The sequence below is a fragment of the Dermacentor silvarum genome, chromosome 9 (assembly GCF_013339745.2).
Source record: "Dermacentor silvarum isolate Dsil-2018 chromosome 9, BIME_Dsil_1.4, whole genome shotgun sequence".
Classification (NCBI taxonomy): domain Eukaryota; kingdom Metazoa; phylum Arthropoda; class Arachnida; order Ixodida; family Ixodidae; genus Dermacentor; species Dermacentor silvarum.
In genome coordinates, this window is record NC_051162.1 from 148558809 (window position 1) to 148702987 (window position 144179).

The following is a 144179-nucleotide window of genomic DNA, read 5'->3' on the forward strand; positions in this document are numbered from 1 at the left end:
TTGTGTTGTGGAATCCCAAACGAGCAATGTACACACGAAGGGGTTGATGCCAGCAGTGAAATTCCACCGACTCGCAACAGAATCCACGAAACAGACAGCCGACAAGCATGGATTACTGCTGTGCGCAGTACAGCGCAGTAAGTAAACTCTTGTTGCAGGCGCTTACAGTTCTCGTCGGAGTTCACGCGTCCAGAGAAATTGATTATGTGCACTATGCACTCAACAAGACCGGAGTTCATTCCTGCATCACTAGTACACCAATCAGTCGAGATTCTGTGAGGTACAAAGCCGCTTCCTGTTTGCACCGGCGTAAGGGAAGCAGAAATGAGTTGTGCGCACTACGTAAAATGCGTACACATGCCATATGTATGCTGTGCGGTGAAATATTCTGTGCAATTCTGAATCTGTTAACGTAAACGCAAATGACGGCTGCACGCTCGCACACAGCGGAAGACACAGCGGCCCATGCACTTGCCGCAGGAAATGCAACCCTCTCGTATGAGGTAGCAGGGCGACGAAAGCTTCGGACAAAAAAAAAAAAAAAAAAAACAGCCTTACGCGTTTTTGCGCGTATTTAAGTTTTCTAGCGCAAAGACGCAGCGAACAAGCTATTGCTATGGGAGTAGGTATAGCCTGGTCACACGTGCATTTTCACGTGTATAGCCGTCCTTGACTTGTGAAACGCACTTCGCCCCGACGAGGACGACGCCATCTACGCTTAACGGAGATTAATAAAGGCTCATTCACACCGGCGACTTGAGGAGGTCGCGCGACCATTTGCGGACTCGCGAACAAAAAGCGACCGAAGGCGAGCTGATGTTCACACCGGCAAGCCTGGCTGAGCGTGACCCGCAAGTCGCAATCCCGGACATTCTCGTTCTTCAGCGAGAATTCTAGGGATCTACGCAGTTAGCGCGGCACTTCGCTGGCACTGTGTAAATTGGTTTCGCGTTCCGGCAACAGCCATGGATTTTGATTCGAGCGAACAGGAAGACGTCGTCCCTGTGCTGATGTGCTCCGCCGGGGTGTCAGCTGTGGCAGCGCGGAAGCCTCCGAAGAAAACGCGACGCTCGTGGGTGCGCCCGTGCCTCCGTTCGCGTGAAGTGACCGGCCACGCAAGCCGCCTCCTGCCCGAACTTTGTGCGCATGACAACGAGTATTATCGAGAGCAAGTTGTAATTTCTAGTTCGCATTGCGTGTTATTCGGTGCCAAATATTAAAGCAAAGCTGTTCACCCGCTGTTCACCTTTGGGTGGCGTGCTCATCCAACGAACGGCAGCTGGAAAAAGGGTTTGTGTTGTGCTTTCTTTTCCTGCTGTTTAGCTTCCAGCGAATGCGACCGCGTACATTCGACACGTTGCTGCAACTGCTAGGTCCCAGAATCACAAGACAAGACACCAATTACCGGCCTGTAGTCTGCATATCGTGACGCGGACATTGCATTTGGTGTGGACGACGACACATAACATCACCTTCGGCGCGGCGCTGATTGATTGAGCAGCTTTGTGACCACGGTCTCGCGACTGAAAAATCGAGCAGTGAGCGACTGGCCCAAAATGGTCGCTTTTCGAGAAAAGCGACCATTTGCGACCATTTGCGACTGGTCGCTTTGCGACCAACTTACTGTCAGTCGCCGGGGTGAATGCAATTAATGATGTCTTCTCCGATCGGGCGGGTCGTCTCAATGACGCGTTTCGAAGACTGGTCCATTCAGTCGCGCGATGAGAGACCGTTGCTCCAAACGCGCACTGTCATACTTACTGCATTTTACTGAGTTTACTTTACTTTTTACTTAATTTCTTCACAAGCACATGCACACGCGAAGGGGGGGGGGGGGGGGGGGGGGGGGGGTCCCATGGCTTGGATATACATGTATAGAGTCTGCTTAAACTACCGATATTCATTATCGATCACGTCACGTAGAGAAAAGCAGACGCTTGCCCCTCCCCCCCCCCCCCCCCCGGTCTGGCCGGTGAATCCCCCCCCCCCCCCGAAAAAAATTTCTGGCTACGCCCCTGCTGTATACTTTCTTTAATTTCAGTGCCATCGTTGTCTGTCAGCAAACGGACTTCGTTGTGAGGAGGCTAGATTCAGCTTTCTTTCTTTTTTTTTCTTTTTTTTACGCGACGACGTTTTTGTATAAAACAAGTCTAATGGCCTCACAGCTGTGATACCTATTCCACTACTACGCGCTCTTTTTAATTCAAACTACTAAGTAATGCACTTAATCGAGGCGATATACGGAGTTTCTTCGAACGTGCGTCCCTTGTGACTCTGTGTGTACGCTCGATAACATACATCAGTGTATATACACTCGATAACATTGCGCCGAAGAGACCGACCAGTTCATTAATCCGTGCGCATCTTGCTTTCAAACCAGGACACCGAGAATCGCGCCAAGATCTGCGGCTTAGTCAAGCACGTTACACACGCATTCACACACATCCTGCACTTCTCCACTCATCCATAGCTCCTCGCGGAGCCACTAATAAGGCCCTTAAACAGGCCTGCAGCCTTCGGTTCTTTCCCTCCACCTCTCTTTTCTACGTTCCTTCTCTCCTTGTTACACTCTTATCTCCTTATTTTTCTTCAGAGGATAAACAGGCAGGCAAGACAAACGGTACAAAAAAGGGCGAAGCGACACCTGGTGTCGAGTGGCTGAGGCACCGGTGGCCCGAACACCTGCGTCGTCTGCTGCGGCCGTGCACGCTTCCGCCGACGGCGTTCGCGTGGCTGCAGCAGACGACAAACTTTGAGAACCAAGTAGATAGATAGAAATGGAGGCGAAAAAGAAAGAACGCACTGTATCGCTTGCAGGCGACCCTGTAATACTTGCCGAAGGCTCGCCACTCGTACTGAAAGTGGCCACGAATATAGGATAAGGTTCTGGTGTTTTCTACGAGGACAAACAGTGGTGGAATAAACGAAAGAAAAACGCCGGAGCAAACAGACGGCTGGAAAAATGAGGACCGTCGTCTGCTTCTGCCACGCGCCATGCAGCAGAAGTTGCGTTTACATCGAGCACCTCTGAGTTGGAGATAAGGCCCTCGGGCGCTTTCCTTTTTTTTTTTCGGTTGTTTACTTCTTACGTAGCTTCAATAATCCTGGAAGTACCGTTACGGTCAATGTATGAGGGAGCGGGTTGTTTGTAGTACCACTCCAAATGAAATTTTCGCAATCAGCAGAAGGCTTTGGGCGCAGGCGTTCATGTATGGGGGTACGCGTTCTCAAGTGCCCCGTGACAGATGGCTGGAAGCGGATGGCAAACTTTGGCTTACCACCCTTCTGGTCTTATCAGATCAGGCACCGGCGTGGGGCTATTTAACTCTGCGGGCCTATAAGAGCTCGAAGTGCTCGGACGGCACTGCTGTCGCCGTTTCGTCAATATGCCATCTGCGGCTATCGTCGCACACTTATGCTAACGCAAGCTGCCGGTGGCTTTCATTAAAAGAGCTCTTCGTTTAGCAAGGGCACGTTCCAGGTCTTCATATATAGAGCAAAGCGTGTCATGCTTTTGGTCCTAGGCATATAGGTACAGAGTGTGTCCTACTAAACTTATACTAGAGGGAACTCTCGACGCTGCCATCGTCCAGGTATTGCATTGTAACGATGGCCTATTTCATGGATTTGCCCGACAATCGTGCTTGTATTATTTGCCTTTATTGGCCTGAATTTCGAAGCAATTTCTGTTTATTTTTTTTCTAAACGCACAAAAGGCCGCAAGATTCTGTGCACAAGCATCGTCATTGCGATTTTGCTGCGTTTATATAACGCACTATGTCGTCGAAAATTCAACGTCGCATAGCCTGTTTGAAACCAGAAGCACGAAGTTTAGGCAAATCCATCTACATCTGTAACCGCCATTCCGATGGTATATCGCTGAACCACCATGCCTTGGAGCTCCCACAGACAATATTATAGCCCCGTAGTTTCCTCTTAATTCTTTGTAGGAAACTCTAGGGTCCTAGGCAAACGTCATGACTCCTATGTAGGATTTCATGAACGAAACCATCGCTGTGCTCTGTAGCGCGTTGTCGATTCAACGTCACTAAACATGACGCCATGACGTCACTCAACAAGAACGTTTCGGCGTCTTAGAAATTGCTGCCTCTTTAGCTGTTCTTAGGCCTATTTGTTTAATTGTAGGAGGCATTGGCATCATTGGCTGCTCCTTTTCGCTTATAGTCTCGCAGAAAATACGAGTATCACTAATCCCTCAATGCGCACCAATACGAACTTAAGTGAGTCTTGAAGTATTCCACTGCAATGAGCATTCCGCTTCGCGGACATTTTCTGTATTGTTGGGCGAACTACGTTTCGTTGACAGTATTTAATTTTCCAACTGCATGTTTTTATTTGGCGTAGTATGTCAATACTGTACCGCTTACGTTAATAACCATAGAATACACCTAATAAGTTCGTCCAGTTGCTTTCTTCAGCGCCTTCCCAAACAGTGAACCCCCACTAAATATCGCGGTAAGATCAAAGCCATGGTATGAATGAGCAATGCTCTGTCGACAATGTTTTGCCTACCGGTACGTTTGCCAATCATTTTTCGCCAGGAGAGGCCAAAATTAGGTGCAGAAGCGATGTATATATATAAAAAAAACGTAACCGCGTTTAGACGCCCATACATTAAAAGAAAAAAAAAAGAAATTTAGTATTATTCACCACAATACGAGACAATGCACACCGTTTAACATCAAGTGATATGCAGCAGTGCCGAGCTTACTAATTTGTGTTGTGCATGCTAATTCTGCGCGCCTGCTCCTCCACATGCAGACAGGCACAACCCTTACAACTTCGTCAAGTTCCACTTTGCTCGCCATTTGACTCCGCCGCGCCCGAAAGGCGTTCGTTAAGCAGTATAACCATGTTTTCATATTCCATACTGCAAGCGCGTGGCCGCTCGCTTCCAACCCAACCCGTTCGTGTCAAGCAACGTCACGACTGTCGGCGCCACCTTTGAACTTCCGATATCATTCACCGCACGTGCCATCTGCTTTCACCCAAGTCGCCAGAGTGGGAGAGAGTGGGCAAAAACAAAAACAAAAACAAAAACCACACGCGACTGTCGCGCGACTAACACCGGGCGCGCAGGGTGCCACGGAGGCACGCAATTTTATCGTCTGCTGCAATTTACCGTCTGCCCGCTCGTTTTTTTTTTTTTTCCCCTCCTTTCCAGACGACATCCTCCTGCCTAGCCATAGCTTACCCCTTTCCACCCTAGCACCATTACCGCTTATCTGCACGATCGGTCGGAGATCTCCTCCAATCGAATCACCTCGACCTCCTCCGGTGTAAGTACTATACATCGATATGTTTGCACAACACCAGCGGGCGATTACGCCGGGCTACTACTACATCGCCGTCTCGCGCGGTTATCCATCCGCTGTGGAACGCGGGTGGCGCGCGGCGTGTCGTCTGTTCCCCCCAAGTGGCGGCAGATGCAAGTTTCGTTCCTCGGAATATCGCCCCCTCCTGATCTTCAAGCGCGGATGCTGCCGCCATCGATATTATACGCGTGCCGGCGGGAGCAGGTGACGCCTGCCACCGGTTCGTCTGCTGCGAAGCCCGGGGGCAGCAGACGACGAAAACCTGCCGCGAGGGCGCGTGCCGCAGACGAACGAAGCGTTTGTGCAGACGACTAACAGACGACAGGAGGCTTGCAGCACCGTCTTATATAGGGGGTCGTCTGCACGTTTCGTGTGCAGTACGTATGTTCGGACGCATAGGGATCCGATCTTCATCCGTCTATCTCCGATACTATAGAAGCCATGCTTTTCGACAGGCCACGAGCGTTTCTCAATCAAAGGCGCGGAGACACATTTCACACCTGCCGCGGGCGCGTGCCGCAGATGAACGAAGCGTTTGTGCAGACGACTAACAGACGACAGGCTTTTTGCAGCACCGTCTGCATGTATATACGGGGTCTTCTGCGTGTTTCGTGTGCGTACGTCTGTTCGGACGCATAAGGATCCGATCTTCATCCGGCAGTCTTTCTGATACTATAGAAGCGATGTTTTCGACAGACAACGGGCGTTTGTCAAAGGCGGAGACAGCATTTCGCTCCGACGAAGGGTGTACGCATTATGAGGCGACGTTGTTAATCTCAAAGCTTAATTAGGTCCCCGTCTAGTGCGATGAGCTCTTGCTTTAAATCTTTTCTTCTCAATTTTCTTTGCCGCTGCAACGCCTATAAAGTTGCATAGGGGTTTGAAAGTGACAAATGTTTCAGGGGTTGCAGGATTTTGGATTAAAACGTGTGCTCCCATTGTGAAAACAGCTGCAAACTAAAACTAACTCGAAGAAAAGCTTCCAAGGTGCATGGTTGTCGCCTTTTAGACATCGTTATCTTTATCATTATCTAATATCATAATATCATTATCTTCATAATCATATTACGTCCTCTGCATGACAAATGCCTATAGAACACACACGATCTTCCCAATCAGCTCATCAGTGTGTTTCTTAGTCTGCTCCTCCCTACCTTTTTTTTTTTTTTTCGTAACTGCAACCAGATTATCCTGTAAGAGCGTTTGATGCCGAATCCATTGTCGAATCCATGTCGAATCTGTCGCTTTTGTTTATATCGTCTGCCAGCCCCCAGCTGTAATCAGTATTCTGATTACAGAAAACTTTAGCTATACGCGGCCAATTCCAATTTCGCTATTCAAATGCGCGTGTCTGAATTTTCACGTCTATCGCAATACCAATTTCAGTCAACTTTCCTGAATTAAACAAAAGACGCCAGACTTCCCTGATCGGTAGAAGGAGATATTTAGCTTAGGCTTTCAAGTATTTACGAAAATTGACAAATATTGTAAAATAAACAGAAAAAGAAAGTCAATGCGACAACTTTACGCATCCATAACACCGCCACAAGACAGTTAGTTATCACAGCTCTGTCAAATACAGTCAACTGTGCCTATTATGAGCGCCTGAAGTGAACAAACTATATAGTGTATCAATACACAGTTTGTACGTATAACCCGCCGCGGTGGCTCAGTCATCTGAGCACGAGGTCGCGGGATCGAATCCCAGCCGCGGCGGCAGCATTTCGATGGAGGCGAAATGCAAAAGCGCCCGTGTGCTTGCGTTGTAGTGCACGTTAAATAACCCCAGGTGGTCAAAATTAATCCGGAGCCCTCCACTACGGCGTGCCCATAATCATAACTGGTTTTGGCACGTAAAACCCCAGAAAGAAGTTTTTACGTATAATCGTAACTTCGTATATAAGTGGACTGAAAAATAGTTCAATTCACATCAATAGGATTTTGTGCACTTTGCAAGATATATATATATATATATATATATATATATATATATATATATATATATATAAGGAGCAACTTGTGGATTTTGTGTCGTCTGATATTGTATGGCGTAATTTTTCCCCAATAAAAGAAAAATGTGATTGCGAGCGCACAGAGTTGAACTCGGTGTGCTAGCAATCGCACTCTTGATGAAGGCCAGACAGACCCCGACAGAAACGTCGAAATCAAGTGTTTGTTATTGCTTTTCTACGTGCTCCTGCACCTTTCTCCGTATTAACAATCGGTTCCGAAGAAACACTACTCCCTGCACACACACGCATATATATATATATATATATATATATATATATATATATATATATATATATATATTAAAATCTCCTTGATTCTATTCTGAATAATACGTATTTCGGGATAATACTTGTTTTTTTAATTTTCCCGATAATTCGATTTGGTTGAATACGTCGGATAATACAATTTTGGATGCTACGTTTTATTTTCCGGTTCCCGTGAAGATCGTATCAACGAGATTGCACTGTATAGTTCAAATCACGCTTTATCGCAGATACACCGTATAACGCGTTAGTTTTGCGCAACTAACATTCTATACGAGATAATCGACACCCTGGAACTGTTCTCCGGAACCAACTGCGAGTCCTTTAAGACCCCTACGCTTGCAAAGCGAAGCGCGCTCGATCAGAACCGGAAGCCGCAGAAAACGGAAACGCGGGTTTCGCGACGTTGACTCTGGGGCCACGTGTCCAGACCACGCGCCAGAAAGTTACGTCACGTACGCGCGCGCGCACACACACCTAACGCGCACCACGTGTTCTCTCTCGCTTCCGACCTGCGCCGTCGCCGAAGCACCGCAGCCGTTTCCTGGCGACAACCGGAAACGGCCCAGTGCAGTCAGCCACGGCCACTTCCGACCGCCAAAGGAAAAAGAAACAATACAAAGCCGTCTGCGGCCAAAACCACGGGACTCGAGCCATAAGCGTATGCCACGGGGCCTTTGATGGAGCCGCGCACGCGCGCGCCCGTGGTTTGAAACAACCAACCAACCACGTGACGGCGATTCGCACCGCCACCTCGCGGTCTACCGGCACACTTTTGGGTTGACTCTGGGCCATCCATACCCCGCAGTAATTACAGGAACCAGTGCACACTGGTGGGGTGGATGCTTTAATTTTTGTATTCTTATAGTACGCACTGTCGTTTCTGTCCTTTTCTGGTTCTCTCTTTACATCGGTGTGCGTGAAGCCCGTTATACCGACGTCGTCTGCATCCGCCACGAGGCCCCTCGCCCCTGTACGTGCGCTCGTTCACTTCCCTCCCCAGCCTGGCCGACTTCCTCGAAGCTCGAACCCCCGGCCTTGATTCCCTCATTTCCATTTTATTACCGTTATTATCCGGCGCCGGTATTGTCCCGATTATACGAGCGAGGGTTGCTCGGAACAAAAGGAAACAGCCCAAGCGTGGAGCGCGCGTGCGCATGCGCTTTCGCCGGAAAACGCAACGCGCGCGCCACGCCGGCTGCGATTGATTTCAAACCCGACTTTTGGCTCCGTGTGGCCAGCGAAAGGCACGGGCACTGCATTCTTTATGTCGTTATCATTTTGGTTTTATTAATTTATTCGTTGTTGGGGCGGTAGTGGGCGATAGAGTGCACACAGAGTGGTCACGCGCCGGGCGCGTAGCAGACGCGTGCTTTTGTCGTCTGCACGGTTGCAAGTCGTCTGCTCGGTAAAAACGACGAGTGGGTTGTTGGTCACTGGAGCGTGTCGCCGCCAAATCTGGCGGGAAGCGCGTGGCACCGCAAAGCTGCGGCTTTTTTTGCACCTGGTCGCGCTCTCACGATTTGATTTTTTTTTTTTATTGTCTCTGTCCGGTGCTTGGTGTGGTCGCGCGAAGCGCGCGGTATGCTTGTCACGGGCGATTTGTTTACGGAGTGACTTTGACAGCTTCGTCATCGTCGCCCTAAAAGCGGCCTGCAAACGCGGTGTAAGATGTATAGCTGTGGCGTCAAGAAGTTGCTTTATGGGTTGCAGAAGATAAAAAAAAAAAACATGCGTTGGATCAGTCTCAGCGTTGTAGATTTCCTACACAATCTTACATAAACCTTAATGTGGAATGAAAAGAAAATAAAGAAAAACTACGTTTGCAATGAAAGAGAGAAAAATACCACCTCAATAGTGAAAATACACGTGAATGCATGTTTTTTTTTTTCTTTTTTTTTTTTTTGGGGGGGGGGGTGCGTTAACGTAAAAACCAGCGTGGCCTGCCATTTTCAGTATGGTGATCACCTTCACCTTGATTATCATCATTAATCAATATCTATCTGAACAATATATCTGCATGTTTACCTCAAATATGTTATTTTACATGAGGCTCACTTAAGAGATCAAGGGTTCCAGACAGTCTGCCTTTCTGAAAAGCCTACGAGCAACAGCACGCAAAAGTTTTGTCCAACGCCGCCAGACCATAATTTCTTATTAGAAACAAAAATCTAGGACAAGCACATCAATCTCATGTACCGCAGTGACGAGCGGACGCAATTCACGCGTGTATGCGCCGGCGTCCACCGCAGCTGGTCAGTCTCGCGCCTGTGGCCGCCGCAGTGGCTTCTGTTTTCGTCTGCCACACGCACACGCGGTGCCCCGTCTGCTCATTTTTGATCTTCTGCTACGTCGTCTGCAACGTTGCCCACGGCGCGTGCGCTGCAGACGAAATAAAAGGCGCGTCGAATGCGTGACAGTCCGTGGCCGCTTTCGGAAAAAACAGCAGATGCTGCGTTCGACAAACACCGTGCAAGCTGCATCTCTCGCTGTGCATACCTCGGCTTGGCTTGGCTTGGCTTGGCTGACTGACTTTCCCCGCTCGCTTGCGTGACCGCGGCAGAGTGGACGTGAAAGCTCGAGCGCGGTTAGGCTTAGCGGTCTCGGCTCGTCGTCATGGCTGCCAAACCGTTGCTGAGCGCGCGCATTGTTGTCAGCGTTCTAGAATATAGGCGTCGCGCGGTCGGCCATTGTTTGTTTGTTTGTTTCTCCTCCCACGAGTGGCGCTGCTATACTACGCGTGCCAGCTTTGGGCGTTCATACTTCAGCTCCCGCTTTTCTAAACCGTGGCGCCAGAGCTGTGGTTTCGTTTTTATTTTTGTTCCCGGTCGCTTTCCTTCTGTGTTTGCCGCCGTGGGGGCGAGCAATCGTAATTTGGGAGTGACGTTTCTTTTCTTTTCTTTCTTTCTTTCTTTTTTTTTTTTTTGAAGTATTGTTATGTCGTGGGAACACTCACTGCGTGTGTTGGCTGTACGTTTCTCTCACATAAGGACGGTTACTGCCTGTGCTTGGTTCTGTGCACGTGTTGTTCAAGCGCGTATCTGCTCGTCGCATATATCAGCTAATGATATTGCACCGGTGATAGCGAGTCAGATTATTCCTCATCGTCTTAGTAGCAACCATTCGTATAACTACAAGAGACAACTTTCACGTTCGGTTTACTGCGCTATAGTTTCCACATAAAAAGGCCAACGCTAAGAATGACAGGCACGAACAAATGCGCACCTCGTAATGTTGTCTTTCTTGCGGAAAGCAGCGAAGCAAACTTTACAACGATACCCAGCGTGCATTAGAGGAGACAGCTTCGTTGGTGTAGCTTCTGCCTGATGTATAATACCCAATGCATGTCCAGAAATATCACTTGTGTATAGTATCCAGCGCTTGTGGTGTCCGTGTTCTCTGCACGCGTACCGTTCAATTTAGCGCTGGTAACGTGTTTCACAACAAGAGAGTTTGACCACGTTAAAGAGCCCCAGGTGGTCAAAATTAATCCGGAGCCCTCCACTACGGCGTGCCTCATAATCAGAACTGGTTTTGGCACGTAAAACCCCAGAAAGAAGGTGTTTCACAAATCTCGCAACTAACTGTAGCCCACCTACCCATCATGTGGTCTACAGTGATTAGATGAAAGCTTATCACGTAAAATTTGTTAATTAGTTTATTATGCGTTTCGATTTCTCCTGCAAGTAACGTCCAACCCTTCGAGAAATTCAGCTCAAAAAGTACAATTGTGCTATCTACCGCAAAAAATTATAATTCCGAGATTTAAAACAAAAACTTCACGAGCCATTCCACTTTGTGAAGGTAGATGACCAGCGAAGCTGTTCAGCGCACGACACAGAGGTGACACACAATTTTGAACAAAGGACATATTTATTGTGCTGATCGGTGGTGATCGTGACAATATGTACTATACACACATTCGCGTATCACCTCCGTTATTAAATCTATCCGTCACGTAAGACGGACATACCCCCTTAAGCAATGGTTCATACCCCCGTAAACGCGGCCTCCCCATTACGACGACAAAGGATAAGTGAAATTCTACGCTGTAATGATGACCGGCAACGGTGCCAGCTGTGGAAGAAGGCGACGAACGCATGAGCAGTGGCACGAGCGCTCATCGGGCGGTGGCGCCGAGGGGCGCCAACCCTTTCCCCTTGATCGCCTTATCAGGCGCGGACTACGTCACGTACTACGTCATACATTCACAGATACACATCGTTTTAGGCACAGGTGGCCTTAAACCGGGCTCCGACGCTAGCAGCGATACGCGTTTGGTTTTGTTGTTGGATTTTCCCGCGCGGGGGACGTCATAAAATCCCGGATGCTAGCCATAGACCGCTTCGCCGTAAAACGAAAAGGGTGACACGTGATATGTCTGCCAACATGCGTCATCGTCCCCCCTATGCGGCTCGCCAATTCGGCCAGTGGCACGGCTAATTTTCGTCTGTTCGCGAGTTGCACTGAAAGATTGCACCGACCCCTTGAATTTTAGTGTATACAGCGCGTAACCGCAATCAACTCCCCCCTCCCCCCCTTCCCCTCCCCTTCCACGACCCGCCCCTTGCGTTATAGACAGGGTTTGCGCAGGTCTCCGAAAGTGAGCACACTCGCTGTAAGCCCAGTCTATATAGACTGTCGGGGCTGGAAGACGGAAGTTTGAGCACCTCGCGATGGTGGTGGCTTTTCCTTCGTAGCCACGAGCGGAAACTAATACTTCCTTCCGCGGAGCACGCGACGGTAAATGTTTGCGCCGCGTCGCGCGCGCGCTCGAGTTTGCTCACACGCCGCTTACTGAGGCAGGAAATGTCGCTTGCGTTATAGGAAACCCGCGCTCGAGGCAAGTGCCCAAACCGCGTGTTATCAAATTTGCCTCTGCAGAAGAAAAAAACGTTTGTGTAAAAGATAAGCTGCGGTGGTGTACCGCCTTCTCATCCAGCGGAAGGGAGTTTTATCGAGCTCATGTTATTATACCCGCCGTGTGGTGGTTCGGAGTCTATAGGGCGTTCTGATAGCCACGCGCGAGGTTGCGGGATCGATTTCTAAAAGCGAGAGCCGCATTTTGAGGGAGACGGAGTCCAGACAAAGAAAGAAACATACGCAGTTCGTGTGCAGAGCTTCGGGCTTTAAAGCAATTCAGGTGGTCATGGTTATTTAGGCACCACTACTACTAGTACATTTCTCCACTACAGCGCCTCTCATAGGTCTTGCGTTGTTTGGGACGTTAAAATATCTATCTATCTATCTATCTATCTATCTATCTATCTATCTATCTATCTATCTATCTATCTATCTATCTATCTATCTATCTATCTATCTATCTATCTATCTATCTATCTATCTATCTATCTATCTATCTATCTATCTATCTATCTATCTATCTATCTATCTATCTATCTATTTAACAATAGTAGTCACAGTAGTGAAATACTCAGATGAGCTATACTTAATGTAGATCCAGGCACCCATAAAGTTTTAGTGTAAGTTTGAAGTCCATTTCAGAAACTATATCCAGATTTGTACACATCGTCAGCTCTCGCCCCGCCCTCCCCCCCCCCTTTTTTTTTTTCCGAGAGTGGTTACAGACGCGGCCAATTTCGTGGTTCCAGACGAAGCATCGGCTCTTTATCTGGCAATTCTCTAGTTTACTGCTCCATATAGCGAAAGCGGATAAAACTAATGTTTCCCATCAGAGGAGTTTCTCTTGGACCCTATAGGCGTGACTGTAAATCTAGCTTTTCAGGTCAACCAGGGTTTGGTACTTGCCGGTTTAGGACTCTGGGCTATGGGTACACGTTATGCGTTTTGCCTCTTCCCTCGGTCCCCATCGTCACCCATTTTGTTCCACTTTCCAACCCCCTTCCCTTTTTACCGATCACTTATATGGTTAGATAAGTGTGCCTCAGGTCGACCTCTCTCCATTTCTTATATTAATCTTTTTTCTCCGTAATCAACGTGTTCAGAGGCAAAACGGCGATACTGTAATACTTACCGCTTGCGAACTGTATTTGTGGGAGTAAAATTGACATACGTTTGAACCGCACGCAAACACGTATTGTCTGTGCTCGCGTTTCGATTTTGCATGTTCAGATAAAGATGGAACCGCACGCAAACACATAAACTATAGCGGTAGCTGCATAACAGCAAGCAAATAATCAGTCAGAACAATTGTTACTACATATCGTGGTCTGAAGACACGTAGTAATACAAAAATGACAAAACTGAAGCACGAGTGCCGTAAAAATTAGGCTGCGAGCACGTACATACTACATAACATATCTAGCAAACTGTCACGAGACATCGTTGAATAGAACAGCGACCAGGACTAACGTAACCAGTGACGTCTGCCATGGGCTGCCGAGTCTAAGATTGATCATTCGTCTGGATTACAAGCAGGTGCGGAACACGGCTGTAAGGATGGTATCGTAAACAATGATCACGAAAAAAAAAGAAGGAAGTCATCACAATGCGCAGCCAATGAACAAAAACCTCCTTAGAATGCATTCTCTGAAGGCCCCTTATCTTCTCTTCTTCGTCTCAAGCAAAAAAATCAAACGCAACGGCGAGCAGAAAGGTATCAGCACCCCGCGATGTCGTCTGCTACGAGCTCAGAAACGTTCGTCTGCAAGGCTTAAGATGAAGCAGACGGCGCCCAAACGCGGGCATCATTCAAGGAGGCGGATTCAAGGTGTGCGTCGCAGAGGCCATTGTTCGAGTCCCCTCCATCGCCTTTATTACTTGGCCATTTTTTGCCCCTTACTTTTTTTTCTCTCCTCGGCGGTCTCCGAATGGGGTTCCTGGTCGCGGGGTCTGAACCCCGCAAACCACCGCAGCCGCGTCTTGGGGACGCTAACGTGGCCGGCGCACTGTTCTTGGTAAGTCTTCGGCACTGCTGCGGACAATGAGCGGCCAGGGCTCTTTCAAAGGGAACCCGCTTAGATGGTTCCCTTTCTTTCGGCGCCGGCTGCACATGGTCGTAAATGCGTGGCATGCCTAGTAGCTGCCTTCCAAAGATTCCAGAACGCCGAGCACGTCCTGGTATTCAGCTTCCGAGGCACCTCGTCGGGAAGGGGATGAATGATGAGCGTTGGGCGTCTAAGATGCGTAACAATGAAAACAGTGACGGGACGTCCGATTTGTCGAGGTACATTTTGTTGTTTTCTTTTGCCTTCGGGCGACCATCGTGCTACTTGTTTCGTAGAGTAGTTTCGCTTGTTTGTTTTGTGTTTCGTTTTTTTTTTAATCATCGACGCCGCTAGCACTGTTTTTTCACGGCCCGCTGGCGCCTTTCGCTATCGCCGCGTTTCTTTTAACGACGCAAAGCCGCGGGTAAGCAGCCGCCGAAGCAACGCGTATTTCAGAGTTCCGCGGCCGTCGTAAGTGTAGTATAGGCGCCAGCAACGCAAACTGGCATCATCAAGTGTATACAGCTGTACAGCCTAATGCAACGGCAGAAGAGCACGCAAGCTTACAGAACAAACTTACGGGCTCACTCGCCGCAGTCGGTCATTGCAAGAACGCCCGCAGAGGAACCGAATCAACGAAGAAACTGAACGCGAGAGAAAAGTGTGATCGAATAGGAGCGCTCTGGATTGAGACAATGAGAGGAGGCGACTAGTAGGGGAAATTGAAACGAAGAGAAAGAAAATACTCTCCGGACTTCAATTATCACTCGAGGCACCATTCATCGTGCACACCCTTGTATGTGATCCCCCCCGTCCCCTCACCCCTTCACTCCACCTCATTTCCTCACTCTTACCGGCTCAATTGTAAGGCAGTTGGGCGCTTCCGGTGAGCTCACGAAATTGGCCAGACGACGCAGCGTCATCGTCGTCTGCAAGTCGAGGTTATGGGGGCAAACCCCCTCCAGAAGCAACAGACGACGCAGCGATCGGCATCGTCTGCAAATCGAGGCCGTGGAGGCAGAAGAAGAAGCAGACGACGCACAAGCCCGCACGACGTCTGCAAGCAGACGACGTGCAAGTCTTATGCGCTTACATACATCCTATACCACTTCATCACCACTGCCTTCATCTGACGATGATAATGACTAAGATGATTCGACACCGGCGCTTGGGGGCGGAGGGGTTTAGCGGGGGATCATGGATTATATGCTTCTTCGTTGGCGTCCAGATGTTGCACCCCCCCCCCCCCCCCTTTCGGGTGGTGATGGATCGTTATTTGTATATCTCTCTCTTTTTTTAAAGCCTTCTTCTGTCTTCTGCACAGAGGTGCTTTCCTTGCTTGACTTCGCAGTGGAAAGGCTGCAGGACGTGACGTCACGAAGATGCGGCGGCGCTTGCACTACTGTCCGCCCAGGCAAAAAAAAAAAAGACAGACAAAAACACGCGCATATATATATATATATATATATATATATATATATATATATATATATATATATATATATATATATCGTTCTTTTACAAATTCTACTGGCATAAACATTTATAGGCAGGCAAGCCCAATAGAAATGACGAGTAACAATGCAACGATTGTTGTTCGAAACCAACGTGGGTTCGGCTGTCCACGTTGTCGTCTGCTATTGCTTATAATGTTTGGAATTCGGCTAATTAATGAACTTCCGTAGACATATGCGAGCGTAAAGACACCAGGACTGGGACTCGAATCACGCGTCCAGCCTTGTTTCTTCGTGTTTGTGTGCCTGTCGTTGTGTCCTTACGCGATAGCAAGAATCATGGTGTTCATTCTGCTTTAACTACGCCTGTTTATTGGCAGAAAGGCAGCTTGTCTTACATATATGGATCGTGTTGAAGACGACAGCGGTGTTGTTTAGTTGGCATGGCTTTTTATATACTTGATATCTTTACATTCTTCATTGAACGACGACGCAGCTCTCACATGATCTGGATAATTCATCTCGCCTAAGTGGCCAGCTCGAAGTTGACAGCATCGCATGGCATACCGTTTGCGAACCGATTCGCGCGGTTTTATCGCCGTTTTCACGGCCGAGCGACTGAATACGAAATAAGCGGTGTCGCAGAGCAGAAATAAACAGTTTTAGCGACCATGCGGGCTGCATGAACCATCGTCAACGGGAATTCTGTCAGACGAAATTAGAGTTCCGCCCATACCTGGGGGTTCTCAATCGTTGCTCCGACTTCTACACACATTTATGTCTTCGCACCATTGAACTCCCGTGCCTGAGAACGTGTGGGAAAACACAGTATAATCACTGCTGCACTTGAGTATGACAGGACACCGACAAGAACCACTCTTGAATGCATCCGAACGTTACTGCAGAAACGAAAACCTTTCTTTAGCGCAAACGGCGTTCATGTGATGTGCGATCATCATTGCCAGTTTTGACGCTGTACAAAAGGCTAATGCCGGGAAATGATTGCTTAGCGTGGACGCGCCGATTCCGACCACGTGCGATTTGTTTTGCTTTTCCACCAATTGGAGCACTTGCCTCGCGCGAGTGGCTTCACGAAGCCACTCCTTTTGCATCCACAAACACACACATACACACACTCATGCACGATGCTAATTCTCTAAAAAAAATTATTTACAGGGTTTTACGTGCCAAAACCACGATCTGATTATGAGGTGCACGCCGTATAGTGGGGGACTCCCGATTAATTTTGACCACCCGGGGTTCCTTAACGTGCACACAAATCTAAGTACGCGGGTGTTTTTTCGCATTTCGCATCCATCGAAAGGCGGCCGCCGGGCCTCGATCCCGCGACCTCGTGCTTACAGCAGCGCAACACCAAATAAGCCTACTAAGCAACCACGACGCGGGTCGCTAATTCTTCCGTCCACGGTTCTGCGTGTTTCACCGGGTCCTCACACCAAACATTCCCGGGCTTCGAGCTATCGGGAGCGTCATCTCCTTACACCGAAGGCTGCAGCCTTCACTTCGCATTCGTGGCCCCAGCAGCCAAGACGGGACAGACCGCATGTGTCGTAAGGTGGTGGTGATGGTGGGTGAGGGGGGCAGGAGGAGGAGAAGGGGTCCGGCGAGCGAGCAGCTGCGTCCCAAGAAACAGACCTTTACTTCTGCCCACCTCTCTCCCTGCTCCAACCCCCGAACCCCTACTGGCGCGTGGTCTTAGAGGCCAGGTGGCACGCGCCCGGCGCGTGCGGAAACGAACACCGCACGCGTCTGCAGCGCTCGGTTGGGGAGGGGGGTGGCGCCACTGCTTGCCTGCACGCTTCGGTGCTGTTCCTTCAAGGCCCTTCTCTACCTTCTTCTCCTCCTCCTCTGGTCCTCTTGCTTCTCAACTTTTCTTTAAATCTGCTCTGCGTTTTGCCTTCCGCTCCTGCTGCTGCTGCTATAGCTGCTGCCACCCCCCGGCCACTGCAGTATCCCCCTTCTTGATGCAACAAACACAGCAGCAGCGTTTCTTACGCTCTGCCACTCAGTTCCCTCGCTTCTGCAGAGAATCTCGAAGAAGTACGCCCCCCCCCCTCCCCTCCTCTCCTATCAAAGTGCGCCGAGATCCTCGCCGAAGTCTATTGTCGTATACAAGCACGATCCGCGAAGAGAGAGAGCAGAGATCTCGCCTCCTCTCGCTCAAGACACGCGCGATTTCTTTTTCTCGCGTTCGCGTGTTCCGTCGAAGTATAGTACTGGCTTGCCGCCCTCGCCCTCCTTCGTTGTCTATAGTTCCCATCTTGCTCTCCTTCCAGTTCTTCTTACGCTTCTTCCTTAATCGAGAAGGACAGCCGGGAGTGGGTGACGGAGGGGCCCACCTGGTCGCGTGCCGAACGCGTGCGGCTTTCTTCACCGCCCCCCCCCCCCCCCTCTTCCCCCAATTCGACGTCGCTCGCTGCGAATGCGGCCTCGTGCCTCCCACGCGTCCCTTCGATGCTCCTCCGTTTCTTTCGAGAAGCGTCGAATCTCTGTACACCCCCCCCCCCCCTCTTCTCGATCTCGTATAAGACGCGCCGCACCTTCTTCCACCCCCTCTTTTCTCTCTCCTTCCACAGCCTCCTCTCCGACGCACCCTCTCCAGCTCGTATTAAACATCGCTCTCTTTCGACACGGCCTTGAGATACAGCTTTGCCAACTTCTTCGCGAGGGACTCCGGCTGTCGGCCAGGCTCCTTTCGATCAATGGAAGGCCTCTTCTTTTATTTATTTTTTTCTTTCTTCTTTCAGGGGAAGTGTTGGCGCACCCCGTCTGTTTCCCTGCACGTGCGGCTAGGCTGCACGCGTTCTTCTTCTTCCGCGCGCGCGCGCGGAAGTGATGGATCAGGAAGGACGAGCAGATGTCGCGATCGTCGATGGCTTCCTATATCAAAACCGTTCATGCCGCGATTGTGTGTTGAGTTTCTTATTTCGCGTAGCTCCGTCATGTCTGTCTGATATGTCATTCAGCGTCACGTGATGCTCATCATCATCGGTAGCAGTGGTTTCAAGTCCAGTGCGGGACGAAAGCCTGTTAAGGACTATAATTACTCTAGTTCTCGTTCCGTGCGGTGCGCGTATCCATAGAGTTTCACACTATAAAACCTAGAGGGAAATGCGGCGCTGCTGCGCTGTGGTATGCAAGGGAATGCCGGTATACTGTGGATTCGGGTTGGCATCGTTCTTGGAGAGCCAGAACGCCTTGAAGACGCGCCTGGCTAGTCTGTCACAATGATTCATTTCCTGCTAAAACAGCACGTAAAAAACTGCTTTAGCTTTATTATTACACAAAAACATGTTTTGTTTAATTCTGAGGAGATACTATTGGATGCACAATTCTATGAAACGTAAAAAGTATCAGCTGGCCGCTAAAGTTGGAGGGCAGACGACAAGATTCTCGCTCGCTTTGGAACAACTTGTCTGTTCTTGCTTTTCTTCGCTTTATTCTGCATTGTAGGTGAGTAAACTTTATTGAGAGATGTAATATGGGTCAATGAAAGCCGTTTATGTAGATTTTATTTTAAGAAAGCGCTATTTGTGTAGCCAAAGCCACGTTTTAGACGAAGCCTCGTACAACAGCAGCCAACACAAGCCTCGCAGACACATATCCCGTCATTCCCATGAGGGCACGGCGCCCTTTAAGAAACTCGCATAGACGGTGGCGCCAGTTTACCCTCTAGGTGTTATGGTGAGAAACACTATGCGCGTATCATCTACACCGTGATCACCTCTCCTTGGCACAGATTAAGTAGCCAAAAAAATTACGTTGAACAATATTTGGCGAGCATCGATGTGCCGGCCACTTTCTGAAGGCCTGCTTTGAGGCCCATGGCCAAAGTACTCCTTGTGTCAGGCCATGGAGGCTATTGTGAGTTTTTTGAAAGACGACGAACTGAACATATAGGATCGTAATAAGTGTTTCCGGTTAATTCTTATTTATCATTCGTCTTTTGATATCGTCATCGTCTTCGCTTTCTCCTTCTCCTGTTGTTCACCTTTTCCATTTCCCCTACGCTGAATAGCAGGCTAGAACAAAGTAGTTGAGGCCGACCTCTCAGCTTTTCTGTCATAATAAATCTCTCTTTCTCTTTCTGTTCCCAACGGTAATTCCAACCCGATAAGCTCAGCGGTGCGAGCGCAGGATCCTTAGACCAAATTGCTTAGCATTCCTCTTGTAGTATATCAATCGTGTGTCTTGTCCAGTGTCTTCGACACTGCACAACCCATCTCTTTAACAGAGAAACCTCTCTCCTACTAAAACAATAAAAGTTAATCAATCTCTCCTACTATGTCCATTTCCAATATATCTACTTCGGTTTCCTTGCTACGAGAAAAAAAAAATAATCGCATCAGCAGCTGTAAACCTAACAAAGAGTCTTCCTCAACAAAGCTGACAAAGCGAATAGTGCTAAGCGTGTTGTCTTCGCCCGGCCCTCTTCCTTAAAGTTTCACGTGTTCTTTTTGAAGGCGGATCGCGCTCTTGCAAGAAAACCCCGGGACGCCAGCTTCACCACGGAAAGAGACAAGGAGAAAAGGTACTGAGAGACTGCACCAGACGGGTGAACACCGAGGTAAAAGACAGACACAAAGAAATCTAGAAAGGGATAAAGAAAGAGATAAAGAAAGAGATAGAGAGAGAAAAGAGAAGACGCCCGCGCGTGCGCGCACGCACGCTAAGCACAGCCTTCAGTCTAAGCCAGCAGTTCTACTGTACGCCCCCTCCCCCACACAAGCAGGCACGCGCCTCGAGTCATCTGGATGCCGCTGCTGCTCCTTGAGACCCGAGAAGAATGGAGCAGAGGGTGCGCCGACGCCGGCTGCTGTTGGAGAGGAGGAGGAACCACAGCGAGAGACCACGTGCGCGAGCCCCCCGACGCGTGGGTCACGCGCCGGGTCATGACCTCGACGCTCTCCACGCGCAGACGAACGATGCGCGCGCGGCGCCCTCTCGCGCGCCGATATTTTCCTTGTTCCAAGATCTCCGCTGAGCTTATGTCTAGCGGCGCTGGAGCGGCAGTCTAAAACTCCCTTTAGCTGGCAAAATCGTTAGCTGGTCAATCGTTAGCTGGTCAATAGGGAGTCCCCTCGTGTGAACGCACGTGGGCCCTAGACGCCTTCGTCGTCTGCTCAGCCGTCGTCTGCTCAGCGTCGTCGGCTCAGCCGTCCTCTACTCAACGTCGTCTGCTCAGCCGTCGTCTACTCAACGTCGTCTGCTCAGCGTTGTCTGTTTTGTCCCGAGTACCAAATTACGCCTGCTCTCTTCACTGCATTGTTGCGAATAAGAGTATAGATGTCTTCGAACAGCGGCTCCTCGTGTTAAGCCTTCCTTTCAACGTTCCTCTCGTGACATAGTGTCGTTTCGGTTCGGCGATCCAGTGGATGGCTTCCGCTGTATTCTGTGGTTCTTCCGGTAGTCCTTTAGTGATAGCATCGTTGCATTCCAATGAGCGTGTAAGAAAAGCAACGCCTCTAGACGCCCTCACGAAAAATGCCTGTAACGGGTCGTAGATGGACGCTGACAAATACTATTACGCGACGCCTAACTGTCTTGGGGATTACAAGGGTCAAGTACGTGGAGAATGCGACCGGGTACGAGAATCCTATAGCTGTCGTAAAGGCATCATTGTAGCTGCGGCACGACCGAATGCAAACTGGGGTCACCGTTAGATAGGTATGCAGAAGATAACGATGACAGTGACCCCCTTTGTCAACGGAACGACGACTCTCACATGGCGAAGGATGACAGGTTACATCCTGCGGACGACGATTGCCGTCGAAGTACAACGAGTTAAGACAAAGAGATAAGCGAAGGCAGCGTCCCCACTTCATCTTGAACGCAGCCCTTTCCGGCAGGTCATTGCTATCCGAAGACGCATTCTTGAGGGTTCGGACACAATATGGCTTAGTACACCCTGTTTGTCGGCGTCTTGGAAACTACCAAAAAGGCTTGTAGCCCTTCTGTGGCGGTGACTTTTCCTGCCAGAAGATCGCGAATCGACGATAAGAACGTCGCAGTCAGATAAAGCCCATTGTTGAATGTTCAGACCCGATGCGTTTATTTTACAGTTCTCAATTTATTGCCCTTTCCGCTCAAGGAGGTCTTTTGCTCTAAATCGTGCCCCGACATGGCGCAATAACCTTCGTTACTTGACTAGCTTTGCATGTGCGGAATGACCGCTCAGTTCTTTATTTGGAACGACTCTGCGGGGGTGGTGTAGAGGGCGGCGATCACGTGACATACACTCCGTAGTTACTATTCGCTGTTCGACGGAAGTGACCCGCCGTGGTACGTTGCTCAGTGACTATGGTGTTAGGCTGCTGAGCACGAGGTCGTGGGATCGAATCCCGGTCACGGCGGCCGTATTTCGATGGGGGCTAACTGCGAAAAACACCTGTGTACTTAGATTTAAGTGCACGTTAAAGAACCCCAGGTGGTCGAAATTATTCCGGAGTCCCCCACTACGGCGTGCCTCATAATCAGATCAGGGTTTTGGAACGTTGAGACCCATAAATGTTTTTCGACTGAAGTTATCGCAATGATGTTTAACCGATATTCTCAGCGCCGTCTGCTGTACCCTTCTTTCTCGATGATTCTCGTCTCGACTCGTCACGATGTCGCTGTCATGATTTGAAGACTGCGTGCATGGCACAAGCGGACGAGGGTGAGGAAACCCAAGCACAGCGCAAGAGATAGGGACAAGATAGAAAGTGACAAACACAGTGCTGAGGATGTGCCGAACCAGGGTCTCTAAGATGTGTGACAGACCACGGCCACCACTGCCTCATCTCGGAGTCCACTAACGGACACAATGGCTGACTTCTGACTACGTTTTATTGAAAAGGTTCCTTGAGTCTTACAATTTTGTTTCCCTAGTATGCATTCACTGGCCTTTTCAATAAATTGCAATTAGAACTTAGCGCTTGTGCCTTGTTATTGTTGTTGTCGTCGCCTTTAACACGTCGCTTGTGTCTGTCACACCCTTCTTCGTCGATCGTCCGCTTGCGCACTGTCGTCCTTCACGAGACGGACAACGAAATAGCAACTATTTACTTATGTTTCTGTCACAGATTTGCGCTGTTCCGTCTCTTCAACTCGCGGCAAGTCTTCGAACCTCAGAACCCTACGCCTTCCGCACGCCTGTGTCGTTGACCCCACATCCCGGTACATCCACATGCGTACACCCCATCAGATACCTCGTCAGCTGTCTCGGGACTAGCCATCACAGACAGACCCCCTCCGGTCGGAAGCTTCAAACACCCGGAACCGGAACGAACCGTCGAGTCCGTGGAAGAAATAAAAAAAGGGGAGGAAACATAGGCACGAGCCAGCTCGTCTCTCGCAACCACGTGCGCGCAACAAACAAACAAAATGGCGCGTACAGAGCGAAATGCTCGCACTTCCCAACCAGCCGGCACGTGCCACCGTCTCCCTGCCGCGTGCACCTTGATTCCCGGTTGTGTTTAGGGAAGACCGAGCTGCGGAGGCCATTGACTCCCCCTCGCCCTCATTCAATAAAACCCGAACGTTTTTCCCTCAAAGGCATAAAGAAACAGAAAAAAAAAAAACCGGGGACCGCGTCGGCGCAGAACAGACACCACTGCTACTCTTGCGTCTAGCACTGCTACCTCCTCCCCCGTATTCTTTATGGCTTCTTTTCATTTCCTCTTTCTACACTCTTTCTTCGCCGATTTACGGAGACCGCCCGCAGGAACTGCTCCGCGGAGTTTCCACAAAAAGGAGAGGAGACGGTGGTGCCTTATACACGTTCTCGGCTACGCGCGCCATCTCCTCGTCCACTCTCCCCCGATCCCTCCTTTCCCATCGAGTTCACGCTCGCCCTCTTATCCCAGAAGACACCCCGGACGTCGGGCCCGAAAAACAACTCTCGCTTTCTTCCGACCCCGCGGCAGAGTTCTTCGACCCGCGGCCCGCTCCGGTTTTCTGCACCCGGGAAGGAGGATAGTAGATTGGGAGCGGGGCCGGTAAGGGCCGGGGCATTGGGAGCAAAGCGCCCACTTCTTCCCGAATATACGGGTACTACTACACGCTTATACGCACACCGCCACGGCGTGAACGTGAAAGAGAGAGAGAAAGAAGGGAGGGGGAGGGAAGGTAGAGAAAACCTCCTCTCTCAGTTCTTAGCCCGTCCTGTTTGACGGGTAGGCCACCTGCTCCCTACGCTTCCTCTCCCAAAAGTGTAAGAAGGGAGTACGTTGGTGTCTTTACTCCCCTCACGTCGCGTATTGTACCAGCGGCTTCGCTTTGAGGAACGGTTTTACGCGAAAAATCGTTCTCTCCTCCAGCTGTTCCTCATAGCGCCCGGCGCCTTTCTGTTCGCTCGCCGAAGAAGGCTGGGCGGGTTGCTCTTATTGTCCGGTTGCGTTTTTATTTTTATTCGAAATAACGCCCGCTTCCTGGGGGAACTGTAAGGAGGACCGGTTTTTATTCCAAAAGGCGCTTGTTTCTCCGCGCAAAAGAGGGGGGAAAGGGAAGGGAAGAAGGGGGTGCTCTTGCACGCGGAACCGGGAAGAGCACGCGTAAGCGATTCTACTCCCTTTTTTTTCCTTTTTCTTTGTTGAATGGAGCAACATGCTGCAACTAGGTAGGCTGCCGAGGCTGATGCTCCCGATCCCGTATCCACCCGGGGCCGGAGGTCCCGGCCGCGGTTCAACGTCCGAGTTCGCTGGCCTCTGGCTTGCGGGAACAGACAGTCTCGGCAGAGGTGTTTCGCCTTTCGAAAGGCACGTGTCTCTCGGTAAAGAGATCTGTCGGGAAAGGTTGCAGAGGTGGCGGTCCGTGGCAGAGGTTAAAAGTGGCGCGTGTCGTTGAACTGGGTGCCGGTGCTTCTTCAGAGGGGGACACGGCTCTTGTATATACCGGAAGTCTTCCGCCCGCTGGAAGGAAGGAACGAGATGTTTTGGGGAGAGCAGCAGCTTTCTTCCTTCTTCCCGAATGCCATCTCTTCCCGCCGCGGACGTTCCTTCCCTTTCCGCGTTCGAAGCCAGCGTTCATCTGCCGGGCAGCCGTCTGTCGAGATGCCGGACGTTTCTCCCTCCTGGGACCTTTGGTCTTTGGCCCGAGGAAGCGGAAGAAGAAGCAGTTTTGATGGAAAGACTGTTCTTCCTTACTTCCTCCTGCCTATTGCGCCGTTCCGGCTTGTTCGTTTCCCGAACTTCTTCCCTTTCCGCGTATTGGTACTCGCTGTGGTTTCATCTGCCGGGCGGTCGTCGTTATAGTATATTAGACGAGCGAGGCCCGATACTCTTTGGCCCCTGGTCGTCGCTCTGGGTCTCCCGGTGCTGGAGTTGTTGACCCCCCCAGGCGAGGGTCAGTGGCCGCAGGGCGCGCGCGATGGAGCCCGTGTACAAAATGTATGGGATTTTATACTTCCTGCGCGGGCGATAACCCCGGAAGCCTTCCGGTTGGGTTGAAGGGTGGTGAACTTTCTCCGCGGTTGTTGTGGTTGTGAAGGATTGGTCAGTCTTCACTTTCACTTCCGTTTCGAAACTTCTGGGAGTATTTCTGTTCATTTTTTTTATTTTTAGAGGTTGTCATATAGACAGCCGTTTCCGACAACGTAAACAAACTGCTCTAGCCTACCGAAAATGAATTCGGAGAGTATACATAGAAAGCCCATAGATTGTTCGTAGTAAAGCCAGTGAACTTATAACCATATGTAACTTGTCGACTAATGCCTACGGGATTTCTAAAAAAAAAAGAAAAAAACCCATTCAGTAGTCTGTTGATCGCAATAGACTAACGTTAGCAGACGCTAATATTTTTCAACAGACATCGTCAAGACCTTATATTTGTTGCAATGTCAGTGAATTTACGGCTTTGCATAATTTGTTCACTTATACCTACGTACATTCTAGAAACCTCCTATTTAGTGTTCTCTGGATCGCAATAGACTAACGTTAGCAGACCCTAATATTTTCTATAGACTTCATCAAGACCTTATATTTGTTGCAAAGCCAGTCAACTTACGGTTTTGCATAAATTGTTAACTGATACCTAGGGGCATTCTACAAACCTCCTATTTAGTGGTCTCTGGATCGCAATAGATCAACGTTAGCGAAACCTAATATTTCTCTATACACATCACATATAAATTATACAGTATATCCAACAGAACGACCCTATAAGCAGACAAGGTAGACAATCTACAGACTGTCTAGAAGAGAGAGCCATCACCAAAATCGAGAGCTAAGCGCAAGACATTTTCATTACCGACATTTTCAGCGCATGTCATGATGAAGCTTTACGAAATGAACTTGAGAATGCATGTGCTACGGGCAGTTTACTATTAGAAAATGAGCTGACACAATCAGTACAGATTTTCTACATAAATCCTGACTGTGCGATTATTCGAAATTTCGTGTACGAATCGAATGGCTTGCTTCGAATGGCATTCGATTCGATAATTCGCTATTCGAAATCGTTGAACACTCGTTCAATTCGAATACTATAAGAGACAACATGCGGTACTTCTTGCAGTAGCAGGTAGAAATTCTGATGCAAGCAGAGATCGTGCTGAATTATTCTGGCTTTAGCAGAACTGCGGTTGTTGTGCAGATGATCCAATTCCTGAACGAACACACGGAGATCAGTCACAATAGTACCACAATAGTCACCAGTCAATAGTCAGTTATGCACAATAGTCACCAGTCGTTGAGTAAGCATGTTTGCCTTAGGCAGCCTACGAATTCCCTGTCTCGATTTGGACGAAGCAACTTATTATTTCATCAATCGCACTATGTTTGAGTTCCTGTCAAAACGTCGGGCGCTGCTGCAGTATTGCCATTAGCTCCTTCAAGATGTGCACTTTATTACGTGCATCTGGTGGCGTGCTGTCAACTTTCTTTTTCATTACTGTCGTTATCATAGGGAACCAGATATGATCGTACTTTTTTTTTTTTCATTTACAAGCTTCTCGGTTGACCTGGCATCCAGTTGTTAACGGTGTTGCATGTATAAAACAGCGTAAACGAACATTTCGTTGCCGAATAGACTCGTAACCTTTCACTTCACTTTGTTTGTAGAAATTGGAAATGTTCGATGTTAAATTCATATTCTAAGGTCTTGATTCTTTTTAAAAATTTCACTATATTCAAACAGACCTGCTATGTGTAAATTTCAAGTTGGTCGCTTCGCCTTCGTATGGGCTTATTATTTCGACTGAGGAAAGTCTCCATCGTGTACACGGACAAGTCATGATGAACTCTATTCTCTTTCGTCTATTTGCCAGCAGACTTCCAAAGGTGGGTCTTTCCTGGAGACAACTGTCGATAGAAAGTGCAAGACCATAGGTCCACAGGTTACCTATAGACTTTGCGGTAACAAGTATATAGACTGTCTACGGACACTCCAAATAAATTTGGATGGGCGTACGCTTAAACAAGGAGATTCCGCATCGCTCGTGCTTTGCGAATAACCGCTCGAATTCAAGAATGACGCTGTCAGTAGTTAATCCGCCTATGGATGTTTGTATAACGCACCGTATGCGAGGACATCGCGTGGTACTGTGACGACATTACCGCAAATGTTACCGTTATTTTGTTTATTTCATACTGTGATCCTTATCAGGCTCTCGCACGAGTCAGAAGCAATTGTCAAACAAGTAGAACCTTCAACAAGACGTATGCAAAAACAAAAATAGATCAGTTATCTATTTGTCCGTTATCACACTTGTTGTTGCGGGGCCTGATGGCCAGCAACCGAAACGTCATGCCACGCCATGTCAGCCAATTCACCGGTTAAATTGAGCGTTTCTTAAGAGCACCAGGACATCTTGCGATTGTCACCTAATTTGCATACAATCTTATCGCACGTACCCGACATTCACGGTCCGGCAGCGTTGACCTGTAGGGATTCAATTTATCATTGTCTGCGAGGGCCTCATCGGCGATTCCTATACTCGAATCGTCATTCACGATACCGACAAGAGGTTTCCGCGATAGAGGTCCATGTCTGTCAAAATCAGTGTTACGAGATCAGGTAACTGAGCGTCTGCATTGTCATCGAACGTGGCCTGCAGAAGCGATAAGGCCGACCGTCCGCTTCCAATTCAATTACTCGGCGTCTATCGCATCCTGCAAAAAAGTATACGGCGTCGGCGTAACTTGCACGCTTCTCTGAGTCTTGTTTCAAAAGGAGCTACAGAAAACGAGCATCTGCATTGTTATGGAACACAGAGATGCCGAAAGACCTGATAGGCCGCGCCAGCACCAGAAGTACAGAAGTAAAATTATCCGGCTCGGTGGGCAGCTGTGTCGTCTGCTACGGGCGCAAGCTGCCACGTGACCTAGAAGTCGTCTGCTACGCGGCCATGTACGCGGCGCAGAGGGTGCTGTTTCACGTTTTCCTTCCCTTTTTTTTATTTGCTTATATCGATTCGCTCTTTCGTTTCAGCTTCTCCGCGTACCCGTAGACGAGCAGGTGACTGCGAAATAAACAGCGCCTCTTTACGCGGTGGTGTACTTTGCTTTCGTTAGCGCCATGCCGCGCGCCGAAGGAGAAGTCGGCGATCGGGAGGGAGCGAAAACATAACGCAGGAACAGACGACTTTTCGACGTGCGCAAGACGCGTCGTCTGCTTCTTTTTTCCAGGTGGATCTTAACAAGGCCTTCTGCGCCGCTGGAGAGCCTTCTCTCTTGTTTTCTTTCTTTGAGAGGGCCCCGTGAATCGTTAATTGCGAGGTTTGTCCTTTATTTAGTCGTCTGGGTCAGTTTTTTACCTACTCCTATGGTGCGGTCATGACGTAAGTATAAATGTGCGTGGAAAGTACTGCACCCGGCCAGGTGAAGCGGAACACGAGGACATTGCAGACGACGCGCTTTGGGAGCAGACGATGCGCTGTCGGAGCAGACGACGCGCTGTGGGAGTATAGCAGACGGCACCTCGTTTTATCTTACAGAAGACAACGGTGTCCAGGGGTTATACCTGAACTCAACTGCGGTGTCTTCGCGTTTCAGCTGGTCATTTCATTAATATCCACGATTGCACCGCGCAGCTTGTCGTGGCGCGGCCCTCAACGATAGAAACGAAATCACACGCAGCGACGCTCGGAGTCGCCCCAGTAGGCCCTGCTCGCATATTTCTTCTGACATGAGGTTCGTTCGCCGCGATGTTTACGGCGACAAATTCGGAGCGCAGCTGGTCGCACGGAAAGGCAATACAGCGTCGAAACGGTGCTTAAAACGCAAAATACGTACGCTATCCCGTTGCGGACACACTGACAAATTATTCTGAAAGTGCGTCGTCGAAAATCTACAGTTGAAGAAAAAAAGGAAACAGTTATTAAAGAGAGAAATGAAAGTAAACGCAGGCAGGTTATCCTCTACTGGGGAATGGGGGAAAAAAAAGGTATGAAATATGAGAGAAAAGAAAGAAAGAAATGAATGTACAAAATAAGATTATCTGTGTGACAGGACGCCACATAATCGCATACAGTGTCAGTGTCACATACGCTGGAGGCATAAAAACATCGCACCATGCGCTGTGTCATCCGGCCGCTCACAACTTGTCGCACAATCCGCTCTCGTTTACTAAAGTGGACATAAAATATTCTGGCCTATAGGCTTAGCCGGATCAACGTTTCTGTGAATATCGCATCAGGCAAGTTCTTTGGACAGGATGCTATTTCCTGTAGAAAGACGCGGCAGACGAACAGACCATACAAGGCAGAGATCGCTGTCTTGTCCGGTCCATTCATCTTGCAGCACCTTCGCGGTGGAAATCGCCCTCTCCAAGTGTGCTCCACAGACTCCTTAATGTCCACTAAGAGCGTCAAAGGTATCGATTCCCGATACACATGCGTTGACCTAGTTATATTTGTTATTCCTAGTTAGTTTCCTTTTTAAATATATATCCTGCATTCATTCGCGGAGCAGGGAAGCTCATTTAAGTACTGCGCAATTCCCTTCGTCTTCCGACCTCAACACGTTTCTTCCTTAAAGCACAATGCCACCTATAGCTACGTACGTAAAAATCTTCCAACAACCAACGGAAGTTTGAGCCCCTCCTCAGCGGTCAGCCGCAAAGCAAACGTTTGGGGCTGACGTTCAACTCCGAGCTTATCACCGACTCCCGCCACCACCTTGTTTCCTACCGAACTCGTGACGTTAATGCAACCACGGAAACGCATATATGTGTACTTTCGTGGCTAGATTACGCTAGATTAGAAGAAACGCAAACGTCTTCCCGTTTCTTCGGAGTCGGCAAGCCGCAAGAGTCTAGGCAACGGCTTAGCGAACAACCCGCAGTTTGCACACAAGACCGCAGAACAAACACGGGAAGTTCACGCGCGCCCATTTCTGGAAGAACTCTCAAAACTCTCAGCCAAGCAACCCTGGTTTCCTTCGCGGACCCCACGGGCTTTCTTATTTCCCCCCTCCAAGACGCCGCCACGCGTGACGGGAAATATATCGCCCCATATTTCCGACGTCCATTCGCGAGGCGCAAAACCGCGGATCTCGAAATAAAAGCACCGACACCGCTACAAAAAGAGGAGACAGAAAAGAACAATAATGGCGCCGCAGCGCGCGACCATGAGCAAACAGTGGCGGTATTTGAGGAGAAGCCAAGATGAAGGACGCATCGCTCCATTGTTACGCATATGTCGTCGTCTGCTACGGCCCCCTAGCGTTGCTTTCGGTTTCCTTCCCTTAAAAAAAACCTTTTTCGTCTGGTACTTTTTCTTCGGCGTCGTCTGTTCGTTTTCTCTCGAATCATGTCGTCTGCTTTTCTTTCTTTTAGACCGGGGGTCGTCTGCAACGTTCTACGAGAGCCAGGCAGCGTATAGGGCCGTTTAAAGAGGAAGACTTCGAAGTTTAAAAAACCTACCCATAAAGAAAAAAAGCAACGCAAAGTTCGTGGGTTGGGGGACGCGTTCCGTCGTCGTAAACCAAAGGGAAACGTTGTTGAGAAGAAGGCCGCGTCCAGATGGCGTCTTCGTGAGCGGAAGCGAGAAGACGGGGTTTTCCACTGCTTCCGCTTTGTCCCGAGCCGCGGCGCGGGATCCACTTCCGGTCTGGATCGCAGACGAAAAGTTCCTTATCCCGAACCCTGCCGGGAGGAGGTGTTTGCTCTTTGTCGTCTGCGTCGATCACCTACGGGGATTCCTTCGTGGTGGAGCTCGTGCCATCTTTTTTTCTTTTTTTCTTCTTTTTTTTTTGAGATTGCACTTAGGTTTGCGTCTGGGAAGCACGATCGGTGTTTGTCTTTCAGATTGGGATGATCTAGAAAGAAAAAGCGCTTCCACACTATAGATGTTTGGTTGTTGCGGTTTGGGGGAACCGCGGATAATGATGACGCGGAATGTTAGGTTGCTTCAGCTTGCTTACGTCGTGCTTAACCTCGCGTCTTGGAAATACCGAGAGTTTGTCTTCCGGTTTGGGTTGATCGAAAAACCGCGAATCTGCAAACGTTCTTTATACAGGCTATAAAAGCTAGGTTGTCGTTGCGGTTTGGGGAACCGCGGGAAACGATGACGTAGAATGAAGGTTTCCTCATCTGGCTTATATACGCCACACTCCTTATAGATTGCGAGTTCTGGCACTTGAGATGCATGTTCTACAGAAGAGGCCACGAGATTATCTGTTAGGCAGCACCATTGAGCGCAGCACATCGGACGTTGGACATTCACTTCATATGGTTGAACACAAGTACAAGGTGATGGCTGGTGTAAAGGTTGCTGCGGACCGAATTTAGACTCCGGAAAAAAGACTTCCTCCACCCAAGAAAACCTTATTCCTCCCTATATATAAGAGTGGGACTCGCAGCCAGGAATTCACAAAATTGACTGTCCACTAAATTGACTGGGCATTTCAGCACGCGTCGAATGAATAGAGCTGGATAGCCGGCGGACAGGCGCCAAATCGTCATCGCCGGCGCCCTCGAGATTTACCCAATCAGCGCGCGTTGCAATGGACAGTGAATTTAGTGGACTCTTACAGAACACCACCCCCGGTGAACGTGTCCCTCACTAACATGCCGCATTGTTTGCGAATACCGCACCATCTTTTCTGCGGTAAGAGGGTGATGCCTGCATCTTACAACAAAAGACGAGTCACACATCAAACGCCGTCAACTTACCTGACAGAGTCCACAGGTTGTCTTCAAGGGACGCGTGGAGGCCACGTACCCTCTACTGAGAGCTCTAGCACGGGGCCTCGGACGTCCATTATAGCAAGTTGCGTATGTTTGTATCCAGACAGGCGTATAGTAGAGGCAACAAGTGCAGACCACTAATGTCGACGATTCTTCCCTCTTCGCCGCTTCAAAACAACAATATTTGCAGAGTAATTATTAAAATAAAAAATAAATCAATAAAGGAAACTACTTATACCTGTGTATTGTCTATCACACACAAAAAAAAACGAACAAATGATAGCACTAATTGTGGTGGCTGCGCCGAATTAACTTCCTTACGTCACGCTTTGCAGCTAGACTATAGATAAGTTCTGTGTTTGTGAACAGGTTGACTGCAAACACAGAGCAGACAAGTATGTTGACTATTAGCCGCCTTGAACAAAGGTCTTTGCGAAGTTTGGCAACTCGGTCACGTCTCCTAACCTCATCTCCCGAAAAATATTACGCTGGTGACGCTGATAGATTCTCCTTTTTCTTCTTATATTTTTCGCCTGCAGTGAATGTGCCGGCTGTGCCGCCGCACACTTGCGTCATCACGCATTCAAACTTGCTTAATAGTCATTCCTCATCTCGAAGCTATTTTAAGAATTCGCTGCGTCATGAGCGCGCAGTAACTGCCAGTGGTCATGAGAGCAGCCAGCGGACGATGACGCGCGCAAATGCGCGGAAGAGGCACGCCGCGCCTAGCAACCGCCCTAGCAACGGTTGTACGTGAAAACCGCCGTAAGCAAAGTTTACGATAAACTCCACTGACCGAGCAAAAAATTGCAGACGACGCGAAGCAGTTGACTCCTTTCAGGCAGACAGTGCAGCGCGGTGGTGACTCAGCACTTTACCTGCACGCGCAGAAGGCAAGCTCTGTAGTCGTCTGTTCAGCAGGAACACAGTTGCCATGGTAACGCTCGAAACGGGCGCAGGTTTTTATACATAAGAGCTATCAATGACGCTAAATCTGGCCCTGTCGCTTCAAAGGTGAATCCTGTAGAACTATTCAGAACCTGGCGAAGTTACTCTTGCTTTAGTCGAGTCGATCGGCAGGAAAATATCCTCCAGTTGTGTCGAAATCCACGCCCCAGTGATGACGTCCTCTAGATAAGCATACGCTGATCTTTAAGACTATGCCTTTGCAAGTTGCATGACAAGGCGACGCCGACTGCAGGAGCCATAAACATGTCATAGACATTAATGGTGTCAAAACTCGACGTCTATCAAGATCTGCATCTGTTTATACAGACGACGCCACCACTGGGGCGTCGATTTGGACGTTACCTTTTGGGTTTTGGACACTGTACTTACACCAATTTGTTTTCTTTCATTCCTTTAGCTCCAATTTAGACGCGCAATCATGCGGGATTATGTTGACAAACGTGGGTTCGTTACCCGTGATATGGGATACAAACGTGGATTCACTACCCGTGATATCGATCCAACGAACGCCTGAAATACAAAACCAGCAGCGCAAGGAGGCTAAGGATTTGGAACTCCTTGCTTAATTTCGGTTTCGTTATTTGGGACAAGGTGCGACACTAGGCGGCTTTACTGTCAACCAAACGCGAACAGACGGCGCAGTGCTATCCCCGAGATGGTCGTCTGCTACGCGGACAAAATAAGAAAAACCGTTGTTTGTTCATCAAACGCGAAAGACTGTGATAACGAACGATATCATCTCTAACAGCGACTGTTCGAGCCCTGACTTTGTCTCTTTTCTGCAATAAATTACAGAAAACCAGACGGGAAGGCAACAAAACAAGCAAACAAACAAGCAAGCAATCAATCACGCAAACAAACAAAGCAAGGCGATCCCACCAGCCACGCGACGCAGTCCGCTGTCACAGCAACACCGACCGGTGACTTGAACTATTACGCTCCTCAAAAAAGCATACTCGTAGTCTACAGTGCATTAATTCAAAGCATGCAGACAAAGCTCAAGCTGAGATCCTATCCAAGAGCTCACATCCTGTCCAAAAAGCTGCTTCATTGGAAGCATGTTCGCACACAACGGTTACAAATGCGCGAAGATAAACTCCTCAGCCTAACGCTTTGTTCGTCAACGCTCGCCGTGGCTTGCGGTAAGAATTAAAACGACTTGCACAGCTGGCTTGTAAAAGAGCGTTGCTACGACTTCTTAACTAACGTTCGCGCGATAAAGCTTCAAAAACAACCTTAAAACCAACCTGTAACAGCCTTTGAGAGGGATATGTCTTCCTATTCAGCAGCGATGAGCATTGAAAAGCACACCTGTAGACGCAGCAGTTAGAAATGCAGCGATTTACAGGCGCGAGTAATCGTCAAGCCATTGCGGTTCCTTACAGCGCGACGTTCGGCTTCACCTTCTTGCCCTCCTCGAGTTGGCAGGAACGCGATTATCAAATGGTTCCTCGGGTGTGACGTCAGCTGACGTCATGGCCCGGGGCGGCCTGTGAGTAGCCGGGGTTGGCGGCAGGGAAGAGTCGCCAGCGCGAGCTTCCCGTGTGGCCATTGTTTTGAAGTGTTTTTTGCCGCTTATTGTGTGCGTGTGTGGTGCGTGTTGGCCCGTTTCATCAATTCGCAATCCGGATTATCTGTCATCCAGATCAACGGTGTGCACGGTGTGGTGGTGATTAGTGCGAGGATGCCAAAGCCGGCGCCGGCATCGTGCGCCGTGTGCGATGGGGTGATCCGCTCGACGTGACCGTGAGTATTGTGTGACTATTTTCTCGCTGAATTGGCTTCCCGAGCTGTGACCGTTGGTGTCGCGTGGCGCGTGTCGTGCACTGAAACCGTGCGCACCTGTGTAGTAGTCTCAGAGTCATCGACAATCCGTCGCGAGGAATCGCCGATAGCTTTTAGCCGTCTGGTTCGGTAGCCGTCGCACCCGTTTGCCTTGATCGTTAGGCTTAGTATTAAAGTTTGCAATTCTGGGCCGGATAATTTGCTTTATCGGCGCGATTCGCCGCCGCACCTTGTGTTGAAAAATTCTCGCATGCATTCCGAGCACGCTACCAGCGAGGTTGATAAGTTACTGGTTCGTTTAGAGCTCAGCCGTTGCTTTGAATTGTCGCGAGTGATCGTCACGCCTCCGGCGTTACCATGTTTTGCTATCCGCCCTTCGCCCCCGCATGCAATACTCTTTCTTTCGCCCTTTATTTTGCGCATGCAGCGTTTTCAAGACCTTCTGTAAGTTCGCAGAGGCCTCAGAACGTTAGACTGATGTCGTCGGTGGCGCTCTCGGAGAAAGATCGCTCGATGCGCTTGCCGTGCGAACTGTGATAACGGCCGGTCCATCGCCGGTGCATAACGTTGGCGTGAGCGCGGACGCTTCGCGCGTCCGTTGTGGAATACGAAACTGGCGCCCTTCGTATTACGGCTTTTAGCGGATACGGCACTGTGGCACGCTAGTTCTCGGATCAACCGCTCGTCTTCAAATCTATTTTGGGCTGCTTGTCGCGTGTTTGGCAGTTTGTGAAGCTTTGGCACACGCGTTGGTGAGTTAGTTGGGGTGTAGTAACGACGTTTGCTGTCTCAACGCGATACTGTCTTGCGTGATGTACTTTAAAGCATGATTGTCGTTGCGCCCGAGGCACCCTGCCACCCCAGAGTCGAGATGACAGGTCGCGACTGCTTCTGCCGGGATCAGTTCTGTGGTGCCTTCGGGATGATTGACTCTGGTTTTGACGATCGTGCTTTCGCGATTGTGTTCTGCAGTGGTACCTGTCGGCTATCGAAGCACCGATCGTACCGGCTGGGTCACGCAATATTATCGCTGCTTCTGGGAAAAAAAAAAAGAGAAAAAAATCGCGAGGTAGAATCAACGAAAAAAAAAAAAAAAAAACTTTGCTGGAGGGGAACGGCGGGGTTCCTTTCAGACTTTTTTCTTTTTTTTTTTCTCCTAACCGTGTCGACTCACGCTATGGTGATTCTCCCCATTTCTCGACCCCGTCGCGATGCGGTGGCCTCGGGTATTCTTTTTCGACGCGGGGTGTGGCCCCAGTGGGTCAGACGGGCGGGGACCCCGCACCATCTGCGACTCGAGGTCCGAGCGCAGGGTCGGGTCAGGTCACTGCCGTGCGCGCAAGCCGAACTTGGGGCGCTGTCGCGAATCGTCTTCGCAGGCTGCTAGCCAGCTGTACAAGGTGCGGCAGTGTTTGAAAGAAAAACACTACTAGACTTTGCATCTGAATCCCGCTTATGTTCTGGTTCCAGCATTGAAATTTTGAAAAGAGAGAGAAAAAAAAAGTTTATTGGGGCGATTTTCTAGGTGTTCCAGTGTCAGAGCGAACAAACACCTGATTTTGCGCGTGAACCCGGTAATTTCTTATTCTTGTGTTGAAATTGAGAAAACAAATTATTTGTGGCGATTCTTAAAGATTCAACAAGATAACAGCAAGTAAGGTAGACTTGTTCGAATATTGTATTCAAAGTCTTCGGATCGAATACCGATAATTTCCAAATTTCTAAACAAAGTGTCAGATGCTGGTTGCGTGGAGTCCGTTTGGGTCGAAAAATGCTTAGGTGTTTACTTGATCTATACATATAAATTTCGCTCGCAACTGCATGTCAGCTGAGCTAGAAAGCTTGTACATGAGGACAGTGTAAGATATGATTGCATCTGGTGCATCATGACAGTGACATTAACGCGGGATCCACTTGTCTGGATCAGCTTAACGAAACAAAGGAGCAGCTCGTCAACATGCAGATACACGTAGTAGATGAAGTGCTGTGGTCGTTCAACTAGCACTGCTTGTTTAAGGTATCTAATTAAGAGATTGCTTTTCCTAAAACGAGACATCAAATTCGTAGATTGAATTGTGGGCGAGGCGTGCTAATTTTAACGACTGGGAACTGTTGTGCAGAAGTCGTAAGTTCGTTTATTCAATTACTGGTCACATAAGACAGAGAAATAGTACAGTATTATTAACACGCTCGTAGGTTCCATAGTCCAACAGCTGTCGAGGGGGGGGGGGGGGGGGGGGGACCTCTTCACTCAATGTCAGCGGTAATGAAGTTGAAAGTACGCAGCAAGTTGTGGGAAACCTAAACTTAGTATGCTTACGTGTACGTTATTCAATAACTACAAAGTACGCAAATGAAACAACACAGAAGCTATCATGAAAACGTAATAATAAAACGCGAGCTGGGATTCATAAATTGTTACCGGTGCTACCAGTAGACTTGATCTCCATGCGTTGTCTCAGAAAGGGGAGTGTCTGGAGCAGAGACGTTCGGAAAAATATTTCCCCATATAGACTGCAACAACTGTTGTTATTGCTTATGTATAGCTTATGTATGTAACTTTGAATAGTGAATTATAGTGAATCGAATAGTAAAGGGCTATTGGATTCGTACTCCATATGTCGAATATTCGCACCCCACTTACAGTAAGTTAGGATTGAGTGAGGTTGTGACTTAACACCTTGTAATAACTACTGTTTGAGCGCAGATTTTTTCTCTGGCTTTCTTTTTTTCAAGGCGGGGATTAATTGTTTCATGTAGATACAATATATCATGTTCATTAATATGTAACCATACCTTCCACCTCTCCCGAATTTGCTGTTATGTTTACGAATTTATGCCCGTTCCACCATTTCCCGGATGTCTCGTCAGGATTTACGAAAACTAGATTCTGTTCGCGAAAATGTTTTCAAGGTGTTTAAGGATGGGACAAGCAAGATTAAAGAGCAGTAATGTATACAAAAAATAAATAACGACCGCACGCGCTACCCGTCTGTGGCAGTGTAAGATGCTAAACAGAGAGCTTCTCGCTTCGAACAAGTTTATTCAGACATAAATCTGCAAAGGCCAAGTCGCTGAAAAAGTCTAAAGCCCCATTTATTGCTTCTATACGTCTCTGCTGTGTCTAGCTTGCTGCTCCTTATGCTGCGTCTAAACTCAAGTAATCGTGAATAAAGTGCGCACGCATCCCACAAAATTTTTATTTGCTCTGGGCCAAAAAAAAAAAAAAAATGCCTGCTGGATCCCTTCGCCCCTGCACCACCCCCTCCCTCAATCGTGTGCGTAAATATTGTTTTACGAACCTTAAAGTTCACAGGTTGGGCAGGTATGTGTAAGTGGGTTCTACATTCAGCATTCAATTTCACTGAAAGCTTTCATGTTAGGTATGTGTGTGTGCGTAGCTGATGTCTCTTGAAAGCAACTGTGTTCCATTCCGGCTTAGTGTAACAGCTCAGTAAAGCCGACGCAGAAAAACTGCTTTCTCGTCCATTGTCGCTACCTCATTACCGCTATATACCGGAATGCTCTGAAACGACAGAACAAGCGATGAGTATGTTTGTCTGGTGCATAGCTCTGTCTCGTTCGCAAGGCGCTGCCAATCCGGTGGCGGCTTCATTCTCGGATCGTGTCAAAGGCCGTGTCCCGTCGCCATAATGGGGACACCTTCCTTCCACGTGCCGTTTCCTGTCCCGTTCCTGCACGGGTTCGGGGAGAAGGGGGGGGGAGGGAGCTCGCACTATACTATCACGCACTACGCGACCCCGTGTCGAGACCCCGAGCGACGCAGCCGGGCCGGGGGTGTCGGAATGAGGAACCACCACCACCATCCCCGGCGGCTGGCGTCACGTGGCGCGCTGGCCTCGCTACTCGCATGTGCGCGTACGCTAGATCGAGGTAGAGCGAGACAGACAGACGACGCAAGGAGTAGCAGACGACGCGGTGTTTCGTCGTCTGCTAGCCGCACTTGGCCCGCGCCTTCTGCTGCTCGGGGTTCCCCCCACTGATTTGCCCTCGCCGGAACAGCTGACGTCGAGGAACAAGAACAGGGAAGGGGAGGGGGGGGGGTGATACAGGAAGGAACAGCACTGCCGCTTTCCTCCGGTGAGGGGTGGTGGCAATGGCGCACCGGTGATCGCGCGATGGCGGCGGGGGGCTCAGAAAGCGGGCTGTGCGCAAGGTTAAGGTGTTGTTTAGCTTCCCCCTCCTCCCGGTGAATGGAGGAAGTGGTATATAGCGAGCGGGAAGTTGCTGGCCGGTGGTGGGGAGGAGAGTTATATGGTTCGCTCTGCAGCTGCCGCCTTTTTCCGCGGCCGCTCCTTCCTTGCTAGCAGACGACGGAGTGTGTGTCCGAGGAGGAGGCGAACAGACGACGGCTGCGCGCGCGCCTGCTGAGCAGACGACGTTTCGAACAGAAGTGCTAGCTGCCCGGAGGGTGTGAAGACCCGGGTCCTTCTTTGCTTCCTTCCTTGGAGTTAGAGACGCCGGCGCCACAAAAGGAAGGGGGTCTGCGCCGCTGGCAAGGGGGGAGAGAAAGAGAGGGCGCGATCGTGCAGTAGACGTAGTGGTAGTGGTATAGTAAACGTAGTAAGCGTATAGTTGAACGGAGATTGGATCCGTCGTCGTCTGCTTCGCGTCTGCTGCTTCTTCTGCATCTTCGCCGGGCGCCGTCTGCTTCTCGCGCGGCTCGGACTTCGGCTCGGTCTTCGGCCAGGACGACGGCTGCAGCGTTCTGTAGTTGTTCAGGGAGATTGAGAGAAGGGCCGGGGGAGAGGGGGGGGGGGGTTGAGTTGGCCGGGTGCTGGAGAAGGGCTGTCGCGTGCCGCACCTTTTGGGCGAGCGTGTGGCCGGCCGGTCGCGCTTCAAGATGCGCGCCGATATTATTCTTCCTCCTTCCTCGAAGCGGGAAGTAAGAAAGGTGCGCTTCGTACGCCCTGTGACGCCATATGCCTCTTCTTCCTCTTTCCCTTTTTTGTGTGTGCGGTTTTCTTCCGCGCTGCACGCGTCTGCTGTCATCGGCGAGCAGCGATGCTTTCCGGACCCATTGTGGTCCGCCGTTAATGGTGACGGCCATTGTTGGTCGGGGGCCCCGTGTTTCTTATGCGCCCCCGGCCCCCGGAATGAAATGCGTCGTCCGCGAGGAAACAGCCTTGCACGATGTCTAGCGTCAGCGGAGGTGAGGTTGGGGAGAGAAAGACGCGAAAAAGGACGGCCGTCCTTGAGGCGAATTTACGTTCGAGGCGGTTTGTATGGGGAGTTGGGGAAGCCCATCCCCCCTCCCGCAGAGCGTGATTAAAGCAGCTCGAGACGTGAGGCAGCGCTGTTTTTTTCGCGAAGGTTCGGCTGAAATACTCAGCGCGGAGGAGGTGTCACGCAAGAAAAAAGAAAATGCTGCGCCTTGTGGTTGGTTATAACTGCGGGACTCATTTCTAATTGCATTGGAACAGAATAAACAGTACGCCGACCAAAATGGTGCTGTGGAAGAAATTGACTAAAGAAGGCTTCAGGGTGAACAACGCTTTCCGTGTGGAAGGCGAAACGTTAACTTTCTCGACAATGCCTTTTTGGTCGGCATTCTGTTTATTCTGTCAAATATGTATCAACTTTCCAACCAGACGAGATGTCGTCCGATTATTGATTTCTTATTTGAATTTGTAATCTTTTTTTCGAGCTTCCGGCGCTTCGAGTTGTCGAGTGATGCAGTCATGCGCCGCAATTCGCCGACCTCCCGGTTAGCTCTAGATGTTAGAGTTACTGTTCCGGAAATGTTGACGGCGTGTCCCGTTTCGCGCCAGGCCGCGCACCGAGGATAACGTGTGAACAGGTAAATATTACCCAATGGATAGCAATGAAAGCGCAACAAAGGGAACTTGCAAATTTATGAATAAATGAGGGCATAGCATAGCACAGGAGTTGCACGATAGGAAACGAAAGTAATCGGAAGATGATTATCAAAGTCAAGTGCTTCCCGATGGACCTAAAGGATGAGATCATTAACGGTGCTTGATTGTCCCAAATTTTACCCTAAAGCTATCAATGTTGTTTTATTGATCATTTTTTTGCAAGCTTCGCAAAAAAAAGCAAGCTTCGCCCTGGAGAGAGCTCAAACTACACCGGCGATTAGAGAAGCCGTCCTTGAATACTGTCTATTAATTGCCACCGCACGGCGCACACCGAAATAGCTCACGCGAGAGTACGAAGGGCATAACCATTCAAGTTTATATTCATGCAGTTTTCGCGTCGTGTTTCCCGACTATCGTCATATTTACTTGCCACGAAAAGAAAAAGTCGGCTAAAAATAAATTTTCATTTATTTTCCATCAACGAGTCGATCTTACCCCCTTAAGAGGGAGGGTGTCGAGACAAAACCGAGCACCCTTTGTACACCCGTAGGTCTGCATACTCACTCACGACTCACCGACATACATACTCTCTAATTTCGCCGGCGTCAGATTGACTCCGAGCAGAAAGGAGTGTAGGTCAACGCTAGCACGAACGAAAGTCGCTGACGGTGATTTCGAGTCGGAACTGAGTGTGTACGAACAGGAGCTGCGGTCGGCGAGGGTGAGCGGACGCGAGTATGTACGTGTGAGTGAGTGCTGGTGAGTGTAACTGGGCCTGAGTGAGTAGAGAGCTTGCGCGAATGTTGGCGAGTCAGTATATCTGCCTGTTCTGCCGACCCCACGTGTACGCCCGTGTGAGGGTGCTATTATGTTTAGCCCTTTAAACAACACTCTCCAACACCAGGAGAGTTGTTTAAAGGGACCCTATTACAGATCTCAGACCTGCTAACACAGTCTAACACGGATATATTGAACTCACACATAACGAGTTATTGCGTATAACGAACACTTGAAAAATTTTTGTATGAAATTTTCATTTTATGTGTCGAAACAGCTCTACATCGAACTTTTTTCTCACCCCCTTCAGGTTCGATATATCCGGGTTTGACTGTTATGTGTTGCTGGGGGGCACATTTATTTGGTTAGCTCACATGGGTGACGTCGCAACTGCCTCCGGGTTCGGGCCAGTTTGCTCGGCGCTCGGCGCGTGTGCGCGCAAAGTGGAGGCGAATAATGGCCAATGCAAGCTTCGCTCGAACTCCACAAAGTCCAAACGCAAGTTCCACATCTGAAAAGGTTACTACGTGTTCGCGTTCATATTTGTGACCGCGGAGAGCACATTCCTGCAAAAAAAAAAAAAAAAAAAAAAAAGACATGGAAGTGTGGGAGGGGGGAGACGAAAAGTGTGTATCTTTGGCGCGGTAATTAGATAATTGGTACTTCGTTTCCTGGCCTATCCACGAGTGAAAACCCCATTCTGCGCACCAAATAACATAAGGAGGTTGTCCTTCGGAAGATGGCGGTCTCCGCAGTGGAGAGCCTGTTGCGTGCCTCAGTAAATCAGTTGCGGGCCGAAGGAATTGCCGAAGTCCGCTGACGTTTTCTTCTTTGTTGTTCCGCTGAGCGCGTACCTTCACTTTAGCAGTTCGTTTTCGCAATTGAACAGTATATGGACGCGTTGATGTCAAGCCACGCCCAAGGCCAGTCTCGCGGACGAGCTGTCGCATTTCGTGGAGATATTTCGCGTCGCGCCGTCGTTCGCTGCAGCATCAGTGGCCATATAGCCTGCGTTCTTGGAAAAAAAAAAGAAAAAAGAAAACAGACAAAAAAAAATTACGTCGTTCGACGCAGCGGTGTCCGTGTCAAGAATGGGTGCATCACACCTGTTCTCGCGAATACAGCTGCCTGCTGTGGCGAGCGCCGCCGCGACAGCTGAGTGACAAATTCGAAAGAAAAAAAAAAGTGAAACAAATTAACTAAAAAGAGGACTCGTGACAGGCCGCAGGAGACTGGACGGACGAAATTCAGCTGAAAGCTGTTTGCGCGAAATTATACGCGAGACAGAAAGGGGGGGAGGCGGGCGATAGAGGGCAGTTGCTTGAGAGAAGGTCGTAACGGTGGTGTACCGATAACGGCGGCGTCGTCGTAGTCGTCGGCATGCCCGGCACGCGAGTCCGTTGCCTGTCTCGCTTGCGGGCGTGTGTGTCTGTGTGTGCGTGTGTGTGGGCAGCTGCTTGTCTTCTAGCGGCGGCGATGGTTTTTGCTGTTGGGGGTGACACGGGAGGAAGGGGGTTGGGCTATCTCTGCCCCCGAGGCTTGGCTGCTCTCCTCGCTCGCAGCGTCCCCCTGGGGGTCTTTTTCTATCACTTCGCCGAAGGCGACAGTGCCTGAAGAAACGACGAGAAAGGGTGCACGCGTGAGCTGTCAGTGTGTGTGTGTGTGTGTGTGTGTGTGTGTGTGTGTAGATTAGTGTTCTGTAATACGTGCGTGTCTATGAGCGCCCAATGTGTGTGTGTGTGTGCTTGTGTGTTGCGAATGCGTCAGACAGAGGCCGATAGAAGTCCTCACAAAGCACACACTCTTTTCGCATCAGATAAAGATAAAACTTCTTGTTCGGATTCGTTTGCGGTCGCGGAGGGTTATTGGTATCAGTAAAAACAGTGAAATGATGATTGAGTGAGTGCGGTGACTGCTTAATTAAACGATTTACCGAAGTATCCACGACGGATAGGTCCCTACAAGTTGTCGAAAAAAAAAAAAAAACTACGTTTTTATATAAGGGGGGATCATTTCTAAGTTTGCCGGAATTTTTAAAAACTCGCCTGTGGCAGATTGCATAATTCGTGTCCTTGAGCTGGATCATACAAAGAGGCGGACATTACTAGCACGAGAAATCGAATAGTTAGTCCTAATTAATCGAGTCTTATTACGTAATTAGGCGGGATGCGCAATAATCGGAGTATCTCCAAGCGACGGCAAACATCATTACCTTGGTTCTGTCCATGCTACGTGGCATTCGAATATATTTTTTTTAAATCTTGGTGCATGATAGTTGGGACACCCTGTATAGTTGGGACACCCCCTCAGACCAGCACGCAAATATGGGACATAATCGCTATTCAATGTGGTTTTTATTGTCTACCGCTAGGATATGAACTTGAAAAAACAATTTTTAAAATTTAAGTACCACCGTTAGATGGGCCAAAAGCTGCGTCTCCGTGTACGTGGTATCTCCGTCATCTCCTCCTGCTTGCAGTGACAATAAAACTGCATTTCATTGCTTAAACGCAAAGATGAAGATGGAACTGCGTGTATAGTTCATCGCCATGTTGCTGTTGCACCCGGTATGTTCACGCAATCTCAATGATTTCGGAACACCCGTCAAGCTTGCTTTCAGCCGTCTGGGACGACACAGAGGTCTAGATCAATTGAGTGTCAAATTGATTGAAAGCGGATGACAAGAATACGAGTAAACCACTTCTTTACAGTCACACATGCTCCGTACTTTATGCCCAGAATGAATGTCTTGCGAAATCGCTTCCGAGCGAATTAAAAAAAAAAGGGGAAAAAAAAAGTTGAAGGCAACGGTGCAGTGGGGTCTTAGTACAGGGGGTGTTGGGAGGATGTAGCTGGCAGGGTGGTTGCGTCGTTTAGCGGCAACAGGACTGGCGCGTGGCTGCAGTCGCCTATCGTCGCCCGAGCCGCGATAGGAAGCAGGTGTGTCTCGCAGGCAGGGCCGGTTGCGTGTCGCAGCGCGGGGTCATTGGTACTACGTGCGCGCGGTTCTACGTATAATGCGCATTTACGCCGAAGCACGTAAGGGGGAACGCAGCCCGTGTCGCCAAGTCATCGTCAACTATAGCTCTCCGGCTAGCGCCTGTACTGTGTGCGTCTTTATTAAGCACCGTACGTCTATAGTTTCGATTTAGGGGCACCGAAACGATGCTCGTTCTGCGCGCATCGATTTCTTTTTCGCTCCGGACAGCGAAGCACCCGGCCTATCTTAAAGGCTTCGTGCGGTGCAATTTCCCTGCAGAAAGTGTGAGCGCAGTGGCGTACTCGTGGTTATCGCAGAGCCCGATTATGCGAATCGAACTCTGATTGAATCAAGAGGAAGGGTGAATGAATCTCCGATGGGCAGCGATGAGGGAGGGCTGGAGTATTGGTGGCGTAAAGGTAAGGAAGCACGTACAATTAACAAAAAAAAAGCACTTAAAAGCTTACTTTTTTAAAGCAGCAAGCTCAATATATCTTAAGATTTGATGGCTTATTAACACAAACCTCGGATCTCGCTCGGCACGGGATAACGGTAAAGATAACGAGCTGCATGAGTGATACTAGGCTTTCCAGTTCCAAGCTGCAGCTCGACCGTCCATCCGACGTTAAAAAAAAAAAAAAAAAAATGCGTACCGGTACACGAAAGCTGCCTTCTTACCCGTCAGGCGATACTATAGACGGGCTTACAATGCTGGCCAGAATTGGAACACTGCCTCTTTATGGCGACGCTGTTGCACATTGCCGTTATTCACAACCGCCGTTATTAGTATCGTTCAGGGCTGCGTTCTTTGAATTCCCGACCCGTCGGGCCGAACGGGTTGCGCGACATACTTCAGATGCGTTGGACATTATGACCGCCCGTACAAAGTTCTTTCTGTCGTATTCGTATACGGCCACCCAAACGGGCGCTGACACGCGGGGCGTGACGTCCACCGCGCGTGCGCACAATTGAGAGAGAGCTCCCGTCTGCAGCAGCTTAACTCCTTTCATTTAATTTACTTTCTTATCCCTGATGCGTTTCCCCCATCTTGCCATTCGGTATATATGTGTCCACGAACACACACTGGCCCCCTTGTCGACCGGCGCTGAAAAAAAAAAAAAAAAGAATCTCGTTTTTCGGGAATAACCGGACCCTTCCGGATAACTCCCCCGAGCCAGTGCGGCCAGCGACGGAATTTCGTTTGCCACCCTTTTTATATCCCCACTCCCCAGAGCAGCGCGTCTTGCAGAGACAGTTACTTTTATCTCCCCCAAATAAAAATCTTCGTGAATTTCGTGTTGGATCGGAATAGCCGGAATAGTAAGCAGGAAAACGTCGCGTGGCCTGTTGCGTAGCCGCAGATTATAGAATTGAATTGGAATTTTATTTCTCGTTCATTCAAACGAGGGTAGGCTGAGACTAAAGGCACAAAGCCTGACATGCGTGTCAGCCCCCGCAAACGAGAGGTTTGCCGGCAGATCACACACACATATGCACAATGTTTGCACGTTACAACAGCGTTGATTACTGTGAAGTTCATGGTAACAATGTCCATTGTCATTAGATTTCTTTAAATTTAGGGAACAATCTACAGCAACAGCTAAGTACAGCCGCGCAAATCTTTAACTAGCGTGCGGGAGCGGCGACTTTCTGTGCGCCAGCGCCTTAAATTAGGAACAAACTTACAAATGACTATGCTATCTTCACGAGCTTTGTGAGCATAGTCAGATAGCATGGCCATTTGTAAGTTTGTTCCTAATTTCAGGTGCTGGCGCACTGAAGTCCCCGCTCGCGCACGCTAGTCAAAGATTTGGGCGGCTGTACACCTAAACATTGCAGATCGTAATGGTGTCCTGCTGAAATTATAGAGTTATACACGAAATAAATGTCAGCGAACTTATAGACCATTATACAGCAACAATATGCGCGCGCGCGCGCGCGCACGCACGCACGCACGCACGCACGCACGCACGCACGCACGCACGCACGCACACACACACACACACACACACACACACACACACACACACACACACACACACACACACACACACACACACACACACACACACACACACACACCCTAATTGTGTGCTAAAACTAAAATAATACAAAATAATGAAAATAACTTGTAAAAGGACATGGCCCTCGTGTTTGACAGGCTGCCCGCCAGCGCGGGCCCCGTTTTTTTTTTATGGATTACGTGTACTCGGTGGGCGCTGGCTTTGACAGTCGCGCGTGACAAAAAACTGGGAAACTGGTTCGAACGCGCGCCTTCTGTGTGGAACGTCGGTCCATCCTGCGTTGCGTGTGTGTGTGTGCGCGCGCGCGCGCATTATCATTCTTTCGTCGGTTTCCCTGGAACCTGCTTTCGCGATGACCACTCCGGCACAGCTCTCGTCGCCCATGCTTTCGTCGCCGTCAGCACTCCACGGCGGATCCTTTTGTGTTCGGCTCATCTGCTGTGAACCGTCCTCGAGCACCTACCTATAGTGCATATGGCGAGCACCCTGAGGTCACGTGTGTGTCGCCACCCATCTCTCCCCCACCCCGTCGGCGGATCCTCTGTCTCACGCATTGCCCCTCACGCCAGAAAGACAGAATCGAAGGCATACCGGCAGCCTTTTTTTTGTTTTGTTTAGATGCCCCCTCCCATTCAAGCTAACAATAAATAACCACACTGCTACAGTCGAATCCGGATATATCAAATCTGGAGGGGAACACAACGAAACTTCGATATGTAGGTAATTCGATATATACAAAATAAAGATTGTATACAAAAAATTTTAAAGGCATTTTACTGCTGTTCGTTATACACAACGATTCGTTATATGCGGGTTCGCTATATCCGGGTTCGACTGTATATAGTTGGGGGCCGCGATGATTCTGCGCGGAAAAGGTAAAACCTAATACGTAGAAAGAGAGAGAGAGAGAAATCGCGCCGCGCTCGTAACCCTTTACGCGCACATATTCGCCTTTCAAAGGAGGCTCCGGCGGAGTTGACATCTGCTTCTGATCCCGATGCGTTTCGGTTATCCGATGATTGCCCCTTCTCGGACGCTTTCGAACTCCTCTCTTTGTCTTTTTTTCCGCGACCGCCGTATCTCTTCCGCGCGCGATCACGTGACCGGGACGGTGTCTTTCTGCGAACTGCGCGGCTCATCCCTTTGATCCCGTAATTGGGGGTGGAGTCGTCTAACCTCCCCCCCCCCCCCCCTCGCTTCCAAAATTTCGTCGAGCTAACAGCCGCCTAGTCGTGCCGTGTAACAGCGTGTTAAACGCCCAGCGCCCGCGTAATTGGGGGCGTCTGCCTCGTTGGTCGGGCTGGTGTCCGCGACAACCCTTTCTTCGCGCCCAGCTGCCGGATAGATCCGTGCTCTCTGCTGTAGTGTACTGTCTCCGGACTTCCCATCTGCTATGTTCTCCCTGTGTCTCTGTTTCCGTTATGTTGGCGCTTGTGTGTGTAGGGAGAAAGGATAATCGAGAGGGAAAGAACAAGGAAACGAGGTCGCGCACTTTAAGCGCGCATAGCGTAATTTACTTCCGGCTGATCGGACTCTCTCTCTCTTCCGGTTTCGCTGGGTTACACCCGGTATACTGTTCAGGATCGGGATTTACACTGATTTGGTCGCGTGCTCATCCTTTTTCTTTCTTCTTTTTTTTTTTAACAGACCGCGGGTCAGTTCACAAATGTTGGCACCGTTTTACCGGGACAACTGTTATAGGAACTGTCAGCTGCGTCAACGATAGTAGCGACTCCAGCAACGCTCGATACAACGTCATCGTGCTGTGGATTGCAGAAACGAAGGCGCCTCAACCGGTATATATGGAACATGGGATGGGGTTGACTTTCCACGTTTTCTAGCCGACTATGCGATGACGGAATTGTTTCTTTTTTTTTTTTAGAAACTGCACCGTAGAAATAGTGGGATAAGGCAGCACGCAATGACGGAGCGGAAATCAGGCGTACGCGGACGCCTAATACTCCCTTAAAAAGAAAGTGATTCTCTATTGCGGGGCTTTGGGCAACCATGTCGCACATCTCGCGTGGATAGAAACTATACGAGACCTAAGGTGTGAACATTTCATCGTATTTTTTGAAAAATGATTTATGAAATTTGGGAAATGAGAGAAGCGATTTGAAAAACGGTGGGCGTTTTCTGTCGGGGTCTTAGGAGGATGAACCACGAAAAAGATAGCGTCCTTGCGACCTTTACTATGAAGCTAGAGCAAGCATTGCCTCACGAGGCAGTTATCGCGGTACACGAGGCGGTGAGGAAGGAGCCATCTTCGAGGCGATGCAAATCAGCGGCAAGAGCTATAAGCACGGAGAAAGGAAATAAGCTCTATAAGAGTGGGTATTAACGTCAAGCAAACAGCCGCCTTCGCGAGCCTGCTCTCCGTGAAGCCATCCATCCCCCTCGTTTTTTTTTTTTCTCCCTCAGGAAGTCGGTCCAACACGTGACCCTGCGCTCGGTGAACTCGGCCCAGTGTCCTCGGTAGGTTTTAATCGACGCGCACTCGCTCCTGTGCTTTATACCAACCGCTCTGCGTGTAATTTTCTCCCGATATGATCGTGGAACTGGTCGTTCATTGAAATATGCATTTATTGCCAGCGTGCCATTGTCTACGGCGGCCGTTATCTTTTTCGAAAGCGCATGCGCTGATCGCGGCGGTGGCGGACACTAAAACCTGCCGCGGCATGATCACGTGGTGGGCCGACTTGGTTTCAGATTTTGTTACGCAGTCCGCGCTCTAGTTCTTTCCAAGCTTCCTCCTTGCCTTTAAGACAGGGTAGGGAAGCGCACGCCGCGCTTCATCAAAGATCGAAGTTGGAGCGTTGAACGGACGCTGAAGGAAAAGTATGAAGCCGAGTCATGTCGATAGATTATCCATCTAGAAATTTATCATTGTTTTCTGCGTATCGACGTGAGTTGGTCGCCTGGGAAATTGTCACCGAATTGCCTCGCGTCTGCTCCTCAATTTGAATCGCCCGCGCCAGAGCGGACGAGTTGACGTAGCCCTCACGTGACTTCACTCTCCGCCGCTCTACGTGAGTCAGCCGGTGCGGACGTCGCACGAGAGGTGCCGTAGGTACAAAATAGGTGGCGCCACTGCGATTTCCCATTTGTTGTCTGTTTCTTGCTTATGAAAGCTCTGTTCTCGCCACGTATGACAAATTTTTATAATGTTACGGATGAAGTGTGTTTATTTACAGGTGACGGATGAGAGTCTACTCAACCAAGGCATTACAATATTTCTGTCTATATAACTCAACTCCTTGTCTTCATAGAAGAGGCGGACATTAGTAGCACGAGAAATCGAACACACATTCAAATAATTAACAAGAATTCACTAATGAACTTCTTCGTTAATTACTTTACGACACATATTGCAATTTACGAGTTGTAGCTGGTAAGCTTGCAAGACGCATCCACTTGAAATGAATTTACAAAATGACACCAGTTTCGAGATATTATTTCCCAAAGTGTGGGACGAAATACTTGGGCGTTCCAGTTACTTTCGTGCTTCATTGTATAAAACAGCATTTTGGTAAAAAAGTAAGGGGAACAACAGTGCATTTTTACGACGAGTTTGATGGCGCATATCTCCAAAGTGGTGTCCTTCTGGAAATTCATTCCAAGTGGATACGCCTGACAAGCTCACCGGCTACAATTCGTAAATTGCAATATGTGTCGTAATATGATTAACTGAAAAGTTAATTAGTGATGTTTTGTTAATTAGTTGAATATGTGTTTCGATTTATCGTGCTACTAATCTCCGCCTCATCGAATAACCCAACTCAATGATAAGAATTACGCTACCTGCCGCAGGCGATTTCTAAAAATTCCGTAAAGCTTAATTTTGAACACCCCGTATAATGTGGGAAGCTCACGGTAGAGTCGCTGCCTTTCTTTGGTTTATGATTCTTGTCTGCTTTTCTAAGCCTCCGCTTAGGGTAATACTGACCTCTCTGTATGTTCACCAAGCGCGCTCGGCAATCCAGCTTTCATTTTCATCTCTATATACGAGGGACGTTCCGAAAGTAAGGTTCGTCATTTATTTTCATACGGAAACTTTATTGCCAAAAACATTACACGATTGCATCATGAACTATACACCTTTCACTATTTTTCCACATAGTCGCCACCGACATTGAGGCATTTGTCGTAGCGTGCAATCAACTTTGAAGAAACCACGCTGGTAAAACTCGGTGCCCTAGCTGGGATGCAAGGAATTGTCGCACAGCCTGCTCCACCTCAGCATTGTTTTGGAAGTGACGTCCCGAGAGGGCGGCTTGTCCTGTACTAATGTTTTCATTCGTGGATGTGGAGAGACGGCCACTTCGACCTTCCTCCTCCACACTCTGCCTTACTCCTCTGAACACGCTACACCAGCGACCAACCATTTGACCAAACGTGACCTATTCACCATATACATGATCTGTAGGCGTTCGTGGATGATGGACACACTAGTTCCACGTGGTCATTCATACCGGATTCGTACACACACTCCCATTGGCGACCACGTTGTGAGCGCGCGTCCGTCCGCCATCTTGATTTGTGCTCGAATAACCTCGGGCGCGCCGGTCTGCTGCTACTCTCTCTTCTTCGGCGCTCTGCGCATGCGCCGTTCGCCCTCCACTGACACTCCTTCCGTTGTTGAACCAGCAACGGGCGTGGTTGCTTATGATGGTTGTTTGTTTCACCTGGAGTACCATGTTAAAAAAAAAAAAAAAAAAAAGGGTGACGAAATTTACTTTTGGAACGTCCGTCGTAGTTTCACTTTAAGAGAGAGCGTATTCAATTCTTCCTTGCTCGTAATGACTTATTCTGTGCATAGTACATCATGACTGGATATGTGCTAGCCGTAATACATATAGCATACCGTGAAGAACCGTTTAAAACGCGACTGCGTGCAGTAATTATACAAATTATAAGCGTAGTTGTGGGCATTACGTTTGTTCAAGCAAGAAGATTGGTTGTTGGAGGCGCGACTGGGTGTATTTGCTTAGCTGAAGTAGACCTGTTTGACCGCCAGACCCGTTTATCATTGTTTAAGCAAATTGCTATTCCTATCGTATAAAGTACCTTACGGCGATTGTCGCTCTTTCCAGGTTTGCAATTTATTGTGTCACTTTTAGGTGTGGATTTAGGCCTGGTTCCTGCATACTTTAGCGTTACATTGTATTTGTTTTGAAGACCAGTTCAAATGTATTCCTTAAGCGTCACAATACATTTTTTTTTTCTGCAAGAAGTTAAAGGAGTAGGTAGGCTTCGTTTCAGTACACCGAAGTTGAGTGGAGAAGCCAGCTGTAAGGTGCTTAGCAGATATTTTTTGGTGGCATGCTGCTTACTCCCTGTACGCTTTTCACCGAGAGAATTCTGTTAGATGAACGCTTGGTGTAATTTTTTAGCCCCGGCCAAATTGATGACGTCACGAGCAAGCGTAATGATAAGTCGTCACTAAGGTGGTTTGACAAATTACTGCGGATCTGTGTCAGGGTAAATGAAACTTCGGGACCGGGTCGTAGGCCCGCGGTTCGTTCGCAAGCGCCGAAGCTTCTTGCGGTGTAAAGATGCCTGTTGCAGTGAGCACTGCTGCTTTTTTTTTAACGTAACGTCTATTTGGATAGACCGTCATAGATGTCTGATCGATGACAATAGACGACCGTGTTTTCCTCCCAGCAGACCCCGCGCATAGTGATAAGGACGCCGGCTTTTTTTTTTAATTTTTTATTCTAGAGCAAGGAAATGGTTGACTCATTTGACTTTCCGTTTTCTTTAGTATTTTTGCGTCGCGCCGATTTTTACTGATTTTTCCACCTCGTCATTCCAAACGCGCTTTTCCCCCATTAGCGACTCAGGCGTGATAGCGATTCTGGGCCGTATTAAGTGGCTCGGAAGGAGTGAAGGGAATTTTTCACTCCGGTAAACTTGTTTATGAGGCTTCCATTCTCTAACGCCGTCTGCCGCTTCGCAATTAGTCGGCGTCGTCTGCTTCTGCTGGCCGTCGTCTTCTGCTTCTTGGATGCTGGCCCTCTTCTGTTTTTCCTCCTGACCCCGCACGCGCCAGGACGTGCGTCGTCTGCTAGTTTCCTCTTTGGCGCGTCTCTGTCGCCTGTTCGCGGCCGGCCGGACAACACGGCTTCCATTGTCTTCTGGCTCGGCTATGACGACCGAGGTGCCGGGACGGGGCGGCTCGTACGCTCCTGCTTGCGTCAAAGCCCGGTCCACGCGGTGTCGTCTGCTATACTTATGTTTTCGGTCTTCTGCTCTCGGCGAATTTGCATTGAATGGACGGCGAGCGCGGCTTTCCGCTCGCGTTTTTGGGAAGTGTGGTAAACACGACTGCTCCTCACTCGGTGTGTATCAGTGGTGTTCGAGAGAAAAAAAAAAAGGGGGGGGGGGGCGAGGTAACGTTGAGCATAACGTGGCTAATTTAAGGCCTCGTTCGTTCTAGCGTACTCGCTTCTAATACGTCGGGCAAGTGACGTCAGTGGGTGGTTTGAGAAGAATGCACGGTGTTCCGCTAAGTGGCGTCCAGTAGCTTTTCCTCGCCTTTTGGTTTTTCTCTTGCGCGTTTCTTCTGTTGTTTTCGGGTGTTATCTTAGCAGAATCTCGAATTGGATACGGCTTTTTAAGTGCTAGAAAAAAGCAGTGTGCATTCAAACCTGCGAAAAGCACTATGGAATTTGAATCTTAAGGAGCGGCCGCATTACGAGAAATTGCAGTTTGGTGGCAGGTATGCTTTCCTTCTGCTTCCAATTTTCTTCCCCTGTTGCGGTAGTTTAAAACTGCACAGAATTCCCACTGCTTATGCCGTGTTTCGCTAATTTGCGGCCTATTTCCACAAGCAAACCCGCGTTTGCGTAAATAATTCCCCAGCGAGTGTTAACAATCCGCGTTTCGTATGTCGTGTTTTCACGACCTCGGTGTTCCGTGCAGGTATGTCCACGCCATTACTATATGAAATGCCACTGAGATTGTACGAGAAAGTGACGTCAGGTCCCTCGTTTTGACGACAGCGTTGTTGCGTTGCTGCTTTAACAGAACGAAGCAAATCTGATGGAATAAAAGTGGAGAGATTGCTACACCACCCACGGATAGATCAGAATTTTTTTTTCAAGAAGTTCGAATGTGAATCGATGTATTTACGTGCTCAACGTTGTGAGATCGGAGAGTGGTCCTCGCTTCCTTTTTGATTCGTCTTTTCCGTCGCTTTATACTTTCGTGTCATCTCCGTACGCCGGTAGTCTTTCGTGAAACTCGCGATCGGCAAGCCTCGGGCCAGGAACCGAGGGTTTCGTCCAACATCATTGTCAGGGCGAAGTCACCCTTAGTCGAAACCTCGGCTCCGTGCCGAAAGCTCGCCGTGTTCGCAAGCACTGTTGATAGCTTCGAATCTCCACCTTCTGTCTTAAACATGTTTAATACATGGCGGCCGCAATCTCACCAAGCTTGTCAAATAAACGCACACAATTGGAAGCCTCGAAATGCTTCTTACAGCGCCCCGGGGTAAAGTCGTTCCTCAATTCCACACAACCTGACGATACGCGTAGCCCACCGTGTGATCACCGCGGCGTCTGAGCGCCGACTGGGCGCACGCCGGGCCTCTTCCTCTCCGTCTCTCTCTTTCCTCCTCTTCACAACAATCGGGGGGGGGGGAGAAAGGGGAGAAGAAAAACGAGGGAACTCGTGACGTCACCCTCTTCCTTTCCACCGGGCTCCCGGTCAGCGCGCGCCATCTGCCGCGTGGCGAGGGCGAAGACGCGCTGGGCTCCTCGGCTTCTCGCCCGCATCTGCGGCTGCTGCTGCTGAGCGGGGGTCTCGCTCACTCTCTCGCTCGCTTCCCCTTCTCTTCGTCGTCTTCTCCACCGGCGCCTTTGGAGCGAAGCCGAGGGGGAGGAAGCAGCCGCTCACGGCTTCGTCGTCTTCTTCTCTCTTCCTCCCGCAGCGCCGAGGGAAAGGGCGTCGCATAAGAGCGGCTCGCCGGCGATTTTGCGCCCCATACGCGCACCGGATTTTGGCGGAGGGCGATACGTGGTCGCCGCCGGTTGCAGCAGCACGCGTTTTTTTTTGCTCCCTCTCGGAGCCGGCCGCTACTAGATCGGGGGCTGCTTTTTGTACCAAAAGAAGCAGCGCGTCGAAGCCTCCTGCACCGCTTCTGTGTACTCCTCCTACTGTGTTCTGTGTGCCGTCGTCTGCTTCTCTGCCCGTGTGCGTAGTCTGCGTGATCGTCTGGTCCGAGAGCGCGCGTCGTCTGCTACTACTGGGCAACGACGATGCAGCGTGTTGTAGTATTGTGCCGCCGGCGTTGTTCGCGGAGGACCTCTACGGACGGCGGTCACCGGTAACCCTCCCTCCTCGTGCCTACTACGTCGCCGCCCTACCCTGTGGATTATCGTTCGCGACACGGAGTTTTGATTATTTCCATCGTTGCTTCGGTGCTGTCGTCGTCTGCTACTACTCGTCGCGGCGTTTCCCCTGTCGTCTGGCTCCCGACTCACATGCTGCTCGGATTTGGTGCTGCCGTGGATGTGATTTTGTGACCGTGGATTATCCGTTTACGTTTTTCTTTTTCTCGCGTGTACGAGAGCGCGCGCCGCGATGAGGTTATTACTATCCCTCGCGGCTAGTCGAAGCGTCGCGACTTCGCGTCGCAGCGTCTTCTCCGAGAGCCGGCACTGACGTGCACACGCTCGGGGCCACAGAGAGAATTAGAAATTTTGCCTTTTTTTTTACAATATCGCGCGGAAGAAGACACTGCGAACATTCGAGTAACGGGTCTGCTCTGTTTGTTTTATTCTCTCCCCCTGTACGAAAAAGACCCGAAGTGGATCCACGAGTCAGTGGACCCTTGGCTTCTTCAGCTCGACCTGTCGCTCAGCAGTCGCAACCATGGTAGCGAGCAGATCGGAACGACGGAGATCCTCCTCCGCGCACTGGGACGAGCCGGAGACGTCGGACGTGGACGACAGCGCGGTTAGCTGTTCTTCGGCCACGGACTTGCCCGGCGCGTCGCCCATGACGGCCTACTACTACCTCGCGTCTTCGCGGTCGTCGTCCTCTTCGTCGTCGGGGCTGCCGTTGTCGAGGAAGCAGCAGCAGCAACGGTTCTGGTCCAGGCGGGAGTCTTCTAGCGACTCGGAGACGACGACGCCTTCGAGCGACCTCGGGTGGCAAAGACTGCGAAGGCCTCACCGATCCCTCCGCCGGCAAGTGTTCCCCGAAACTACGACGACAACGACGGGGTCCCAGACGCGGTCTTGGACGCGGCCGACCACGCCTTGCTCCCGGTCGTCGACGAGAAGGCCGAAGTTCGGCCCGAGCTCGTCCCTCCTACTTCTGGTTTTACTCTTCGTTCTGCAACAACCGCTTCTGGTGAGTTTCTTTTTTTGTTTTGTTTTACTGTTTTACCCACATTGTTATTATTCGTTTTGTCGTGTCATAAGTGCAGTGCACGATCATCGTGGCGAACTGGTCGTCGTTTGATTATTTTCATACCGACCGGGCCGAAACAAGCAGCCCGCGGGTATGTCAACAACGGTGACGCAAAGTTTACTTCGGAGAGACGTTGGTCTGAGTCGATTGGTTATTGGAAATCGCTGCTTTCTCTGTCGTATCGCTCCCCTGTCTACGTTTCTGTAATGCCGACGGGAAAAAAAAAAACGATTTGCCGTGACAACAAAACAGCGACCGGTTTTTCCTCATACACACCGTTCAAACTGTCGAATTATAGCCCTCGGTGCAACAAGCGAAAGTTTGCCACCACCCCGATGCCTGTGCGAACTGTCGTTAAACTCGGGTGTCTGTTTTGTGTGCCAGCTCTATATAGCTAAGACGAGATACATGAGTTAAAGATACGATATTGATACACATGAGGGAGGATCCATAGGGGAGAGAAGGGCCTTCGAAACGTCGCGTCGACTCCATCTCGATGCGACACATCGTCGCTATATAGTTATCGGAGCCGCGCACGGGCGACCTCCCCCGAAGTTGTTTCAGTTGCGTGTTATATATTGCGAACGAGCCTGGCGAGTTGAGAAAGTTGCGCCGCTCCGTGGTCTTTGCGTGCGTGTGAAATGTAAAACCCCGCGGCCGGGAAGAAATCCGGCATCGCATGCGGCAAACCGAGACGACACGACGCGGTCTTTGAACCTCGGCTCGCTGCTTGCCGCTGGGGTTCACGCCCCGCAGCAAGTCCGCCGCCCCTCGGAGCTCGACGGGCGGCTTTCCTTGCGCGAGAATCGAATTGGCAGTCGGATAGGTCTGCCGTACGAGAGAGAGAGAGAGCCTTGATCGAAATTTGGCACCCGCTTCGTTTAGGAAGCAGCCCGGTTCGCTTTGGCCCTGTTGACTCGTCGGCGAGTATGTTCAGAGAAGGCGGGTTCGTGTTCGTTGTAGAGGCTAGCGCTCGCGTTTCGAATGCGCCTCCATGAAAAAGCCGAGGCTCCCCCGCCTTTGATCTTTACTTTTTCTCGCGTCTAGTTTCCTACCAGTATTTTCGTGTTTCTTGACCGCGGGATATCAGCGTCCCAAGGGAAGGCGGCATGGAGGTCGAGTCTGTGCGTGGTTAGTGTAACAGCCATCAAAGATCTGAAAGTCTGTTGAGAGAGAGACAGTTTAACCTTATGGCCCGAGCCGTTTTCGCTGGTAATTATTCGTCCTGCTTAGGGATCGAGGCAAGCTTTCGAATCGCCGTGCCTTTCGAGCAAGTGCGGAATTGACTGTCCGCATTCCCCGTTGCTGAACGTCTGGTATGGGTTCGCTTTCTCGGAAGATTCTGCCTTGTTGACAGTTGAGTCGGTGGTATTCTACGCCCTTCCCACTCGAGCGCATCTGCCGATCAGTGTCTGGCCGCTCTCCCTTCGTGGATAAGCAGTTCGCCCAGAAACATTACACACAGGAAATTGGCGGTCTCCGACGACGTCGTCAGTGTTTTCAAAGTCCGCGGTCGCTTTGGAATCCCGTGTATTTTTTCGTTGAGTGGTTTCTCGTTTTGGTTTTTCTGTGCGCGTCTTCTTTGTCAATTTTGTCAGTGTCTTGGAGCGCCGTATTCAAAATTCGCTTGCTTGCGCCGTGAAACGCCGGTTTCACCTGTCGCAAAAAAAAAAAAAAATGCTAACTAACTTGCGCGTGAAACGCAGAGTCGACTAAGGTGTAGCCACGGGTTCGGCTCAGCGGTACCTTGACGGTACCGTATAGCGGCGAACTGCGTACGCCCTCGACCTCCCAATACTCGGCGGCCGCGCTGAGCTGCTTTCAAATTACGAGTGCAGCGGCTGCCTCCACCCGTGAACGGGCACGTCCCCCACCCCTTATACACACGCCGCTAAGAAGAAGCCCGCCGTCTCCTCTTCTCGGAGACAGATGCACGAACCCCGGGGAGGAACGGCTTTCGCGTTCGGGAGCTGAGACTCTATTTTTGAAAAAAGGGCCCCGGGCTCTACCGCAGTCGACCCGGCGTCGGCGTCCCGCCGCCGCCTTGCTCGTCGCTGCTTTCTCTCTCTCCACCCTTCGCTCTTTTCCTCGTGAAAAAAATAAAGGAGCAGAAAAAGAAAAGTAAAATAGGGGTTGGAAATACGCCGCCGCTCTGCCGAGGAGGCAGTTCCACAGACGCGGGGCGTCCTGTGGGTGCCTCGGAAGGGGGGACTGTCGGTGCGACTTGGGCCGGCCTTCTGCGCGGTTGTCGTTTAGACGAAACCGAAACAACAACAAAAATCGCCGACAGAATCGGCACGGGCGATGCTTCGCGTTAGAGGGACAGCTTCGAGCGCCGTAACTGCCGGCGTAAACTCGAGAAACGCGAACGATTCCGAAACTACTACTACAGTGCGTTGCTCCGTTTTCCAGGTTCACCTGCATTTGTAATAGCGGCTGCAGTCGGACAACAAAACGTGCACTTAAGATTGCCCCATTCTTAAAAAAACTGGCTGCCTACCACTGCTGCTACTACTTCTACTAACTACTACTACTTCTACTAACTGCCACTAACGAGAAGGAAGCATGCATTGCTTGTAATGCGCCATGAAGTTGTGCTCGTGGGGCTGTCTTCTTTGCAATCTATGTATACTACGTGCCTTGCTCGCAATACTAAGTCAACCGAAGCCACAGCCAAATGTGGGCGCACCGTTGTTTCCCAATGCATGGCCTCGGTGCGGACTTCTCTACCTAATAGAACACCTACACGCTTACAAAGTACTCTGGCTGTAAAACTTTGTCTCTATTGATTCGTTTCTTTAATTGTCTTTTCATTTATGTTCCTAGGTAGATATGCCTTGCAGTGTTTGTACAAAACCTCGTCGCGGAGGCTCGGATTTCTCTCCAAACACTTTTTTTTTTTTAATTCATAAAAGCACCGTGTAACTTTAAGGATTTGCGTCAACTTTTGCGTGGGCGTTATTTGCGAGTAAGCGCACTTGCGTGGTTTCCCTTTGTTCTGACTTATTTATATATACATTTTTTTTTTCGTTGTAGACGTAACGCTATAACGAAGCACGAGAAAGCGTAGCGTCGTTACCCCGATCGTATACAGACGTGCTGCAACCTATAGCCGCCGCGCTGCGTATTGCCTTCTCGTTCGGGGTCGACCGTAGGCGTTTCACCACCGTCTGTGTGCGGAGGCTTCGGAAACGGAAGAAAGAAATAACGATAAAAGTCAACGGACGTATTAAAATTCTACGGTGCGGCAGTGCTTGTATGCTAACTGAAAGTTTAACAGTCTTCGCCCCCGCCTCATGCTTTACCAATGTATTTTCTAGTTCGATTCTCGAGTCGTTCGTTACGTCGTTCTATGTGGTGTAGTAGGTTCTTTTTCTTTTTTTTTTTCTTAAGTCGCTCTTACGAACCCCGCGACGCAGATAGGGTAGTGCGTGGTCGTGCCGCTTCGCCGCAGCACCTTCGGTGGGCGTTCGTTCGGTCGCCGTCGAAGGGGGGAGAGAGGTGGAAGAGTATATAGATCTTGCGGTGCCGATTGGAGAACATCTGTTCGACCCTGCGCGTGGCGTGTTGCTTTCTACACTGTTTTCTTCTTTTTCTTTTACACTGTTTTCTTTATTCTTTCTTTATTCATTGAAAAGAATTTGAGGCTCTGGCAGCACCTTGGAATGGCGTTGGAAGAAGGCGTTCGAGCACGATCAAGGTTCCTTCTTCACTGGGACTAACCGAACGGCGAGTCCGCGCTGGTGTCTCTTTTGTTTTTGCATCTCTTTGTGCGGCACTTCCGGTGTCGTAAACTTAATCCCGGGCACACTTTTAGACTACACATGTTGCGGTAGGAGTGGTCGAAGTCTCGCGCGTTCTGGTTCATTTTTGTTCGCCTGCGCTATTCCTGACTCTCCTTCGGCATTCACGAAATGGGTGCCGGAGTAGTTACTTTGTTCGCCGAGGAGCTCTTTTGTTTTCTTTTTTCCCCGTCACTTCTTTCCGCCGTTAGTAGCAATGGAACTTTTTTCGTCACCTTGCAGAGGCACGGTACTTCAAATTCCTCTTCTGCGAGGAGTGAATTCCGACCGCGCAAGCAGTGCATCGTCTCTTCTTCAGTGCATCGTCTGCTCTTTCAGCGATGTCGTCTGCTCGCATTTGAAATTTCAAACTCGTCTGCTCGGCGTTCGGTCGCCGCAGAAGGCGCGGCAGGTGTCGCGGCGGCATCTGCTCCCTTGAGCGCGCGGTACGTCTGCTCGAACGACCTCGCTCGCGGGCAGCACATGCGCCAGGTGTTCCGGTGGGGGTGCCCCTGGCCACCGCTTTTTACTTCTTTCCGTTCTCGTCTCTTTCTCGTTTTACTTCATCTCTTTATCTGACTTTCTCGCTTGCTTGTTATGAGCTTTTTGCCTCGAGCCCTTGCAAGACGCCGGCCGAGAAATAAGATTCAGTTCATTCGCACAGTGGGGATCGTTTTGGGCAGTGCAAGGTTTCTTTCCTCCAGTTGCATTTATTTTGTCTTTGTTGCTGTTTAACTGGCGTTATCGCCACCAGTGACGCAGGTGACGTTCGCGACTTCCTCGTTCTAATCTCGCGGCGCGAAGAAAATTCAGTGCCAGACGACGAAACGAGGGGCTTTGCGGGGAAACAGACGACACGCAATTGCTCCGCGCTTACTGCGCCTTCTGTTTGGCACTGTCGTCTGCACTCGAGGCGCGCTTAGCAGACGCTCGTTTAATTTCGAGCAGACGGCATTTTTCTTCTGTCGTTCGTCTGTTGCTCGTCTGCTTTCACTCGGAACCTGAAATTTCCGGACAGGAAGGAACGCGAGCAAACAAAAGGCTTTTTTTTTTTTTTTTTAATGGAGTGAGCTTTGCCCGGCATTTCATCCCCATGTGCGCTAAGATCTTTGCGAACAAAGCGGCTGTTGATCCTCTATAGATACGCCCCATTTGCGCCGATTGCTACACTTTGTATCAATATCTTCTCCGCAAACGCAGCGGCGAGTTCCTTGTGAGATCAACGAACCCGTAGTTCGATGTTTCCATAATCTCACCCCCGCCCGCCCGCCTGCGCGCGCCACCTATGGGAGCAGGTCCGCCCTGCTTATTTTCTGTATACCTTATGCGTGGACGTCGATGATGGAGTCTCGAAAGGGAAACGGGGAGGGGGTTCCCGGTAATATAGTTGCGGTTCGAACACCGCGTCCGTCATCATAGTGCGTTGAAAGGACGGGCTCGCACGCTTCTCGCTTTTGTCTTGTTTCTCTTTTCGATCCTGAAACGTCGCCGGCCCGCCACTCTGCGCGTGTGTGTTTATGTTTATGCCTTCTTGAGCGGCGGTGATCGCTACAACCCTCCCTCCCGGTCTAACGCGTTTCTTGTCCAGACGACGAAGTAACCGTAAGCTCTGAGAGGCCGGTGTTCGTGGAACGGCAGACGGTTTTGTCGATCGACACCGTTCGCTCGTCGTACTCCCTTCTCCCATTTGCAGTTTCTGTTTTCTTTTTCCTGCCTTCTTCTTCTCTCTCTCTTTTTTTTTTTTTCCTACGCCCGTCTGGTCCGTTACTTGCGCCTTTCCGAAGCTTTCGCTTTGGCGTATACCTGTTTGGCTGAAAACAACAGAAGAATTTGGAGAGGTCATTTTTTTATATTACTAATTCTTGTTTTGATTCTTGCTATAACGGCGAATCTTGAGCAGCGATGGTATAAGAAGCCACCAAAATATAGTAGAACATTTTTGGGGTAAATCCGCACAAACCTTTGCGCAGTGTTGCCTATAACGCTTTTTTTTCTTCTAAATTTAGAGGATCGTTGACGCGGCAAACTGAATGATCAATAGTTTAAATTTCGTCCCACAGTGAGCACAGTGGCCGTGATATGTACAAAGCAGGAATAAAAATAACGGCTTGACCTTATGCGGACCTTCATTGGACCTTATGCAGTTTCTTACAGTCCTTGCTTAAAAAGAAGTAGGGAACCTACACCAATTGTTCTAAAGGGTTTTCGACGCAAGCAGTTCGTTGAACCCGGAGCCACATGGCGTTCTAACACCACCGCCTCCTTCGCGGCTTTCCTTAAATTGGCGCTCCACGTACGTGCCGTTTCTGTTAGGCTTAACCGGACCAGCGCGATAGGGGAAAAACAGTTCGCGAAAAGGCGCGAAGGACGACGGACCGCTCTTGTTGAAAGGCGTTGGAAATGGCGCCGCGAGCAGCTGCTGGACTTTCGAACGCGTTTACGCTGTGGCCCCTCTTGTTTGGCTTTGCCGCTGGAAAGCAATGTTTGTGCGTTTCCGTGTCTGCGAGTCCGTCTTACTTCGCAAAGCGGCCGCACGTGGCGAATGATGCCCACCGGCTTGTCGAGGCGTCGGCGCATGCGTAAACAACATCGCAGATCGACGCGCGCTTTGCTTCTAAAGCGTTCTTCGCACTCGGTCCATTTGTTTACGTTGACGGCGCAGCCGTCTGTCTTTCTGTACAGTTCTCGCGTACAGTGGGTGTCTCTATCACTTCCCTCTGTGTTTTTCATTTTACTTTTTTTTTTTTTTCTTCGCAAGTGCTTGTCTGTATCGAGCGCCATTTCTGCTCCCTCTATACGCCGTTTTCATCCCCGTTGTTGTGTTGGCAGTGTCTGTATTTTCTACACGATTGTTTCGTTACAAATCGCTCCCGAAGTCGGTGTCGCGCTCGCGCAAAGTGCGTCGTCTGCTTCTCCTCTTTCGTTTCGTGCCTTTTGGCGTTTTCTGTTTTGTTTTCTCCGGTCGTTTGTTTCGAACAAAAGTCAGTGTCGTCTGCTTTCTCGAGCGCACGGCCTTCTGCTTGTCGTCTGCTTCGCGCTGTGTGGTCTTCTGCTTCTACTTCTGCAGGCACGCACGCAGCGCCGCCTATCGGCCGTGTGCAAGAAAGCTTGCAAAGCGGTTTGCCGATGCTAACGCGCATTGTTAGCGGCCTTTTCGGGGCCAGCGACGCCCCCCTACGGGAGGCGTGAAGGAACGCGTTTCGCGCGGCCGGCGCTGATGGATGTAGGGCACATGTGTGGCGTGAAACGCGTCGAGTGACCGCGTCCAACTCCTCCGGCGACTTCCGTACTGGTGTCTTTTTCTTCTTTCTTTTCTGTCGTCGTGTTTCGGGACAGTGGCCATTTTTCACTGGATGTTCAGCGCATACGTGACAATTGAGCGCATTGAATAAGGCGCCATCGGAGCCGCTCGCTTTCGTGGTGGTCTCTTGGAGCGGACGGCGAGTATCGGCGTAACCGTTTGTCACTCTCGCGCGAGTGACGTCATCGCGGCCGTTATTCATTCGCGACGTTTCGGGACGTCTGCTACGCTCGTGGGGTAGCAGACGACGCTCTGGCACAGTTGGTTAAAAAACCAGTTACAGTTCTCAGTGCTGGTGACGTTTCTGAGCGCGCTCCCCTTTGCGTTCCTTAATTGGTGGTTACCCGGATGTAGTCAGCGACTCCCTTCCTTGTTGTGCCTTTGCCAACGCTAACATAATGACAGCCCCGATGAGCTTCTGTATACTTTCGGCGCCGTTTAAGCCTTTTCGACCATGCATTATGCGACGAGTGTGTAAGCGCGCGGCTCTAACTGATTTGCTCATCGATTACCCGCGGTTATTAACTTTCAGTATCGGCCGTGAGCCAGAGCCCCCGTCGGCCGTTCTCCGCTGTCCTGATGAGTTTCGGCGAGCGCTGGAATGTCCGGAGGGGTGAAAGAAGCGGGCGAGGAATTCTAGTCCGGTTGTCGGCTCGTCGCACGCACGGCACCGAGGGAGTTCCGGCCTTCGCTGGGACCGCGAGCTTTTTTTGTTTCTTTCTCTTTGCTCAATCGCCAGCACCCCCGAGGGAGCTTGTGCTAATTTGACACTTCATTTATCCACCCTGCTGCTGCTGCTGCTGCTTCCTACGCGCTGCCGCTATAATCGATGACCATTTTCCGGACCCGGTAAAACGTGTTTGTTATGTCTTACCGTTTCTTTTTTTTCTACTCCATCGATTCGGAGACATCTCTGGTGCATGGATCGGAAATCCTCTACGCGACATTACTTCGCGGCATTCCCCGTCTATTTTATTGGACGATTATTTGCTCTGCTCGCTAAGAAAACTTTTTTTTTTGTTCATTGCGTTGTGTTGTTCGCATTTTGTTTGGTCGTGCCGTGCGAAGAGTGTGTCGTCCTGCGGCTATGATTGCTCGCACCAAAGTGCCTCCCTTCATCACCTTCCCCGTAATAGTCGTCTGCCCAACTCTCAACCTGTCTTTTACCGTTGCGCATGCAAGCACTCGAGGCTGTTGTGTCGTCTGTTCTCGCGTAGCATTGTATGTTCGGGTCACAGGGAAGTCGTCTGGTCGGAATCCTTTTTGTGAACGTCTGTTCTTGCATGCTGCTTCATCTGCTCATAAAGCACAGCGTCGTTGCCTTAGCGCTTCGTCGTCTGCTCTTAAAACTTTGTCGTCTGCCCTTAACGCTTCGTCGTCTGCTATTAAAACTTCGTCGTCTGCTATTAAAACTTCGTCGCCTGCTCTTAAAGCTTCGCTGCCGGCCCCTGTCGTCTGCTGTCGCGTATCTTTCGTCTGCTCTCACTAGCCGCAGCGTCATCTGGTGCCAGATATATGCACAGTTTTTTTTTTTCTAGTATACGCTTTGCGGCGAGCACTGGTGAATATTTTTTTACTGTTGGGTGTCTGTCTAACGAGTGTTGTTTGTCCTCGGTGTTTGCAGGTCCTCGGCTCCGGTGTGTTTGAGCTCCGGCTGGGCTCTTTCTCGAACCCGTCGAACCGCGACTCCCAGGGTGCCTGCTGTTCGACGGGCCTGCCTCCCTCCACCGAAGGGACCCCTTGCCCGGGTAGCCCGTGCCGTGTGTCCTTCCGCGTCTGCCTCAAGCACTACCAGAAGACCGTGGACACCGACTCTCCCTGCACGTACGGCGAGCTCAGCACGCCCGTTCTCGTGGAGTCCGCATCGGACGGCGCCATCTTCAACGCGTCCCGGCCGCCCATACAGTTCGCCTTCGAGTTCTCATGGCCCGTGAGTGCAACTCTTTCATTTCTGCCGACTGTGGTTCGTATGACTTCCGAACATCGAGTGTTCGCTGAAGCATTGTCTTTATTCCGTCAATGAACTCTTTCACCGAGAGTTGCCACTTACAGAAAGGGTGTCACCAATTAGCGCAGTCAAAACTCACTTTGCTATTAAAAAACAATGTGACACTTATAGATATATCTACTCTATGTGGACTAGACTTTGACAGCTGCTTTCAGTCTTCTTTATACACAGTCTAGTGAGTATGAACTGAAGCCAGTGCTGCTGAATTTCTGGCGCAGCCTCTGCCACCGTGGAAACCGAAACTATAGTTCGGCGTAAGCACGCTCACGGTCTTTTAGGTACGGCAACTTTTCGTTTAACCTGTGTTCTTCGATACGTATACATTATCGATTGAACCGCCCCGCTGAGCGCGAATATATTAGATCATTTGTTGGCACCCGACAAGCGAATTATAAAGGCTGTGCTAATTAAACGGCAGCGGCAAGTGAATTCAAAGTCAGATAGCGCAAGTGATTATCCGGCGTGTGGAGTTGGACCGATTGACATTGCCAGTACCCAGCGTGACGTATTTGAACGGGCAGCTTTTAATCAATGAGTAGCAACACCATTACCGTTGGAACCTAAGTAACGGTCGTCGATTACCGCTGTAATGGCGCTCATCAATCCGTATATATGTTTGTCTAATCGCTGATTATGTCTCTCCGTTCCAGGGTACTTTCTCGCTCATCATCGAAGCCTGGCACGAGGGACCTGCGCCTGCCGGTGAGTCAATCAATGATATCGGCGTATCGATTAGTTCGTTTGGCTCGGTTCCCGCATTCATGCTCACGCCAGCGAAAGTACGCGGACCAAAAGCAGCGTCGGTTCCCCAATTAACGCACACTACGCCCGCTCGCCACTCTCTCGTCATCTTCCGTCATCGTTATCGCTCCCTGGACGTTGGTTAACGGCTCGTTAGGGCCCTCGAAATGTGTCGTAATTGCCAGGTACCGGTGTTCGCTAATCAACACTTTTATTGACGCGTCGCTTAGTTTCGAAACCGCCAGGAGGGGACAGCTAGGCGAGGGAGGGGTCGACGGGTACAAAGTATCAAATATATATATATATATGAATCCGGGTCAGCATGTCCTCTGCGGTGCTTGTGTGTGTTCGTCATTACGGCACATCGTGCCGTCCGCGCGGGTCCTTCTTTTTTTCCGCGTACCCAACTACGCAAATACGGGAGGTGTGGCGTTGGCTTTTAACCACATAATTGCGCCACCCTTTCTGCCGACCTCGCCTCATTAAGCTGAGCGCGTCGCGCGCCCTGTGCATTGCCCGCAGGCTGCTTCTATCGCGTGGAGCCTCTTTAAACGGCCGAGCTAACCAAACTTGAGCCGAGACTTAACTGTCTTAGCACGCAAGCCAGACGAGGAAAAAAGGCTGTGGGATAGCGGGCACAGGGGACCTCCATTTCTTTGTTTCCTCGCCAGCTCTGCGACACCGCTTGGCGGCCTGTTGTTCCTCCTTTCTTTCTTTCTTTCTTTTTTTGTTTGTTTGTTTACATTTTTATTTCCGGGCCTCCTCCAGTGTAAACAGGCGTCGACGAGGCCAGCTTCGCTGTAGGATCTCGCGCTGTAGACTTTTGTAGGCGTAACCAGTCGTGACTATAGAGGCAAGCGTCGCTTTGAAATCGTCCTTTTAAAGCATGGCTGCGTCGACGGAAGAAACTCGGAAGCTTGTTGGATGAATGCTAGAAGCACGGCAGCTTGCGTTGTTGTAATCTGGTAGACGTTAGAGAGAAACATAAATCAGATGGGGAAAGGCAGGGAGGGCTAATTGGAAGAAAAGCTTATGGGTTTGCCGTTGTTAGGATGCCTGGAGCATGGCTACTTCTTCGGCTGTTGGAATCTGTCAGAAGCGCATTGCATACGATTTCTCTCTCTCTCTCTCTTTTTTCCTATTTTGTGGGTTAAAGCAGAAAGTTGGTTACATGCGCCCGAAGCAGATGGCTACTACAATGGGTGACTAATCTGCGGGCTTTCGGTCAAAGTTGAATACCACTTGAATACTAATGAGCTTGTGACATGTATGAGTGGACTGCGCGGTACGACGGGCGTGCGGCTGTGTTTGCCGTACAACCAACTGTTAATCGTTCGTCTGGGACGTAGCGCGCCGGCGACGTTTCGGCAAAGGAGAGCAGTCGCATGCAGTACGCGATCGGGCCTTTTCGTTTTCATCCTTCGCGTATCCGCGCGTTATGGATGGAGGAGGGGGGCGGGGGTGATTTGAGGTCAGCAGTCGCGAACTTCACGGTTAACAAGCTGGGCGAAAATGAAGCGAAGGCGAGTCGAGCGGCCAGCGCGGATCGCGCCTGCGTGGCTAGCGCCGCTGCTTGTTTCTTGTCCTCCGAAAAGAGGGGGGGGGGGGGGGGGGGATTGCAGCGACGGTGGCATCATCCGCGGTGAAGAGACGAAGAGGAAAGGGTGTTGGGAAAGAGCGTTTGATGGGAGAGAGACGCACTGGCTTCGTTCGGGGCGAGGAGGAGGTGATCGGAGGAAGAGAGGAGGAGCGAGGGAAGGTCGAGGCGGGCAGCGCGAACAAGGCGAGAGACTGGAAGAGTGAAGGAAGGAAGAGAAAGAAAAAGAAAGAAAAAAACGCGCAGGGTCGGTGGGGGGCTCCTTGTGCGCGCCGGGGGAAAATGGACCGTGAGAATCTTTCGGCGAGCGGCGCGCGGGTCTTTGGAGGCGAGCGGGGCAGGTTGGCATAGGTGGGCAGCTCGGCTCGGCTGCCTGGCTACAGGGAGCCGACGCGGTGGCGTTTGTTGTTGTCGTGCCGTGTAGGCAGGTAGCGAGGGAGAGGGCGATGGAAGGACGTGCTTTGCTCCGACGAGAGGAAGAAGAAGAGCTTCTGCTGCTGCTGCTTCTTCTTCGACTAGTTGAGAAGAGAGAGCCCCCCGCTGATTTGGTTTTCTGCTGAGCTGATCTTCGCCTCCCTCCCGCGCCTCCTTCTTCTGCCGGTTTTGTCGGTTTGCTGAGCTGTGAAGAGAGATACCGAGACCCACCTCAAACTCTCCTGCGTTGTCTTCTCCCCCCCACCTTTCCCCCCTATTGCGCTCCGACTGTTTATTGTATCTGACCGTCTGCTCGCGTCTGTCGTCTGCTTCCTTCTGGGAAACTCCGTCACCTGTTAAAAGGAGGGCGCGGTGTGCGGGTAGCGGCTACGGCTAAACTGCCCCAATGAGGAACTTTTAAGGGCACCGCGCGTGTTCTGTCGTTGCGAGTCGGACGGCCCATGTTCCGTAAGCCCCGTGTTGTCACCGCGAACGCTGTTGATACTGCGGTGCGCAGATCTGAGCGGACGACGGTTGCCAGACGGACGGTCGGAGAGCGGACGACGGGGACTACTTCTGCTCCTTTCGTGGTCGGGCTTCCGAGATACGTGCTCTCTCGTTGCGGCAGCGGACGGAAGCAAATAAGAGGGAAACAATGAAGGATGGTGTACTGCGGCGGAGCGTCCTTTCGCGTACCGTCGGAGAGCAGAGCGTGCAGTGGGAGCGAGCGAGCACGGCGGCGCTTAATTGGCTGGTTACCGCGACCGCCGCCGATCGGGAGCGCGCCCCCGGCGCTCAAGAGCTTTCGAGTCACGTCACCCCCGTGCGCGAGAGGAGGATGTTTCGGACTGGCCTTTTGGGCAGCGGCGACTACTAACCCGCGTGCAGCGGAGGCATTTAACTTTGCTCTCCCAACTCGCGGGCCTGTGTTCGTTGTGTTTCTTTTCGTCCGCGGCCGGCCCGCCACCTCTTCTCGCTCGGCGGCGAGGCGGAGTCCGCGTCGAAGGAGCGAAGCGCGGCCACTGGGATCGGCGGCGTTTTCTTGTTAATCTTCGTAACGGGGCAAGCCGGTTTGCTCGTTGCCCGCGCAGTGCACTGGCGAGATGCGCGCGAGAGAGCGTTTCGCGGCGAGCTAGCTGCGCGGCGCAAAGAAGAGCAAAAAGGCGTGCGGGACAAATACGCGAGCCGCGTGGGAAAATGATGCCTGGGCCTCGCTCCGGCTTCTTGGCTGGGTGCCTTCCCCGCGCCGCCGGCTTGATTGGCCGATGCGGAACAGGCCGGCGGCGATCCGCGGCCGCAGCCTGTCGTCGTCTGGACGTCGTCTGCTGCTGGCAGGTCGTCGTCGTGTACGTCTGCGTGCGCTCGTCTTCTGTTCTGGCCTTTCTTGTTCTCGGTTTGTGTCCGTCTGCAACTTGGCGATCCCGTGGACGTTCTCTCGGCCTATGTCTCCATGTCGTCGTCTTCCTATAATCATACCACTTCAATTAATCTCCCTTTGAGATTTATTTGCGTCTCCTCCGCGCGCCCTTGGCATTCGTGCCGTTATCTAGGGCGGTGACGATCGTCTGCGCGGATTTCGGTGCCTTGTGCTTCGAACGGTGTGTAGGAGGCCTCTCCGGAAAAGGCGCAGCGTTTCCGTTCCCCTCCCTCCTGCCTGTTCGCGCTGCGTCGAACATTGTTCGAATTCAGCGCCCGCGCGCTTTCTCCGATTCATTTGTGGGCTCACGGAGCCCCAGCGAATCTCTCTCTCTCTCTCTCTCTTGAGCAGAAGCCAATCGAGGTCGACCGTTCATTTGTTCGCACTTTTCCGGCGCGACTCCTTTCGGGGTGTGTACCCGCCGCCGAGCAGACGTTGCAACGCCCAGACGCGCCGCGGAGCGCAGAAAACACAAAAGTTGAAACACAAACCTGCTTCGGATCTCACGCTTCCGGGTCGATAGAGAACAACCGTGACCGAGTTTAGGCGGAAGGCACTCGCGCTGGGCCGGGGGATGCCCCCGCCGACTCGCATCGCGGGAAAAAGACGCCCTCGTTTCATCGATTGCTTCGTCGTAGTCTGCTGCCGGCCTCCTCCCGCGAAAGTTTGTCGCATCGTCTGTCTCGCGCTCGCGGCGCGGTTAGATAACTCGTCGCGAGCTTCGTTTGCCCGACTCTCGGGCAAACGATCCTTTGGCGCGTCGTTTGTGCATGCATACAGCGGACCTCTTTCGATTAAGCGGTCGTTACGTTATCCCACGGTAATTAGAGGCGGAATTCCTGGCTCGATCTTTTCCCGTCGTTCACGATCGCGCGCTCGACGACTGACGCTTATTATGTCACCGGAGCGCCCCGCGCGCTTAATTAGTTTCTCGCGATCGTCGGTGTACTAGTCGGCCGATCGCCGCAACGCGGTAGTGCACAAGAGGTGCATAGCCCCTCGCGTGTTTCGGGTGATCGCCGGTCGCCTTGCTCATTTCCATCCGATAACCATCGTCTGCCAGGGGTTTGCCAGCTTTTAACCACGCCTGCGCGTCGTCTGCTAGCGCGCGCATAAAAAGAAAGCCTCGCGCGAGCGCGCATCGTCGTCTGCATGCCGCGTCGTCTGCTTGGCAGAAGGCGCGCTTCGGCTACACTCACACGCGCGCTTGCTCTCGCTCGCTCGGCAAGTGCAAGCCGCCGGAGCGAGCAAGGAGGGCGGCTTAGCGAGTTGTGGGAAAATCGGGCTCTTTCGAGGCCGATATAATTTCTTCGCGCTGCGCTTGGCTGCCTTGAGGGTCGCGGTCTCACGGACGCAGCCGCCGCCGCCGCCGCTTCTTCTTCATAAACTTCTTTTTCGGGTCCTCCACCTTAACTTGGTCGTCGTCGCTGTCGACGTCGTTCGCGCTCCCTTTCCCTCCCCCCTCCGACGCCTGTTTCGCTTCGTGTGGCTCGCGTTGTTTTCTTTTTTTGTCGTCTGCTCGGGACTTGTCGGTCTTCTGCTCTTCTCTCCCCTTTTTTTTTATTTTCCTTGTTTCCGTTCGTCTTCATTACGCCGCTTTTCGCTTTTATTTAAGCCCTGTTGCGCTCCGCGTAGCCTGCTTGCTTTGTTTTGACCCTCGCTCATTCTTCTCTCTCTCTGTGCGCATGCGCGTGTGTTGTCCCGGGTGCTGATTTGGCGTCTGCGCGTTTGTTCTTGCCTTCCTTTCTCGAGTGGAATGCCTTTGTTTTCCCGCAGAGCGCGAGAATAGGTTCCTGCCTGCCACCGCCACCACCTTGGTGGTTTAAAAGGCAAACTGCGCTCGAGTGTTTCCTGGGAGAATGGTGGCCCGCGCGCGGATGTGTGTTTTTTTTTTTTTTTTGTATTTTTCTTCCCTTCCACCGCCGGGGATATGCGCGCAACTTTCGGGCCCATGTCGCGCTTCGTTTCCTAGCCTCCTCGGCTTATTTTGCTTTTGTCGTCTGTTCTTTCCGTCTGTTTCGTTGTCGTCTGTTGTTTCCAGGACCACGTGCCTGTGTTCATCTGGTTGCGTGTTCTTTTTTTTTTCCTTACTTTATCGTCTGCATGTTTGTTCGTCGTCGTCTTCTGCAAGCTCGTTTGAGTCGCCGTCTGTTAGTTTGTCGCTGCGCGCCTTCTGGCTTCTTTTCTTTCCCGCTTGTTTTAATGCTCGCCGTTATGGTTGACGACGCATATTACTCGACGCTGCTCGCATTGTTTTTCGCCATATTCGAGTGCCTGTTCTTTTCCTTCTTCTTCTTTCGTTCGTTCGCCCCCCGCCTTTTTTTTCTTTCTCATAAACTGCTCTTCTAGAGGTGGGAAACGGGCGCAGCAGCAGGACTCGCGCACTACTGTGCGATTTGCGCGAACGGAGCCGTAGTAAACTGGAAAGGGGCGTGGTGTGTATGGTACGAAGGCTGGGGGGGGGGGGGGGGGGGGGAGGCTGGGTGATGTGACCGCTCTCGGAGGAAAAAATGGAAGAAGCGGAAGCGAGGTTTGGCACGAAAGGGAAAGGGAGGTAGATAGAGCGAGGGAAAAAAAATAACTCGGCGTCAGACCCAGCCCCGTTTCGTGCAGATGCCACTTCCGTCCGAGCGACCATTAGACGAAGAAGCGCGCGCGCATGAACGGGGGTGCGAATGCTCTCTGGTGTCTTCCACTGCGTTTTCTGACCTTGCATGCACGCCTGCTCGGCTTCTTCCGTCGGGGCTGTTTCTCGTTTATTTGTTGCGTCGACGCGCCATTGCTACCGCCATTTTAAGGACTGTTCTTGTCTTATCTCGACTTTTTCCCACTGGCACCCGGGCATGCGGACGATCTTTTTCCCGCGGCCGCCTCGGCGCGCAACTCCCACCGTACAGTGCGTGCGTTGTCTTCCTAAACGATACGGCGCGTCCGCACGCTTCCGCGTACACCGGGTTGCTTTTATTCTCCGATGCGCAACGTTAAATGTATCCACGCGCCCAGAGTGTATACATACACTACTAGCCAGCGCTGCCGGTTTATTGTCGTCTGTTTCCGCTCGCGTTGTCCGCGTCGTCTGTTTTGCATGGTATCGTCTGCTGCTCCGGGCGCTTTTGGTCGCACGCTCTCTTGCGTCGTCTGCTTTCTTTTTTCTTTTCCCCGGTCGTTCGACCCGCGTATAGTGATTTGAGCTTCAGCTTGCCTTCTCGTCTCTTCTCTAATATAGCGTCGATTGAGAATGGTCAGCAGCGTTGGGTGTTTTCCGCCACGCGCGCTCGTGTTAAGTCGTCTGCTCCGGGGTTTATTTCGTCCGGGTTCCTGTCTTCGCGATCGTCTGCTTAGTAGTCTCGCGTCTTCCGCGTGCAAGAACGTCGTCTGCTCAACACCGGTGTGCGCCCAGCGCTGTTTTGTTGTCGTCTGCTTCGTCCACTGTCTTACTAGGAGCATGCGTGCGTTCGCGCTCCTGGAGAGGGGGGCACGCGACACGATCAAGTTCCTTCACCCCTCCCGTCACGAACAAGGGCCCCCGCGGAAGACAACAGCCCTGCTACTGGCCCGCGCCGAGAAGACAAAAGAACTGACCCCCCCTCTCTCTCTCTCTCTCCCCCTCACCTCATCTCGCTGCTTGGCGTCCCATTCAGAAGAGGCCGTACAGCACGGCACGCAGCGCGGCGTGCTCGTGAAGGAGGAACGCGGTTAATTGGAAGGAAACAACTGGAGGGACGACGTCCCCTTTGCCTCCTCAACCGGCCCCCCTTTGATACCGGACTCGCGCTACGGATTGTCTCGCCGTGGCTCGCGTCGCGGCTTGCCTTGTCGTGCGCTTTCGGGGGGAACTGAGCCGGGTAGACCGAGAGCTTTGTCCCTTCGTGCCTGGGTTGGTTGTGTGTGTGTGTGTGTTTACGCTTTGGCTGACGGCGGTGTACACGCAGTTGCCGCCTCTCTTTTTAATTGGCCGTGACAAGCGCTGAATGAGTGTGAGACGGCCCGTGTCTGTGCCTATCGTGTGACGCGTGGCCTTTCCCAGAACGCAGCACCCCGGTTTTCGCTTTCTGTTCGCGTTCGTTTAGTTATTTCTTTTTGGGTCATCTGTTGCAATTGCATTGCCAATGTCGCTCACCCGAGTTCTAATTGGAAGAAAGAAAAACGTAGTGGTAAAAGGGGGTTAGAAGTGTCACCGTGGCCGCTGGCAACAAGGACATCCTGCCAGCGCGCGACGACATCGTCGTGTCATTGGCATTCCGGAGACCTGTTGCACGCGCGACTGAAAGACCCGTCGCAAGATAGAGATTTCCGTTCGAGCGCGTCTTCTGTGGCGTGCGTGCAGAGTTCGAGGCAGTAATTCGGCTGCTCAAGCGCGACGTCTCGCCGCAGTATAACGTGCGTTTAATCCAGTATACCAGATGGGAAACGGCGTATACGGTATGCATAAGTCGATGAAGCCGGCGGCGTTTCGACGTGCTCGAACGTAGCTAAGCCTAAGCGACAGCTGCGGTTACAACTGGCGGAGCAGACGACACGGCACGTCGCAGATGGCGAAAGGCGTGGCACAGCTTTCGTGGTAATTTCGGCACTGTAGCAATTGTGTCTTCTGCAGCTCGTCTGCAACGTGTCGAACAGACGACACTGGTTGTACGGTATACAGTGATTACCTCTAGCTTCGTAGGCGATGTCGTGTGCGATTCGCCTGCAATGTGCGGCAGGTAGCAGACGACGAGTTACTGTTCGTTATACCGGTGATTGCTTTGTAGCCGTGTAGGTAGTTTGTCTTTGTGTGCGTGTACGTGTACCTTCCGCAATCGCGGCTGCTTCACGTGACCACCCGTTCTTTTTTTGTGTGTTCTTCAGGTGGTTCGTCCACGTCCGGCGTCCACCGGACCCTGGTGGCGCAGATGTCGACGCAGAAGTGGCTCGACGTGGGCGACTCGTGGACGCCCGGCACGTTGCAGCGGGAGCGTGCCGCCCTGTCCTTCTCGTACCGGGTCCGTTGCCAGGAGTACTACTACGGCTCCGACTGCGCCAAGCTGTGCCGGCCGCGCGACGACAAATTCGGCCACTACACGTGCAGCGCGTCCGGCGACGTCGTCTGCCTGCCCGGCTGGAAGGGGGACTACTGCAGCAAAGGTCAGTTGAGCACCGTATACACGCGAACTTTATCCTCACCTTTCTCGACGCTGGGACGTGCCAGAATAGGTAACGAACGCTCTGCAAAAAACGCCCTCTTGCGGCGCTTTCTCGCTAGCGGCTGGTGTTAATCGTCTGTCGCTCGTTGTCGTCTGCTATTCCTGCTGGCGAAAACAGGAGGAAGGCAGTCGGAGCAGAAGCAGACGACGTTTACCGTCTGTAACCGCGACAGCTTAGTGCGCGGAGGCCTCTTCGCGGCCTTGGTCCGTTCTCGTCGCGGTCAATTTTAGAACCGCTATATTGTACGGCCAGTCGTCGGCTGGCGATGCCAACGACAAGAGGAGGAGGTGGTGGAGGCGAGCGCGTTAGGCTTGATGTTGTGGAGTCCGCCGAGCGTGAAGCCCCTCGATGAATGAATGAACGAAACGGGCGTGTGTGCGCGCGCGGGTCCAAAATGTGAGGCTCGGCGCCGGATTTCCTCGGAAGACGGCGGCCACCGGCGGCGACAGAAGAGAGGTAGTAGGCAGGGGGGGGGGGGGGGGGTGACGTCACGTCCGCTATTTCGTAACCCCTTTCCTCCGCGCGGCCCCGTCTCCCGGAGTCATCCATCCAGCCGTCCGTGACAGGCATCCACCTCAGTCAAGTCGCTCTCGGCTCGGGACGCTTCCACCTCTTGTCTTTTTTCCTCTGGCTCCGAGGGGGCGGGGGGAGGTTGACACGCCTGGGGACGTCGCCTTCTATTTTCTCATTCCTCTTCTTTCTCCTCTCCCTCTCTGATGCCGAGTCCCGGTTGATCTTCGAGTCACTCGAATACCTCGCTCCTTTCCCAACCGCCTGCTTTAGTAACGACGGTGTGTGTGTTTGGCGTCGCGGGGTTAGTTAACCCAGGAAGCAGCCCTGGCGTCTTGCCCTCTATTGCATTCGCCTGTATCAGCCGTTGGGAGAGGTACCCGAACACTGTCGTTGTACGGAGCTCACGCAGTCAACGGGAAGCCGATTATACCGATTATACACTTGCACGTATGCAGCCGGGAGTCACGTGATTCGGCACTCGGCGTGCTCGTGACGCGCGTGCAGAGTGCACTTTCCGCCGTTCCCGCGTCCATGTCGTAGGCGCTACCATAGTTTCGGATTACGCGTTGTCAATCATCCGAGCAGTCGGCGTTGCTTGGGATGCTGTCGTCGTGCGGTTTTTGTAAAGATCTCGCTGAGTAGGTGCGTTACGAACACAAAACGAACCCATTCCTCTCGGCCTGATAAATTTTTTGGGCAGCACCACTTATTGCAGTATCATCTTTTTTTTTTTTTTTTTCGTGTACGGCCGCCACTCGCTGCCACTTCCCACTAAAAACGAATTTCTCTATACTGACCACGCTCTCGACACGCCCATGTCGCTTATGACGCCGGCGTTTTTCTTCTCGCCCTCGCGACGTCATCGACCGATCCGCTGTTAAATGTCGTCGCTCGTGTCTCTCGCTGCTGCTGTTGCGACCTTTCGAACGACGAAAAAAAAACTGCCCCGCGCACCGTCCCGTCGTCGTCGTCTCAGGGAGGCCGTGGGAACCGAAAGCGCCAGGCCGCTGCCGCCGCTGCTTCGCTTCGCGTCGTCGTCGTCGACGACGTCTCGTTTCCGACGCAGTCGACGCGCTCGCTCGCGTACGCAAGCGCGTTGAAGCGAGAGAGGTCGCCCGGAAAACCTTGACTTCTTCCGAGGCGGCGGTGGTTCGCCCACGTCGTGTGTGTGTTGTGCGCGTTTTGCCTTTATATCTCTTTTCTTTTTTTCGCCGCGCCGGATTAGACGCCCCCAAACGCGCCATTCCACGCTGCTTTCATAAGCCGTCGCGTAACGCCCAGACTTCGCCCGCACCCCCCGCGTTTTTTTTGCGCGGAGCAACGCGCCTTCTGCATGCCTGCCTTCCCCGTACACCCGCCTATATATACAGTATGGCTCGTTCGTTGCGAGAACGCGCGTCATGTTTCGATCGGGTGAGTGGACCTACAGGGGGACGGACGCAGTGTTCTGGGACGATCTCTTTCGGCGATGTTATATCGCCTCGGCCATCAGCGGGCGCGCACTGATTGGCCGGTTGAGCGCTACGTCATGGCGCGAAGGCGCGATAGTATCGCCGAAAGTGATCGTCCGAGAACGCGCGTCCCCAGGATTCCACCATCCACCGTTGTCGGTCGCTTTGGACACCACGCTGGACCCTCGCATAGTCAATCGTGTATCGCTGCGATGTGCAGTAGTTATGTTTGTAGTGCTTGTATTAATGTCAGTGGGTTAAACCTTATTGCGCGTCACTTTTTTTGTTTCTCTGGATTCCACCTGTTAAGACAGTGTGCTCGAGGCAAGACGCGCCTATAGCGGCGTCTTTTCCTCGTGATGGAAGCAAGTCCTGGGCTTGGCCAAATATGTGCCGAGTCCTGGAAAGGCGAATGGTCCTCGTTCACTGTCATCGTGCTTACCGTTTTCTTTAACTTCAACCATTTCTCACCCACGAAATCGCTTCCCGTAACAGACTTAACCGGTGTGTACGCGTTAAATGACTCGCGTGCATTACGGCAGTACACGTAATTCCACCGCCACACCTTTCGTTCCGTGTTCACGCACGCCTAACTGTGATCGGTGAGTTTTCATGAATGTAGGAGTCAAAGGAGAGTGAGTTAAAAAAAAAGAAAGAAAGAGCCGTTAATTCGAGCGTGGAACACCTTCTTCCCGTTTCGGGCGTCTCGCACGATACATCGCTCGGCGATAATTTTATTCGCGCTGCGTGTGGCACGGTGACGGAGCCGTCAGAGCGGTGGTGCATCTCAAACACTCCCAAACGACAAAACAAACGCAAATATAATGCCTTGCCGGCGTTGTAGCCGAGGGAGGTGGTCGGTGTCTACCTCGGCTCGTGTGAAAAGGGCGGAGCAAAAAACAGCAGCGTTGCGGAAAGCGAAAGGGCAGAACGCGTGTCTTTCTCTCTCACTCTCTCTCTCTCTTACGCACCACTTTTTTTTTTCTTTTATTTATTTATTTATTTCGCCGGTGCATTACCGGTTGCAAGCTTTTTCCGCCGTCGAAGGTGACTGTCGTAAGGAGATAGTGTTCCTCCGCGAACACGTCAGTGTTTGTCCCCCTCCCCCAGGATGAGGAGGGGGAGGCTTGTTGCCACCCCCCCCCCCCCCCTCCTCACCTCTGTCCAGGAAAGACGAAGTGTCTTCGTCGCGATCCGTCTCCGCGTTCTCGTCGCGTTGTCGCTCGGGAGTAGAATGACGTTTCTTTTTCGCGAATACGCGCCGTGTAGGATTTCGGCTGAAACCTTGTAGCCACTGTATCTCTCTCTGGTGCCTTGCGTGTGCGTGTCACGCCGGGCAACCTGCGGTCTCGTCTATCAAAAAGCGTCTGTAACGTCTTTTTTGTGTGTGTGTGATTTACTTGTTTTTGTAGAAGCTCGAGACGCTGTGTCTATATGTATATCATCCAGCTGTTGCTGTTTTTAAGAAACTGCGTGCTTTGGGTTTGCGCGTATGTCTGCCTGTTTGTGGCGTTGCGTGTGGCAGGAGCTCGCGCGAGCACCTGGAGGTCCACGGCCTGAGTGCTTGCTTCGAAGAAAAGGAAAAAAAGTTCAGCCGTAAAAGGTGTCCTGATCTTCCTCCTTGATTACGTAGCTTCATTCGTAGTGTGTTAGCCATAGGCATAAATGGCAATATGCGGAGCAGAACAATATATATTACACACACACACACACAGAGAGGCGGTTAGGTTGTGTGCGTGCTAATCCTACGCTATTTCTAGGACTTCCCATAAAACTATTACGACTCGCGTGTGTTCGTCAAGTAACCGCCTACACCCACAGAACCGTAAAGCCCGCGAAAAAAAAGAAAAAAAAGACTTTAGAATGAATGCTCTCAGTTTAGCGCGCAGCGTTCTTCCTTTTTCGTCTCGGCTCTGTCGCTCGCTTCTGTACGGCGCTTTATATAGTGTAATATACTATATTCATCCACATCGGCGTCGTCTTCTTTTCGAGAGCGTCCATTGACGACCGTGTTTATATCGCCGAGGACCGTAATACGTATACACCTCAGTCGAGCGAGCATCGTTCGTTCGTTCTACCGCCGAACGCAAACAATGGATTCGCACCGTCCATTGAGCTTCTGCCTGTTTCTTCCCGCAAAACGTTCCTTCTTCACTGTCGGCCGAGTTCACGCAACTCCCCCCTTACACACCGCTCTCTGGGTTACACCCATTTCCATTGTTTCCGCGCGTACATTCACACCGGGTCTTGGTTCGAGCCAGCTTCGAAAGCGGTGCCATTTTTTATAACTTTTTCTTTTTTTTTTCTTAACGCCAGTGCTCGTGGACTCTGCATGCATGGCCATTGACTATATAGTGGACCACTCGCATAGCCTATAGTGGATGGCTGGCTATGAAACTGCCGGCTCTTTTTTTTTTTTTTTTTTTCTTCGTTTTCCAACGGCATACTTAGCAGACGGGCAGGCGCGATGAAATGTAGCGGACGACGCGGCGAAAGAAAAAAAATAATAATAAAGTAATAAAATAACGCAATAACGTAGGTGCGGGCCCGGAATGTAGAAAACAAACGGCAAAAGGTATAAGCGCATTTTCGGGTCAGCGTTGCCCGCATTTTTCGATGTATAACCCGGTCGGGGTGCGAAGAACCGAAAAGGCGAGAAATATAAAGGGGAAATATAGTAAAATAAAAAAAATTAAAAAATGACGGCGATACGTTTCTTCCATTGTCCGCTTGTTTCGCACTCGCACCTTCAGACACGCGGGTAGGAAGCTGGCTGCCTTGCGGGCGCTGGCGAAAAAGAAGGCGGGCGCGTTAACGTCGACACTCGGGCGGCTGACTTCTTTCTTTGCTTCGTTTTCTCCCGACTCTTGTTGTACCGGCAGTGGCGTGCCTTTCTGACCGTTTCGTTTTGTTGTTTCGACTCCTTTTTCCCCCGTGCGCGAGCGTTATACTCGCTACCGTATGTTTTCCTTCACTCGGAACAGCACAGTCGTGGTGGTGTCCGCTCGTTTTGCTTTGTAGCTGCCCCTTCCCCCCCCCCCCCCCCTTTTTTTTTTATCTTACGGCTCGCCTTTTGAGAACGTGTTCCTGGCCTTTTTGTTTTGCTTCTGCCTCTATTACTCGCCCGTGGGGGCGGTAGTGGGGGGAGGCGGAGAAGGGGGGGGGGGGGGATTCCGCGCGTAACTGCGCCGTGAGTAGGCGCGTTTCCCATGCCGCCGGTGTTGGCTGCGTTATATGGCGCGGCGGCGATGATGACCGGAGTTCTCGCTGGCCAGCGGGCGGTCCTTACACACACCGGCCGAGCAGTACTTAGCTTTTATTTTTGTGTGTGTGTGTGTGTTTCGCTACATTATTATTTTCTTTCGTTCCTACTAGCGTTTCCCTTATCCTCGGTATAGCCGAGAAAGGTGTGACCGGACAGGTAGCCAGCAAGCAGGTCGTTTTTTTCTTTCTTTTTTTTCGTTTCTGTAGGCGTGCTGCTGCCGGTGTGAGGTAGGGGGAAGAGGGAAATTCCCGTGCGAATTTCGCAGCGCTCGCGCGGGATATTTTCATAATTTTTTGGGGGGATAGGCCGAGTCGTCGTGTTGGGGCGTTCTCTATCTCTTTGTTTTGCGTTAATCTAGGCGTATACCGTCGGTATTATATTACATGCAATTCCCATGACAGTGCTAACTTGGATTGATCATTTTCGTTTGAATGAATGAAAAATTGGGGGTGTGCGCCTCCTCAACCCCACTCGTGTTATACCGTAGAATCCTCTTATTCTTACCTCCCTGCCTCTTGATCACGGGTGTACTTGAAGCGGGTTGTGCTACGAGCGTAACATTCATCGTATAGTTAGTTGCCCGCGGCCGGGGCCTATAGGACTAGTACAACCACCGGCATGCCTTGCGGCTGCGCTGTGAGGGCCACGGCCGAAGGCAACAGGGCCGTCGAGAAGCGGGGAGCGTCTCTCTCGCGCCCGAAAAAGAAAGGGATCCTCGTAGCCTTTGCTTGCAGCCCCCCACGCATTTCGTCATCTTCTCCCGGAGTCGTGCCGGGCTTCCTTGGCTGGCTGGCGCTCGCGGTATTTAAGCGTTTCCGTTCACACGGTCCTTTTTCTCGACGAGGCGGAGACTTTGGAATCTCGCGCTCGCCTCTCGTTCAACCTTCTGTGTACTTGCCCGCGCGCTTCTTCAGAGTTGGCTTGTGATTACTGCTGCGCATGTAGAGCCTAAGATCAGGGACAGGACAGGACGACGCATGGTTGACTGTACACTCGTGGAAAACTTTCCGTGGCAGTGAACTTAAGGAGAAGCTACGGTGGGGCTGAGCTTATGCGCGTGGCGTTACAGTGTAGTCCTGCAGCAATTTGACAGCGTTTAGGTTCCTCGGAGTAGACACCCGGAAGCATGCCGTGACTCGCTACTTATTTGCGACGGTTTCGCATTTGCCGAAAAAACGCCGAAGGAGCAAAGGACGTACTAGTGAAATATAACGCCGAACGTGTCTCGAGTGCGTGTTTTTTTCCCTTTCGTATGACATTTCATTCGTTCCGTCTACATAGCCAAGTGCTGTAGCCCCGCTTTGCGGGCAAACGTTGTGAACCGACTCTCGTATGGGCCTGCCCGGAGAATTTAGTGTAGCTGTAGCCCCAATTCAGTGCCCCGGGGTGCTTGCTGGGTCCCACTGCATTCCTGCCAGTAGCGGCGCAGCCTGTCGAGGCTGTGTAGCGGTCTATATAATAAGCTCGGCGGTGTGCGCGCAGTTGCGGGCGGTTCAGTAGCTCACCAGGTAGCCGACCTGCGGGGGCCGACGGGGGTGTACTTACACGCCGGACAGGGCATGTAAGTGCAAGGTTTGGAGGGGGGAGGGGGGCGTTTTTTCGGGGGGATCCCTCCGAGCGCCGCCGCGCTCTTACCGGTATAATCACCCCCGTCCAAGCAGCGAGTCTTCTTTAGCTTTTCTAAATGCCGCCCGCGCGAAACCGAAAGAAAGAACGACAAAAAAGACAGCTTCGTCTTCTTTCGTTTCTGCCGGTCGTCCTCCGTATACCTTCCTCTCCAATCACGTTGTGCACCGCAGCCTTCGTGTGGCTTTTTGTGTAGCCCTTCTTCCTTTTTTTTTTATCCGTAGTGTGTACGTATGCGTACGTTTTCTGAGCTACGCGCTTTACTGGAGGGAAGCATGCCTTGTGTGCCGTGCTTGGCCCATCTTGTGGAAGAAAACGAGCCGCTGCTCATTTCGGGAGCTTAACCTTTCTGCCGACCCGGCGCGGATGGCGCAGCACTTCACTTTTTTTTTTTTTCAATACATATTTGTAGTCGGTGTTGACGACTTTTCTTTTTTATTATTTTTTCTTCTTCTGCTGCTCAGTGCCACTTAAAAAGAAGCTTCTCTTCGCTGTCCCGCTTTCTCCATGGAGCGCGCGCCTTTTGGAGCGAACGCTGAAAGAGGAATTCAGAAGCAGCGGTTTTGCTTCACGAGCTGAGTGAGTGAGCGAGCGAGCGGGCGGGAGGTGGCTCTCGGAATCGCACCTCCCGGCGTGGAGGCGGCAGGAGACCCGACCCCTTGCCGGTGCAGCTAACGACATTTGTCGGGGTGGCCGGGTGTCTCGTGCTTTGCGAAGGGCGCGCTGTTTGCAGTGACCCTACCGCGCGCATCCGTCCCGTTGTCATCGGCTCGACGCACGCATCACGTGATCACGCTCGGAAGCGTGCACTTGCGCAGCACTGCGCGGGGGCTGTGTACGGTACCGCGCATCTCCTCCCCAGAACACTTTGCGCGCGCACGCGCGCGATTACGCTGCTAGGCAGGAGCAGGGGGGGGGTCGAACCCTCCTACTCGAAACGGTAAACACTAAAAAGGAAGAAGAGGAGCTGTGTCCAAGGGATGGCGAAAAAATTCTCCTCTCTCTCTCTTACTCACGTATACTCCACCTTCCTCTGGTCGTATTTTGTTGCCGCGCATCATTAGGCTATTCGGTCGTTTGCAGCGAACGCTGTTGTCCTGTGTATAGGTTCGGTTGGGAGGAGGAGGAGGAGGGGGTGGGTGCCGTACACGCTTTCTTTTCTGTCCGCGTGCGCTGCTAGTTTCGCCTCTCCTTCGTCGCCGTGTTGCAGGGGGGCTGCTGCCACCACCACCCTCCTCCCCTCTGTGTCAGCTTTGTACGCGCTGTGTCTCCCCCAGCTAATGCTGCAACGAGCGTGCAGGAAATCGCGTTGGCCGCGGCTTATACCGTGCACAGGAGCTGTGTCGCCGGTCGTTTCCTTCCTCGTACAGTTTTTTTTTTTTTTCCCGCTCGCCGTGAAAGCTCCACGGTATTATTTTCGCGTGGCGGCTTCGAGCTTTCTTCGTCTCCGTGAAGGACGTTTTGAGTTGACTTTTGGCGTACTTTGGCACACTGTGAGTTTTCTCCGGCTTCTGGCCCGTTCAGGAAGGTAAGAACTGCTGGCCCGTCATGAAAGGGACTCTGCACGCGCCTGCCCCATAGTCTTGCCGTACTTAGGTGCGTGTTTTCGGTCGTCTGTTCCAGTGAGGAACTTATTGATGGTTTGCTGGAGTTGCAAACGCGCGCTAGCTGCTTATCGCCGCCTCACTCGCAATGCGTAACCATGGCGGTACCGATCTCTCCAACGAGATCGGTACCGGTAACATGGCGTCCTATCCCGGGCAGTGTTCGGCCGTCTCTTGTGTCTTAGCCCTGTCGTCTATTGCCCCCGTGGCGATCACTATTCAGTGCAGTGCCTCAACGACGTCTCTCTCTTTGTCTTGTGCAGCGATCTGCCTGAAGGGCTGCAAGGAGCCCCAGGGCGACTGCGACCGTCCCAACGAGTGCAAGTGCCGCATCGGCTGGGAGGGCCCGCTGTGCGACCGCTGCGTCCGCTACCCGGGCTGCCTGCACGGCACCTGCTCGCAACCCTGGCAGTGCAACTGCGACGAGGGCTGGGGCGGCCTCTTCTGCAACCAGGACCTCAACTACTGCACCAACAACCGGCCCTGCCGACACGGGGGCACCTGCACCAACACGGGCCAGGGATCGTACACCTGCTCGTGCCTGCCCGGCTACGCCGGCACCGACTGCGAGCTGGTCGAGGACCCCTGCCTGGCGTCGCCCTGTCAGAACGGGGGCATCTGCCGCGCGACGGACCCCGCGACGACGTCTTCCTCGGCCCCCGGCTACACCTGCAGCTGTCCACCGGGACTCGGGGGTCGTCACTGCGAGGTTCCGCACAGCGCCTGCGACTCGAGCCCGTGCGCCAACGGGGGCAGCTGTCGCGAGGCGCCGGACACGTCGGACGGATACCGGTGCCTGTGCCCGGACGCGTTCGCCGGAGACCGGTGCGAGGTGCAGAGGGACCCGTGCGAGCCGTCGCCCTGCGCTAACGGTGAGTGTTTCACGCCACCACTGTTTGCGCCGTCCATTGGCAGCCAGGCACTTGGGCCGGTCCGGATGAGACTAAAGTAGATAGCTTTGAACTCGCCCGTCCTGGCTTGTCTCGTGAATCAGGTTATTGTCCTCTGTAGATAGATTAGATATATAAAGCTCTGTTTAAGTGTCCCATGAAATGTGTGGAACTAATCAGACTCGGGTTTCAATCCTGCTCGAGGGACTGCTAGTGAATGGGCTCTGCCCCGTTGTTAGAACATCATTATAACGATCATATGGCGGTGTTCCTTCATTTTCATTCACGGAGACCCGACGTGTGTACTGATGCCATCTTCTTCTTTTCCTCGTCAACCAGGCGGCACGTGCGTGACCCTATCGGACGGCAACGCCGCCGGCGGCGGCAACCAGCACCGATTCCGCTGCGAGTGCCGGTCGGGCTTCGAGGGGCCCCTGTGCCAGACCAACATCGACGACTGCGTGTCGAACCCGTGCCTGAACGGCGCCACGTGCCTGGACGGCGCCGACAGCTTCCGCTGCCTCTGCCGACCGGGCTTCGTGGGGCGGCTGTGCGACCACGACGTGGACGACTGCCTCACCTACCCGTGCGCCAACGGGGGCCGCTGCGTGGACCTCGTGAACGACTTCGCCTGCAACTGTCCCGCGGGTTTCTCGGGCAAGGACTGCTCGGTCAACCTGGACGAGTGCGCCTCGTCGCCGTGCCTCAACGGTGGAGTGTGCGTCGACCTGGCCGGTCGGTTCGAGTGCCGCTGCCCCAACGACTTCGGCGGGGACCGCTGCGAGCACCGGCCCCCGGCGCTCGCGCCCAGGGTCGCCGTGGTGCCACCGTCGCCCGGCAGGTCGTCGGCCAGGCGGGGCGGCGAGGACGTCGGCCGCCACGACCTCCTCACGAGGGACAGCCGGGGCCGGAGTCCGGAAGAGGCGCTCTCGGGCGTCCAGCTGGCCCTCATCGTGACGGCCTCGGTGGCCGTCCCGCTAGTCGCCCTCGTCGCCGCGCTGGTGATCGTGTGCCAGCGGCGGCGCTGGAAGGAGCGACGCGACGCCGAGGCCGCCCGGCGCCAGAACGAGCGCAACGCGGTGCAGCACCACGGCATGAACAACAAGGGCGCCGGCGGCAAGGCGCCGCCGCCCATGGTGGTCGTCAACGCGCTGGTGGAGAAGCCGCTCCAGAAGAAGGCCAATGGGGACAACAACGTAGCGTCGACCTCCGCGCCGCCCACGGCTGGCGCGGCCAAGGTGCTGAACGTGGACGCGAGGGCACAGAGCAAGCTCTCGCTCGACACGGACGCCTCGCCAGAAGGAGTGTACGCGAGCACGAGAACTCTGAACAGGCTCTATCAGGAGCCGGTTGGTGGCAGTGAGGGCAGTGCAACGATCGCAGCGCAGCATGTCCTGGATCGCAGCTCGTTGCGTGGCTCCTCACCTAAAAGGTGAGCGTTGACTCCTCAGTCACTGTGAACTACTGTGATGGTGTTCGCACCAGAGATCCTTAAAGCGTAGTCAAGCTGTAGAGGGCTGCCCCTGAAAGAAAGAGTGGCGCACGTCTTAGTAGCTCCTTGCATTTCAAAGTTATTGTGAGTCGAGCTGTAAAACAGTCATTCCGCTTGTGTTACCATATACTGCAGCTTATATTGTGAGTAGCTTAGGAGAACAACTGAGAATCATGTGTCTTACCTCTGCCTCTTCTTTTTCTCCTGCAGCTGTGATTCAAGAGTGGCGGATAGCACTGTAGTCGAAGAGGATGACATTGCGTCAGCCAAGCAGCAGCTGCAGCAACAGCCCCAACCAGTCACGGGTGGCAATGATGCGGTGTACGTGATAGAGGACCACTATCGGGACGAAAACCTGCTTGCGACAGAAGTGTGAGACTTCTTAAGTGCCACACAGGTGCTACCCTACTGACATTGTGCATTGTGTGATTGGCCCCGCTTCCCTGCCACTGATGACATCGAAAAGGCGCTGCCCCAACTCCATCACCCTTGGGCAGCTTCGGCGCAGGCCAGGGACATGACGGCACCATGCCCATCGTCGCCACGTGACCATGACGTCACGAGCCGTCGTCCCCGCGTGACTGACGCCACGCGCCGTCATCGTCACGTGACTGTCCACGTACCGTCGCCAATCATCAATTTGGGACGGCGTCTGTTCGAAAGTGCCACAAGTGCTATCGTCAACACTGCCTGTGACATTGCAAGTGACGTTTTGTGACATCAGTGCGCGCACATCCTTTCCCTGTGCAGCTAGAGGAAGAAGAAAGGGTAGCGACGGAGAGAGAGGTCGTCACGTGTGGGACTTTCAAAAGCAGATGCGTGACGGTCTATACCACCAACGCGACCTCACAACCAAAATAGTCATCCAGAGAGTCTTCTTTTTTTCTTTTTTCATCATTAATATAAATGCTTCCCAAGTGTGGAGAGGTGCTGTCTGCAGACTGAATGATAGAGGACGTTTGGATGTGTGATGCGGAACACTTCTTGTGATCACGTGCCTACCACATGTGACTGTTACGGTTCACTAGAAATACCAGCTCACCACCTCATCGTCAGTTCCAGAAAGGGCCTTCCCAGCATTGTCATCACTCATGGATCCAAAGAGCTTGTTCTATATTCCCCCATCGCCTCTGGTGCGTTTGACACACACTGCAAAGCTACAGACTTTTATTTCAATATCTGTCGGGGCGCAGTTGCAGCGGGCAGGGTGTGTGTGTGTGTCCACCGTCTGCTTTGCATGTTCCGAGAGAGTCCTAAGAAACCGTCTGGGTATTTTCGCCATTTTCTTGTTTCATGCATTTTTCTTTTTTGTCATGTTTACGGCTTGTTGATTAATTTTATTATTCTTTCTTTTCACACCTCTATGACTCAGCCAAGTCCTTAGAGCTTTTTAAGCACCTATCAGGCGAAAGGAGTGTTTATTTTGTTTTAATTTCTCATAATGTTATTTGCGCAACGTAACATCTCTGCAGTGAGATAAACACACAGCTCATCCACATTTGCATCCTAGATTTAATTGCCATTGTCACCCTTTCATAGGGATACAATGCTACATATGTATAATTTGTTGCCTGTAATTAGATTCTTGATATACTCAAAAAGCTGTCGATGCAGATACATGTTTAAGTGCATTCTCTCACAGAGTGTGCCTCCTAGCCCGTCCTGAGCATATGCCTATGGTTGTCTGTGCCTTTGGTCTCAATTGTCTGGTCATTTTCTTCTGCCCATGTCTTTTATCATTTTTTGTTGCTGTTGCCTGTTAAGCATTGCGCTTTCTTCAACGTACGTGTGATCATATTCTCGCAGACCATGCTTCAGTCCCTTAAAAGTTTTGCTCTACTGTTCTTTTTTTTTTCTAATTTATTATATTGCTCTAGAGCAGTTGCACTTAGCGGTTTCGAAGGCACGGTGTCTACGAATAACTCTGCTTGCCCCCTGAGTAACTGTTAAATCTGACAGTATCGCTAAAGGCATTGCTGCAGCCTTTTGTAGCAGTTGCAAAAGTCTACCAGCTCCCAAACTTCTCTCGCCGCCTTCTTGACGGAAGCACTCGAGTTCATGAAGTCCCCGTGCTCTTCGACCGCTGCGACCTGTAAAAGAAAAAAAAAATCCTCGTTATAGTTATTGTATCAGCATGTGCATTCTGTGCCGGTGCAGCTGTTTGATTTTTTCCCCCTCTGTGTTCCAAACACCGTTTTACAGTACCTCATCACAGCTTGCCTCTAGCTGTTCCCCTCTTATTCCTGTCGGTTGTCCGGTTCACGTTTTCCTGCGGTTTATATATCGATCATGCTCAGTGACGGCGCGACAGCGGACTTGTCCAAAGGTGGTGTCCTATGTAGCATCCGTCCTGGCACTCCTGCCTATTCGGATTCTTTCAGCTCGAAGTGCCCCCCCCATCTCATACCATCGCTGTTGACTTATTTTTTTCGCTCCCTTCAGTATCATTGGCATTACTGCATCGTCAAATCAAACCAACGAAGAATTGTGTGCAAACGTTAATATAAAGATGTGGTCGTGTTCCCCCCTCCCCCAGAGTTAACCGTCATCGCTTTCGTATGGTGTGTCGGAAAGGACTTTAATCACATCGAGCCTCGGACCGTCTTGCAGAATAGAAGCTCGCACACAGACGCATGTATTCAGTCATATACGTTGGCTTAACTTAGGACGATTTCATTGTTATCGAGGAACATGCTGCTGTCATGTAATCGCGTTAATGTGAAATTTGGAAAAAGCAAGGCGGTTCGTATACTGCGCAACTCCGACACTCTGTCGCCTGTTTCTTGAAACAACAACAACAAAAAAAAAGTTCAGGGCGCGGCTTTCTCTAGATTATATTGTTTTCTCTCCACTTTGTGTCTTCCCTTTTATTTATTTTAAAATGAGACGTTTAAGTGCCGCTCGCGGAACCTCCAAGTAGTGAGGTCTCGCACAGCCAAGGGCGACCGACCTGTACCACAAATAGTATTAATAATAACTGTTTAGTTGTTCGTGCCTACATCGTTTCTTCGCGCAAGGTTTACTATCGTGGCCGCAGTGACGCTTGCTTATCGGGGTAGCCTTCGCAGCGTGCCGAGATCCGTGAACCGAGCTTTCTTGCTGCAGTCGTTTAGTTGGCCCAGAAACATTTTGCACCGACTGATGCGTAGTGAGTAGCTTCGAATAGCCCGCGTGCTTCAATATGCGCGCCAGTCCGTGATATGCGAGACTCTACTAGCCACATAGTATCGCTCCGGTAGCGCTTGGCGGGAAAAGGGTGTCAACTCTGCAGTTACTCCTTTCTCGGTGTATTTCTTACACACGTCTTTCTTTTGCTTACTGCTACCTGCGTCAGGTGCTTTCTCGCGGGTTTTCCCTACCATTGCTGGGGTTACCTCGAAAACTCGTTTCGTCGAGCTTACAGGTATTGATTACTTTATCTGTAGAGGAGTAAAATTTACTCCCTTTTTTGCACACTGTCCATTCTGACTCCCTTGGGTGCAGAGGTGTACGGCTAGGCCTGCAGCGAAGCTAGCGTCCAGAGGGCGCGCGCAAGTATTCCTTGCGTGGATGAAACGAACGTGGTACGATGAGTCAAGTCTAACGGTTTTTATTTAAAAAAAAAAGATGGCCGTTACGTTATTACCAGGGAGCCATAGTCGACCGTGTATGTGTGTGTCTGTCTATTCGTCGCAGACGATCGATTCTCGCACGGGTGTGAGAATCTTTTCTTTCGTTCGAGATGTTATGCATGTGTCTGTGGAATCGCATTCACGTCTTTCTCTCTCTTTTTTTTATTGTCGTTCGTGCGTAGTCGCGACGTCATTTCCTGTGTAAGCTCTGTTTACGGCCCCTCCCCTTGCCCCCTGTGCTCTGTCACGCGGTTGTCTCTGTACAGCGTGCCCAACATAATTTATGAATATCTGTAATATTTCATTTTTAAGAATATGCGAAGAGTCCTGTACATATGTATATTTATGAAGTACCTTAGGAGTTACAAGATGCAAATGAAAATCCCCAATCTCCCCCTTCCCCCTCGAACGCCTGCCATTACCTGGCTGTACATAAGTCTTCGACAAAGAACGAAGCGATGAAAAGATAGCGTGAAAAGAGAAAAACAACGCATTCAATAAATGCAGAGTCGTTATTTTTGCACTGGAAAGCTTTGTCTCTTGTGTGATTCTCATTTCCGACCTACGTGCTTGCCCTGCACATTGGGCCGCACGATACTGCAAGACACTAATGCGCCACTTCAAGCCAATAACGCAATACAAGGAAGGCACTGATTGCTACAGGCGTACGTATTTAGATCATTTCAAGCACGCAAAAGCGTGTCGCAAATGCCTGAAGCACTTCTGCCTTCTGTGTTGACTCGATCACGTTGGCCTGTGGTGAGTGAGTAGGCCGACCAGCTCAGAAGAAATCCTAATTGAAGTCCCCAAGGCCCTTTCTGTGCTTGGAAGCAGCACGGCTCCAAACGAGGGCATTCGTCAAGCCAAGCATTGCCACTCTTAACAGCAGGAGCTGCTTCGCTGCCTGGCTTGGAACTGCGTGTGTGGTTACGTCATATGCGTAGCGACAAGTCATACCAGCCAGCAGTAAAACGCCATTGCACGTGCCACCATAACGTTTCGAACTACGCATATGTCTACCATGGCAACAGGGCGCCCATAGCAACAAGTCGTCGTATCCAGTCATGAAACGACATTCGTATGCAACCCGGTTGCGAACTACGCATATGGTTGCCATGGTAACGCGTTACCCATAACGACAAGTCATAGCAGCCAGTCGTAAAACACTATTGCAAAGACAGGCTTCAAACCAAGTTTATGGTTAGCATGGCAGCCAGGGGGAAGTATTCTGTAAGAGTCCACCTAGTGGACATGTCCGTTTCGTCTGCTGTTGAAGTTCTGATTGGCTGAGCTGGGGTGCGCTTCAGCAGGAGCCAGGCGCCACGGCCAATCAGCACTTGAGCAGACGAAAGGTCATTTCCACTAGGTGGACTCTTACCAGAATACCTCCCCAGGTATTCATACTGACAAGTCATGGCAGCCAGCCACAAAACGACATTGCAAAGACCAACCGGCTTCGAACTAAGTATGTGGTTACCAAGCATGGCAGTGAGGCATCCAATCGTACCTGCCAGTCGTGAAACTTAATTGCTGAAGCCACCTGGCTTCCCAGAGCCCACATGGTTGTCACGGCAACAAAGCATCTGTAGTGATGATGAAATACTCGTGTAGATAGTTCGAAATCAATCAAAAGTTCAAAACAGGAGACACGCACCGGGCGCTGAGACTGTTTGCGCTCCAGTTTTCTATGTACTAACATTGCGTAGTTTTCAAATTGGCTGCAAAATAGCACAAATCTCATCTCTGTACGGCGTTCCGCTCAGCCAAAGTACGCTGTGATGGCGCCGAAGTCTTGTTCTGCGGTCCAGTTTACTTTATCGGTAAACAAAGTCTACGTTCTAAAGGAAGTAAATACTCAATAGGGCTGAATTTTCAGGCGTTGGTTTCACATAATGTAAGCTTTCTTTATTGCTTATAGTCATCTGCATTTCATTAGGGTTATGGCCCTAATGAAATGCAGATGACTATAAGCAATAAGTTATATTAAGGGGAAGCTTAGGCTCAAGAGCTGTATAACTAAATACATGAGAACGGAGAAATCGTTTAGCTGGGCATCCACTACACCCAATTTGATGAGATTTTGGTGCATTAAAAAAAATAGCTAGTCTACCGACTGTGTTGGAAGTAATATTCTTTATTTTTATTTTATTTTTTAAAGCCATCATTTCTATATTACAAAGATGTTTTGATAATGGCAAAATTTTTAAGCATCAAGTTTACAATTCCAACTCTGGAATGACAAAGGATAGCACAATTCCGTAAAGTGTACTATACTGAGACATCTAAAGCGGACAAACACTTCACTTCATGTTCTTTTTTTTTTTAAGTCCCGGGATGCTTGGATCATTAATTTTTGACTTGGTCAGCGGTGCGGCAACCGCTACGCTAAAACCACTCACAGTTTTCGCATATACAAAAACGCCAATCAAAATCTAAACGCGTTCCGTGCATCGCCCAGAAGCGCTTCCTTCCTGGCAACGCACTGTCAACCGTAGCCAACGTCTGACCGTGGCAACTTCAGCGCTCAACTTCCACTTCCTTCTCAAGCTCTCTCGTGTTATCGTTGCACAGTGCTCATTCGTTATGCCTGCAATGTTTGCGTGAGCCAACGCGTTTAGAGCCAGGAAGCGTATAGCCTATGCCACGTTCCGGGTCCAAGAGCTGCTCGAAAAAGAAAAAGACGAAGCAAATTCGACCTAGCATGGGCAGCGAGAAAACTTCCACGCACGTACTATATACGGTCGCCCTTGAGCGCACGCGCAGACTTCACGAACGTTTCCTTTATATATAGCCGGTCCGCACCGCTAACGCTCGCGGGTCGTCTGCTACTATCGTCTGCTTCGGTTGGCGTAGGCTCCCTGAAAAACTTAGCACCACCGGCCAGCCAACTACGTTAAAGAAAAAAATAAGGAAGAAAAAAGGCTCTGCGTACAAAGAAAGGGAGCAATTGCATTTCACTGAGTATGCGATCACGACAGAAATGGTCGTATCTTTCGTGTGTTTTACGTGAAAGGAAAATCACGCTGTGAAAAAAAAAGAAAAAAGTGTATGTATAAGCGAGCAACAGACGATATCTTCGAAACAGACGACAACGCCGGCGAGTCGTCTGCAAGTTGTTTCACCCGCGGGCACGTCCGGGGAGGGTGCAGATGATGCAAAATCTTACCGGACCGCGCGACTAAAACACGCTTCACGCATGCGCGAGAATCGCGTTTCAATTTGCAGCCGACTTCGTGAGCGTGATCGAAGTCAAAATGGCAGCGAATGCAGTGGGGAGAGGCGAGCACATTTTGCCAGACGGCACACGTTCATGAAGCAGACGAAAACGGGCGGAAGCGGCGTGAGTTTGTATTGCTGCACTCTTGTATGCTGCCTTGAAACGTAGCTTCTTTTCAATGATCATTATTCGAGCTCCTCCTCTGAACTAACAAAAAGAAAGAGAAAATGCGCCGTGCGTGTGTGTATTACAAAAAAAAAAAAAAAAAAGGAAGCAAGATGGTGCTTCATGCTTCAGTTTTGAAGCACACCACCGATGTCTCGATATTTCTCGTGTCGTGCGTAACGATTCTCAAACTCTGGCAGTGCAGTTGCCTCGACGGATTATGGAAACGCCTCTCGCTTCAGAAAGTTTTATTTAGCGTGTTTATTGTTCGTTTAACCGCAACTCTGACATCGGTTTTTATACACTCCGTCGCCAGGACTCCCCCAAGTTTGTGCGGGGCTGTAAGCGTCCTTTAATGGCCGCCACCATCTGTTGCCGCCTTCACGGTCGGGGCCGTCCGCCGAATCAAGCGTGGACTTTGCGTTGCCTGGAGTTCCTTACACTTTTCGTCGCAACTTTTGGATCCTCAAACATCTGGCGTACGTCGTCGTGGTAAGCGCGCACTTTTACTGACAGCCTTCGAACCATTTTGAGATCGAGGCTTACTGACTGTAAGACGAATGACCGAAGTGGATAGCGGCTGCATAGAAAAAAAAAATGAATCGCTTGTTTACAGCGATGTCTATCCTTCGATATCTATTCGATACTTGTGCTATGGTCTTCGTAGCACAATACGTTGCGCTGGCTTTAGGTGTCATTCGGTTTAGGTAGCGAATGAAAAACTTGAAGGGACATGTCTGAAGATGAACAGTCAATCAGTTAACTCTCGCGAAGTATTATATCGAAATCTTGTTTCCATTTGTTTGGCGGAAAACAAAAAGCTTGGTAATTTCCCGATAATATGTAGACCACGCCCTCTGTGATGTCACGGCGACATGGTGCGGGGACTCCGCTGTCATGTCCAGCCACCCTATTCTTCGTCTTCACGCCAAGTCTAAGTGATATACGACAAAGAGGTGACGTAGTTTAAAATTCAGCGAATGATTGAATCCGTATGCATCTGCTGCTTTTCCCCGTTGCGCACTCTATGGAGACCTTGATGCCGTTATAACTGCATACGCAGGAGGGTATTGCACAACGTTATTAAACCCTGACCCGTGTTTGAACAAGGAACGTGCTTTGCATAAACAAAAGGGGGCGCACGTTTTCAGCGAACTTCACGAAGTGTCGCCACGCGCTAGCGATTTTAGTTCGCTTGTACACAGTGCTTAGCTGTTACAGCTTTCTCACCTCCTCCCCCCCCCCCCCCCCCCCCTCTTTCCTCCCCTTACTGTTTTCCCTCGGCCTTCCTTATGGTCCGGGGAACACACGGTGACTGCCTTTTTTTTTATTCGTCTGCTTATGCTTGCACCTTTATACGAGCCTTCTGTTCATTGCATTTTCTTATTTCTTTTCTTTTTCAACAAAACCTTGCAACACGAAATTAGACGTCGTCTGCCACGCGCCGTCTGTCACGTTTTCTCTCGATCGTCTGCTCCGCTTGGCTTGGCTCGGCATGGCCGCTTCGCGATTGGCCAAGACGCGGTGGCGCCGCCGGCGGTTTTGATTACTTTTTTGCACGGGCCAACTGACGCATCCGCCATCTGGCGATCGGACCTTGTAACGCCTGCGTGCTTCCGCTGCATGACCACTTGGCGCGCTCCGAGGTAAGAGAGAAAAAAAAGAACGCACTTAAGACGCGCAAATGAACGCCAGAAGGGCGTCCCCGGAGAACGCCAGCGAAAGGTGTTTTACTTCCATCGAAGGAACCGCACGAAGGTAGCACTTCTCGCGCACCGCGGCGTTCTCGCCTTTTTTTCTTAAAGAACTTAAAGAGCTTTCTTAAAGTACGGGCCCTGAACGTGCAGTACGGTGCATAGCGGAACGAGTGGCTTGCTGGACGTGCGACATTCTTACGCCATTCTGGAAACGACCGTGTTGTCGAATTCGCCATATTGTCAGTTCTGATTGGTTCCCCTGGGAAGCTACGCCCTTCCTGATTGGTTCAAAATGCCAATATGGCGGAATTCGACGATTCTGCTGGGTTATAAAAAATATTCCTTGCTAGGAAGCATTTTATACGGTAACGGAGTTCTAATTAGCGCTAGTTTGAATGGCGGCTGCAACTCAAGTGGGTAATTTCGTTGCTGACCCGCAAGCGGAGTATCTCGATACACCGAGGTAATTTGCTGCCATCCGAGGCCATTGCTTGTTTTAGCGTGCACAAAATCTTATCATTAGCTAGCGCACTCTGTAACAGGTATACGCCAGGCACTCGAATTACGTGTGACGAGAATGCGTTTTGCCAACTGGTTCCAACAGCAGAAAGTTAAGTTTCGTGGAATAAGCCGACACTATAACTTCTTCCACGCACTGACAGCTGTGCAGACAAGTGAATTGTACTAAAAGACAGATCGAATTGGTGAACAACCTGCAGACAAAGACAGGACAAACGAACATACCGAAACAAACGCACAGTGCTTTGCTAAATCAGCCGTATGAATCCTCGACTAAGTCGTCGACCTTTTTTTTTTTTTCTTTACGTTCAACGAATGCGGTGGCTTCGTTAGATTCGAGTTATTCACTTGTCTCCTTAAGATCGGCCGAGCAGGAAGCTGCAGCTCTCATGTCACTGCACGCAACAACAGCAGCCTGCAACCGAAGCCTGCATAGTTTGTTTCTTGCAATGTGCCGAGTCCAGCGTTGATCTTACGAAGTTCGTGAGCCTTATTGGTCACGAACTTCGGGGCTGGTGTCATTACGGATCAGTGGGGCGAGGTTGAAAGGAAGTGTCAGTTTTGCGCGCAGTCGCAGAAGGCTTTTACTTTTCTTTAACGTGGTTCGGTCCCCGATTTCTCGGCTTAAACGCGCTTCATCGCCTGCCGGCTGTTGGCCATTAGACTCGCCAGAGCGGAGGTGGCGCGTGAAAGCATTCTTTGTCAGAGAGACCTTGACCTGAAGGTATAGAGGTGGCCAAAGTACTCGATACTGACGATAGTGCTCACCATATGCAGTGGACCTTGAATTGGCAGTATTAGCTGACTGTTGTCCGGGCTGCTCGACCGAACGCTTCTTGGCCGTCACCTCTTCCATCTGTTCCGAGTAGCAGGCTAGTGCCCAAGCTCAGGCCGACCTCACTGCCTTTTCTTCAATAATACTAATTAATTAATTAATTTATTTATTTATTTATTTATTTATTTCGAAACACCTTAAAAGCCCCATGAGGAGCATTGAGTAAAGGAGGCATCACTTCAAGACAGTTGTACACGGGAATCCCGAGACACGAGAACCGCAATAATGAGTAGAAATCATCTACAAAAAGAAAAAAAAGGAAACCCGGAAATTAATTTCAAGGCGAGGCGTCTTACAAACTTACCGCCTACAATTCGTAAATTGCAATGTGTCATAAAGTAATTAACAAAGGAGTTAATTAGTTGAATATGTGTTTCGATTTCTCGTGCTACTAATGTCCGCCTCTTTGAATGACCCAGCTCAACGATAAGAATTATGCTACCTGCCACAGGCGATTTTTATGGATTCCGTAAAGCTTAATTTTGAACACCCGGTATATATAGAGGGTGTCCCAAATATCATGCACCAAGATTCAAAAGCGTGCAAATGCCACGTAGCTGGATAGAACCAAGGTAATCTTGTTTGCCGTCGCTTGGAGATACTCAACTAGGTTATTTTTTTTCTTGCAATCCGTCCGATTACATAACTAGTCTTAATTAATCGACTTCTCAAGCATTATAATTAGTTGAAAAGTGTCAATGAGAAAATTGCAGAGCAACATGAGAAACTCCCGATACAGCTTTCTGTTGCTCAATACGGGCTACGTAAAGGTGTTTTTCCGAGCGTGGAAGAAGCCCGCGAATACACGCAAAGTGCCTCGACCGGCCAGTCGCGTATTTTTAAATCTTGGTGCATGATAGTTGTGACACCCTGTATATATATTTATATATCATCATCAGCCTATATTTTACGTCAACTCAACTGCAGGACGAAGGCCTCTCCCTGGAATCTCCAATTACCCCTGTCTTGCGCTAGCGTATTCCAACTTGCGCCTGCAAATTTCCTAACTTCATCGTCCCACCTGGTTTTCTGCCGTCCTCGACTGCGCTTCCCTTCTCTTGGTATCCATTCTGTAACCCTAATGGCCCACCGGTTATCCATCCTACGCATATATATATATATATATATATATATATATATATATATATATATATATATGTTGTGTTTCCCACAACATCTTCTGTCGGGTGCTCCAAAATAAGGCGGCACAAGTTATGCAGGGGATGGCTAACTGATATCACCTGCATAATTGGTAGTGCCTTATTTTGGAGCATAACGTCTATACTTTACCATTCACGAGAAGGAAAGCTAGACATCATTTGAATGGTTCACCATAAATGTCGTGTTGTACGGTGGTGTACACAGATTATGAGACACTTCTCAATGAGGGGGGCTGCGGCTTAATTTCACTGCACTGGGGAGTTTGTTCGACGTGCACCCAATTAATGCACGGTACAAGAGCGCTTTTTGCATTCCGCCCACATGGGAGGGAGGCCGCCGCGGCCCGGGTTGAAACCACGACCTTGAGCTGAGAATCGCGACGCCGTAACCGATGTGATATACCGCGGCGGGTATTTAACCTGAACGTCGTACGAATAGGTACACCAAATAAACCCACGCAGGTCCATTGGAAAGCAAACTTGACGGAAAGCTAGGTTAGGAGCACTACACGGGCCGATTTTTTTTTTAGGTTGGCCTGCCCGCCCGAGCCCGACCAAAAGTTTTATAGCGAGACCCGGGTCCGGCCCGGGCCCGGAAATAAACTACGTTACCCACCCGGCCCGGCCCGCCACCCCTTTACCTTAGGCCCGAGCCCGGCCCGAGCCCGGGTCGGAAACGGCCCGAACCCGGCCCGAGACCGAAAAAGACATGTTTTTCAGAGTCGAGACACGCGAGGATAACCTGCTGCACTTGACATGCACACCACCAGAAAGTCCGAGCCCAGCCCAGGCCCGCGTCAAAAAAAACTGAGCCCGGCCCGGGCTCAGGTTTGCAACTGCTCCGTTGGTAGTTGGGGCTGTGCTGTTGTGTTGACGCCGTTGGCTCTATACCGCTATCAAGTGATTTCGCTATCTGTGACCAACTAAGGCTCAATTCAAGATATCACAGTGATAGGTGAGCGTCACGCCGGCTTTGGTGGCAAGTCAGTAGACCTGTGCGGCCCCAGCCGTAAGAATACAGTCCAACCCGGATATATGGAACCCACATATAACGAATTATTGTGTGTGACGAACAGCAGTAAAATCCTCTTGAAATTTTATGTAAAAAATTTCAATTTTGTTTATCGAATTACATATCTATCGAGTGTTTTTGGGATCATCTTCGGATTCGATATATCCGGGTTCGACTGCATCTCGTTCATCAAGCTGATGTCCATGTGGTTGTCCACGCACCCAGAACTGTTTAATTATTTCTGCTGTAAAAGTGGCGTGATTTCGTGGTTCCCGGTCCAACGACTTTGATCACGCACGAGTCAAGCCACGTTCTTCTTTAGCCAAGCTAAGTTAATTGCTTTAGAATGCAAAACGACATTTTCGTTACAATGAACTATAACGGGTGCACGTGATGCGCAGTTCAACGCGTTGCCGTTCGGAAGCGTGTCGTCTCTTGAAAACCTGAGCGCGCTGGAGCGAAGAAGTTTAGCCGGAATGCGCTGTCAGAGCTACGAACTAGCGTACGAACTAGCGTGCGAGACAACTATAGTGTATGCTAGAAGCAGCTCAATGAGCGCCGCCGTGCAATGAGGCACGCCACGGTCCTGCCGTTGCACTCGTTACAACGTAGGTGGCGCTGCTTATAGGCGTGCACTAGATTAACTGTATAGGCTCCCTTTACGCTAACAGTAACTCTAGCGTGCACTTTACTTGGATAGTAATACGCATTTGATAGAGTGAACACGCATAGAAGAAAATTCAATTTTAAACAACACGTATTGGAAGTCTACTATAGAACGGGGCCTAGTACACTACAGTATGGTGCACTTAATAACGTCCCGACTTACGTATAGTAATCCGAGATCACGTGGTAACAACCCAGCCCTATGGTACCACAGTTTCACCGCAAAGCGAAGCGACATGCCGTTTTTGGTGACTTTTTGTGCCGATTTAAAATGATCATTCATATTTAAACCGCGAACAGCATTTTTGAGTTCTTTAACTGGAAATCATGGAACTTTCATTTCCACCAAAACCTCACGACACGTTCTGGGTGGTTGTCGGTCCATTTAAACTGACGTAGCCTCGCTCTTTGGTTTCCCATTTAAAGCACGCGTTCGATGCGGGCGCATCGTCTGCTTCCACAGAACAGACGGCGTCTTCAGCACAAGGAAAATAAAGAAAGTAAACGGATTGCGCGATCAGCCCGCAGAAATGCGCATCGTGACAGACGAAAGCCAAGCTGCACAAGACGCCGACAAAACAAAAAAGAAAGAAAGAAAGAAAGAAAGAAAGAAAGAAAGAAAGAAAGAAAGAAAGAAAGAAAGAAAGAAAGTAGGCTTAGGAGGCGAAACTGGCGACTGCTGCTGCTGAGCCGGGAGGCGTAACGAGACTCATCAGTGTCGCGGCCCTTGTGTCGCGTTGCCTGATCCAATCCGAGTCAATCCGAGGCCGGTGTCGGCAAGCCGGCATGCCGACCCGTAAACGAAGACGAACCCCTCGCCCGAACGAGGTGATTCCGGTGCGTGCGACGGTGGTGGCTCCCTCCCTCGTCACAGCCCCCGCAATCCCCAACTCCGCACCACAGCCGCCGTCAAGAAACGAGCTTTAAGAAGGCGTCACTGCGCAGCCCTTGACACCGGCGATTAAGGTTCCCGGATGAAGAAGGATCGCTGCCCGGCTCGTTGAGAGAACAGACGTTTCGGCTTTTCCCTTGTGTTCCTCTGTACGGTCCTCGTCTCTGAAGTTGTGTGCATTGTTAACGGCTGTGGCGGTTCAACCCTACAAGAACAAAAGGAGTAATTTCCGCGTTGAATTCAGCTCGCCCTATGGACGAGAGCGCGAAATGAACACACGGACAAATACGTGTCAGGATTACTTTAATTAGCACCGCATTGTTCCCAATGCGGGTTTCAGGATTAGTTTAATCAGTGAGAAGTACTAAGGCGTTATTGGCACCAGTACCCGCCACGGTACTGGTGCCGGTACGACAAATACGGACGAATATAACTTGCAACTCGTATTTTTGTTTCCAGGAAATCACAAATAAGTAGGGGGCAATCCCGAAGGGATGAAAAGAAGATGCGTATTTTGCAGCCGGGGGTATACAACTTCGAGCTGGTATATGCCTGTTTCATTAGCAAACCGATAGAAGCCGTCATGGCGCCTCAAAAACAAGCAAATTCGCCTTTAAGGGCGTTTCCTTCTCATTATATTTTTTTTCGGCACTTCGACACTATATGAACGAAACACTTTCGCCGTCCTTAAACATTGCGATTCGCTGCACCGATTTTGAGAGCCGACACATGGCAAGGTGTCGTTCGCAGCACGAAGAGAATAAATTATAGAGGCAGTTTATCATTGTTATCTCCGTATCGTTTGGCTTCGGCGGCGGTATGTGTGATGGCGGGGTCAGCAAAGTGAACCGAGCTCATGAACTTCTGAACGACCAACATCTAAGATGTAAATAACACTGAGCGTTTTTTTTTTTTTTTTTTTGCGGTCCTTGTCCATTTAGCGCAAAAATTTCCAGATGAGGATTGCATCCAACCGGTGTAATGTCCACACATAGTTGTTTAAATGATCAAATCAAGTAGTTATTTTGTCAATGTTAACAGCAATACAATGAACAGGAGGGAGGAACTTTAGTCGTCTCGACTTGATGCCAATAATTGTACGCACAGTGTGGTTTCGAGTGCGCATAGTGTAATTTGCAAGACTGAATCCATGCGCTTGCGGTATATACCGATGGCTGTGTGCGATTGCGCTGCCGAGTTCGAGGTTCCGGGTTCGACCCCGGGCGCGGCGGCCGTATCTCGTTGGGGGCGAAATGCGAAAGCGCTCATGTACTAAAGTTTAGGTTCACGTTAAAGAACCCCAGCTGGTTAAAATTAATCCGCACTCCCCCACTATGGCGTACCTCATTATCGATCGGGGTATATCGGCACAAGGTAAAACCAGATAATTTAAATTATTTTAGATGGAGTCGAATCCGAATCCGAATATAGTACCAGACGCGAATCGAATCGAATATCGAATACTTTTGGAATAGTTTTCGAATAGTGAGCCGCCGTTTCCGCAATTAATGCAAAACGATCTTCCCATCCTAGTATATTCACAACGTCAGCAAGTTTCTGTCACTAGATATTACGTTGTAAGGCACAAATTGAGCAAATAAGCACTTTATTCGAATGCTGATGACTCATTGGATGAATTGGAATGATGGCAGTTCAATCATAAAGGCCGAATCGAAGTCGAATCGACTGAACTACGAAAGTTCCCCTGTTTTGTGCCTGTTATAGCCACCGGGATTCAAACTGTCGCGTTCTCACTCCAATCTTATGCTTGGTCGCGCACAGTATAAAATTTGAAATATTAGAAAACAATTCTACAGGTATTCGTATTTACGAATAGGGACTATTCTATTCCAAGACTGAATGGTATAGGGCAATATTTGGTTCATTATTGGAGAGCTTCGAATATTTTCGCACCCCTAGTGTTTCGTATTAAGTTGTCCCCCATCTGCAGTTTCCGCGACCTGGTGGTGACAGACTCTGATCGATCGCCTGAGGCTGAAAGTGGCGTATACAAATAGGCTTTTGTATAGCATATACATCGTTCAGCTAATTGCTGCACATGCAGCAACTCATTTGGAAACATAAAACACGTAAGCACATAGAACACGTAAGCTGCCCTAAGTTTGAACAGCAACGAAGTACTTTGAGGTCTAGCGATGAATTGCCCCGATGATCGTCCTTCTAGTGTAGAAAAATTGCTTCGGCCATGGAGTAATGCGTCATTAGAGCGGTCTGGTCTAAAAAGCTTGAATTAGCCACTTTATTGAAAGTGTTATTGTATGTATGTTCTAACGCATAGCATGTATTTGTGTACTCTTAAAATGGATTACGTATTATACAATTGACTCGTCTCTCTAATCGCAGAGTCTGCAGAACATGCCATTCTGTGGCTGTCCTTTTTTTGTACCATTATTGACTAACCATTTACGGCGCGTTTGGAAGAAGCACTTTATAGCTGGAAGGGTCTTTCATATCACCTCTCGTTATCATCCTTAGGTCATGGAACAATTTATTGTTTGAAGAGAAATCGGCCATACAATAGTTGCCAACTTTCATCCACACATTGCCACATTTGTATTTTCGATTTCACATTACCGATTGATCCCAATTAAATAATTAACTAAATCCAAGGACGCCCTTGAATTCCAACCAGAACAACGATCGCTGGCCCGGCAACAGCAACATCGATCGCACCAAGATGGCTGGTCGACGACTATGACGTCATGGCAATGACGGTTCTCACGTCGCGGACCATGTGGTGACCTGCAACATACGCCACGAATATTGAATTAAGCACGCTTAATACGTATCTCTATTATGGTCGTGATTAAAATATTACTGTAATACAAACATTCATCCCGTCCCTTTACCTTATATAGTTATAGAAGACACTGAATCTCTGTCACCCATTTTTTTTTTCGATTTAGGTCTGTATTCCCGCTTGGCGCCTCAATATTCTGCACCGCATTACAAAGCGACCCGTGCAGAATCTTTCGAGCAGTACACATTGAGTAATCTTCTCTCATGAAGTTCATTAAAGGCGAACTATAGTCGCTTATACCATGCGAACTCTGCCGTTTATGTTTTTGCCTTACTTATATTGATATTTGGGTTTTACGTAGATATATGAAGTTGAGCCTCAGACACATAACGTTTGTTTTCTTTGGAGAACTTACGGAAACCAGAGCATCTAAATTTATTGCCATGTTGGAGGTACAGATGGTATATCTTAACAAGATATCAGAAATACTTGTTGCGTTTTGTTGGCGAGCGATACGATCTATTTTGAATGGTATGTAACATTCCACTTTCTTGGGTTCCTTCTATTGCTTTGCCAGGAAGGCGCATATTAGCTCAGTGACGATATAGGTAAGTCATGAGGACTTTTTTCGTGTCAGTTACATTTTATACGTTTTTCTGCTGAAGTGAACTGTAACATCGTGATTAGATGCCACTCGTGCTTGTTACAGGCTTGTCACAGGCTTGCTCTACATTACGCATGATATTTATTGTAGATAACTTTCTGTTACGTTCTTAGTTGATAGTTTTGTTCTTACTGGGGGTATCTTTGTATATATTTCTATTATTTCTCAGTCAACATCAATACGTTTTCGTTATGTTGCTCTTGCTGTACTTTTCTATTGAGCTATACTCTGCCTTTAGCTAATAGGAGGTTGAGATTGTAGGTACTTCAATTGCCACAATGCCCATTTCTCGCAGTTAATTAAGAACGAAATCATTTCGCATTCGTCATAGCAATGGTGCGCTAGTATGTACAAACACACTACCCCCCCCCCCCCCCCCTTTACTTCTTTTCCTTTCAATTAAATATGTGACGTACCACAGATGGACGGTGCGGTACATTAGTGGGGAAGGAGGAAGACGAAGAATAAAGGCAGTGTTCGGGCGACCATGATTGTTTCTGTCCGCAACCTCCTGCTCGCGTCACACAAGTCGACAGAATGAAGACCTAGCAGCCACCTCATCAGCCGCGCATCATCATGGAAGTCTTTCGCGCCACGCCGTGAACCCCAAGTGCATAGATCCACCACCTACACCGACCAGCATCATGACTGCATCACCGCAAGCCTTAGACATACCCAACTACACCGGATCAGCGGACGATGGGCCCGTGGAAGATTGGTTCCGCCTCTTCGAGTTCCACGCATCCGCTGCATCATGGTCGGAACGGGAGATGGTCGCCAACTTCAATGACTACGTCACCGGTGAGGCCTTTCGGTTTTTACCTCACGCACATCTTTGAAACCAACGAATCGTGGGAGAGAATCAAAGAAGAAATGATTAGTCAATTTAAAGTATACGCCGCAGATCCCTCCATTATCCAACAGCTAGAGACATTTCAGCTGGGTCGCCGTAGTCACCCGCAGTCTCCGCATAGCAACCATCATCAGTGCCTACCAAAGCCACGCATGCCTAGATCGTCGACAAGTTTCTCATGTGGGGGTCCTCCCGAAAAGACTAAACAGAATCGCACGCTTACTATGATTTCGCCACGCACAATGGACAAAGTAAAGCCTCCGTTCGCTGAACGATATCCAAGTCGATTTCCTTCAAGACCAAACCTTCCATCAGGTTTCACTTCCGTGCAGGAATCATCAATACCTGCGCCTTCATTACGCTATCATACTCCTTCCATCGCAAATGCATTGGATGCGTTCACTGCGTCTTGTAATGACGACCTGCCGCCTGGTCTCAAGTCACGCCAGTCTTCTATGACGCTCATTCCGCAGCCCGTGCTTCACAGAATTGCTTCGTTAGCGCATGGCACCACGAATTTTCCAGAGTCGGACCTATCACTGGAAGCGCGTGATGAAGTCACGTCTATAGTGATATCATCCAATAATAGAGCATCCAGGATTCCAAGCTGCATTAATTCAGACTACGGTACCGTTCACACCAGTCAAGCAAAGAGCGCTGCTATTACTTCCTGCGGTGACATGAAGCACATTGCCTTCCCGCCAAGACAACAGAAGGAAACACAACCTCAACAACTACCACCGCAACATCAAAAAGGTCAACATCAACTCTGTCAACAATCTTCAACGACCACGACGACGGCTTCGACACAAACGACGACAAAGAGCATTGCCGAAAACACAGATGCGACAAGAAAGGCGTGAACGCGCAAACCTACTAAACCCAAGGCGAAACCATGTAGGTCGTCTCCCAAGAAAAGAACATCACCAAGAACATTTTCAGCACCATCAGTCAAGACTGCGCCTATTGCGGGGACAACCTCGACGACACCGCATGCGACGGCGAAAAGGACGGGCGCCATTTTCTTGCCTCAGAAACCTCGAACAACAAGGAGTCATTTCAGGAAACGCGCATCTCAAACCATCAGAACCGAGGAAGTTAACGCGCCAACGGTACCTCTCACGTGAGCGCAATATCCCAAAGAAAACTCGCAACGTGCATCCCTTCATCCGCACTAATTTGAAGAACAAACACCGCTCCTGCTGCATCAATGCACTTAAACTGTACGCACTTTAATCAGGCGCTCAACGCATACTACGATCTGTGTTCACAAGCTACGGCACATGCAGACGTCGTCCGGTACGAAACAGTCAGGCTCGTCCACCAGAGCTATGCGTCAAGTTACCGGATCGCTACACGTTTCTTTGAAGTTGTCAAGGGTTACAGAGCCATCTTGGACTAACGCACGTTCTTATGCTTTTCATTCATCCGCCCTTGAAAATACGACTCTCTCGAGGGGAGGGAGAAACGTGTGACGTACCGCACAAGGACGGTGCGGTGCATTAGTGGTGAAGGAGGAAGACGAAGAATAAAGGCAGTGTTCGGGCGACCATGTTTGTTTCCGTCCACAACCTCCTGCTCGCGTCACAAATATATGCTAAGGATGTGTAAACATAGTGGTACCTTTCGTATAAATTATTCTTAAAAGAGAAGAATATAGCTTAACGGGCGCATGACTTACAGACACGTAAGTGCCTCATTAAGGGTTTGGTTACATTGCAATCTAGGCCGTATAAAAAAAGGGTGGTAGCACACGGCTTCTAATGAAACACTCATTTTCTAAACTGGTCTGTCGTAGCCCCACGTTATACACGCAAGTAGATACACGTACATATTACAGGACGCATAACTGCTGCGAACAGTAGCCAAACATAACTCCTCTTTTTTTCTGATTTAGTTAAGAGTCAGCAACAATAAAATTAACACCGCTTGTTCTTCGGTCCGTGGGAAGCAAGGCTCGGCAATCTCTTCTCGGGTAGGAATTACGCTCGCCGAAGCAGTACGTCGCCGGGATAGAGTTCTTGCTGTCGTCTGCTACTGTCCGTCTGCCGCTGCGTCGTCTGCAACCGCGGGGCCGCAAGCGGTGCCTTATCGCCATGGGAAGCGGATTCGGCTTCGTCTGCGCCTGCGCTCATACGGCTCGAGCGCATCGTCTGCTGCGACTGTCCCCTTGCAGACGATTAGAGAAGAGCAACGCTACATACTTTTCGGCCGAGACGGGTCAACCGCAAATTGCAACGCTCGCCGCATCTTCGCACACCAAACAGGGTTTGCAGTAACCAAGCAGGCTTCGCGAAAAAAAGCCTTAATTGTGCGCCTTAGGTGGACGACGAAGTCGGCGTGCGAGCACTCCGTGAGAACGCGGGGCGCTTGGCACCCTGGTTCAGCGCGTTTAAGAGGTAGTAGTCTTCTTCGCAGCGAACGATAACGAGAGAGTGGGATAGAAACAAAAGGCTTAGCTTAAAATTACCCCCCCCCTCCCCTCCAAACCTCTCTCTCTCTCTCTGTCCAATGTACACACTGCTCAGTCTTGTTGAGTCTTCCATCGCTGTTTTTTTTCTGTTTTTTTTCGACTGCTTTCTCCGAGGCTGCAGCGTAATAACCTGTCTCCGTCGGTAATTAATTGCCGACCCCCAGCTTCCTCGACCGCTCAAAGTGAAATTCTCGCACAATCGCGGGCGGCTCGAGAGACTGAGGAAGACTGACGATCTGACGCTGATGAGGTGCCTGCGTTGGATGAGATAAAAGAAGGGTTCCGCGCGCACCTTATACAGACACCGCCATTGTCTAAGCACGTGTCGCTATGCCGCCATTCTCTTGGTTTCTATATTCGTGAAGACGCGGGGATGCTCTAAGGCGCACTGCTGTTGTTTACCGAGAGTCGCATTCTATATTTGTATTGTCTGCGACGCTGTGTACTTTGAGTCGACCTGCGTTCCTCGAGTCGGACTTGGGAAACACTAATTGGCAACAGCGCGACGGTTCGGGTGGCCGTTCTTAAAACAGCGACAATCACTAACAGTCGTTTCTGGATTCAAGCACATCGTCGTGATGAACTCCAGAAACCTTGTTGCTGCACGATCCTGAGCACTTGCGCATGCACAGGAATGCAGGCTAGCTGTACTCACATTCAAAAGAGCAGGACTTCTTCGTCTTCGTCTCTTCTGTCGTTCGGCAAGATTCAAAATACGTTCAACGTGCAAGTTGTTTGGGAGGATTTTCAAGGTGCTTTAGATGCCGTTCTGGGAACTTCTAGGGTATCAACAGTAGAGCCATACACGAATTATTCAGATATTAAGCCAAAGCTCCCCACCAAGCCATTGTGAACACCGAAATCTTACAGGGAAAAAAAAAAAAGAATTCTGGCAGAATTCAACTGCGCTGATTGTCTGTGTTGTGCAAGAGCATTCGCCCGCCACACACAAGCAGACACACACATTTATTCAACCTCTATTGCATCAATGTTCACTTCATCTGTTGTAGTGTACCCGCCCGAAGTGTGAAGTTCTCTCCTCCTTTTCATATTTCACTTCCCTTTCCGCCCTTCCCTCTGTAACCTTCATGCATTTCGCTTATGACCTCTCTCTCTCACACACACACATATATCTGCTAGGGGGGGGGGGGGGGTATTTTGTAAGTGTCTACCTCGTGGACATGTCCATTTCGTCTGCTGCTGAAGTTCTCATTGGCTGGGCTGGGGTACGCGTCAAAAGGAGACAGGCGCCTTCAGCCGATGAGCACTTCAGCAACAGACGAAATGGATATGTCCACTAGGTGGACACTTACAGAATAGCCCCTCTGTTGTGCCCAGTACAGCTATCACTGGACGATGGTGCGTACTGAAAACATGCAGATCCAACGAGCTATGGGGAAAAGGTCTAAGCGAGTCTTTCATTGGTGTTTGCGAATAATGATGTTCTTGTTTAGCGTTCATTTGCAAGTGACCCACGTGATCGATCCACGCAACCGTGGATTACACTGTCTCCGGCATCAGCCAAGCTGTCTAAATCGCACTGTGTTCAGCACCGGCCTACCTTGCTCGGCAAGAAGCAGACCGTATACATACGCGCCAAACCCCGAAAAAAAAAAAAGCGTGCAAAACTCCGCTTTAATCATTAAAGCGAAGATTTGTACTCTTTCACAATTCCTTGGAAAGGAATTGTGCGCCAGAAGGCACATATTTGTTGCAATGGTGATATTTAGTTACCGTTTGTTGCTGCACTGCGTAATTCCGAAGTGAGCAGAGTCGGCAGCTTGCGCATCTGTCGATGTAATAGAGATTGGGCTACATATAAGCCGATTCATTCTATGAAAGCTGTTCTGTGTGTGAGCTATTCGACAGGACGACGACAACAATAGCAGCGGCGGCATGCTGGGTAGTTCGCCCACAGAAAACTTAAAAAAAGAAGACCGTTCAGCGACTCCGATTAATCCAGCGGGGCCCACGACTTTGCAAAGTCTGCACGCAGTTCGCGATTTCACCGTCTCCCATCGGCGAGATATACCTGTCGAGCTTTCCGAACAGGCCCGTGTGGCTGTGCGACCGTACACAGACGCCGAGCCACTCCACGAACGTCTTACTTATGCGCGGGCGGTCATTGTCAAGGCTATACGGTGTGTAGCATTCGATTCAATTCAGGACCTCGTTATGCGTGAGGCATAGAAGCTTGAACGTGCGTGTGCGTAGCGAGACGCGAAAGCTCAGGCGACTCCATTGTCACGGGGCTTGAGACGCCGAGGGTGAGCTTGTAGGTGTGCGGGCGCCCCCCCCCCCCCCCCTGCGCGCATGATGTGGAACGACTCAAGCAGAGATCCTGCCCGTGGGCCCGCAAGGTGCAGGCGGTGGCTGCCGTGGGGGCAAGGGGCCTGCTCTTGACCGCCGCACACGGAGAGCCGAAAATAACAACAAAACAAATACACGAAGAAAAAAAGTGTAGGAGGATGTGGGATGACGGGAGGAGTGGCCCCGCTGACCATATAGCTGCCGCGACGAACCGTGGATTTTTTTTTTTTTTTCGCCGCCTCGCGACTCCCTTGTTGCGTTCCGTCGTCATTCACTACTCTCTTGTTCTTGATCACTGTGGAGAGGACGAGGACGTCATAAAAGCGTACACAGTAGGGACGCCCGCGCGCGCAGCAGCAGACGACGACAGCAGACGCCAGAATAAGCAGACGACGGAGACTCGACCGAGTGCGTCTGGCGTGTCCGCCGCGGCTTTTGTCTGTCCGCTTCCTGGCAACAATTGAGGATCTCAAGGCGCGCGCATGCGCACGCGAACAACACCGCGTGTCTTTCTTTCCTCCCCTCTGCTCACCTTCCTTAGCGTTGCGGCAGTGCTTGCAGTTTCAACAATTCTCAAAGGCGTCCAGTGGTGTGTGGTACGCACGCGCCTTGGCGGCGAATGCAGAAGTTCTTCATCCGTCGGCAGCGTCGTCTGCTAGCTTTCTCCGTCGATCTGCATGGTTGCGCTCCCGATCGTCTGCTTTCTAGTCGTCTGCATTTTTTTTTCTTTCAGCTTTGAAATCTCGTTTTCTCTTACCTCTATACAACGCCGACGCCAGGAGCCTCGCGAAAACATGGCTTCTCTTGTAGATCAACCTTCCTCCCCCGCCTCCGTTTGCGTTCACATTCTTCCAATATGGCCGTCCAGCGGTCAGTTGGCGCACTGGAGGAAAGGAAAGTTATTTCCTTCCTCCATTATTTGAAGGACCGCCGTTTCACGCCGTTCTCGTAATAAAGTGACAGTCCGTGCGCTTTTTTCTCGTCACTGTAAACACTGCTGAAATCCCTTGCTTAACTCTCCCGGCATAGCTATAGCACCTGCACCGGGTTTCCCTCGCAATTTCATTTCGGAAGTGACACGCGACGACATGCTATCTTCCCGTGTGTCGCCTTCAAACGTGCGTTGGCCGTTACGACAGCATTCCTGCACATGCCGTCCTGCCTGTCCGTCCGTGTATACAGACGCTACGAGAGAGGACGAGATTCCGCGGGATTCTTCAGTCGAGACGGTGTATGGGGACGGCATTAAGGGGGGAGATCCCAGAGGTCGACAGGGCGATTCGCAGAACGACGCGCGGAACGTTAGCTCAGGCGTTTTTGAATGAAAGGGTCGCCGCCGCTCTGGACCGGACTGCTTCGAAAGCGTAGTCCAGAAGGACGTATACGTTGAGCAGGTGCGCGCGCTCTCAACCGTGATGTTGTGTGTGCGCGCGTGTGTTTGCCGTAGTCGAGCCGTATAAAGACAAATACGTGACAGCGTAGTATGTACGAACGGAGCGGTATTGTTGCCGTAATAAGGCTCTCGCCCTGATGAATGCCGTGCGCTCTTCGTGAATCGGCGACTATGCCATAGGCGTTCAGAAGCGAAAGGTTTCGTTGATGCGTATGACGGGACCTTTAATGTTCTGACTCACCGCACAAGAAGGAAACACATTCACAAGCTTGTTTTTGTTTTGTACTTAAAAGTAGACGTGTTAGATAGATAGATAGATAGATAGATAGATAGATAGATAGATAGATAGATAGATAGATAGATAGATAGATAGATAGATAGATAGATAGATAGATGTTAATGAGAAGTGGAGAGGTTAGTCTAGCTGAATGATGTTATAGTAGTAATGATCCATTGCAAATAGGAATGGAAAAGAAGAGGCTGTGGACATCATAACTGCATCAGTCTTCAGAGGAGATCTGAACTGTCTACCAGAAAAAAAAAAAAAGATAGCAGGATTAATATGTATAGAAATCACAGGAAAGTTAAAATCAATCTCTTTATAATAAAGATCAAATGAATAGAGTGAAAGGACAGAAAAGCAAAGGCATCTAGAGGTGGGTGACGACTACTTATTTTTACGGGGCCACGAAGAAAAAGAATAATAATCTTAATCTAAGATATACGTATCATTACTATCATAATATATAAGTGCTATAGCTAGATTCTATTTTACGTTTTTCTATCGGTATTAGTTAGGAATGTTTGTTGTTGTGATCACTAATACGGGCGAATAGAAATAGTTCTTGACATGAGCAACATGGGGACCTAGTAATACATGCAAGCAGGAGATATGCCATGAGTGGCTGCACTAACGTATGCGGCGAATATGGGCACATGACATGGCTAGAACGCTAATTCACTTGCAACTTATCCGCGTAACCTCAGCTTCAAGGGCACGCTATACTTATTCGTCAGCCTCTATAGGCGTATGCTGAACATAATATGAATATCATGTTGCGTATTACAGACTGCGAAGAAAGTGATTTTGATTTACTCTTCGATTTTAACGTCCGCAAGCACTTGTATGTAGCTCCATGTGAAAGAACTGCCGTGTGTGCATTAAATATATCACTCCGTAAGCATGCCATCCTGTGTGTCCACCCGCGTCTTCCACATTATATATCTTGCATGTCATGGCAATTCCAGCGTACGTGACCGAAATGCCCGGAAGCCAAATTAGAGCGTCGCAAAAAATAAAAATATTATGGGTTTTTACGTGTAAAAACCACGATCTGATTATGAGGCACGCCGTAGCGGGGGACTCGGGAATAATTTGGACCACCTGGGGTTCTTTCACGTGCACCTAAATCTAAGTACACGGGTGCTTTCGTATTTCACCCCCATCGAAATGCGGCCGCCGTGACCGAATTAGAGCGTCGCAAGTGACAAGGATTCTGACAAGGCCCGTTACACGGCCTAATCTCTTCTTTTCCCTACGTATGAGCTCGATTCTCGCCTGATCTCGAAAAGCGACGCTCCTCTCTGCCGGCGAATGTGATTTGTGGCTCTCCAAACGGACTGGCGTAAAAACGCCGTTCGAGAGATGGCGCCTGGGGACATGGTGGGAGGTGGGGGGGGACAAAAAATTTCAAGGAGGGCATGATGGAGCCGAGAGACGGGACGGAGATCGGAATCTGCGACGCGCGCGGCGCCACAAACGTGCCGTACCCTCAGCGACTACGATGCGCAGTGGCATCAAACTCTGCCGCGCGAAGCCACCGAGCCAAGCCAGCTAGCTAGCCAGCTCCACACCGCTCAAAAAAAACCAGTTGTCCCCTCTCGAATTCCGAATATTAAACGATGTCATGTAGCCTGTCAGAGGGAAGCCAGGAGTCCCGGCGGGAGACGACAGTGCACAGCGGCTCGTGGACCACACGACGACGATGCGCGGCGACGTTGCAGCAGACGGCATCCGCATGCCAGAAGCAGAAGTGGCGGCTGCGGTAGCAGACGACGCACACGCACACACACACGCGCGCGCCATAGTGATGGCACGGCGCATTCTTGGGGCCGCGCGTCTTCGTCGTCTGCTTGACTTCTGCACGGTCGTCTCTTTTTTCGTCTGCGTTGAGCCGCCGCCATCGAAGAAGGGTGCTGAAGCTGTTGCTTTTCTTCGAGCTTCGTCCTCCCCCCCCTCTCTATGCTATACCGATGCCTGCGGCTTCGGCGACGTCTTCGCTTTCGGCTTGTTTGTTGTCTTTTTCTTTTCCTCGTCTCTCCCTCCAGCGAGCACGCGCTTTCCTGGCGGGTCCCTTCTCTTGTCTCAGGCCCTCCGGTCCGTCTCTCTCGGCGGTGACTTGTTGTTTATTGACGTGCACCTTTGATAACGTTATTTTCGTTTGTTTTTATTTCTTATTACCCGCGAGGGGTCTCCCTTTGCACGGTGCCTTTCTAGCCGACTTCGGAAGCCCGGAGTTGCCGAGTCGATCGCCAGTGCGGGGCAGAGTTTGAGGGTTTTCGTCTACTGCGCTGCAAGCTGCGCTTTTTATGCTGTGTCCCATTTTCGTGCCTGGGCGGTATCCTCGGCTGACCACATTTAGGCGCGATTTCACTTTTGCGTGACGTAGAGCCTAGCGCGACACCTCGCTGGAGGTACGGGCATTCTGACCGGCTTCTACTCAGCCAATCAGCGCTCGCTCAAAGCGATATCGCCTAAAGTGAGCTATCCAGAATACGGAGCGTGTTCTTCATCGTGATCACATCGTGATCAGTGGGCCACTGCTGAACGTCTCGGGAGCTCAGCTTGGCTGCAAGTGTTCGCAAGTTGTGAGGTTCTCTGCGTCAGTAGTATAAAGCTAGCGCTGAAACAGTGGGTTCAAGGGAAGCGCATGATTACGTTAAGCAATTATCACTCACGCGTTCTGTCAATTAGGTGTGAGAAACAACTTTCTTCTAATTTTGAAAAGGAAAATACGGCGAGCCTGCCATGGACATTCTGCCGCTACATTTCATATCATGCCGCACCAAAGCTCTACGTGAACGACCTTTGTTCGATAATATACGTGCTCTATTTAACCTATAACGTCTTCATCTACAGCTTTAAATTTAATGAAGTTTTTCTGTTTGGGGAAATGATGGGAGCTTGCGAAAATAGGCCATCGACGGACCAGCCATCTCAGAAACGTTCAAAGTAAGTCCTATAAAATAAGTGTAACATAAACAGAGAAATAACTAAGGCGAAGAAAGGAAAAAAGAAACTAAGTCAATAAGTGGAATGATTATCTTTATAGAAAATCATATATCGAAGACAGGCAATAGAAGGTCTTTCGACATTTTCTTATGCCATATTATAGACCCTATATTGACTTTAGTGAGTGCAAGCGGGAGATATAGAGATTGACTTTATTGCGCGATCGATTCATAACGATTTGTGGAGAGGTATAGGAAGGCCAGTCTGAACTGTAGTTCTGGTTGGCTACCCTGCACGAAGGGAAGGGGGAAAGGGTATAGAAAGAGGGAGAGAGGAGAGTAGAGCGAAGAACGTGAAGCGTGCACAAAGTTCAGGGTTAGCACGCAATGTTCTCAAAGTGTGTCATGCACACCCGCCGACCTCAAAACCTGAAGGCGCGCAATGTTGCTTTTTGGTGCGGGGCTACTTTGAGAACACTGATGTGGAACATTATGTTCTTAAATGCACAAGCCGCGCTTGTCTAGTTATACTTATTTCTTGATATTTAGGTATCTTGCATTGTATTGGCTTAGCGGGCTTGTTCGTCTAACTTACAGATATGTGATTCACGTTGCCTGCATTACGTCACTTTCTCCCTTGTAAGTGAGGATTGGGGGAGGGGGGGGGATATGGTGCTGATATCCTAACTGTGACCTGTCCCGTCTCTAAGCCATTGTTTCTCTCCTATTTGTTGACCACTCAACAGTGAAAAGGCTGTCTCCCATTGGACGCTTGATCGGGAGAGTGTACTCTGTGCATATGTATGGCACATCGGGTGCATCACCGACATAGCTGTATGCCAGGAACATTTCTTATGGACGTGAACTTTAGAAGTGACATCACCGTGCTTTTTCCAATCGTTTCTGGACAAACACACTTGCTCTTTCGACCCGACCTTTCGCCAATCTTACAATCCCAACTTAAAAAAAAAAGAAAAAAAAAAAAAAACGAGCTTCACTTCCTTTCGTGGACACGAAATGATGCCCATCAGGGTTGTCACAGCTTGTCTTCATCTGCGGCATATTGTAACACATACACTATATTTTACATTCTGCGGGTTACCATTTTCCCCAGGGGCCGAGTCCACAAAGGTCTTCGTTCGTAAGTTTTATTTGCCACTGACCGAACGCATTCACTAACTATTATGTCCAGCCTCAGGCTTGGTTAGAATTTTCTCTCATCACGAACGACTCTAGCGTGAGGGCGTTTTTCTGTGGATACGCGGGCCAAGACTGTCACTGCCGTTCGGCGCAAGATGCGACTAATGTATCCGAAATTTCTTGAACGTGGTCGCGGATTTCTGTTTAGCGAAATAGTCTTATTTAATCAGATCGTGCGCGCGAGGCGAATGCGGTTGCATACATTCTCGAATGCAAGCGAGCGCGAGCGATTATTCTGTGAAACGCAATGATGATTGTTCTGTATAAATAGCGGAAGGACTTACTTGGCCAAGTCGATTCAGATTCGACGATCGTGCTCGCGTTCTTCCTCTGCTGCAGGTAAATGCCGACGTTGCCAGACTGTACAAGAAAAATGCTGTCTGCACTTTTTTGGGGGGGCTGAAATGTTAACTCTGTGTGACCCACATGATTATCACGGTGGGAGTACACGCACGTTTACCCTGACGTTTCAACAACTTCGTCAAGATCAATATCAGAATTTGTAATTCCATCACTCGGAACACGTTAAAGTTGCCGTCTTTCGGATGGGGCATCGTCAATGATAGCAGAGGCTCGATGCGATACTGTTTGCCACTGAACTCATTCAAGCTCGGGAGAAACCTGCGTTGTGCTCTATTCTCATAGACTCAAAAGTCGGCTCTTCAATGCTTGCGGCGCTCAGTTTGCCCGCGTAGTCCAAACGCAATGATTATTTAACAGATTACCTTTATTATCGCTACGGCTGCGTCCTTCGGGCTATCAGCTCGAAGTTGCAAAGGATTCCTGGACGTGTCGGTATACAGCAGCAAATCACTGGAGCCGACAAAAATGGCTACAAAAGCACGCCATTCCGCTCTTGTCACACTAGCCCAATTACATTAGACTAGAACAATTACGCAAGTCTAAACACAACTTTACTGATTTGACGTCTTCTATGAACACTGTATATATGAGCATAATACGGCAGACATTGCCAAATCCGACCACTGTCGTTGAAAAGTAAAGTGTACAATCATTGCATTCTACCGGTGCTAACATATGGGGCAGGAACTTGTAGGTTAACAAAGAAGCTCGAGAACAAGTTAAGGACCGCACAAAGAGCGATGGAACTAAAAATGTTAGGACTAACGTTAAGAGACAGGAAGAGAGCGGTGTGGATCAGAGAACAAACGGGGATAGCCGATATTCTAGTTGACATTAAGCGGAACAAATGGAGCTGGGCAGGCCATGTAATGCGTAGGATGGATAACCGGTGGACCATTAGGGTTACAGAATGGATACCAAGAGAAGGGACTTCGTCCTGCAGTGGACATAAAATATAGGCTTATGATGATGATGATGAGCAGTCTTATTCTGTATAAAGTTGATCCCCGTCTACAGTTTCCGACCTCTGCTTGTGTTGCCCGTTACACAGACTCTCTCATTCATCTTATATGGTTAGAAGTGGCGTACACAGATAGATTTTTGTATCGTCTAGGTCGCTGAGCTGTGCCTTCTTGCACACGCGACCATTCATGCGAGAACGTAGAAGACGTTTTATTACGCTCTCCTAGGTTCAAGCAGCAAAGATAGTTTTTGAAGGCAACATTGATGACTTCTGATAATCGTCCTTTCAACATTAAAAAAAAAAAAAAAAAAAAAAAAAAAAAGAAAACGTTGCGTGGGTTATGGGATAACGCATCATTAGAGTCATCAGCTCTGAAAGCTTTAATAACGTCATTTACTGAAAGTGACATTGCATGCATGTATTAACGGTGAGTATCCCCTTGCGTGTTATTGATACGTCGCAGCATTTCATGTGCGTTATAAGTTGATTTGTGCGCTGCATTTCCTTTCTATATTGACCGATGTTGTTTAGGCAGGTTTATAAAATGCGCCTTCTTGCCGCAGGCATCGTCCTTTGCTCATTGGAATAATCTATTGTTTGTGGAGTAGCCGGCGACACAACAGTTTGTCAACAACTCCAAGGTCATCAGGGTAAACTACTCACTCACCGCTGTCGTTGTGATCTGCGTGTTTTTCGCCCAATAAAGAGTTCGACTCACGACGCACAGTTTCAACACTGGCTACGTTTGCATAAATTCGACAGGGGGCGGGTCGAGTCAAGAGTCTCGGGCCAACTCGACAGGTTCGGTTAATCGCTGCTGGCTCCGAACCACCGACCCGACCCGTTTACATGTGCGCTTCAAATGGGTCGGGTTGGGTCGACCTACCCGGTGCAAATTAAGGGGCTGGCTCAACCCAACACGACGTTCGCTCAACCTATACCGGCTAGCGTTTACAAGAACGCGACAGGCAAATATGAGCCCGACAAACGGACACCCGTATCTGTCGTTTTCATATAAACGCCCCTACTGTCCGGTTCTTCACCGTCACTTGAACGTTACAATAGAGAGCGTTAGATTAGGGGGCCCCAGCGCTTGCGTCCCCCTAATCTAAACCTCTCTGATATAGAATACCTGTCTTGGCAAAGCAACCGATCGCGTCTTGTACTTCTATCTTCTTGCCCGACTTCTGGATTGGCTACGTTCTCCAAGGCGTATACGGAGACGGGACCAGAGACGGGTCGAGTCGAGGTATTACGCGGCGGCGATGTGGTTCCATCCGCTAGCACGGTGCCTTTCCGCCGCCCCCTCTGCAGTGTATACATATTCTGCACCGTCACTACTGCTTTGACATGCGCATGCGGTGAGCTTCGTCGTGACAGCCGAGCGGTGTCACTCCATGCCGCCCGTTGAGTTTGCCGGATCGTCGACTCCGAGGAGGCATCAAGTCGCATCCCCCCCCGCCTTTCTCTCCTCCTCTCCAATTTAGTCGCTATCCTTGGACCGAGTGTGACTGAAACGCGGTTCGCTTGTCGTTGCCATTCGAGACAGGCTAAAATGACAGGGGAGGGGGGGGGGGGGGTGCCACGGCGGATACGCGAGACAGCATACGTGTCTCTGTGCGTGCGTATACAGATAAGTTTTTACGCACTGCGACAGCCCCCCCCCCCCCCCCCCCCCTCACCTCCCCATCTCAAAAGTTTCTCGCCGGTGTATACTTGGCTTCCTTTTGAGAGTGACGCGATCCGGTTTTATAAGACGCGCTTGGCAGTGAAATATCGTCTGCTTTATTTCGTCTGCTCGGCGAGGAGAACGCGGGAGGAATCTGCGAGGAGGAAAATACTTAGCTAGTCGGATGCAGTTGGTGCGGCGTGGTATAGGTGTTATTGTTGCACGCAGGGTGAAGGTCGTCGCTCCGATTATTCCAGGCATGTAGTGCGAAGGAATTCCATATTTACGCATGGAGCGTGCGCTTTAATCGCGACCTACCGTTGCAAGAGGATAGACGGCAGAAAACTAGGTGGGGGGTGATGAAGTTAGCAAATTTGCAGGGCCCAAGTTGGAATCAGCTGGCGCAAGACGGGGGTAATTGGAGATCGCAGGGAGAGGCCTTCGTCCTGCAGTGGACATAAATATAGGCTGATGATGATGATGTGATGATGATGACCGTTGCTTTATTACGTGCGATGGTCGGAGAGTGTACTGCATGAAGGGGAACCGGTGGTAGCCGATGTTTTAGTTGAGATTATGAAGGCATGCTTACGTAATGGCCAACTGTTGGCCTGCTCTCTATTGAAATAGATATGACATGATCCCGTTAAGCAACGCGCTTGGACAAATAGAGGCAATGAAACGTGTTTTCAATCACTTCCCGCAATTTAGCGTGATGACACGAAATACGCGGCGAATATACCTGTCACGTTATTCTAAGCGTTATCGTCAATATCTGAGAAATATCGGATTTAACCTGTGGCACGAGGGATAACTTTCACCTTGCAAACCCTACCGTCCGCCGTGTTTCCTTCAAACTCTCCAGCGGGTACATCGAAAAAAAAAAAAAAGCGGGCCTACCTGCACACAAAAAATCAAAAGAAAGTTAGAATGCTTGTTAGCCGCTCAAGCTGCTGTTCACTTTTGTTTAGTTTTTATTTATTTTGTTATTATTTATTTATTCTTGCACAAAGATACAGACTGCACTGCAAGAATAGAGAGAAAAAAATGCTGGCTCGGAATTCTCAAGGGCGCAGCACTCAGGCCTGCCTTCAATGGTCACACCACCTTTGAAAAAAGAGAGAAAGAAATACAGGAAGAAAGAGAGATAAAAAACAGAAAACACTTGTCGCTGGAGGTAGTTTTAAACCCTTTCACTACAACACGGTGACGCTTTTTTTCCGTCTCTCTTCTGCCTTTGAGGACAAAAAAAAAAAAAAAAAGGGGGGGGGGGTGCAATGAGAAGGGGTGAAATGGGACGCAAGTAGCAAGCTTTGGTTTTTTTTTTTTTTTTTCGTCTTGGAAGTGCTATGCTGCTTAAGTCGCGAACACAAAAGCCACGGCGGAAGCATTTTTGGAGCGCCTAAAACACAGTAATAGCACTGCTATGGAAGAAGCATGGAGGTGCGAGCAGTAGCGGTGCTCGCGAGCAAAAAAAAAAAAAAAAAAAAAAAAAAAAATATTGAAAAGAAAAGTGTTTAGTGTGCGCTGTGCTAGCGGGAGCACTTGTGCTCCTCAGAGAACTCAACAACGCAGGCTAGGCTTTCACATCACGCACACTAGTTTTTTTTTCAGCTGAGCAAAGAACGACAACGACGACAAGAAAAAAAAAAAAAAAAAAAACAGAAACGAAAAAAAGAGAGAGAGAAGGAATAAAACGCACTCGGCACGTTTAGCTGTTGACAGTCTAGTGTCTGCGCTGTCCTCTCTAATCTCTCCTTCCCTTTTCCCTTTCCCTAGTGTAGGGTAGCCAACCGGGCCCAGTCCTGGTTAACCTGCCTGCCTTTCATTTATCATTTTTTTCTCTCTCTCTCTCACCGAGATGTTTCATCTCATTGTGAAGCCTGAAGGATATTTTTCATTTTCCATTCTTCTAGCCTTTAGTCATTGGGTTGAATGAATCCGTGGCTCCGTTATCACCAGCGACGGCTACTCATTGTGATGGGTGATAAGAAGCGAATAGAGTCCTAGGATAACAACCCTTACGTGATACGGCCCCAACTAACCGGACTTGTAGGTTTCATTCCATCTTGCAACTTGTGGAGAAACCCACGGGGTGCACTCAAACATTCTGGTCGCTGTCAAATTCGCCACCCACAATATTAGCCCACAGGGCGGCCACGTGGCTCCCTCTTTGATTGGCTCGATATACGCGAACATGGCGGAATTTGACAGCCTCCAAAACAGGCTTAAAAGCACCCCGGTTTCGATTCCCGGGCTATTTGATATGTCGGTCGTTTTGTAGGGCTGCTCCAATGCATTCACCAACGCATACACGTGTTTGACTGGAATGACTGATAGCGCCGAGTGCAATGCCTGCGGTGTCGAGGAAACCATAGAACACCTACTGGGGTGCTGCCCATCATTTGAAAACGAAAGACATGACCTGTGCACAGCTCTAAATCAGCTGGTTAAAAAACCATTCACCTTGGACAAGATCTTGGGACCACGACCTCGAATATCGCAGCCACAAAAGGCCACAAAAGCGCTGCTGGCGATTTTTGAAAACTACCGGATTGAGTGACCGTCTGTGATCCGGACTGAGTGATCGTCAGTGATAGGGCTGATATATGCTCCTACGTCGACGATATCCACAGCGGACTTTCTATTCTTCTCTTAATCTTTCTCTCCCCTTTTCCCTTCCCCCAGTGTAGGGTCGTATTTTGCTCAACCAGCCAATCAGCGCGCGCCTGACAGCGATATCGTCGCCGAGGCGATGCTATCGCCGTAAGTGGATGGTTTCGGAATACGTCCCCTGGTGGTCTATAGGCTGTCTAACAGCTTGGGTCACTAGCTGTGCGCTCGAGGTAGAGATGCCGTGCCGTACTCCTTCCATCGTCCTCATCCTAAACTTCGTCATCCGACTCTCGTCCCGCCGTAGTTGTCACTGCTCCGCCCGCCCTTTCCCGCCCAGAAAAAAAAAACAACGAGAAAAAACAAATTCAATCAAAGGTAAGGAAAGGGTGTATAGAAAAGCCAGGCGATGCTACGCTGAAAAAAAAATCAATAAAGAATGCACGTCGGGATTTGCCTCTGCTCTGGAGAAGGGCGTAAAGTACGAGGTGTGACCAGAAGCCCGCGCCAACGCGGGCTGTAACGAGCAGGAGCATTAGGGGACGAAGGGTTAGGGGCCGTACGGGAACGGGGAGAAGGGGCTCGCGCCTTAAAAGGCACCGCTGCCGACAGTGAACAAAAGGCTTCGAGCGCTTCTCCTCGCAGAAGAAAAAAGTAGAAAAAACAAACAAAGCAGCGGGAGCTAGAGTGCGAACGGTCTTCCTCTAACCTTAGTCGAATGCCGCTTGGATTCATCTTCCTCGCTCTGAGGGTCGCAGTCGGCGATCTTTGCGGCGAGTGGGAAAAAGCGTGGTTCCAGCGAGAAGCGACGTGTTCGTCACATTCTGTCATGGAAGCCCGTCGAATGGCCGGCTGCCGTGATTGTGGGATGACATCGGCACGCGAATTTGTGGGGCGCTGCGCAGGAAACGTGAAAGATGCGCAGAAAGAAAGAAGGCAAACCAAACCAAACAGTAGGCAGAGTTCCTTGCTCCGTGTCCAAACATTTCTTACAGAATCTAACCGAATGCCCTGCTAAATTATGTTTTAATCTTTGTGTACCTTTAAATTAATTATTATTCATTCAATCTGACTTTACTGGTTTTATTTTAACATATAATTCTACGTTATACAGCTCTAATTCACAGATATTCGGAAATTTATGCTTCATATTAAATTGGAATAATCCTTGCATTTCTTGGCCATTCCCCAATAGCGGGTAGGAGCCATAGACGAGATTGGCAGCAATGCGAACAACAAGCAATCGGCGACGATTCTCATTAGGGGGTGTGCGAGCAGTGATTTTTGAGACCGAATCGAATACGAATCTAATATGAATCGAATACGAATCTAAAACGAATCGAATACTAATCGAATAGCGCGAAAAGCGAATCGAATCGAATGCTTTTAGAATAGTTTTCGAATAATAAACAGCCGTTATCAAAATTAATATAATACCATAGTCCGTAATAAGGCATTGTTTATTAAAAGCACAAATGAAGCATTAGGAGCAAACAAGTAGTTTCTTCGCATGCACAGGGCTCTTCAGAGAGTACGAATGATCGCTGTACAGCCTGTAAAGTATGGCTACCTAAGTGACGCAGCCTGCCCCACTATGCATTGCAAGTAATGCAGAAACAACATCGTCGCGCGACTGGCCGCTCGAGGCAGTTTGCGTGTATTCGCGGGCTTCATTCACATTAGAAAAAAAAAAAAACTTTTATGTAGCACGTATTCAGCAACAGAAAGCTGTATCGGGAGTCTTTTTCGCGTTGCTCTACAATTTTCTCGTTGACACTTTTCATGAAACTACAATAATTGAGAAGTTGATTTAAAAATTAAGACTATATTTACGTAATTAGGCGGAATGCGAAAAATAATCTGAGTATCAAACAACATTACCTTGACTCTGCCCAGCTACGTGACATTTGCGTATTTTTAACAATCTTGGTGCAGGATAGTTGGGGCACCCGGTATACCATAACCAGTGGACGTACAGACTACACAGAACTCGCTGTGGTATGAGCTCAGTGAATGGTAGGACGTTGCGCATGCTCAGCAGAAGCTCACGGTTTCGATTCCCAGCCGGGGCATCCGCATTTCGACGGGGCGAGTTACAAAAAAGACGCTCGCGTATACTCAGGTTTGGGTGCACATCAAAGAGTCGTCAGTATACACGACTACACGTATACTCTAGATGTTCTACGCGTACTATGCAAGGCCGTCGAAATATAATTTGGAACCTTCAGCTTCTTCCTCCCTCATAACAGTGTTTTGTTGTGGGACGTTAAAAACACCACAATAGGATGTTTTCTTTTTTTCAATTATTTTTGCAGAACACACGGACGAAGCGTAGCGTGAACTAACAACTGTTTATTAATACCGTTTATTCCTTCAGTGCCACAAGCAGTGCGGTTCGACATCGCCAGATAAGAGCTCCGTTCGTATAGCCTCGCTAAAAACACAGTGCAAATTTTAAAGCCAAAGTTCGCTTCGTGAACCCTCCTGTATAATCTCCTGACAAGTGGCTGTACTGGGTGCTGCTGCTGTCTTGCGGAATAGCTCGTACTTAAAGAAAAAAGAAAGAACCGTATGGTCAGCAGGTCGCCACGAGACGGCGCTGCGCGTGTTGTCGCTACTTCGCCAGCGTACGAGATAAAAGCGTTATCAGATGCCGCGTATACTCGCGGAGCATGTTGTGATATGCCTCTTCGTGGAGTGAGACGCCAACAAGTGCACGAATGTCTGTAGACCGAATAAAAAGAAGCGCGGGTTTAAAAAGAAAGTAAGAAAAAAAAAAAACACGAGCGAGCGAACATCGGGAAGTTGCAGAGATGAAGCACTTCTCCCTGAGCGGATAAGAAGCTCTGCCGAAAATGGACAAAAAGGAAAAAAAAAAGAAAATAAACGTAAGAAGACACCACCGAGAACACCCACCAACACTGGCGTTTATACCACCCAACATGTCCTATTTCTCGTATAACGCCCCGCTATCTGTCAGCGAGTCGTTAAAGCTTGCGTGCCCCTTTCGAATGTAAATTTCGTACCGATAGAGAACTGATAACCTGCACGTAATCAAGGAAAGGAGTATGCACTTACATTTGAAGCAAAACTCACTCAATCAGGCCATCGGACAAATGCAACCCTTTCTGCGATCTCAACAGTCTTCGCACGCCCCTCCTCTGCCTCCCTCCCTCCCCTTCCAACTACGTTCTCTTTTCCCTTTCTCCGCTATAGTGCAGCCAACCGCTGATATCATCTGCGTTCCATGCCCTTGTGCTGCTCTTGCCCTTATCTCTCCCTATCTGCAGGTCTCCGAACGACGATTACGAATCTTGGAGGACGCTTATGCTTCGCCTTTAAGAGTACCACGCGATAGCATTCAAAGATCCCGACTGCTTCTCACGCTTCCCGGCAACTGCAGCTTATGTAACCGTAATGTTTACCGCGAAACGCTGGCGGCGAACTCTATGCACGAAGGCGAGCTTTCCGGTAGAAACGCGGCCTCTTGCGAGGGCCGATCCCGGAGGTTGTGCACAGCCGCGTTCAAAATAGTGACTCGTTTCCAGGTTTCCGTTAATGATTTCGCACTTTTAATATTTCAGTCTGAGAAGATTTAACATAAAAGACATGCGCTGTCGGAGTTTTGTTTCATGACATTTGTTTGTGGGCTGTCATTCTCAAAATTCCCAGGAATAACCTTGTCAAGAATGTCAGACGAGCTACGAGCAACTTTGGTGATAGAATGGTGTGTCCTGGCATATAAGTACATACACGTGCTACATACCGGGTGTTCAAATTAGGTTTCATGGAATTTTTAAAAATTGCCTGTGGCAGGTACTGTAATTCTTATCGTTGAGCTGGGTTATTCGAAGAGGCGGACATTAGTAGCACGAGAAATCGATACCATATTCAAATAATTAACAAAAATTGACTAATGAACTTTTAGTTAATTACTTTACGACACATATTGCAATTTGCGAATTGTAGGCGGTGAGTCTGCCAGATGCATCCACTTCAATGAATTTCCAGGATGACACCAGTTTGAAGATATTATTGGCCGAAGTGTGGGACGAAATACATGGGCGTTCCAGTTACTTTTGTGCTTCGATGTATAAAACAGCATTTTGGTAAAAAAAAGTAAGTGGAAGAACAGGGCATTTTTACGGCGAGTTTGATGGCGCATATCTCCAAACTGGTGTAGTCCTGGAAATTAATTCCGACGGGATACGCCTGACAAGCTCACCGGCTACAATTCGTAATTTGCAATATGTGTCGTAAAGCAACTAACTAAGAAGTTCATTACTCAATTTTTGTTAATTGGTTGAATACGTAATTCGATTTCTCGTGCTACTAATGTCCGCCTCTTCGAATAACCCAGCTGAAGGATAAGAATTATGCCACCAGCCACAGGCGATTTCTAAAAGTTCCGTAAAGCTTAATTTTGAACACACGGTATACCTAAATACGTACGGACATTTTCGCTCACGGACAACGACGCCGACACCGGATTTTCTGCGACACGGGACACTCCACGCTATCGCGTTAAAATTGACTAAGGTGCCCGACATTGGGATTAGAACCTCGGTTCTCCAGCACTGAGCATCCCGGTGCCCTAACCATGAGAGCCACATTCGCGCGTGTGCTTCCATCGTGCTAAGGTCAACTAGCTCTTTGAGATGATCGCCGCGTGTGTCACGTGCCTATAGCACGGACTTCGCGTGAGCGCATGCGCGCGCGGCAGTTTCCTTCACGTCATAGACGCACGAATCGAAAATGGGCATTTGAGTAACATCTTTGAGAAAGTTTCGCTTCCCACAGATTCCTACATGGCGCTGGATTTGCTCTTTTTTTTTTTATTTACACAGAGCTGGTGCAACACCGGCCGTCACATATCTATGCCATATCTGCAATGAGCCCGAATCCATTCAACATTCCATTGACAGCGATAGCTGTTATGGGCTCCCTTATCGTTTTGATGGCCGCTGATGTCAGTCCAAGGAATCCTAAAGCGCTTTACGAGTCTGTAAAGATTGAACGAGGGAGGGAAAATATGCATATTTCATGCACTGTGAGAATCGGACAAAACCAAGTTCTCGCGAGCCTAGCAAGGCAAAAACCGGCGAATTACGACGAGAGACACGATGCATGGCGCTTCAGTGACGAATGCGTACCTCAGCCTATGCACGCACACCAGCGGACCTTGTAGAGCGAGAGATTTTTTTGTTCAGCTATAAAACGTGTCGAATCGAAAGACTCGACGTGCTCGACCTTGTATAGAAAGGAGCGCCGAGTATACGATGAGAAACACGTAGTGAATTTCGGCGGCGAACGTGATGGCCTCGTTGAGTCCCCGAAGTTGTAAACTTGGTACTGTGACAAATTGTGATTGTACACTGTGTGACTTAGGATGGGACGCCGACACTGTGTAACACCAGAACGTTACGCCTTCGCAGACTGCGTGGCAGTGCCCACCGAAACAATTCTGTCTGGTGCGCGCGCGCGCGCGTGTGTGTGTGTGTGTGTGGTGGTGTGTGTGTGTGTGTGTGTGTGTGTGTGTGTGTGTGTGTGTGTGTGAGTGTGTGTGTGTGAGTGTGAGGTGTGTGTGTGTGTGTGTGTGTGTGTGTGTGTGTGTGTGTGTGTGTGTGTGTGTGTGTGTGTGTGGTTTTTCTTTTTTCTTCTTTTATTCTGCTTCTCTCTCTCTCTCTCTCTCACCTATCGCATTCATTTACCCCCTCCCCCTGTACAGGGTAACTAACCGGAGATAATCTCTGATTAACTTCCATCTCTTTCATTTGCCCTTTCTCTGTCTTTATTAGATTTATGAAATTTCACAATTTTCAAGAATTTTCTAAAAAAAAATGACAGATATTGAAAATACACCTCCTACAGCTAGTCCACTTTAACATATTTCAAGTTCAACGGTCCTGACCAAATTTGGTGCAGTGGATGTAGAGAAAAACGATTTATCCGTTCCCATCTATTCGTATAGGAGCTTACGCTCAGGAGCTCATATGATATCCAGGGTTTGACGGAATCTCGTCTGGTCGGGAAGACGCATGGTAAATAATAGAATACATGGTGGGTATTCTATAGACCGTCAACAAGAATCCTTGTAAGGGAATGACAGGATTAGCGCATTAGCGGTTTCAGGCGGGCATTCTGCTAATCCAGCCGGGCTTCATACTTCATATAAGTATTAGAGCACTGCACGGGCCGATTTTTTCAGCCCGGGCCCGGCCCGGGCCCGTTTTACGTTGGGCTACCCACCCGAGCCCGACCAAAAGTTTTATGGCGAGTACCCGGGCTCGGCCCGGGCCCGGAAATATTCTACGTTAGCCGCCCGGCCCGGCCCGCCACCCCTCTACCTTAGGCCCGAACCCGGCCCGAGCCCGGCTCGAAACCAGCCCGAACCTGGCCCGAGACCGGAAAAGATCACCGAGCGGCATTTAAAAAATAAAATAAAGAGGAGAACAAAAGGAATTATTCTTAAGGCATAAATACATGTCATATGCAATTATGAACACCATTTGAGCGGTCTGAACGCAAATACCAGCGCGCGAAGTAGTACGAATGACCCTGCCGAGCCGTATCGCCAGAGACGCGACCTTGATGCGGTCCAATCCACTTCTATCGCAGCGCCCCCACAGTACTTTTCCACGTCGGGCGCCTCACTGCATAGCATGCGTCGCCCTAGCCGCTCGTCCCACTCAACCGTATTCTAGTACACTATAGCCGAAGCACAGCCACGACCGGTCATGAGCGCAGCGCATGGATGCAGGGAAAGAAAAAAAAAAAAAAGAAAGAAAATGCTTCTCGTTCCTCCATGGTGCAGCGTAACGCGCTGCTGCTAGGCGGCCGGTTGAGAATATGCGTGCAATCATGGATGGACGCAGTGCCATATTTCAGCCGCGTGACGAATTATCTTATTTTACAAGTCATCGTTTTACCAATTCGCCTTTGAAGAATCAGCAAGTCGCGAACGCGCTTGCACCGCGCTGAATGCATTAATTACACTGATTTAGGTAAGGAATACAATGGCATCCTTTATCTTGAGGCGACTTCGTTCTTTCCGGACTTTTACATTCTGTTCGAACAGCGCAAAATACGGCGGAAGGGGAAAAGGTAAGTACGCAGGAGTGGCGCTGCTAGCTTCCAGCTGCGCCGGGGCAACAGGTTTTTCAGAGTCGAGACGCGCGAGGATAACTCGCTGCACGTTACATGCACACCATCAGAAAATCCGAGCTCGGCCCGGGCCCGCGTCAAAATACCCGAGCCCGGCCCGGGCCCGGGTCAAAAAGCACATGCCGTGCCCGAGCCCGGCCCGAGCCCGTGACAAAACTGCCCTACCCTGGCCGGGCCGGGCCCGGGCTTTCGGGTAAGCCCGAGCCCTTGCAGTGCTCTAATAAGTATATCCACTGCGATAACTTAATCGCTATGGCGTTGCGCTGTTAAGTTCGAGGTCAGCGGTTTGACAGCGGCCGCAGCGGCCAAACATCGACGAGGACGAATTAAATGTATAGACGTTCGTTTGCTTAGATTTAGGTACACGTTAAAGTATACCCCAGTTGGTCAATATTAAACCTGACTACATCCATATACGGCGCGCCTCAATCATATCGTGGTTTTGGCACGTAAAACCGCAGGATTTATTTTTTATTTTTGTTGTTCTAAGCGTCGCTTTAAACCCGGTGCGTCGAGATCGTCAACGCGATATCTTTTTTTCTGAATCCCCCGGTTAAAAAAGACATCGGCTCCCACATCACGCGTAACAACAATCGCTCCGGTGCGTCTGTGCGTCAGATAATACGCCGGACCGTAACGACCCACTGGTGCCATTCATTATCCACCTGTGTGCGCATTTCTCGGGGAAGCAAACCTGCAGTCCTGGCGACGGAAGCCCCTTCCCCTCCCAAACTTGCCCGTCTGCACACCCCAGGTGTTCGTTTGTCCTTATCTCTATATTGTAGGTGAGCAGCAGGGGAGTTCGGTTTGAGGAGGGGAGGCTCACCACGCCCCCTACCGGAGGCTTCCACCGCCACCGTGCGATTATCGTCATTAAATGAGCATTCCCTGTCGTCTTTTCGAAGAGAATCCCCCACGTTCTCCTTCCTTTCGCTCGACTGACGAACCCTTTTGTTGAAATGTTTTATTTTGTTAAAGGCTTCGTGTACTTTTCGAGCGCCGTCTCGCGCCTCTCGAGAATTCACGAGACTCGGCTGTATGCTGGTACGGACTGGAGTTGTGAGGGCCTTCGTAGCAGCACTATCTTTTTTTTTTTTTTTTTTTGTTCTGTGTGCGGTGGCTATTTGTAGCTAACAACGGCTTTCACAACCTGTTTGTCGGGAGCTCTGAATTTTAAAAATCCCATTCTGGGGTCGTACGGGCGAAAACCACGATTTGGTTACGAGGCACGCCGTAGTGGTGGACTCCGGAATAGGTTCGGTTTTCTGTAGTTCTTTAACGTGCACCCAATGCATGGTACATGGCCGTTCTTTTTTTTTTTTTTTTCATTTTGCCGCTATTTGTTGGCATTTGATCTCGCAACCTAGCGCAATGCCATATCAACTAAGCCAGCATGGTGTCTTCATAAATTTTCGCCCTCGATCTGTGTAAATGACTGTAAATTAAACTAAACGTAAACTAAAGCCCTTCTTGTTAAGAAATTGAGCTCGGCATATCGAGCGCCACTGTAACTGGCAGGCTTCCTTGTCATGTGGCGAAACCTTAACTTCCGTTGGATTTCATTGACTTTCTTTTGGCTTCGAAGGTGCATTCACGATGGCTTTTGCTGAATGTTCGATACCCTCGTGAGATAATGCGTAGTGGAGAAGGGCATTTCGTGCTTTATACTCACACATCTTGTTGCTATATATAGCAGGCGTTTCTGTTTATGCAATACAATATACAATACCATACAATACAATGCAATACAATTTTATTTTCATCAGAAAGATGAAGCAGGCTGTGGGTAAAAGCAGCTGCCCCAAAGAGCATCTTAACACAAGCCCACAGCCCCCTCAGTACAATGCAATCGGCGATAGCAGCTAACGCGATACACTTCACTAAATGTGGAAACATCTATCAACCACATGACAAGGAGCAAAAAAACAAAAACAAAAAAAACTACTTAATAAAACTCTTCGACACCAATAAACCTGCGCGAAAAACACGCAGCTTCGCATTTCATTACAACGTAGAAAAAGAAAAGTTAATGTGGTTAACTTAGATGTAGCAATTGAGTGATGGCATCTGCACCATGATGAGGGCTTCCGGTCACGGCTGTCATAACGGCCACTTTCGTAGCTATAGAAAGATATCTACGGAAATTTATTTCCGCGTCAGTAGGGGAACACGCCTCCATTACATGAGCTATTTACTTCTAAACGGGCCTTATTACAACGTTACTGCACTTTACAGCAGCGAATCACGTGGTCAAGAACATAACCCGCGACCTCTAGCGGCCAAATCACCAGACGCACGCCTGACCCACGAAAGATCCATGGTGTTATATATATATATATATATATATATATATATATATATATATATATAAAGAGCCCGCGCAGACGCTGTGTACATCATTTTTCCTTAAACATGGCGGTCACGCCGTTTAATCGTCCGCAATTCGAGCCGCTCTTAAGCGCGCGAACAACCCCAAAGAATGCCCCTGCAAGTCGTCGCGTGCTACCAGACTCGTAAGCGCTGTGCAGACGGCATGCAGGGTTCCGTCGCGTCGTCTGCTACGAGACTTAAGCCTCGTGATGACACCCTGCTGTGACTATATACCCTTACGCCGCGTCATCTAACCGCCCTTCTGCAAAGAGCAGACGACAAAAGACGCCTGAACTCTATACACGCCGTACCTAGCGGAGCAAACTGTCGCAACACGGTTTCATCTCCACACATTTTGCTTTGCTTCTTTAGGTGTGTATATAGTTTCGCCGTCGTTTCGTACCAGACGTGTAATCCGGCGGCTCTACACTGCCGCATTTGTACACGCGCCAAGCCCGTCGCCGGCGCTCACTGGCCATAGCGGAAGTCGTTAACGACGCTCGCAACATGGCCGCGGCCATTTTGCGAGAAAGCGACCTCTGGTGGTGGTGCGTATCCGGTCGGCTCCGTGATCACGCTCGCGTCTGCGACGTTCTTCGTTTAATTCGTTCGCGTCTTGCCTTTTATTTCTTTTATTCTTGTTAATTCCCGACGAAACGTGTCCGAGGCTACCTCAGAGCACCGGCGCGGCGGTCTGCTTCTGTTATCGGAGCACGCCGCGCTTTTGTTTTCTTATTTTCTGAGTTCTTTCTTTTAAGGCCAAGGGTCAGCACGCGGGGGTCATGGCATCGCCCATTCTCGCCGGGTCGTCTGCTCGCGAGGAAGCAGACGACACCTTTTCGGAACGCCAGCCATTGTGTTGCCGGGTTTGCAGGCGTAGATTATTGCGCCTGGCCCCGGCGAATAATCAGTCTCCGAGCCCCTCGCTACTCGCAATTAATGGCGCGATAAGAGGCGTGCGTGTCGCGCGGAATCTTTTTAGGACTATAGGGTACCATGGAGCCGCCTGGCGCAAGCGAGAAGCCCATCGTTTTGTGCTGAGCGAAGAGTGTCGCGGCTATAGTTCGTGACGTAGGACTTCCTACATGCAATCCATTGCGCGCCGGGAGACCTTGCTGGTGTGCTGCGAACTTTGAGACGGAAGACCGTCTGTCCCGGGACGATTTTCGAGGACCGAGCGTGAGCCGGAGTAGTTTCAGTCGAAACGTATAACGCGGGCATCAGCGGCAGGCCGTTACGAGCATGCGTTAAAGACGGCCGACGGTCGGACTAGTTCGTTAAGCGGACTTGAGAGACGCATTGCATTGTCTCAGCGGAGAGACGGGACAAGATGGCGCCGCCGGAAGAGATGGACGCAGGGCCGACGATCTGCAATGAAGCTTCGTGGACTCAAATGGCCGTGACCAAAAGCGATTTGCTATGATTGCAATTTTATTTTTGACTGGTGAACTTAGGCAGAGCTGAGACAAAGGCACGCACTACATATTTGGCAGTTAAGTGTTTGCGTGAAGCCGAATGGCAGCGTATACGTCTATAGTCCGTGTCCAGCTTAGTAGCCCCCTCAGACGTCCGCGTCTTAGTGCGACTGCACGGTCACTTACCACCTTTGACGGCCCCGTTCAGACGAGCAGCGACGCAGTTACGCATTAACGTGAACATTAGTGAGGTAGTGCTATGCTGTAATAGCAATCTAGTCTACGTCTAAAGTTCAACATGTGTGGGGTTTCAGTCATACACATGGGGAGGAAGTGCATGCACGCTTGCGAGCAGGTTGTGCTGATGTATTGAAACAATCCCACGAGAGAGAGAAAAAAAAAAACGAAAACAGTCGTCATGGTTCGTTGACTTAGCAACATTGCTTTCGCCTAAGCGAGGAAGAAGAGTACCAACATCTTATATTTATACCCTTGTAATTATAAGATGATGGGCGCTGAGTTAAAGTTATCGACTTACGTTCAGAAAAAGAAGAAACGAAAAGCCCGACGTGTCTGTGTTCAGACAGATGTGCTGCAATTTAAACAACATCCACTGCAGGTTATATTGCAGTTCAGCACACGTAGGCATGACAGAAAATTTCTGTCGCTCTGTGGCTTAGTGACTATACGACGCTCCGCTGCTCAGCACGAGGTCGGAGGGTTCGATTCCCGACGGCAGAGGTCGCGCATTCCGACGGACTCTCGTTTACCTACATTTGGTTAAATTACAAAACCCCAGGTGGTCAAAATTATTCTGCATCCCTCCACCACGGTGTCTCAATGGTATCTCAATGAAATCCGGTTTGCCACCCTACGTTGGGGAGAGAGGGGAGGGGAGGTAGAGAGATAGGAAGGCGAGAGAGAGAGAAAGGATTGGAGCACAGCCGGCCACTATCGCCGCCTACACTATCACCGCATCGTAGCACTTGTAGTACCATAAACATCAGTTCAGGCTACAGTCGCTTGTGTAGGTCCGTTGTAGTATCTCACAGCTCATTCATTTATTTCGGGACGACAAAGCAAACCCATCGAGCGGCATTTCAGTAGGCGGCACTGCTTTTGTTCTTGTGGTCATCGAACTCTGGCCCAAGGACAAGACGTACGTTTATCCGAACGCTCTGCTTTTATAGCCCTCCCGAAGATACAGAAACTTGCGCGCCGTCTTCAAACATCCGCGCAAGGCTTTTCATCGGCGCATTGCGCGTTCCTCAACATTCCGGTGGCCATACAGTGACGTCATGCGCACCAAGTGCTTTCCTGACTTTGCGACCGCCTTGCTCCTACACATGACGTCATTGTCGTGGGCCCGGGGGGGGGGGGGGGGGTGCTGGAGCGCGCGGTTCCAAATGAGCCCACGGACGGCTATGACCCACATGGCGGGGGGTGGATGATTGTTTTTCGGTAGCCGATAAACCTCGCGGCAACGGCCAAGGAATGGCTGGCCGGCAGCAGCTTCTCCATCTCAAAGCCTCACCCGGAGAGAGGCGAATCTGTTTGTTATTGAATCACTATTACGAGAAACCCCCGGCGGGTACGAACAAGGGCTGTATCGCTCGAATGAACACACCATATAACTCGAGAAGAGTTGGAAAAGAGCTCAGCATCGCGGCCGGGACCCCGGGCTGGTGAACAACGCGCTGCACGTTTTTTTTTTTTCTTTTTCCCCGGAGCTGTCGACGAGGGTTCGAACGCCCCCTCCTCGGTGGTTGCGGCGATCCTTTTTCTGGCCTTCGGAGAATGGCACCGGGAAACAGAGCGGGCAGGCTACGCTTGATTGGAAGAGGAGGGCAGGTGGGGAAAGGCTGAGGTCTGATTACGTAGCATATTTTATTTATTTATCGAGACGTTTTGTCTATTTCTTGTGCTGTTCGTTCCTTAGTTCATTTGTTTCCATTGCTTACTGCTCTCGGCTGGGCATTCTCCTGTATCTGTAGTAATAATAGTTTTTTTTTTTCGTGTGGGTTGCTCTATAGTGTCTTTTGGAGTAATACATTTTTTCTGCACTTGAAAAATGGACATATTTAATCGGTGCTTAAAATAAGTAAGAAAAAGTGACGCACACAAGGCACACCGCTAGTGTCTCGTGGGCCACGCTAGGGTCATGTGTACATATTTAACTAATAGCTCTAGTTAAATATCTCATAGTTCTGGAATTCGCACCGAATGGCCCGACTTCCCGATCTGCTCGCTCGCTCGCTCGCTCACTCACTCACTCACTCATCACTCACTCACTCACTCACTCACTCACTCACTCACTCACTCACTCACTCACTCACTCACTCACTCACTCACTCACTCACTCACTCACTCACTCACTCACTCACTCACTCACTCACTCACTCACTCACTCACTCACTCACTCACTCACTCTGAAGAAGAAGAAGAAGAAGAAGAAGAAGAGAAGAAGAAGAAGAAGAAGAAGAAGAAGAAGAAGTAGAAGAAGTACGTTTTTTGCACAGCTTAGGAAAGCTGAGCCCTGTGCTCGGTTTTTTTTTACATTGAAATCAAAATGAAATGGAGAGATCTGGTTGCCGACAATGATAACGGCTATTTCTTTTTACATCATGGTAAAAGTAATCAGAAAAATATTGCGTAATAAGAAGTAACGTTCATTTTTTCTTGCGCTAAGTATAGTAAGACGCCACAGGGATGAAACGGACACTGGAAATGAAGCGGACACGAAGTGACACACGGGAGCGCAAACTACCAACTGGTTTATTGTCAGATCGTTAAACAGTATTTAAAGCATACAGCGCCGTATTGCGACTGCGTGAACTATGATCACAGCAGAAATACTCAGACCACGTACCCACGTTTCTGGTTGTTATGATTCTATCGGTGTATTCTGTGTGTGTATGCATTCTTTGCATATGTGATTTCGGCTTTGGTTAGCATGATTGAAGGCGTGCTCACGCAGTTGTCTTTTTCTTCTTCTATTTCTAAAGCCTCTCGTATTTCCCTAGTTATTTTGTCTCTTTCATTAGCGACGACTGTCGTCTTGTCAAAGTAAGCTGTGCATTTGCACGTTCTACGATGCATGGCGAGATTGCTGGATGCGGCTACTTGTTTGCATGCGTATCGATGTTCTCTGAGCCTGTCATTCAGACAACGTCCCGTCTGGCCCACGTATACCTTACCGCATTTTAGCGGAATCTTGTACACGACGTTATTTTCACAGAAAAAAAAATGAATGCACACCAACTAGCCCAATTCATAGCTCTTCTAAAGAAGTAACGTCACAGCTAGGTTCGGCAAATTTAGAGCGGACTTGGATAATATAGATAGTCGCTGCCAATCTTTCTGTTCCGGTATTTCGGCGCTGCAAAATCGTGTCGTTGAGCAAGCACCAACTTACCCAAGAAAAATATGTTATACGCGCAGAAAGGCTGGTTTCTGGTTAAAAAAAAATAAATAAAACAGGCTGTTTAAGCACTGCCAATGCATTGCCGCTATTTGCTCTGCATGATTAAAATATCATAGTTTTGGTGGTTGTTACCAATGACCAAGGAGGCTAGAATTAGGTGTCTGCAAATGCACGCTTACTTTGAAAAAAAAAGAAAGAAAAAAAAAAAAACACAGGTAAGAGAAAGACCCCCCCCCCCCCCCCCGTGCATGGGAGGCTTTCAGAGGTCTTTAGGCCACTGTATTATTATTATAATTGCTATTATATATTTTTGTCAAACCAGTCTGTATTCCAAAATCAAAGGTTAAGATGTTGAGGACAACCATGGTCAAAACGCCACTAAAAGGGCTTGACAAGGCCCACGGACGAGTTTACATGGAAAGAACAAATACTGGACTCGAGCAAGAAATGCGTCTCTTGTACACTATAACCGAGCTTTTGTAATAAGAAAAATAAATAAATGGGGAAAACACGTAAGTATATGCAAGAATAGACAGGATATAAAGGACACGTGCAATCTGCACGCACGACACGTAGTGTTACGATAGTGTAACAATTGTCATGAAACTTAACATGTGTCGAAAAATAGATACGTGCAGCATTAGCGTTGCGTGTACAATAGAGAAAAACTGCCAGAGAACAGTGAGGCACGATAGATGGGTTTGTCGTATAGTCCAAGTAATGAGACCATGATGGAGCACACATTCTGCCTTTATTAATTTTTTTCTTCTACGGAGTACTACGGAGTTCGATATATCGTACGACGGACTTCGAAAGTACGACGGAGTTCGATAGTATGCTGGAGTCCGATTGTACGCCGGTGTCCGATTGTACGCCGGTGTCCGATTGCACGCCGGTGTCCGATAGTACGCCGGAGTCCGATAGTACGCCGGAGTCCGATAGTACACCGGAGTCCGATAGTATGACGGAGGCAAATCGATCGAAGAGTCAGGCTGGACTGCCCAGAGGTGCAGCGCCAGCCGGATTAATCGCGTTCGTGTCGTCGGCACCGTGGCACGCCCACAACACTCGCCTCACTGCACTCAACTGCCGCGAGATGGAACACATAGAGTAGATACGCGTCAAAGCAGAGGGCCTTCGGCAGGTTCCAAACTTCGCCGCATGGTTGGGGGAGTTTTTCTCCCGGCTCTCTAAAAGACTCCTTCGAAGCGGGGCAGCCACATTAGAAAGCCTATTTTTGGGATACGACGCGTAGAAACCGCCCCCTCAACGCTTACGCAGACGCACGGCGGAGGGGGGAGTTGGTGGGGGGAGGGTTCTACCGGCCGAACGCTATATACCCCCCCTAGGGGGACTGCTGCGATGTATCGGGTTTCGGCTGCTCCTGCCCTGTGGGTAAACAGTGGGAGCCGATTCAGGTCCTTCGGAAGCTCTCCGCGAAGCTCCCGCGTTATAAGCCGCTGCGGTCGCGTGTCTTCTTCCTCTTGCCTTCCGAAGTGCGGTGGCACTGCGACGTTCAGTGGCACCAACATGATGACGTGTGCCCTTGGTGTCGTCGTCCCTACAAGAACAAATCAAAGAAGAGCAAGGAGAGAGAGAGAAAGTGCTTACGCAGCAGTTTTGTTTTGCCTCCTCGTTAAGCGAGGGCACCTCGTACCAGGACCCAGGGGGCGCCACTGTCTCTGCGCTCGTTCGCGTCCCTTTAACTCTGTTCTGTTTAGGGGGGATGATCTCTGGCAAAAACATCCGCCTCCCCACGTGACCTGCAGCAAAGCCTCACCCGCCCGCCCATCCGCCACTTGGCGAGCACTGCCTCCGCCACGTATGACGTAACGAATGGGTGGTCGCCGATGGCTCGTGCAGAGAGAGAGACGCGATGACAAGCGCCTGCCTGTCACCCCCTTGTCCCAGAGCCACACGGCGTCACCGGCTTCCGGGAAGTCTTCGCCGAAGTTGATTGCGCGTTTTTTAGTGCGTGGAGCAGGCTGTGCTTTGTAACCGCCCCAGAAGCTCCTGGACCAGCGTAGTCGGTGCCCCACTGTCGTTGCCTCCAGGGGTGCATTGACGTCGGTACAGCTTGTGCATCTCTTTGTGAAATGTCAGTCAGTTGTATGAGTGTCACTAATAAAGGGAGTTATATAAATCACATAGTGGAAGGCTGTAATTGCTTACTGTTCGACGTGAAGAATGAGGGGCTCGTTTATTTCTTCTTGCTAGCCATAACCATACTCAGCTACAGAGAGTAAAGCGCCAGAAAACATGCTCAAAGTCAACAGCTACGTTTAAATGGAATGCAGAAATGATGAGGTAAGGGGAAATTAAAAGGGAGAAAAGGACAACTTGTCGCATTCGGAAGCCTATCCCCAATCCTTCGCACTATAGCATCTAGTGTTTTACCCATTAAGCTACAGCTGTGGCCACGGTCCCGTCCACTTTCTTGGGTATTTGCGTACAAGATTATCCCTGGGAGTGTTATCTGTTGGTACACTTTCAACTCTCTTTACCTTGTTATTTCAACATTCAGTGTCCCTATGCTTGAAGCACTCAATTAATTCGACCTCGCGACCTACAATTTGCTACTCTCCTTGGTATATCCCCCAGACCAGGACACAATTTTCTGCATATTTCTTTGAGAAACTCATTAGGGTTTGCTTTGTTACTTCGTGGCAACTCTAAGGTAGAGGAAAATTTTTCCCCCCTTTCAGAATAAAGCACCGCAGTTAAATATCATTTTCACGGTTTTGTTTGTATTCTTGCCCATCGTGCTTCACGGAAAGCGGGCGGTTGACTATGGCCAGTAAGGACTGCGCTCCCATGTATGTGGGTGATACAGCCCACTCAGGCAAACTGATGCCTTTAGCCGCATCTCCTGAGATTGCATGTATGTATGCATACTGTGCGTCTCAAAATGCTTCAGAGGTAATACAGCCGATACCAGCGGTATCTATCGCCAATCTCGAATGGCCAGCCGCACCTGGTAACTGTAAGACGCGATAGCTTTCTTCAAACAGAGCAGGTGCTCATCACCGCGTCACCGCCCACGAAGCCTCGGACGCAGTCTGGGTTAACCTCCCTGCCTCTCATTTATCATTTTTTCTCTCTCTCTCTCTCTCTCTGGACGAAGCTGGGCCGCTCACTTCATCATGGTAATCACCCCCGCTCAGTTTAGCGGCGGTAGCACGCACTCTTTCAGTCGCCCAAACAACGCTTTGTAACGCAGAGAGCAAACGTTCAGGTATCGATCATGTTGTTCCCAGTATAGACCACCGCGGTTTTTGCCGTTTGATGTCTCGTCAAAAACGTTAACTTACGACCGCGCTCGTCTTCAGAATCCATGCTGGAGCTCACGCGGTCGGTGTTTCACCCTGACGGTTCGTCAGCCCGCGATCAAGTTGGGTTCACGGCGTACACGTCATTCTTTTTTTCCCCCACATTTACCTGCAGTTCCCACGCGTTCCCACGCATTGCCGAAAGCGATCCCTAAATGCGAGGTGAGTGGCCCGCCGCGAGACGGATCATCCAGCGCGTTTGAAAACAGCGCCGCCTACGTTCAAGCCGAGAAGTCGAACCGAGACAGATCACCGGCGCTTTTAACGCGCGACCCGATGACAGTTTTCGGAACGTCAAGACGGAGCACCCGACCCCCCCTGGCGCCAAAAGGTGCACCTCGCTCCCTCGCGGCACGGGCGTGTTTATCCCCCAAGACAAGAGCTCCGCTATTCAACGCCTCCCGACTAAAACATCGTTAGGGAACACGGCAAGAAGAGACGCCGCTTCTTTTTAGGACGAAGACAACACCGCGGAAAGTACAGAAGGGACACCGGTCTTCCTTGCGTCGTCTGCTAGGCTCCCTTCTGGATCTGATGCCGCTGAACTACCAGACGACGCCGACCGCTTCGTCTGTTCCCGTCCCCCACGAGCACTTGGCTTCGTGCTCGTACCGGCTCCCGACTTCTACCCCCACGGGTAGGCCGACTCACGCCTTCCTTTCTGCTTCTTCCACGAACGGGCCCCTGTTAGACGGACCGCTCCCCAGGGGGACATCTTTTCTCTTTTCTTCTCTCCCGCTTCCTCACCGGCCGCTTCTATTATTGTCCCAATCTCTGCCTCACTAAGCCTTACCTACCGTGCGCAAAGGGAACGGTCGGCTCCCAGCGGCGCCTCTAGCAACGACGGCGGGGGTTTTATGTGCCCGGTAGCCCACGTCGGTCCTTCTGCAGACGAAACGGAGTCGGGCTTTTACGACCTCCTAATTGGCTCCATCGCTCTCTGCTCCCACTCGCGCGCGCGCGCCCTCTGTTTGCCTGGGTTGACACTGGCCTCCGAGGCCCGCGGCGTGATCGGCAATCACTTAAGGCTACGTGTCACCACGTGCCCGCCAAAAAAGACGCACCGCCCCCTCACCTCCTCGCGGGTAGCTTCATTACGCACTCCCGCCCTTCGACCCCATTACGGACGAGCCTTTGGCTCGCAGTATAGTTCAAGCCTGCGTCTTCTACGTAGCTCGAGGCACCGGGTCGTTTGTCGTCTGCTCCCAGTTTTGTAAGAGCCGTCTGCTTCTCGCCGTCTTTTTTGTCTGGGGAGGGTGCATTCCCGGAGACGTGGCCCTTTGGGTTTCCGCGGCCATTCTCTCCACCCGGGCTTCCCTAATAGAGCCGCTGCTGAGGTTTGTTTGAGCGTCTGTTCGGGGCAGATGTAGGTGCTTGAGAGAGGATATGGACGCCGCACGAGCACGGACATACTGTTCTTCCGCTTCCCGGAAGGCAAACACGGGCTGCTCATCAATCGTGTTGTTGCAGCAGTGGCCGAAGAAAGCGACCGTAAGGGTCCAATCATTAGGTTGTAATGAAGAACCCCCGGAGCTACGAGACCTCTTCTAAAGCGGGATAACCTCGGAGTCCCCAGCATGTCTTCCAAGCCGCCACGACCGTGGGATTTGGTGGGAACGGAAGTCCGCAGCACACCTACGCACCCTGAAGCTCTTCAACCACCCACGGTCTCGACTCCCTTCCCAAACGCGTCATTGCGGCTTTCCTTCACAAAAACGTTCCGTGTGTGGGCCATTAGGAGAGGTTCCAGTTGTGACGAGGTATGCCTACGCACCGCAGACATATTCGGACCTCGAAGGCACAGTTGGTTGGGGTTTGGGCTTTACTGTTGTATGTACATTTCGTGCAGTCTACACCGGTGCTAACATATGGGGCAGAAACTTGGAGGTTAACAAAGAAGCCCGAGAACAAGTTAAGGACCGCGCAAAGAACGATGGGACGAGAAATGTTAGGCGTAACGTTAAGACACAGGAAGTGAGCGGTGTGGATCAGAGAGTCAACGGGGATATTCTAGTTGACATCAAGGGAACCAAAATGGAGCTGGGCAGGCCATGTAATGCGTAGTACAGATAACGGCTGGACCATTAGAGTTACAGAATGGTTCCAGGGGAAGGGAAGCGCAGTCCAGGATGGTCGGAACTTAGCTGGGGTGGTGAAATTAGGAAATTTCCTGGCGCAAGTTGGGATCAGCTGTAGAGCAAGGCAGTACTAGAAGAGAAACTTGGGCGAGTTGGTGGGAATTCATGTTTAGGAAAATAACGGCGCTGGGTAGACAAGGACACAAAGAAGAAGCGCCAGTGTCATGTTCTTCTTTGTGTCCTTGTCTACCCAGCGCTGTTATTTTGCTAAACATGAAGCGCAAGACAGGTGTAATTGCAGATCACTGGGAGAGGCCTTCATTCATCAGTAGACATAAGAACAGGCTTATGATAATGAGGATTGCGCCTAATGTGTGTCGTCGCAAAAAAAAAAAAACATTGTCGACGCAGTTTATAACGGACGATTTCGTTTTCGATTCATGGCCGTCGCCATATTGACCTGTTACGTGAACGATTCATTCACTGATTCACTTACATGACTGGGTGACTGATCTCAAGGGCAATTTGAGACTCAGTTTTAGATGGCTCCTGATTAATTTCGGTCTCCTGCAGGTTCTCTGACGCGAACCTGAATCTATAAGCATAAAGGAGTTGTTGTGCATCTCGCCAAAGCAGGAATGCGGTCTCCGTGGCTAGGAATTGGAGGCGTGACGTTTTTTCAGCGGAAACATGCTTCGTACCTCGACAAGAAGTTAGCAGTTGAATTGTTTCAGAAGGCGTGTCTGTTTTTTATTATTTCTTTCATTTTCTTTATTGTGGTAACTGCTGCTGTCTTGTTGAACAGCTCACACAAAGGACAGCAGTTCTATAGATTTTATGACGAACCGGCTGGCTAATACGTAGCCCCGTCGGAAATACACCTATGTGCTGATGGCACATATGTGTGTCTTCTGTCCCCCCCCATTTTCTTATTTCTATGTTTAGTTAACAGCAGGCCAGATAAATTTAGGAGGCGGTGCTCCAGGGATTATTCCGGTCGGTACCTCGTTCCGAATTATAACTATATATGACCAACATGCTTTTCGTGAAGGTACGCTGCACGCAGAGCTGTGTACATAAACCGCGCAATAAACAAGCACTTAGGGCATCCATGCAGATTCACTGAAACAGTTTAATTACACGCTGCGACAAAGAAAAGTCCTTCTTAATTGGAGCACTTAGCGCCAAACACGGTAGTTATAGTTAGGTGCCTTCGAAATAGTCTAATCTCTGCTCGGCTTTTTCGCTGGGCACTTGCGTTGCAGGCTACACGCTTTGAACTCGGCGAAAGAGGTAACGCCCGAGCGACATTATATACTACGTACTCAACGTAGCTTAATTCCTCGGGTTATGCAGCGAACAATGCTCCGTCGTTCCTTATTCTTAGGGATCTTCATTCGCGCTGGGCAGGGGTCAGACGAAAGGTTCGAGTTCGTCTCAGCACGAACCGGAGTGAGATAGAAAGAGAGAGAGAGAGTGCGCGAAGGTATTTAATCACTCCACTTTGCCGAAAGACCGTGGAATGCGCGCGACGTTCATTTGTCGCCCAAGAAGATCGACGCGCCCTCTTGTATGCAAAACAGGAAAGCACGTACGGGTTTGTCCCTGGCATGAACGCGTTCGTCGCATTCTTGGACAAGAAAAAGGCGTGGCACTGCCTTATGGAGTACACGCACTAATACACAACAAGCAAGCGCGGTACGCGGGGAATCGCGTAATCCCGGGTGTTTCTTGCACGTACGCGCGCGCGATCCCTCGTTAATTGGAGGCGGTAATATCTCGCCTAATTAGTAGGCGCGTGCCTTATGGATCTCTCCAAACCTCCCGCGCGCTTTTAGCTATATAGCTGTTGTATGTACAGCGTCGGGCTCGGGCAGCGCCGTGTCCCGGCGCGTTAATGACGTTACGGGTATGCGACGGTGCTGCCACCTGTGTTATTAGGGGACGTTTCGCTAGCGACGCGAGCGGCGCGAGTCGGCGTTTTTTTGTTGACGTTGTTGCCCGACTCGTGCGCTTTTAATTACTCATCGCTGACGAGCGCGTCGTGTCGAACGCCCCCGGAGAGTTCATTTGACCCCCCGCCGCGTGCCCGCGCGCGCGTGTGTGTGTGTTTGTGCTCCATACGTGTACGGTGTGCTAAGGTGTGAGTGTGCGCGCGCGCGCTTAATTATGTGTAAGGTGTGTTGAGATGTGTGTGCGCGTTCAGCGAATGTTATATGTTCACTTTCACATCTCTTGCCGTTTCGATGACTCGCTTGAAAGAACCGAGTTGAGATCGCAGAGTCCTCGTGTTATGAACGTCACACCGCAGTCCGACGTAAAACCTCGGGCAGGTGTACTTCGGAAGATCAGAAATAGCTGCTGTGACTATCGGAACTTGTTGGAAGCTGTTCCAAATTATCTGGACATTTTCTGGATGCAGTTGCTGGTACAACTCGACAGAGAGATAAGCTTTATTCACAAGCGACTATACAACTAGCCGCATGGCTCAAATGGTGCTGCTCGGAGTGCCGGAACCAGTTGAAAGTTTGTTGTAAGCTAGTGGGATGCGGTTGTTGGCACGACTGGTCATACAATCTGAGACGGCCGCTCGTATCGACTGGAACCTGTATAGGAAGTCTGTTGGATGCTCTTTGCATGCGGTCGTTATCACGGCTAGTCGCACCCATGATGGTTGCTTGTGGAAGTTGTAGTAAACCTGTTGGATGCGGTTGCTGGTACTAGTGGTACACGTCTTATCGGACTGAATTGAGGCACTCGTGTTACGCGCTTCATCCTTTTTGAGATTCCTGATTGCAATAGAACGAGGAAAACGCCGACGGGACAATTAATGCGCTCTCGAGCAGCGCTCGGCGGCCTTGCGTTATGGCAACGCCACCTAGATAGCACTTGGTCTGTTCACTCCGATCCATGACGTCATGCCACCTCGCCCGAAATTCCCATTGCCAAGGCCGGCGTGACGATAGCGGTGACGTCGAAATCACCGTTGCTTTTCTCGGGAGCGTCCCCAATAGATTCTATGGCAGTCGGGACCGGTAGCATGGCGTCATAGGTCGGAGTGAACAGGTCTTGTGCTATCGAGGTGGCGTTGGCTATGGGCGGAGCATTTCAACAGCCTATACTATAGATCTACCCTGCCGTTGCTCTTCACTTCTGGTTGTCATGACAACTCGATGACGATGATGCGACGGCGCGAGGCCGGCGAAGGACGCCAATGCATCATTTCGAGCGCGAGGAAAAGAGCCTATAACATTCATGCCTGTATAAAAAGAATCAAAATCAAAGCCCCTTTCTTAAAGAGAGATGGTTGAACGCGAAGCTGTCTCCCATGCAAACTGAATCAAAGTCCAAAGTCAACGACCACGCAACGAACCCAAGAAATGCTGAGCGACCCGATGCGATGCATGTTTGATTTGACTGCTTGTTTGGGATTGTATTTTTTGAACGTTGAAGTTGAATGAATACACAATTTTGTTAAATTGCATAGCCTTTATTTTAGATCATGTAGCCGTTCATTACACACACACACACTTTCACGGACTGCATGCCGTTGCCGATACACGGGATCGGCCTTATACGGGCACGATCGTTCGCGTACGGCAGCCTCTTCTTCTGCCGTGCTCTGCACCCGCGGCCTACCCATGGTGACTGCCGGGAATGCATTGCGTGACGCGCGTAATGCAATGCAGATATATACAGTTCGTCTGGGTAGCGTGGCGTTGCAGTTCCCATTGTTCTTATCGGTACAACTGCGAATGTAAACCGTAGTGTTCTACGATACGTATGTCGTGCGCCGCTGTTCTATATTGTGTGCGCGGATAGTTCCATTGTGTAAGTTGGCTTTCCCGCAGCGCGTTTTCGGCGCTCACGGACGAATCAGTGAGATGTATAGGAAGCTTCAGTTTAAACCGCGGTGTAGGTACCAGACCCCTACCGTGCAACGCGTCGCTTCTTCAGCTTTCTTCCGTGGTAAACGCGCACGCTCTTGACGATCTCCTTCCTCCCGGTGCCACCAGGCATGCCTCGCATGCCTCCAGCCCGCGCGCGCGTGCCGCGTTAATTACACGGCTTGGACGCTCACTCTTCCACACTGTTCGGGGGCATTCTTTAAAGTACACTCACGCCTCACGCACACACCCACTGTGCAAGCGATCATTCCAGAGAGCCTGTCAAACGCAATATGGCGGCGTAATAATCTCGGGTGGCTCGCGCCATCAGCGCCACCGTCGGGGCAGTTTGACCCTGCGGAGGACGCATGCCGCGCGTCCTTCTAAGTCGTGCGCGTACTCGTACACACTATACCATGCCCGCGGTGGCGATATGAAGAGGAGGCGGCCAGGGGAGGGGGGGTCGGCAGCCAGGAATCTGATCGACAAAGGGATCACGACGGTAGCGTGCAACCCGCCGCCAGGCGGCGGTAGCCGTCTACGCGCTCCCCTCCTATAATGGCGTGGAGGACTCAACTCTCAGCAGTGCATCGCGAAACTGCAGTGAGGTGGGTGGGTTGGAGGGAGGGGGGACGAGGCTTGGCATCAAGAGACACCGGAGGTCACTACTGGAACGCGAGGGGTCGGGATCGATGCCCCCCCCCCCCCTCTTACCCCCCTCCCCTCCCCTCCATAGATGTGAAGGTGTAGTGGCCACCGTTGTCTTCTAATACGCAAGTTTTTTTCTTTGTTTCGGCCTCGAGAAACTCGGCGGGCGTTGCCGCCACGTTCGAGGCTGGGGATTGACGGGGCATCTGTCGGTGATACTGCAATAAGCTGCCCGGAGCATGCGCAGAATGATTCCTCGCGCTCGCGGCTTATATACCACAGACCGATGAGCAGGTGTAACTCGGGGACGCGAAAATTGATGTCGCTCGAAGCGACCAGCATATGGATGCAGGAAGCGTTGGAACTGGGAGCGGGGTGTAATCGTCGTTTATGTGGCCTCTGCCCGCAATAGGG

At 50.2% G+C, this 144179-nt stretch overlaps 1 protein-coding gene across 1 annotated transcript; it reads left to right on the top strand.

Annotated features, from left to right (window-relative positions):
* The first annotated feature begins 34586 nt into the window (after window positions 1–34586).
* LOC119464524 (delta-like protein 1) lies at window positions 34587–89323 on the top strand. The gene is made up of 8 exons (XM_037725539.2): window positions 34587–34817; window positions 55283–55837; window positions 64605–64910; window positions 65639–65690; window positions 74006–74281; window positions 83064–83672; window positions 84030–85122; window positions 85393–89323. Exons 2-8 carry the CDS (start codon window positions 55355–55357, stop codon window positions 85556–85558), a joined length of 2985 nt encoding a protein of 994 aa, XP_037581467.1. The 5' UTR covers window positions 34587–34817; window positions 55283–55354; the 3' UTR covers window positions 85559–89323.
* The last annotated feature ends 54856 nt before the right edge of the window (window positions 89324–144179 follow it).

Excerpts from the sequence above, each read along its gene's own strand:
- LOC119464524 (XM_037725539.2), top strand. The coding sequence starts at position 55,355 with ATGGTAGCGAGCAGATCGGAACGACGGAGATCCTCCTCCGCGCACTGG. Across the intron at positions 74,282-83,063 it reads GGGGGACTACTGCAGCAAAG|CGATCTGCCTGAAGGGCTGC; the intron begins GTCAGTTGAGCA and ends TGTCTTGTGCAG. Across the intron at positions 85,123-85,392 it reads CGTGGCTCCTCACCTAAAAG|CTGTGATTCAAGAGTGGCGG; the intron begins GTGAGCGTTGAC and ends TTTCTCCTGCAG.